This window comes from Ptychodera flava, chromosome 1 (genome assembly GCF_041260155.1).
Source record: "Ptychodera flava strain L36383 chromosome 1, AS_Pfla_20210202, whole genome shotgun sequence".
In the NCBI taxonomy this organism is placed as follows: domain Eukaryota; kingdom Metazoa; phylum Hemichordata; class Enteropneusta; family Ptychoderidae; genus Ptychodera; species Ptychodera flava.
In genome coordinates, this window is record NC_091928.1 from 59,334,932 (window position 1) to 59,479,110 (window position 144,179).

The 144,179-nt window shown below is 35.9% G+C and overlaps 2 protein-coding genes across 3 annotated transcripts in view; one reads left to right on the forward strand and one right to left on the reverse strand.

The window, feature by feature from the left end:
* Nucleotides 1-473: 473 nt before the first annotated feature.
* Nucleotides 474-82,815, reverse strand: LOC139142090 (serine/threonine-protein kinase BRSK2-like). Of its 2 annotated transcripts, XR_011554296.1 has the most exons (17): nt 82,604-82,815; nt 22,438-22,532; nt 21,288-21,373; nt 19,945-20,085; nt 14,709-14,859; nt 13,378-13,446; nt 12,595-12,741; nt 12,336-12,370; nt 11,962-12,013; nt 11,280-11,392; nt 10,718-10,818; nt 10,200-10,350; nt 9,471-9,731; nt 8,903-9,026; nt 7,437-7,611; nt 2,539-6,620; nt 474-2,502 (listed from the first exon to the last, which is right to left on the reverse strand). XR_011554296.1 is itself a non-coding variant. In XM_070711906.1 (16 exons), exons 1-16 carry the CDS (start codon nt 82,671-82,673, stop codon nt 6,346-6,348), a joined length of 2,046 nt encoding a protein of 681 aa, XP_070568007.1. In that variant the 5' UTR covers nt 82,674-82,815; the 3' UTR covers nt 474-6,345. The 2 variants fall into 2 exon arrangements, 1 of the variants encoding a protein (XP_070568007.1); XM_070711906.1 differs by having other exon boundaries at nt 474-6,620.
* Nucleotides 82,816-88,874: 6,059 nt separating this feature from the next.
* Nucleotides 88,875-144,179, forward strand: part of LOC139146176 (glutamate receptor ionotropic, NMDA 1-like) — a 56,726-nt gene continuing 1,421 nt past the window's right edge. The window contains exons 1-16 of the mRNA XM_070717589.1: nt 88,875-89,048; nt 113,032-114,050; nt 117,245-117,427; nt 121,240-121,349; nt 121,941-122,062; nt 122,341-122,521; nt 128,860-129,094; nt 129,457-129,568; nt 129,957-130,075; nt 133,426-133,590; nt 135,012-135,035; nt 139,759-139,993; nt 140,679-140,827; nt 141,808-141,965; nt 142,635-142,906; nt 143,749-143,894. Coding sequence (XP_070573690.1) covers nt 113,628-114,050; nt 117,245-117,427; nt 121,240-121,349; nt 121,941-122,062; nt 122,341-122,521; nt 128,860-129,094; nt 129,457-129,568; nt 129,957-130,075; nt 133,426-133,590; nt 135,012-135,035; nt 139,759-139,993; nt 140,679-140,827; nt 141,808-141,965; nt 142,635-142,906; nt 143,749-143,894 — 2,634 coding nt within the window. The 5' untranslated portion in view covers nt 88,875-89,048; nt 113,032-113,627. The remainder of the gene's footprint in view (nt 89,049-113,031; nt 114,051-117,244; nt 117,428-121,239; nt 121,350-121,940; nt 122,063-122,340; nt 122,522-128,859; nt 129,095-129,456; nt 129,569-129,956; nt 130,076-133,425; nt 133,591-135,011; nt 135,036-139,758; nt 139,994-140,678; nt 140,828-141,807; nt 141,966-142,634; nt 142,907-143,748; nt 143,895-144,179) is intronic.

Here is a 144,179-nt window from a genome sequence, read left to right on the forward strand (position 1 = left end):
CAGTGACATTGATGTTGGCAATGGTAGTGACAGTAACGGTGACATTGATTGTGGCAATGGTTGTGATAGTAACATTGACATTTTGATGACAGTGGTTGTGATAGTAACGGGGACATTGATGGTGGCATTGATGGTGGCAATGGTATCGACAGTAACAGTGACATTGGTGGTGGCAATGGTAGTGACAGTAACAGTGACATTGATGTTGGCAATGGTAGTGACAGTAATGGTGACATTGATGTTGGCAACACTAGTCATAGTAATGGTGACAATGGTAGTGACAGTGTTGGTGACAATAATGGTGGCGATGTAGTGACAGTAGCAGTGACATTGATTGTGGCTATTCTACCCTATTTTGGCCAAACTTGCTCAGATTTACAGACCACTGATATACAACATTTTCATCAATGATAGTAAACATGACACAGACTACCAGTGTAAAATGATAGAAAACATGACACAGACTACCAGTGTAAAATCTTGTTACTCCAATTTTTATTCAGATCAGTTCATCTCCATGACAACACTTCATCAGAAAGTGTCCGGGGCACACAAAAATAGTTCTCTGGTTTGAAGGATTGTGACACTGTTTTCACAGCAAAGTGATAGTTAAAGGTCTGCAGGGCAGTGTCAGCTCTCAGAAAAGTACAAAACTTTCAACAATTGATAAGAAAATAATAATAAATTAAGACAAGTTGAACAGAAATCATTGTCACTGACACAGAACACTGATGTGAAGACCTTGGAAATGACAAATTCATTAACTACCTTTCAATTACACTCTCTTAAAATAACTATGTTTTTGTATTTGCATGTGATATTTTTAAAATTTGTACATGAACAGTCTGAGCTTTGTTTTCACTAGTTGTCACGGGTACATTTCCAAGTAGCTGATACCAAAAGTTATACATTAGTAGAGGAATTGATTGTAGAATGACGTACATAGTTTTTGAAAAGTCTCTGAACAATCATGTGCCTCACAAAATACTTGGCAGCAATGCAGTGCCAACACTCCAACTGTTCACAAGTTTTTATGATTGGATAATTCACATTGTAATGGATTTGTACATCCATGAATGGAACACAAGAGATTATCAGCAGTCTTGATGACTTAAACTTGACATGAAGATGTGTCCTTGGATAAAAATGATATATTTCTCAAGGAAAAGGAAAGTGTTGACAGATGTTTTACTATTTTGGGATTAAAATGTAAAAGTTATGTTTTACTGGAGAACTTTTATACGATTTCTTTCATGGTTTCACTTATTGTGCTCCATCAGATGTTACACTTGTGCACCTCACAATAAGGGTCAAAGGTCAAATGATATGCTACCATAATAATACCTGATTGAATTCCAATCATGCACAACATGACAAAAAGGAAAGTTTAAATTACTGCGTCTGTTCCTCTGAAAGGATCAGTTTTGAGAACTGGTACAATAACTTCAACTAAACTGTGAATTCTATACTGGTACATATGGCACTTACCAAAATATGAGCAAAAAAAATATTGGAGACAAATTACAGAAAGATATGCAGAGCTTTAAAATGCAACTCGTGTTTGCAGCAAGCTTGTAGCAAGACCAGTAGCTGAATACTGTAACACTTTCTATGACATCTCAGAGACCAGTGATAGGAGGATTTTCATGATGCAAGATGCCAGGTACATGAATATTCAACATTGAGAACAAATCATTAGCATAAAATTTGAATACCAAAGTAATGGTAATTTATATAATTTGCATAAATGAATATTAATTCACCTTGCATCGTGCACCGAGGGGAATCTGACTGACTCTTTGCAGTGTGACAGGGAACATTACAAACTCAGCAGGATGTGAAATGTTGGAAGAATTCAATAATGATATGAAAATGAAACAGGGTCTGGGCTGATGTCCAACAATTGAGATTAAATAAAAGTTTAATATGGGCAGAAGTCTGAGAAAAAATGAGAGGGTACAACTCTTAAACCTGTTTTTAGACTTCAATCATGGAAGCTTATTTGCATATGAGTGATTCAAGGGTAGTAGAGTGCGTAGGATGGATGGTACTGATGTAACTTACAGTGAGTTACAGTGATAGTGTTGTTTATGAAGGGAATTGTATCAAAATAGTCAGTTAGTATTTAAGTAACATTTATAAAGTTCAATGAATTAACATAAATAAAATGGCCAGGGTGTCATTTTTGTAAGTACTGATATTAACTGTTTGTTGGCAACACTAATTCACATCCTAGTTAACTTTCCAACTTTCTGATCTGTTTGTCACCAAAGCCTCTTACAAGCCTACAAACAATACTCTGGAATATCTTAATGGGGTTGGGGGTAGTTATCTTCCATCATGTGACCTTTGAATTTAACTGTTAATCGCATTCATGGAGGGTTTTGAGTGTCATCCACAGCTTGATTATTCCTGACTCAATGTAGATACAACAGATACAACACCATTTTGTCAATAACACTAGGAAGACAAACTATCTGTATGAAACCTGTCAGTGTTAGACTGTCATCCCTGGATGCACATTGAAGCAGAAGATACTATTTGTTTTGTTTATGAAAATCACAGCTCTGATTACTGAACGTTTGTTGAATAACTTAATTATATCGACATGAAATTGGAAACAAATGTACATATACACTTGTCCCATTATCATTGTTTATTTGCTGTAACTTTCATGGTTGAAAGTCACTTCAAATGGAACAAATACAGAGAAATGCAGATATCTTCTATCAATCAATCAGACAAACTGATGTCTTCAGTTTGACCAATCAGAAATGCAGATGTCTTCAGTTCAATGAATCAGAAATTAAGATGTCTTACATTCAACCAATCAGAAATGTAGATATTAACAATTGCATCTATCAGCCATGCAGATGTTTACATTTCAACCAATCAGAAATGCAGATGCTTATGTTTCAGCCAATCAGAAATGCCAATAACTTCAATTCAACCAATCAGCAACAGTGGTCTGACTTCTGCTTAATACACAAATTTACCACCGAGGATAGTCAGCCAGTTAGAAAATTGTCACATTTCTGCAAAAATAATTGGTCGTCAGTGACAGAAATTTGGTATTGTCAATACATAAAGACATGAATTTGCATTAAGCTCTGGTGCCCTTTGATTGTCTTAACTTGATAGATAATTCTAGTCCACCTTGTTTTTCTCTAGGGTCTCCAAATTAATCAGAACAGATGCATCTGTAGAATAATATTGGCCTTGATTCACATTTGATGTAAAGTCATAATGGATACAGCTGATGCATACACTGGACCAGGTGTACAGTGTAAGATTGGTTGATGACCAGGTGTACAGCATATGATTGGTTGGATGACCAGGTGTACAGTGTATGATTGGTTGATATACTGTGGTCACAGCCAATCATCATTGACGTGGTCACTGCCACCCTACTGATGATTTTATCATTACATAAGAGACCATGGTTTTACTTCAAAGTGGACACATCACATGAGGGAAAATGGAAAACAAGTTGCCCTGACATGTAACAAATTGTGTCATATACCGTATCTTTGTGTGTACTTGATACTTGTTATCTGTTGATCTGCCAATACAGAGAGCTTGGTATCACAAACACATCTCTCAGCTCAGTTGTCAGTTGGAAATATGGGAACAATGTTTGCTAACAACGTTGGAGGAAATATATTAAGATCTGGAACTATGGATTTCACTGAAATTGCAGCCTTTTTAGTTCTGCTGATGTGCATCATCCTCAGAAGGTTGTATCTGATTGGTTGATTGTCACTATTCATGGTAACTTACGGAGTATATTTGTATTAATTAATTATAACGGTAAAATTCAGCCAACCAATTGGATAACAGCTTCCGAGACGCTGCACATCAGCCCTTTTAGTTTGAAAAACTGGCCTTGGTAATGATCACTGTATTGTGCTGTTTTTTACTTCAAGCAACACGGACGTACATTTTTAAACTTGTCAACTGTATCATCACTTAGCATAAGTGGAGATTAGTTAATTCAAGTTTCCCTACATGTGAAGACTGCAAACTAAACACTTTACTGGTATTCCTAGGTACGTATTCTAACCCTTATCTGAATGACCCCCTAAGTTACTAGTAATTTATACAAAACACAGCCTGGGCCTACCTAACTCACTCAGTCACTTCAAGTTCATTTATTTGGAATAAAATCATAGTTTTTGTGATTAATGCCAGCAAAAGTTCAAGTGTCCGTGACACTTAACAGGCCAACATTTCAAATTAAAACTTTCAGCGTTTTTTAGTCTATTGCACAAGATTTTGTGTTTGTTTACAAGTGAATTTAGAACTCACAACATAAAATAACTTATGGCAACTTTAACAAAATTAATACTATATGCAACTTTTTTGTGGATGCACGCAGGCTGACACTTGTTGTACTTCGTATATCTTTATTAACAATATTCTGAGAGATGTCATGATAAATGCTGGTATTGTCAACTCTTTGCTCTGATTGGGACCAGAATTATCAAAGTCACACAAATCTTTGCCTTACAATGCTTGTGGATTTCAGTGAATTGAACATATGAACATTGCAAGGATAGTGACAGGATAGTGATGGGGTCAGCTGGATTTTGAATGTCGCTGGCTTTACTCAATGTTGATGATGATACCTGATACGCATTGATTTTCTTGTATCACAATACTGAGTCCACTATCTTTAACTTCACTGGAAAACCACTACGTGGCTGATTCAAGTCAAAGAGTCGAGTATTTTAAGGAATGTTATATCTGCCTCAGAGGACAGAACAGAAAGTTTTGAACTTTTACTCAATTCTCAACAGGGAGAGTTTAAAGGATTCATCATCAAGAGTACAAATCACAGGTGACTTTGCAAAGTTTGGCATTAGGCAAACAATTCACTTGTCATGAGATTTACGGATACTTGAAATTCCAGTTGGCTGTTATAGCCAGTGTTAATATGATGGGTAAAAATTGGATTTCTGTTTTTGCACAAAAATAACACTGGAAAACTTCATCTACTCACCTAGCTTCAAAACAAGTGAATAAAAGCAGCAGATCATATAAATAATATTGTAATTTGAGATTGTGAAAGACCATCCTTAAGCTGCATTGTATCTCAACTGTTCTTAGATCCCATCTCCCAACTTTTTGACGATAAATAAAATATATTCTTAACTTAACAATGAACTACGGTGTATCATGGACCTGAAATGTTTTGATGAAGCAATATTGAACTGATGGCTATTCAACTAACAACTACCATCTAAATTTATTTGTTCCTGGTAAGACTTGGTTCTGATTCATGTGTAACTTCCTCAAAAAACTTACTTATATTTTATGAAATATGATGAATCTCAAACTTTCTATGCATGTTTTTAAAAACTATTACAACTTGCATATTTAGTGTCTGTCTGCACTTTTCCTTGAAATCATTGAATTGCTAGAAGCACGGATTATTTCATGAAGTTCAGTTGCAGCCAACATCAGGTAGACATCTCTAACCTATATCCCTGTCAAATTTACCTCATACAAAAATTTAACTGGTTAAAAAAAGATTTTTTGCTCCTATATACAATACTCCCCATGGTATGCATTGGCATGTTCTTGATTCTGTGTTGCCTTGCTGCATGCACAATGACCAATTGCCGGTTACATTCACTCAAAACCAGTTCGAACTGGTTTAAACCGGATCTCTGGACTTAAATTTGACGATTGTACTTCAACAAAAGAGTTTGTCAACTGATTTCTCTCTGAATATACAACTTTTCTCAATAAACTTCATAAATTATTCTGCTAAAACTTGACAAAATAAAGCACAATTTGGAAAAATACACTCTGATTGTAAATACACTATGCACAGGACTAAAAATGAAGTACTGGTTGCACAGTACAATATAAACACAGATCCAACATATACAGATACGCTGTAAAATAACAACTTATAAAGACATATCTCAACATAGTTGTAAAATGCTGACAACAATAAAATTAAATTCAAATTAGTAAAATTGAATAAGTTACATTTGATGTGATGTTGATGCCTACAACTTCATTTGGATTCATTTTTCATGTTGAAAACAATTCTCGCATATCTTACATTTCAAAGCCACCAACGGCTTGAACCACCTAGAGCTGATCTAAACCTGATAAAACCAGTTGAAACTGGTATTCTTATCGTGTCTACCATATTACTCTTTCATATGGGAATTTGAAATCACAAGAATTGTTGATAAAAAAACTGGCTGGTATGATTTTCAGTCTTAGCCACTCCCCTGCTTATTAAATTACTGGCAATCAATAGTTTGCTAAAATATGTAATTCTTTTATCTTGCTATTAAAGTGAACGTTTGAAGCTTGAAATTAACATCATAAATCTGTGCTGGTACCAACGTCTGTAGTCAGTTTATCAGCTTGATTGTCTAGCAAGCTTTGCTTTGGATTAATTTTACAATCCGTGAAGACATCATCGCCTTCACTGTTTGTTGATGGTATTGGTGGTGACACTCCACGCTCTGATCCTGCTGAACTAGTACTGTCGCTGAAACCATCGGTAGCGATACGCGGTGAGATCTCTGCTCCTCTAGCTGTGCTCATCTGTGACTGCAGCAACTCAATAACTCGCTTGAATCGTCTACCCTGACCTGTGAAACCAAGATCAACATTCAAATTAGAATTCAAAGTTAAATCTTAACAGCTTGGCACAGAATGGCAGATGCTATTAATATACACTCTATCATAGAAAGGCTGATCAATTCAATGCTTCAGATAAAAGATCAGATTGAAGACGACAGATCTAGCACACTTCATTACACATCACTTTCATGCTTTACTAAGGCAACATTTTTGTCATGGCTTGTTTTCTCAAACTTTCATCTGTATGTTCCTTCATCTAGATGTTGAATGAGTGTATGACCTAATGATATACACTGATCCTTGAATGTTGTCTCTACAGTCTAATAGTAACTACAGTTAGAACTGCTGTAAAGGAGAGTTTGTGTAGATTATGCAAATCTCAGCCCAGATGGAAGAAACCGACCATTGTGGAAATCTTAAAGTACACTTTCAGAAGTCCAAACATTGAAATGAAAAGCTGTCAGTGGTAATTTCTCTCGAACAATAGCTTCCATTTTTCACAAAACATTGTACATTCGAACCAAATTTTCAGTCAATTTTAAAAGGACATTTCACAGTGCGTGGTGTCTGTATTCTGAACTATGAATCCCTTTGCAACCAGACAGCCATGTTTTTTACCCTTTCACCACAATGGTTTGGTCCAAACCCATGATGAGAGTGGACCTGTTTATACAAGGAAGCAGGGGTGAACAGGTTACAATGGGTTGGTTGTACTTATTGCAAGAAATTAGGGGTGAGAGGATAAACATTTGACTATCAATGATACAAATACCTGCTATTCACTCACTACCAGTACATGGATACTTCTTTCGTTTTCAACTTACCTGATATGAGTAAGAAATTGACAATATGTGCAACATTGCCTTTGCTGGTTTCCCTTTCATGCGGTACAATTTCAATTTGAAATCGTATTGACTTTGTAAACATACTTCCACCAGGTCGTTTGTACTCGGCTTTGAATGCAGTTGGAGAATGCACACTGTGTGTCAAATCAGGTAACTGATAATAGAAAATACAATGGATACTGTGAGTTGTAAACCCTTCACAGGTAAAAACATTCAAATCAGCATCAAAATCAAGTCATTGTATACCCACAGCCAGATCAATTTAGGATTGTCATTTCGTTTTTGTACAGGGTCCAAAAAACTCACACAGAAAAAAAAAGAAAGTCACTTTACATTCAACACCTACTATTCAAGCATGTTAATACATGTATAGTGTCTATATGTTTAAAATATACTTTTATTGCTATCATTTGAATTCTAGCTTGACCAGAATTAACTTATCAACAATGCAATCTACACTTGTCCAGGCTGAGTTGATGTGACTGTGTATCTCAACATGCTTTGAGGAGTAGATCAAGAAATTAGAGTTGACATAATTAACAAAAATTGTGAAAAATTATCATCAAAAGTTATAACTAGTGGCCTTTTGATGTAACCACACGGATCATGCTGGATGACAACCACACGGATCATGCTGGATGACAACCACACGGATCATGCTGGATGACAACCACACGGATCATCAACCACACGGATCATGCTGGATGACAACCACACGGATCATGCTGGATGACAACCACACGGATGATGCTGGATGACAACCACACGGATGATGCTGGATGACAACCACACGGATGATGCTGGATGACAACCACACGGATCATGCTGGATGACAACCACATGGCTCATGCTGGATGACAACCACACGGATCATGCTGGATGACAACCACACGGATCATGCTGGATGACAACCACACGGATCATGCTGGATGACAACCACACGGATCATGCTGGATGACAACCACACGGATCATGCTGGATGACAACCACACGGATCATGCTGGATGACAACCACACGGATCATGCTGGATGACAACCACACGGATCATGCTGGATGACAACCACACGGATCATGCTGGATGACAACCACACGGATCATGCTGGATGACAACCACACGGATCATGCTGGATGACAACCACACGGATCATGCTGGATGACAACCACACGGATCATGCTGGATGACAACCACACGGATCATGCTGGATGACAACCACACGGATCATGCTGGATGACAACCACACGGATCATGCTGGATGACAACCACACGGATCATGCTGGATGACAACCACACGGATCATGCTGGATGACAACCACACGGATCATGCTGGATGACAACCACACGGATCATGTCATCCATGCTGGATGACAACCACACGGATCATGCTGGATGACAAATGTGAAAGTGTTGTTACGTTTTATTTCAAATAGATTTCATATTACTTACCGTTAAGAATGCATGTACTATATCTGCTTTGATAACATTTAATGATTTGTCACGTATTATCATACAGACGCTGTCTTCTCTGTCACCTCCTATAAGACTTCCAAACCAAGATTTCTTTGATAATCTGAAAATGAACACAAAAAGAAAATTGATAATACTATATAAACTTCTAAACACTAGGATTATTGCAAAAAGTGACACTGCTTTATTTAATAAAGTAAAACAAAATGACAACAACATTGAGGTTTAAGAAGACTACACAAACTCTGTGAAGTTTATATATTCAGACACCACTTAAGCGGCTTGCAAAGATTTCAATGAAACTGTGATCTTGCGCTGTTACGAATTTTACATACACTGTGAACAGTTCTTTTCTCATAAGATTTCTGAAAATATCACTGACAGAAAGTAATTTGAATAATGAAAAGGCCTCTTCCTGCAGTGCTACGGTTTTAATATTCTGACCAAGATAATTGTTTTCAGTTTGATCACTATGCTAAATCCCTGTAATAAAACATAATTTGAATAAAACATTTCACTGAAAGGATAAAATTCAAGAAGAACTAACTCAGGAGATGAATCTGGAGTAAGAGAGAGTTCCTCGGCCGGTGTCTGTAACTTCCTTCGATGAAATCTTGGTGATCCCAGAAATGAATTTTTGATTGTAGTGAGTCTAGTTTTCCACTGTGCTTGCTGTGGTCCTGGACTTCCTGGTGGAGTTGATACTGGACTTGAATTCCTGATAGCATGGCCAGCATCAATGGGTCTGGGTGAGTGCTTTGGACTACCAACAGGTGATGGTACTGGGCTATTGGTTAGACTTCGTGATCTGAAAATGAACCCAAACACAAACAAAATCACTTCTACTCTGATGGATGTAACATACCCGTATAAGCTACTTGATTCTAAAGATCTCAATAGATAAACAAGTATACTGGTACTGTGTTAAAGTATTTTTCAGCTTTGCTTTGTCTTCTATCTGGCAATAAACATGTACGATATGTGGCACTATACAAGAATAACACTGATATGAGAACTCACAAACAAATTACAACCTGGATTATTATTGCCATATAACCTCTATTCATGTTTGTTTGCAACATAGGTAACTGTCTCTGAAACCATTCTACCATTTGTCCCCCTCATATGACAGCATTACATGTCACCACATCTGCTCTATAGTGTGTCAGTATTTGGGACATAATATACAATATTTCTGTTAAGGTCTATGTCATGGGATCTGTCAGTGTACCTATCACCATGTCTGCTGTACCATGTATCACAGACACTTTCTTACCCTGATCGTCCCTGAGATATATCAATGGCTCTCCTTGCATGTACAGGTGATCCCTGTGCCGGCGTATAGCCTTGCATCACAGTGTCCAGTGATGACCTTGCTGGTCGTCTCTTGCCCTCAAATGAATCCACTCTCTTCCTTGGTGGGTCACCTACAAATAAAAATTCAGCTATTATTTTTGGTACGATTTTGGTACATAGATGAATTGTTTGGGAACCCTCTTATCATTTTTACTGTTTCCTAATAGGATTTCATAAGCATATCTCCGGGAACCAAAATCAACGATACTGGGAAACCCTGGTAAAATTTACCATGGGTACTGGCATTATCTGAAACACTGCAACAACACTCTCCTTGGAGTCATCAAATCATTTGCATGCTATGCCTCTACACACTTTGTGTTCAAATTCTTCAAATGTATGTGTTACACCCAAACACCTGATGATTTAGTTCTGGTTAGCAAAATTAATCCAATGAAAAAAGCACTGTTACATCAAAAGGAACACAAATAGATCTACCTGAATGACTTCTATGTCTAACTTCTATTTCATCTTCTTGGCTAGGTTTTCTGTGTTTTCGATCTAACAGCAGAAAGTAAACTACCTTTTCTGTGTTGTGTCTGTCAAGAGTAGAGATGTATAAAAATACCAGATGTCGAGGATTAAAATGGTTGTCATTGACATTACAGTATGTATCATCAATGAATTGCTTTATGAATCACCTTGGTTACTGTTTGATAGTGTGTCCTGTCATGAGAAGTATCATCAACTATTTCCACTTGAACATGTGATGTGAATCAGTGTCAGTTTTTCACAAAAGACATCAGAAACTAAAAGTTACAATGAACAACACCTAAATTAGGAACTAATGCTCTATTTATGATTCTGAAGGTAGACGCATTCTGTACACAGCTGCTGCTTTTTTATTAAAAAGGCTGCATACACATGAAAAAAAATGTGACTTTGTATCAAAGTTTGACAGGAAAATGGCAAATGACTAGAAAAACAAACGAATGCCAAGTTCAAAAATAATTATTCATGACAATGCACAACAACAACCGTGATGAAAAAGTGTACTTACTTTGGGTTAAGAAGCTCTGAAACCAATTTTTCTTTGTCTTTAAAACAACCTAGAGAGTTCATACTTGCAAGAACATCTCTGTCTAGCTCTGATTGAGTTGGAATTATATGTGTCTGTAAATTTACAAAATAATGGAGTATAAATTGATAGTGCTTATCTACTACTTGAAAGTATGTATCATCTGATACGTAAAAGAAGTTACAATGTCAGCTAGATGACATTTCGATGTTCTAGTAAAAACCATTGGACTTTTTGAAGAGCGCCCTCTTGCATATAATCTATACACTACTTTTGTTTTTCTATGATGACGAAGCTATCCACAATTAGTAGTTCAATTACATTTAGAGTTGGTGGTACTTTATGACACAGAAAGAGAAGGTAAAACTGCAACAACATTAAACCTACATGTATTGCTACATTGCAAAGGACATTTCCAGTGACTTCACTAAGGGCAAAGTGAATTCTTCTTGTCATACAGCTATTATTTGTAATATTATTAGCATATTACTCAAAAAATTGTTGTGTCAGTAAGGCTAGTAGTTTGCATTGGAACACTCTCTGAGAAGGAAAACAAGACAATGTATTTGTTTTATAGAACAAATAAAATTTTATACAAAGGAGCAGCCATTGTGTCTTTAAAATTGTCTCCCAATGAAAATTAGAAGCAGTGATGAAATCTTACCTGTACAACTTGTGTCATTGGTAACATCAACTCAATGTCACCCTTCACACCCCTACAATGACAATGAGATAAACCAACATGTCAGTGAAAACCTGTCTCTGACTTAAAAAACAGAGAACCACTCCCAGAATGCATAGGGTGGCCATCAATACACACCATACTTATGACACAAGATTGACAATGAAACAATGTACAAACAAAATGACTATTCCTTGACTTTGATATTCTCTCACTTATTTGCATTCCCACATATGGCAAATTCATGTTCTACAGATGATCTGCATTCCCACACATGGCAAATTCATGTTCTACAGATACTGATGTCCTTTTCAAGTTTCTACTTCATCACTATTAAGTCAATACTGAGTACTTACGCTACAAACCATGGATGCTTTGTAATTTGTTCAATCTGAAAAACACAAAGAAAAACAAAATCTTTTTAATGATTCAAATTAAACTACAATATTTCTTAGTTTCTGAACATACATAAAAGATACAGAATGAAATAAAAGTTTACATTCCAAAAGTTTTGATCAGATTCAAATGTCAAGTATATTCAGAAAACATAAATCAGCACAGATCTGTGTAATTCAATGTATCTTTAGACTCCACAATAAGAACTGATATACTCACTGTGAATCTCTTGCTTGGATTGATTTCAATCAAGCCTCGTAATAAATGCTGACACTCTGGTGGTACAAAATGAGGTATATGGAAAACTCCTCGCTTCACTTTCTCTAGTAAGTTACGTAAATTGTCATCGTCAAAAGGCAAGGCACCCTGGGAAATGAAATGAAATCAAAGTCATTTTTGTCAAATCTGACAACTTGGCATTATATATCTATGATGCTCCATCATCACCAATATATAGGTTTTGTTGTGGCTGCAAAATTATCTAAGATATAAGAAGACATAGCAAGTGAATACACAGACAAGTAACAGGGATTTCATCAAATATCATGGATAAAACTAATCACCCAAAATCCCCATCATTGATTCCTTATAATGATGTCATGCTTTGTATAGTATTTCTCTGGCATTGTTGATCATTTTTCACTATAGAATTATAACAACACTTTGATTTGCCTCTGATTTTCAATATACCGGTATTCCCAATACCTCAGTCTAAAACTGACCTTTTTCACAAAGTTCATTAAAACTGAACCAATCAGATAGTGCTACATTCATTCTCAGTTTGTTAAAATGCTGCAATTATTCCGAGTAAAAATCAAAGAATTATGGCACCTGATGGAATACAAGGGGAAAACTTTAACAAAAAAATGAAAGATGACAAGTATCTGACTGAAAACTGTCATCAAATTGGGAGAATAAAATCCAGTACTTATTTGCCTAACTGTTGGAACTGACCACAGCAGAAATGACCTTTGACCTCTTTCAAATACCAAGCACACTTACCACAAGTAATGCATATAAAATAACTCCTGATGACCAAATATCAGCTCTTCTTCCGTCGTACTTCTCACCCTGGAATGAAAAATGAAATCAATGAAAAAAAATGCAGAAAACTTGAATCAATATTGATATATTGTTGGAATATTGAACAGCCCAAAATCACTTGGCATAAGGTACTTGTACAAGATTGAGCTGACACTGAAATGTGACTACTTTGCTATTGTTTTGATCTCATGAAATATTTCAAATAATTATTTTTATCATGAAATTTAAAGCTTGAAGCAGTTACAGTACACAGTTTCCCTCTGTATATCATTCTTTGCTTGTTGTTGTTTCAGTGTTGGACCTATAGGTATACAGGAAAGTATAAAGTACCAGGGTTTAGATACACCAGTGGCTGCTGTGTTGGGCAGTGCAGTGTGGATGGTTCAGATTTATTTAACGGTACAGTAGTAGATTTGGAATGAATGAAAGCTTATGTTTAAAACAGTCTGATACTTGTTCACCATTTATCTGTATTCTAAATAGGAATTTCTTATTTGAAACAATTGTGAATATCTTGATTCCAAGGGTCATAGAATCCATTCCATACTTGATGAATCCCTGGTTCTGTATCAATGTAAATTTGTTAGAACTGTCTTCTATAGTTTAGTGTTCCTAAGGCCCATGGGATTAAGGTCTACTAAAGAGCTGTTTCCATCTCAAGACCCCTGGATACAGTACATTACCATATCATTAGAACACCAAACTACAGCAACGTTAGCAACCCTTAAATTCACTTGTTAGTACAGGAGTACCTCATTGAGACTGGGATTATGTACAGGACAATGAAACACTGTGTTACAGAATAGCTTGGTTACAATGCCCTGTGGCTATAGCAGTAATGAATGGAAAGTATTACAAAGATTATATGACATCTTGCCACTAGAGGGCCTGTGTTACACTGCATACATGTACCGGTATGGATACTGTGGCAAAAACTTTGTACTGTATCGTATTTTGGTAGAGTGGAAGAGTTTCAAAGAATAGTTTTTAGGGTACAGCAAGAAGATGGGTAGCTTTGGGACAGATTTCTTTGGGTTGTCCTCTGAAGAAATTCAACAGCAGGGCACGTGTACAGTTTGAAAAATAACCTCTTTTTAAACAAAAGTGTGTGTATACACTTCAACTCCACTATGATCAAATAAATCTGACCCTCACTATACTCTACTATGAAATACAAGTACATCACAAACATATTTTGATACAAATCCTGTGAAACGGAGAGCATATTACTACAGGGTAGTGAATATATGAAAAGTAAAAGTAGACTTTGATAGCAAAGTATGTCTTACCTTGATAACTTCAGGACATGCATAGTGGGGTGATCCACAGCTAGTTTCTAACATAGAGCCTTCCACTTGTAATGAAGCCATACCAAAGTCTGCTACTCGGATATTGTTCTTGTCATCTAGCAGTAAATTCTCAGGTTTTAAATCTCTGTGACTGTGTCGGGAAAAAATGTGACAATCCAGTGAAAAAATTATCAACATTTGCTTGCAAGAAAATATCGACGAAACACATTGTACACATACGCTGATACAAATAATGCTAGGATATTACATGTCTTTTCATAAAAGCAACTTTGGTTACCGTGTTTGGTACATATGATACCAGATATTTGAATACATTCCTAACAAAATACCTTTTTAAGCTTACATTACGTCTTCTTTGCAGTTTAAAAATGTCTTGGACTAACATATTTTACAACATTTTTACCACTCCCCATTCAGTGATTTAAGCATCACAATGTGTACATGTTAGCTATGGATTACTTTGATAATGAGAAGATTACGTCTAACAATTATAACATGAACGTGCACATTTTGTGTTTATCATTCCTTGTGAGAAATATTGTTGGAAACACATCCACAGTGAGTAAAATTATTGATATTTTGATCTGATGATTATCATGTCTCCAGATTATTTTCCTATACACGATTACCTTTCACTTTGGTCACACAGTACGGTTTTTCTCAGATTGTCATTTTTTTGAGGAAGAAGAATGAGTTTTGATGAACTATAAAAATTCTAAACACACATCACCAAATCACAAAGCACTGTAATCACTTTACACAATGGCAAAATGTGTTTTTGGGGCTTTCAGATCTATGGCATATCTGCTCTATGTAGTACTTGTATTCCCATAAAGGAAACATATCTGTGACACTGATTTATTTCCAAATGACAATCTGACCAAATTTTCACACTACTGGTGAACCTTAAAGACATTTCTGAAATCATGAATGGTTTCCAGGAAAAGACCCATTGCTGTAAGGCATGTATTCAATGACTTAATACATCACCATGAAATATAAGTACTAAATTACAAGTCATCCAAGCGCTGTGCTAGAATTCCAGCTTTCTGCAAACCAAACTGATGCTTGTCCTATTATGTTTCAACTGGTTTACCATTAAGGTTTAATCAGCAGTTTCCATGGTGATGCTCACATGGTAAGCGTGTACAAGGAATGGAAATACAGCTGCAGGTACCTAGAGGCTGTGATTAAAGCATTTTTGTGTCTGAGATATAGCTCCTTATTTTGTATGAAGACTTAAAAAGATAAACGTGGAATTCACAGAAACCTGTCTGTCACTGGATACGTTACACAACAACATTAATAAATGTATGAGTTGACTACTTTATGTCCAGTTTATAATCTGAAAATAACTGCATATTCCAGTATCTGCTGACATTTGTGTAGACAGCTGATACTGACAAAATGAAAGTAGGAATACACAGAGGTGTCTGTTATTAGATCGTTTCAACTCAAGTAATATGAAACACATCTCACAGCTTGTTATGCATCTTACACTTTCTCAGAAATGTTTTCCATATGGCTTCTCTGAAACAATCATGAATATTAAAACTCACTGTTTTCTCCAGATTTCCCTAACAAGGGGGTAATGTCCCCTTCTGCTTGAAAATTTTGGGGGGCTTTGCTTCTGATTGAAGGGGACTGTAATAAATTATGCAAATTTAAGTTATGCAAATGAGGTTTTTTGTGGTACTAGCAAATTAAGCTTTAAGCGTGAATCAAAAATTAGATTAAAAACAGTCTGTGAGGCTCCTATTTTTTGCTCTTATCCATGTGGCAAATGTTTAGTATATTAGAAGTTATATTCAAATCATTTGCACTTTATTCATGCGAGTTCAAAGAGTTTTGTAGTCTGGAGGTAAAGTTAAGATGATAGTTCTGCAGATTGTTTTTCAATTTTGTTACATTTCATAAATTATCTCGCCAGCAAATATAGAACAATAGAATTATCTGTTTCCTTTGAGAATACAAATGATTGGATGTATTTTCATCCACACATGTACGTATGAAATATGACACGTCTATATATTCCGAAGTACCGTATCACTTACGGAACACATTCTTTGGTAACCAATGGCAACAAAAGGAATCAAATGGTACTCCTGATTATCCCTTAGCAACAACAGCTAATACTTGCAAACTATTATTATACCATGGCAACGCTGATAAAATCCCTAGATGGGTGTGTTTGTTTGCCTAACAGTACACGATGAAGCCTTCACTTCCTGTCTTTACACACACAGATTACATGTACATGATAAGATAAGTATCCCCCTGGCTCTGGCAACCAATACCAATACTTATACTACCCATATACCAGTACGGTATATACCCAAAATGACCATAATTATTTTACAAAAAATTCCTAGTAATGTATTATATAATCGTTCTTGCAAGTGTGTATTTGGAATCTACAAACAACAATACCATTCCAATAAGAAATAACTTATCATCTCATAAGACAATAAATCTGATTGGATTTGGTGAATGTGCAACAAGAATCTGTGTCTATGCCTTCAAATGCACAGCATTTCTAAAATATTAATGTTGGTGATGTATCATGTTGTTATGCAATGTGACCGATTCATCGGACGATTGGTGTTACAAAACACACATTAACTGGCCATATGTTGGGTTACAGCATACATTGTTTTTCATCACGTTTGAGAGTTGCAAGAACACTGATTTGGGGAAACTCTAAGGCCTTCAAGCAACAAACGTACATTATTACCCTCATGGCCATATAACAGTTATACACAATACTGAATTGAACTTGAAAAGCAGGTACTTCTTAATCAGTGATGGGAGAAAGATATATTAGCATTTCATTTATGTAAAATTATTACAATAAGGACTATGGTTAAAATATGAAATTAGAGAGTATGACTCATTATAAATTTTGAATAATTCATAACCTTTTCATCAATATTCATAACCGTTGATCTTGCACTATATACACTATGATTTTTGAAGTAGAAAAATAAGATATATGTAACATACAAGAGAAAAATAATGGAAAATAAATCAACATACAGCGGACGGAGCTTTAAGAAGTAGACACCTCAAACTTGGGAGACAAATTTTTCTTCAAACTTTCCACGATGAAAATTTCAAACATTCTCATGTCAAAGCAAGAATAGGAATCAGGAGTTGGTCACTGAGCAAAATTTGGTACTTGAGACCGAACTAAACAAATATTTACTGATATTTGAAATACAAAGTGGTTGCTCTCTCTGTCCTAACTCAATTGAGAAAAAGTGATTATTTGATTTTCACAAAACTAAGATGGTGAAATCTTTCCTTTCTTCAAAAGTTTCTGGCAAAATGAGCCCCCACCCCCACCACCCCTGTAGACCAGAAAAAGAACATAAAAAATTGAGAGTCCGAATATCTACCCCCATGGTGCATTCTGCTTTAGTGTAATGTTTGAGATAGGGCAATTAATGCACTACTGTTTGAGATAGGGCAATTAATGCACTACTGTTTGAGATAGGGCAATTAATGCACTACTGTTTGAGATAGGGCAATTAATGCACTACTGTTTGAGATAGGGCAATTAATGCACTACTGTTTGAGATAGGGCAATTAATGCACTACTGTTTGAGATAGGGCAATTAATGCACTACTGTTTGAGATAGGGCAATTAATGCACTACTGTTTGAGATAGGGCAATTAATGCACTACTGTTTGAGATAGGGCAATTAATGCACTACTGTTTGAGATAGGGCAATTAATGCACTACTGTTTGAGATAGGGCAATTAATGCACTACTGTTTGAGATAGGGCAATTAATGCACTACTGTTTGAGATAGGGCAATTAATGCACTACTGTTTGAGATAGGGCAGTTGATGCACTACTGTTTGAGATAGGGCAATTAATGCACTACTGTTTGAGATAGGGCAATAATGCACTACTGTTTGAGATAGGGCAATTAATGCACTACTGTTTGAGATAGGGCAATTAATGCACTACTGTTTGAGATAGGGCAATTAATGCACTACTGTTTGAGATAGGGCAATTAATGCACTACTGTTTGAGATAGGGCAATTAATGCACTACTGTTTGGGATAGGGCAATTAATGCACTACTGTTTGAGATAGGCAATTAATGCACTACTGTTTGAGATAGGGCAATTAATGCACTACTGTTTGAGATAGGGCAATTGATGCACTATGTTTGAGATAGGGCAATTAATGCACTACTGTTTGAGATAGGGCAATTAATGCACTACTGTGACCATGTACAGATGAAAATCCTCATGTATTGGAGTCTCTAAAGCCGCCAGGCATTCTACAAGACACCAACGCAGTGAACTTTAACAAATCAATACTTGGTATTAAAAATTGAAAACATGCATTTTGTGAGAAATTTTCATCGTGACACCCCTAACTTCCAACTTATCAATAAGATTGTTTGTGTCTTTGACAAATATATCTCTCTGGTATTGACTGTAAAAGTGATCAATGAGGAAATGTGCTTCGTTTCCTGTACAAAATTTGATATCCGGTTGACTACTGAATATACCGGCAGAACTACTGTAACTCTTTGTATCATCATGTTGATGGTGTAATATGGTAGTTAGCAAACTTTCAGTGCTTCGTGTGTATGTTGAGGCTTAAAAAATGAATTTATTGTTGCACTATCAAACCATTCAGTTACTCTGCCAGCAGTTAGGTTTACAGTGTGGGATAGGGATAGATGTGGTGTTGGACAGATAGAAGGTTAGGGATAGATATACAGTGTGAGGTAGGGATAGGGTGTTGGATAGGGATACATGGTTTGGGACAGGGTCTGGGATAGGAATAGGGTATGGGATAGGGATAAGGAATAGGGTGTGGTGTGGGATAGAGATAGGGTGTAGGATAGAGAATGGGATAGGATAAGAATCTGATTGGTGAATGTCCACACTATATATCATCTACCGGTGTACCAGTACTGATGAAGACAAAGAGGAAAAATCAATGCCTAGATCAGAAAAGGTTGCAATGTATGTTTATCAGTGACTGAATAATAAATATTTACCAATGTCTGTCAGTGACTGTGCACACGTACCTTGACAGTCTGTTAATGATAGTCACCGTGTTCAATAAATGACAGTCTGTCATTGAGTGTGTACATGTACCATACATATATGACAGTCATTCAGAGACAGTGCACTTTCAAAGTACACATAGCATCCAATGTCAAAAAAGAGAGAATACAGCTACATACCATATAGAATGTTTGTGACAGAAGTCTATCGCTGATATGATCTGTCTGAAGAATTTTCTGGCTTCCTTTGGAGTGAGTCTACCTTTTTTCACTAAGTAATCAAAAAGTTCTCCTCCGGAGACGTGTTCTAATATAAGATATCTGAAAAGAAGTATGATTGTTACCATGGTAATGAAAATGCACTGCGAGCAGAAATTCTTAAGACTGTTGGAAAAATGATATTTTCTGAGAGCTGGTACAGGTGTACTTTCCTTCAGTGCGGAAAATCATTTGCAACTTCATGATTCAGTATGCAAATAATTATCCTAGCAAATTGAGGGTCAGTTGTCGTGCCCATCTGTCTCCTGCATACCAGTACACAATGTGATGCAGCTTTCTCGGGAAAGTGTCAATTATTTCACAAAAATCTAACAAAAATTTCATTTTCAGACAAATGTGAAAATTGCAGGGCTGAGTGCAAAATATGCTCATATATGGAAATTGACTCCGTCCACGGTGTATTGACTTGGCTATAATATGACATAACATGTCATGCATGACTGTATTTTGTGAATTACCAAATAATTGGCATTCCTTTGATAAAGCACGATAGTGCAAAACAAATTAATAGTGGTGAAAAAGTCGGTCAGTCATCATCTCAATTTGCAAAATACATCATTTCCAAGTGAAGCAGATTCACAAAGATTCATCCATGAAAAAGTTATTTTATCAACTGAAAGATATACTGGTACTGTATGCAACAACAGACAAATACTAAGATTAAACACTCAATAACTCTACTCTATTCCAAAATAAAATTGATGCAGGGTGTTCAACTGACTCAGTACGCTAAAGAGAATGCTAAACAAGGAATCTGAATGGACCACGGTACAAACCAACCCATGTGTGCCAACATGTAAAGGAAATACATTTATTTCTTGCTACATTTGCGCAATGTGGTTTTGTTGGTATCATAGTCTATTTGAATCCCAGGTTTAGTCCATTGAAGTGAATATGTGTAGAATAATGTATCATTATGTAAAAACCTGATGAAATTGGTGAAAACAAATAGACTCACAAATTTATTTTGTTTCATAAACATCATAATTGTATCAATATACACTATACAAGTGTGTACGTACAAAAACAACCTGTTATGAAAATATTATCATAAATGTTTTCTCTTTTTACACACCATATCAGTTTGTGTACATGCAAAAACAAACTATTGTTAAGAAAATATTATCACAAATATTTTCTCTTTTTATATAAACATAAACATCATAATATAATCAATATATATTTCAATATGTGTTGACATCAATAGTTGTATGTGTGATGAATTTTGTGAAAAATATACTCACAAATATTTTCTATTTTCATAAACATCATACAATCCTAGTACATGGGGATGTTCTATCAATTTCATAATGGCTATTTCCCTTTCAACCTGTCAGCAGCAAAGAAGAGTAAATCAGTATATTATTTGCTGGATAGACACACATGCCCTGGACACTGTCCTACAACCACAGAGGATAAGATGATGGCTTGTGGAGCTCTAGAAATCACTTTCTCATCACTGCAACATCATACAGTGTCTGCTTTGCAGCCCACACACTGTACGGTACTAAATAAAATATTAGTTACAGTACCGGTACATCAGCTGTAAACAATTGCAAGATGTCAGTCTCTCCCTTAATGATGAAATTCTCTTCCGTTAGAAAGGAAAATTTGAAAGGTAACATATTGGTACAACATAGTCGTGCTTAATATCAGATGTCCAAGCATAAAACTATATCTCTGTTTGTTTCTCCTGTGAAGACAGCTGTTCCATCTAAAGATGGTACCCCTCTGGGCATAAGGTACACAAATGGAAGCAGCATTACACCAGTGACTGATTAAGTTCTTTTCCATGAACTCAAGGTGCCAATGGTTTTCTACATTCCATGAAAATGTACCAAGATGTACCAGTATGCAACATCAGACATTTTTTATCTTAAGAGGCAGTGGATAATTAAAACGCTCACGTGAAACGCAACTTCCATATTTAGGGAAAGTTGGTTTGGCTGTATTTTGAATACCGTGTAAAAAATCACACTACAGTACACGTTTTTATGCACCGGTGCTACACCATTCTTTTGACATACATGTGGTTCAGTGCACGTGTAAAGTAATGTAACAGTCATTTTAGATTCACTGTTTCAATTCATTTCATTCTATTGGTTGCATCATTGTTGAGTTGGCGCTGGACAGAGATTGATTTTAGAGGAGGGTATGTTGGGGGTGGTGGGAGCAATGCAAGATCCATACTGTGTGACGCAATCTCTGATTGTACTGGTATGTACATGTACGCTGATACAGAAGAGGCTGGGTTGGATTTTCGTGCTTCCAAACTTTTGTTTAGGAAGGGAAGGGGGGGGGGAGGAGGGGGATTAAGACCAAATGCAATTAGTTGCATTTACAGTGGGCATGCTTTAATTATCCACTGCCGCTTTTCAGGTTGAAAACACTCACCTTCATTAAGACAGATTCACTAAGTTTATCCCTGTTCACAATTTTAATTGCAACTTTTCTACCAGTGACACAGTGTACACCAAGTTTGACCAGTCCTGTAAATTAAAATAAGACGATGCACCGGTATGTGATAAGTTTTAGCGTTAAAAAATTGGAAAAACCTTGTGGTAAAATGTGTCCTACAGATGTAACTAGACAAATCTTGCAAAGTGTTTGGCTGCTCATTACACTCAGAAATATGAAGCGGTGTGCAGTGAGTTCCATGGACTCGCTACACTCAAGAAATCAGATGAAGGCAGTACCAACAAAAACATGTCTATTATATGTATACTGGTATTTATAATGGATGTTTGTGCATGTGATTTTGTCCATTGAAAGTCTGGACTTCAACCAAGTTGGCAACCCTAGTGTACTATTTCTGTAGTCCCCCCAATACAAATGCACTGAAACACAATGGAGTCCAGGAAACATGATTGGGCAATCTGAGTAAACTTTACAGGGTACTGCCCTAGACAAATACAATACAATTATTGTGTGAAATAATTTTGAAACCTGTATTGAGTACCAGTACTTTTATGACTAGTTTTGTAAAAAATAGCGTCAATGACACTGTAGCTCCCATCCTGGACTATTTAGTGTTTGTTCTCTGGTCAGATATTTGAACATGTGTGAAAGGGATAAGTGCATGAAGTGAAAATACTTAAATGTAATGTACTGGAGACAGTGAAATATGTTTAATGTATTTATTCAGAATATAAAATGGAAAAAATACAGAATTAGATATATCGAATACTGTGATACAACCATTAACTCAACAAGTCATTTACAATGACATAGTCCCCACTTGTAATAGGAGTATTAGTCTTGATGGGGCAGGAAAATGTGGTCATTAAGATGTATCACTGGGGAGGAGTGTATATGTTGAGATCTATGGGCACATAGGTCTATGTCGTTGTTCCCAATTTGAAACACATGAGGCATGTCTAAGTTATGGTTCTAAATCGGGAAAAAGATCAGACCTCTAGCAGTATTGGCCAGCCAAGAAATACATATGCGCATTATAAATGAGGTACAAGATGTGACATCTTAAGGTCTAATATCCTATCAAAATTGGAGGGTATAGAACTTGTGGTTACTGAGATATGCATATATATGTATAATCAAAGATCAAAGGTCATCCGATTCACATGAAATTTTGAAAAAAAAAATTATATAGCTAATTATATGCCAAAAAATCAGATCTCTAGCTCTATTCGCTTGCCCAGAATTAGATGTGTACATAATTAATGAGGTAAAGCGTGTGTTGTCATAAGGTCTCCCATCCTACTAAATACAAAGGACATAGCACTTGTGGTTACTTATTTATTGACATAAACATATATTTTAGGTAAAAGGTCATCGAGGTCACATGACATTTGGTCAAAAAATTTCTATCCTATAGTTATCCATGTATACCAAAAATCAGACATCCAGCTCAATTGGCTTGCTCAGAATGAGATATGTGCTAAATTATTGAGGTACAGTATGTGGTGTCATAAGGTGTCCAATCATACCAAATATGAAGGGTGTAGCACTTGTATTTACTGAGTTATGGACAAATATGTATATTTGAGGTCAAAGGTCACCGAGGTCACGTGACATTTTGTCAAAAAAATTGTATTGCTAAGTTATCCCTATATACCAAAAATCAGACCTCCAGCTCTATTGGCTCGCTCAAAATTAGATATGCACATAATTAATGAGGTACAATATGTGGCGTCATAAGGTGTCCCATCATACCATACATGAAGGGTGAAGCACTTGTGGTTACTGAGTTATGGACAAATATGTATATTTGAGGTCAAAGGTCACCGAGGTCACGTGACATTTTGTCAAAAAAATTGTATTGCTAAGTTATCCCTATATACCGAAAATCAGACCTCTAGCTCTTTTGGCTCGCTCAAAATTAGATATGTGCATAATTAATGAGGTACAATATGTGGCGTCATGAGGTGTCCCATCATACCATACATGAAGGGTGTAGCACTTGTGGTTACTGAGTTACAGACAGATATGTATATTTGAGGTCAAAGGTCACCGAGGTCACATGACATTTTGTCAAAAAAATTGTACTGCTAAGTTATCCCTATATACCAAAATCAGACCTCTAGCTCTATTGGCTCGCTCAAAAATAGATATGTGCATAATAAATGAAGTACAATATGTGGCGTCATAAGGTGTCCCATCATACCATACATGAAGGGTGTAGCACTTGTGGTTACTGAGTTATGGACAAATATGTATATTTGAGGTCAAAGGTCACCGAGGTCACGTGACATTTTGTCAAAAAAATTGTATTGCTAAGTTATCCCTATATACCAAAAATCAGACCTCTAGCTCTATTGGCTCGCTCAAAATTAGATATGCACATAATAAATGAAGTACAATATGTGGCGTCATAAGGTGTCCCATCATACCATACATGAAGGCTGTAGCACTTGTGGTTACTGAGTTATGGACAAATATGTATATTTGAGGTCAAAGGTCACCGAGGTCACGTGACATTTTGTCAAAAAAATTGTTTTGCTAAGTTATCCCTATATACCAAAAATCAGACCTCTAGCTCTATTGGCTCGCTCAAATTAGATATGCGCATAATAAATGAAGTACAATATGTGGCGTCATAAGGTGTCCCATCATACCATACATGAAGGCTGTAGCATTTGTGGTTACTGAGTTATGGACAAATATGTATATTTGAGGTCAAAGGTCACCGAGGTCACGTGACATTTTGTCAAAAAAATGTTTTGCTAAGTTATCCCTATATACCAAAAATCAGACCTCTAGCTCTATTGGCTCGCTCAAAATTAGATATGTGCATAATAAATGAAGTATAATATGTGGCGTCATAAGGTGTCCCATCATACCATACATGAAGGGTGTAGCACTTGTGGTTACTGAGTTACAGACAGATATGTATATTTGAGGTCAAAGGTCACCGAGGTCACGTGACATTTTGTCAAAAAAATTGTTTTGCTAAGTTATCCCTATATACCAAAAATCAGACCTCTAGCTCTATTGGCTCGCTCAAAATTAGATATGCGCATAATAAATGAAGTACAATATGTGGCGTCATAAGGTGTCCCATCATACCATACATGAAGGCTGTAGCATTTGTGGTTACTGAGTTATGGACAAATATGTATATTTGAGGTCAAAGGTCACCGAGGTCACGTGACATTTTGTCAAAAAAATTGTATTGCTAAGTTATCCCTATATACCAAAAATCAGACCTCTAGCTCTATTGGCTCGCTCAAAATTAGATATGCACATAATTAATGAGGTACAATATGTGGCGTCATAAGGTGTCCCATCATACCATACATGAAGGCTGTAGCACTTGTGGTTACTGAGTTATGGACAAATATGTATTTTTGAGGTCAAAGGTCACCGAGGTCACGTGACATTTTGTCAAAAAAATTGTATTGCTAAGTTATCCCTATATACCAAAAATCAGACCTCTAGCTCTTTTGGCTCGCTCAAAATTAGATATGTGCATAATTAATGAGGTACAATATGTGGCGTCATGAGGTGTCCCATCATACCATACATGAAGGGTGTAGCACTTGTGGTTACTGAGTTACAGACAGATATGTATATTTGAGGTCAAAGGTCACCGAGGTCACATGACATTTTGTCAAAAAAATTGTATTGCTAAGTTATCCCTATATACCAAAAATCAGACCTCTAGCTCTATTGGCTCGCTCAAAATTAGATATGTGCATAATAAATGAAGTACAATATGTGGCGTCATAACGTGTCCCATCATACCATACATGAAGGGTGTAGCACTTGTGGTTACTGAGTTATGGACAAATATGTATATTTGAGGTCAAAGGTCACCGAGGTCACGTGACATTTTGTCAAAAAAATTGTTTTGCTAAGTTATCCCTATATACCAAAAATCAGACCTCTAGCTCTATTGGCTCGCTCAAAATTAGATATGTGCATAATTAATGAGGTACAATATGTGGCGTCATAGGGTGTCCCATTATACCATATATGAAGGGTGGTAGCACTTGTGGTTACTGAGTTATGGACAAATATGTATATTTGAGATCAAAGGTCATCAAGGTCACATGACATTTTGTCAAAATATCCGAGATATCTGCGTGAACGGATGGACTCACGGATGGACGAACAGACGGACATGACCAAATCTATAAGCCCACTGGACTTCATCCGTGGGGACTAAAAATTGTGTCACTGCATCCTTTTTGCAATATGAATACGATGAGAAACTAAATTTTTATTTTTTATGGCCTTATACATGGGAGTCTATGGAGATCTGCCTTATACATGGGAGTCTATGGACGTGTAAACTAAAAATATGCAAATTTCACCACGATTTGCCCAAATTTGGGAAAGGTCACTCCTATGCACTTCCATACCAAGTTTCAAATCAATCGGACTTGTGGTTTCAGAGACGAAGATTTTTTGACCAAAAATGGGAGAAAATTACAAAAAAATTCATGAAAAATAGCAAGTCCAAGATACTGACCCAAGATGTGCACAATCATTTCATGTCAGCCTAAAGTACTTACATGCTAATTTTTCATGTAATCTGCTCAGTGGTTATTGAGTTTTTTCAATTTTGACTGTTTTTACATTTTTTCACTTAATTTGCATATTTTTGGCAATGACAACTTCATTTGAACAAAATCTCATCTACAGCCCATCATCCATGTACACACCAAATATCAAGATGAAATGTACAGCGGTTTTGGAGTTTTTGATGTTGACGGACAGACATACAGACATACAGACATACAGACATACAGACATTTCCCTAGCCTATAAGAATAGCTTCCATTGCCATATATACATATGGCTATGGGAGCTAAAAACCCCAAAATTTGATTTTTGCTGTAGCAAATGGTTACCATAGCATTTTCAATTTCAATTCAAAGTATCGTTACATACCGGTAGATATTGAGATAAATACCGGTACATACATATTGGTACACATCCAAATAATCATCAACAGTAATGAAAAGCTATTCTTGTTTTGATGTTTAATGGTTCCACACACTGATCATTTCAAACAGTAATCTGCGTCATTATGGAGGGCCCCTTGCAAGTGATGGTTACTTTAAGGTCTCTTGCAAAGAAATGGAATACAAAACATCAAATCAATGAAGAAATAATGAGGATATTGAAAGGAAGAAATAAGTTAATGAGGACAGTGGGTCATTTTGTTGAAGATGATAACATCAGAAGGATGGCCTTATCTATACAACCTCTCAGGAGACATTGCACACTGAAATGAAAGACAACAAAGGATTGGTTTTAGTACACTCTACATTCACTTATCCCTAAATGGGAACGGTGTCCCTGGCTTGATTCCATCCCTAGTGACTACAAACAATGACAAATCTTTCCCTGGAAACCTTGACAAAATGATGGAAAAGCACAGAAGGACTAAACTGTCATCATGGATGGAAAGGGGAATTACGTTTATCAAAATTGAAAATCTCTATGACAACAATCGGTGCAACAGAAAAACAAAGTATTTTCTGTGAGAAAATTAATCGGTAAAATCTAAATTTTTCTTCATTAGTTTTTGCCTCTCATCATTGCTGCATCAGTTTTTGCCTCACATCACTGCTGCATCAGTTTTTGCCTCTCATCACTGCAGCATCAGTTTTTGTCTCTCATCACTGCTGCATCAGGTTTTGCCTAACATCACTGCAGCATCAGTTTTTCTCACATCTCATCACTGCAGCATCAGTTTTTGTCTCTCATCACTGCAGCATCAGTTTTTGCCTCTCATCATTGCTGCATCAGTTTTTGCCTCTCATCACTGCAGCATCAGTTTTTGCCTCTCATCACTGCAGCATCAGTTTTTGCCTCTCATCACTGCTGCATACGGTCTTGCCTCACATCACTGCAGCATCAGTTTTTGTCTCATCACTGCAGCATCACACTCACAGAAAAGCAAGTGGCATTACTTCATGACAGGATTGTTGACAACTCCTTGCACAGGCTTGACGTTTTGCTAAATTTGGAACCATTCATGGGCATAACTATTGACAGCAATTATCCATGGGAGAGCTCTACTGTAAAATACCGGTGAATGTGTCCATGGATTGACACATATCAATGATTTCAACAAGGCTTGTCCATAAAAACAACGCAGCTCATGAGAGACTGGTAATTTTACTAAAACATACACTGTGTACCAATTTAACAAAGAAATGGTGAATGAAAACTTGTCAATGTCCTCAAATTGACTGAAAGTAGATAATTATTGCTCCACTGTAGAATATGCAGCTACCAGGTACATCACCACATGTGGTAAATTTCTTTTTTTATGCCTGAAAGCAGATGTACCATCTCACAGTGTCTCCCAGATTGAATTGAACCACCTCACATGAGTAATTAGCAATTGGCCACCTTGTACATCCACGCAGATGAAAGCAAAAACATGTTTATGACCACATCAACAACATGATGTGCAACATATCACTTATCCTGTACAACTTAAAACCCTGATGTTGTTATCCATATAGTAAAGCACTGCTCTCAAGTACATATGATATGAACCTGTCCAAGTTTGTAGGTTGTATACAATGCATTTCTAATGCACCTTGGGGACAGATATGCAGACTCTCAAACTTTTACAATTCTTTTCTGATCTAGGACTTGTGTCGGGTTCATTTTTAGCTCACCCGTTCAAATATGTGAGCTAATGTCATACCGATGTCTGTCTGTCTGTCTGTCTGTTCAAGTCAGATTTGGTAGACAGGTACCATATGTTAATTGCAAGACCTGATTAGATTTTGGTTGGTGTGGCTTGCATATTAATGAGTTATGACATACCTTTTTTTCCATATAATGGTTTCCATGTGGAGACAGTAATGGCAGTGTCACCATATATCAAGAAATACTGCACAAAATTTCAGGAAATTTTACACAGATGACAATCTCAGAACATTATACTATAGGTGTCATGTCAATTATCTGCTCATTTGCATATTTAATGAACTAGTGACAAAACTGAAATTCCTGCACAAAATTTGATGATACATGAAACAAATATAGCTATCTAATATATCTACAGTAATTGTACTCAGAAGCATTGGGCAGTATAAGTTAACAAAATCATTTGCATATTTTATAAAGTTTTGTAATTCATCATATAACTCCAAAATAACTGCACCAAATTTGATGAAATCTGCTGCAGATACTGATCCGACAGATATCTAACTGTGGTGTAAAGCATTTAGTAGTGTCAATTTAATTAAGGGTTCATTTACATATTTAATGAACTTTGTAATTAGGTATATGACTCTAAAATTACAGCATCAAATTTGGTGAGACCTGCTACAGATATTGATCTGATAAATATCTAATTGTACTACGAAAAATTGAGCAGTGTCAAGTTAATTTAGGGTTCATTTGCATATTTAATGAACTTTGTCATTAGTGATATTACTCCAAAATTACAGCATGAATTAAATTTGATGAAACGTGCTACACATGTTAATCTATTAGATATATCTAATTGTCCTGTGAAGCATTGAGCAGAGTCAAGTTAATAAACAGATCATTTGCATATGAAATAAAGTTTTGTAATTAGTGATTTAACTCTGAGATTACTGTGGGAAAGTTGATGAAACCTGCTGCATATAATGATCTGACAGATATCTGATTCTTCTATGAAGCGTACTACTATTAATGAACCTGTTGTAAAACATGTGAGCACATTCAGTTCACATCTGGTTTTGTATTATTTCAGCTGTGGGGGAGTGTCTCACACTAGTATCTATGTTTCAGCTTACAATGTACATGGCAGTTTATGAGGTATTATTGATTCTTGGGAATGAAAACAGTAACTAGACAAGGATAAACACACAGGCTATTTGTGGCGCTAACGTTTAGCCAAAAAGAGACTATGGGGACTCCTATTACTTGCTGGTTTGCCTTGTGGCTAATTTTGGTTCAAAATTACAGGTTACCATGGTAGAACAAACTGTGATACGTAAATTTCAATTTGCATGTTGCCAAAATAAGCATCAAACACATCCTGTCACTAATAGGATCTCATCATTATCTTGACCTTGATGCTAACTCACCATGACAACACATGGTTCAACAAAAACAATAAAGAGACCCCGCGATGAAATTTCTTTCAATCTATATTTGTTGATAGTGACTACAGTTTAGTCCTTGGTACACACCTACAGGTACTGGTACACATGCAGTGGAAAGTGTAATATTCTGGAGACTGATTCAGAAAATAAAGTGAAGCAAATTGATGAGTGGATCAGCTTGTCTTTTTTTATTCAGGTAAAGCCATAGCAGCACCACTACCAGTATGGTTATCAGGTAAAGCCATAGCAGCACCACAACCATAGTATGGTTATCAGGTAAAGCCATAGCAGCACCACAACCAGTATGGCTATCAGGTAAAGCCATAGCAGCACCACTACCAGTTATCAGGTAAAGCCATAGCAGCACCACTACCAGTATGGTTATCAGGTAAAGCCATAGCAGCACCACAACAATATGGTTATCAGGTAAAGCCATAGCAGCACCACTACCAGTATGGTTATCAGGTAAAGCCATAGCAGCACCACAACCATAGTATGGTTATCAGGTAAAGCCATAGCAGCACCACTACCAGTATGGTTATCAGGTAAAGCCATAGCAGCACCACAACCAGTATGGTTATCAGGTAAAGCCATAGCAGCACCACTACCAGTATGGTTATCAGGTAAAGCATAGCAGCACCACAACCAGTATATGGTTATCAGGTAAAGCCATAGCAGCACCACTACCAGTATGGTTATCAGGTAAAGCCATAGCAGCACCACTTCAAGTATGGTTATCAGGTAAAGCCATAGCAGCACCACACCAGTATGGTTATCAGGTAAAGCCATAGCAGCACCACTACCAGTATGGTTATCAGGTAAAGCCATAGCAGCACCACAACCAGTATGGCTATCAGGTAAAGCCATAGCAGCACCACTACCAGTATATGGTTATCAGGTAAAGCCATAGCAGCACCACTACCAGTATGGTTATCAGGTAAAGCCATAGCAGCACCACAACCAGTATGGTTATCAGGTAAAGCCATAGCAGCACCACTACCAGTATGGTTATCAGGTAAAGCCATAGCAGCACCACAACCATAGTATGGTTATCAGGTAAAGCCATAGCAGCACCACAACCAGTATGGTTATCAGGTAAAGCCATAGCAGCACCACTACCAGTATGGTTATCAGGTAAAGCCATAGCAGCACCACTACCAGTATGGTTATCAGGTAAAGCCATAGCAGCACCACAACCAGTATGGTTATCAGGTAAAGCCATAGCAGCACCACTACCAGTATGGTTATCTTATTGGCACTCTGCACAGCTTGGTTCCAATGGTTGCCAAGCTTTACAAGATCCTGTATGGGATTCATCAGGAAGATTGGGGGGGAGGGGGAGAGGTAATTTCACTTGCTACAACTTTGAGACTTTGAGAATGCCTGAGCAAGCAAGCTAAGTTCTCAACCTTTCATCAAAATGGTTATCAATGGTGATATTGGAGCTATCTACAGGGAATTAGGGCTGGATTGAAAGGTGTTCATTCAGTTGTATCAATACCTGTACCAGTATGCTGGTATTAATGACAGATGAAATATCTGGAGATTGCTAACTTGACCTTCAGAGTGTATGTCAGACTGGGTACAGTGCTTAGTGGTCACACCGTAAAGGATTTCACGACATATCCTTAATCAAACGTATGGGCCAGGGGGTGTAACTCCTATCTATACCCCCAGCTGAGAACATTCTACGTCATCATGATCCTCTCCCCCAAATATCAATCCCAGAAGACTTCTAGTTTGTACGTCATCTGTTGGATACACAAAAGATCTGTAAGTTACAGCTGACAGGGAATCAATTAGCAAAATTCCTGGTTGTCAAGCTTCCGACATTACCAAGGGAATAGACATGACAATAGTGACCTCCCCTGTCTGAGCACACTGATGGTTTGGAAGTCATGGAAACGATATTTCTGCTAAAAATGTAAACTTGCACATGGTCTGTCTAGGGAGCCTGTCCCTCACAAATATTATTGATGTTTGAAATTGTTATTTTGATCACCATGGACACAACATTTTATTTTGACACAAACTTGGCTCCTGTATCTATTGTAATGTACGGTTTGTTACATCTACTCTGATAGCACGATAATTAGACTTAAAGATACCGGTACAAGTCTGATACTTTTAGAAAATAGTTGCTTAAATTCAGTCAGAAGTGAAAGTTAAGGCCTATACCTGTGCTTATCAAATGTGTTGGTTGTAGGGTACACAAAAACCAGTAGAGCTAAGTTATCTTGATAATCCCGTTAACTTCTGTAAAGTTCAGTAGAATTCCTACAGAAGTCTATAAAAATTTTATTGACTGTTTTCAGAAATTTTGATGCAATTTTTTAAAGATTTCAATAAACATTCTATGTGAGGGTTTTTTACTCTGCATAGTGCTATATTAGATGCTATGATTTTAAATCAAGGTACTACAACAGATTAAAGAGATTGATACCTTCCATTCAAAAGTCTGATTGTTTATTGTTCTGGCAAGGGAAACCAATAGAGATATTAAACTATGAGTGGCATACTATGACATTAATTTTCCCTGCGCAAAGTAACCAAGTACAACATAGGATTTTGGATTGAGGTTTGTATGCTAAATGTTACCAGAGTTCCTTGATCATTCTATTTAGACATCTACAGTAGTTACCAGATACCAGAAGTCATGCCATGGAACAACAGGAATGGTACCATTGCTTCTACAGTACAGCACCATTCCACAGATACATCATGTACGGTATGTTTCAATTGCTCAGCCAGGACATGGCTGTATCAAATGGTACCAGTTGTTGCAATGTATCATAATTGGAGGGACAGTACCATATCTTGGAGATGTTATATTATATATGGACAACAGATGCAACATTTTAGCTTCATGATGAAGAATGCATTTTATTGATAAGTTAGATTACAAAAAAGATTTATAGTGATCTAGTTTACAATAACTGTTATTCTGAAGCAGCAATCTAAATACCATATTTTGTTTTGACAAATAAGCAGTTCAGTGTATGCCACCACCAACTTAACCTTAATGGTAATAAGATGTGTTTTATAAGTAATTGGTGACTATTACTGATGCTAAATTTTCAGGACATATGTGACGGTACACTTCATCAAACTCTTCCAAAATTAATTACATCAGCATTTTTTGTTCAAGGCAGTATCACCTGTCAATTTTCTCTGAGTTATTCCTGTTATCAACATGACTTCTTACAGGCATACCAAATCAATCCCTACAACGTCAAAGAAGACATAATTTCTGTCTTACCAAAGCTATTGACCAGGACCTATGCTTTAAACCATGTGACCAAACTTTGATAAAGTCTGTAGAAATCCATCATATTGACAAATGTACTGAATAGAGTATTCACAATTCTCAAAACTCATCTCAGCATCTACTGTGACCTGTCACTACAACTCCATATTTCATCAGTGGACCAACTGAGAAGAATTCTCTGTGTGATTTATTATACACAATATGTCGCTGCATGTGCATACAATAGTGCAAAGTGTGCTTCATTTCAATGGTATGCTTCAGTAGAAAATACCATCCGTTCATCAATATGAAGTTTTTCAAACTGTTCAATGTCCCGTGCACGTCTGAGAGATGATGAGTAGAAAAAAAAGTTAAATTTCCTAGTGAATGCATGTTTGCCCTTTGAAAATTATGTATTAAACTATTAAAGACGTTTAGAAGACAAAATTGACCTATCCAAAGAGAAATGATAAAAATACTCGAACTCAGGAGTAATGTCCTTGTTTTGGAGTTGAAAGCATGAATTGTCAAATGATTAATGTTGATGATGAAAGTGATGCAATTGTGATGGTGATGATGTTATACCGGTATATATTATAGCCCAAACATGGGATTACCGGTATGTGCCCGAGGGTAGGTGACCATTTGCCCGACGTAAGGAGGCAAATGGTCTCCTGCCCCGAGGGTACATAGTCCCTTGTTTGGGCTATAATGTTTTTATTACATGCCTCTCTTACTCAGTTTGCACCAAAAATATTAACGTTTATGGCAAATTATAGTCAAATGCTTTATTTTCATTTTAGACAAGAAACAGTTAAAATAGAATGATTTTCATCATCAAATGGCGCATTGATATATTTAAACTACTGTTATGTGGTATATCAATATTTTTATGCGAAATTTTCCAAAAACCGGATTTTCTGTGCAAAACATGAAATTTCAAGACTTTTACATCGAAAAGTTTTCAAGTTGAAAATAGTTCCGGTTCACTTTCAGTCCAGTGATGACTATGCGGCCCGCGACATCATCGACGAGTTACCATTGAATCCCATGGAGCGTGCGACGTTCGATATACGAGGCATGTAATAAATGATAATAATGATCACTATGATGAAGATATTTGAATCTGTTAAAAAGTATCTTCCCTGGAGGGTTTCAATTCAAAATAAACCAGAATGACTTTGAAAGTATATGGTTTTGATGCGAATTTGCAAATCAAACTATTTTCCACAAGTTTTGATTGCATACATCATCTGTTCAATGCCAACAACAATCTGAGTATGAACATTCACGCCTCGAATATCCAAATTACTTTGTCATGTGTTTTGAGATGTCAGAGAGACAAATGAGACCATTTGGTAACAAAAGAACTGAACTCATTTGAAGGCAATCAGCACAACTTGATTCTAAGGAAACCCACGCCGTAGCAGTGTTTGTTGTGGCAATGCTATGATTAAGTACCTTCTTCCAAAGGGTAAAGATACACAGCAATTCCAATCATTGAAAGTGATGACATCAATGATATTTTAAGTACACTCAATTTGCAGATGGACAAGACTTGGCTGTGTTTATTCATGCTATAAATATATATGAGTGACGAAGGCAATCATTACATAAAGATTACTTACTCTAGTCTATTTTCCTATAAACTCACAATTCATAAATGTCAAACCATCAACAGCCAGTAAGAATATCTGGAGTGTGTGTGTATGTGTGTAATATCTCTATTTTACTGTAGTGTTGTGATAACATTGGCAGGACACTGTATTGCGTACTACGCATTGCAGGGTCAACGACCATTAAGGTACAGAATCTGTATGACCTATTATGTCCTCATAAACTAAGATTGGTTGTGAGGTAAACACCCTTAAACCATTCCTGTGTTTGCTCTACTGTACCGGTACTGCTATGAGGTCATAGGATAGGTGATTTTTTAACATCAACGCCAATTCAATGTAAAACAATTCAATGTTGATTGACTTACTTGACACATTGAAGTTTGCGTTGTGTAGCACTGGTACCTTTTGTGTATAATTGTTTCATTTTGTTTTTTTGTTTGTTTTTCAATTCTGGTTTTGTCCAAAATTAAAAGTCATGTCTGATAAAAGATTAGAGTTCCCTAGAGTTTTACCTCACCCTCAATGATTTCAATCTGCCCTGGAATGGTGAATTAAACATGTTGACAAATGGAATATCGTAATTTTCTCTTTAATAAACTCCCGACCCTAAACCATAAAACCTGTTACTTTTTCAAATTACAATCAATCTCATTATATCTTGGCAGACAACCATCATTTCAAATTTCAATATCTGTCTCGATAAGAAAAGGTTTTCATTTGTATCATTACACCAATAATTCACAATTTTCTTTGAATATGAACTTATTTCTTATTTCTCATTTATTTATTTACTAATTTATTAAGTTATTTATTTATTTATTTATGCAAACCATTTGACTTCACAAGTTTTTCTTAACACTTTGATGATTCTTTTTTCTCTCTACTTTTCATCTTTTCTTGGGACTTTATACCATGTTGATTTTAATGGTTCAGCAGATAAACAAGACAAAAGCAAACAAACAAACAATAAATAAGTAAATAAATAAATAAATAAATAAATATTTCTTAACATTTCAATTCAGTCTGCCCTCCAAACGCTGTCATTTGTTTGTATATTGTCTAAATATAATTCTGCCTACAAATTTCAAATGCAGACTATAAAGATATCAATTATACCATTTCAGCCTTGCAAATAAACCATTGCATTTTGAGTTGGGCTTGACATGTAAACATTACTCATAACAAGAACCAAATCTCATAGATAACTATTTGTCAACAAATGGAAAAACACTTTATCTTTTTCAACATTCAGATGAGTGACGTAATCGCTACTCTTATTAAATTAACAGTTTGTCATCATCCATTTGAATTTTCAATTCAATAATTCATATTGACAAGTTCAGACTCTGGGATTATGTTATTATATATCTACATTAATATTTAATCCACTAATCAGCCTCCAATCACTTCCCTGGAGACTCATTGAAATTCTCCAATTCATGACACTAAGTCACCATCTATTGGCACTGCTATAGTATTACTGAGCAGTGTTATCCTGTACTGAAAATATTATAATTATGATAATACTAGGTGGTGTTCCTTTGCACTATCAGTAGTAGCTTTGTGATCCAGTGTCTGTAGTTCCTTGAATTAGTGAGTAATGCATCGTTGTAGTGTCAGTCACATACAACTCTATAGCACAGTCCCAGCTAATATGAATATTCATAACTGTACAGTATAACCGTGAAATTGGGTTAAAATATCTGGATTACAACTCTAATCAAGACACTATCATCTTGAAACATTTGCAAAACTGACAAAACAGAGACTTTACCAGACTGACTGCAATTCACTCCAAAAATAATAGTTGTACTCATTATTTATGCACTGTGAAGAAAATTTGGCACAACTCTGTTTACTTTTGTATATTTATGACATAGCTGTAATGTCACGTATTATTAGCCTTAAGGTGTAAGTATTATTGTACTAAGACAGAAAGGAAATATTTGGGTATATAGTGCTAACAGATCTCCAAGAGGTGTGCCTTCTCAAAATGACATTGTCAAAATAAGGAAATGTCAGATTTTTTACAATATTTGTAGCAATTAGTACCCAGAGTAAACTTACATTTTATTTGAATTCATCCTTCTCTCAGTTTAAAGCTGATTATTATGTGTCATTAATTGTAAGTAAAAGCTGCAATGCAGTGAAAGTCTTTAACAATATCACTCTTCAGATATTTTTGTCAACTTTTGAGTTTCAACATTCCCTCCTGACATCAACTGTCCATCTATCTGCAGTACATTATCACCAGGTAATTTGGTTCAGCAGTAATGACCTGAAATCTATTCAACTGTGTCTGTGGAGGTTTGTTTTGCTGATAGAGCACACAGACTTGATACCCAATACAATTGTACTTTGAACTTCTAGGCACATCCGTTGTCATGACGTACATTCTGTTACTGATATGCTTGTACTAAATAAAAGATTGACCATTGATGTAAACTGAATGCGTACATAAACGTAATGGTTTATTTCCTGGGCTGGTACATTTCCATTTTTATACCGTATAATAGGCTTGGTGGATCTGTAGACTGAGGCAAGCAGTTCAAGGGTTAAGATAATGGAGGTCAAAGGTTATGATAATAGTTCATTATGAACTATTTAAAGTTAATATATGGAAATGTTTTATGTCGAGAATTTATGAATTACCTCATCTGGTGAGCTGTACATCATTTGTGATGATTTAGTCATTGGATAAGATTTATATTTACAAGATTTACAACACTATTAAATCCATGAGTTTGATATGCATATTGAAAATTTACTACTGTGTAGTGGCTCCATCACCATGAAAATTGAAATACCTTCTATCACATCGGTGTGCCATGGTAGCTTTTAAGTATTCTGAACTCTTTGAACCAATTTATGAATTTACTAATATCACCTTGAGTCAGTTCTACATCAGTGCTACTGGTCTGCAGGTACATCATGCACCAGGTTAATGGTAATATTGTACATAATTTTCTAAATTCAAAGAAAGGTCTCTCAAGTCATACAGGCGTAAAGCCTTGTATCATATTGCATTTTGCTTATCCCAAAAAATTCCATCCAATCATAGGAAAGATGTTTTTGACTCCTATCATTCAGCAATATTATTGTCTTTGAAAATGTCACTATTTTAATCCTTCAGGATGGACTCACTTGATTTTTCAAAGTAATTGCAGAAGCCATATATGATTTGCAATAGAATATTATCTACTTAATATTAAAATCTCAGTTATAAATCTTCATCACAAATGTTTCAGAAACATCAGGGGGTCATACTGTAATTCAGTTAGAATTTCTACATACGTTGCATTGGATTTCAAACCATCCTATGAAAATAAATGCATAAAAAATACAACTACTGGGGTTATAAATACACTGTCCCATCTTGCATTTTAGAAGTAACATTTCAGTACCAGTAGTTTTCTGTAGTATCATGACAACACAATACACCTGTACTATGCATTCATTCAGTCTACTAAACTAGTCAAGAGAAATTACTCATCTGATGGAAATTTAAACATGAATAACTTGGTTTCCTCAGCATTTATAAATTGCTTGAAGGCAAGACACAGAATTGATAGGTGGTTAGAAAAAGTATCACGTCTTAATATCCTTGGAGAGTACTCAGACACCTGATTAAAACACAGTCCAACAAATTGAGACATTCAGAAACAGACCATGAGTTACGTTTGGAAAATTCATAATTGTGAGATGACTGATGGAAATGAACATTTGTGATCTTGTCCTTGTATTGGTCATCCATGATAACAATATGTCCAAAAAGTTCATCTGTATACATTTGAAATATGTCGAAATATTCTAACAACTTTAAAATAAATATATGATAACAGTGAAATATGATTTGTAATGATGCCATCTGTACAACAGCAATAGAGTGACTCATCCATTTTGATATCAATTACATGTCGCAAGCTTTGACCCATAAAATATGGAAATCATCATGGACATTCACACGTCTTCCATTGTTTCATATCCAGGTCATTTCACACTTCCATATTGTCTGATCAATGGATTCCATCTATATTGAATCGTCAGTCAAGGCAGACATGATGTGGGAAGACACCTAGACAGCACTGGCATGCTTTCTGAATGTTAAATGTAACAATAGTCTCAAATGTACTCACATACTGTGTATGACTCATATTAACCCTTAGAGTGCCAGTCTCAATAAAATACATCCCAGTTATATTTTTTTTTAGATTTTTGCCAAAATTTTGATAAGAAGCTGTGGCCAACGAATGTGATATCCATTTGGTCTAAAGTTATCGAAAAAATTACAGAAAAATTCATGAAAAACAGTAAAATGTTGCACTAAAAGTTTGGTTGGAAAAATTGCAGCACTCAAAGGGTTAAACAGGAACCATCAATACAATACTATTTCAACATCAAGCCCTATGGACTACAGCATATGTATCCACATCTACGCAGTATACAATACCTGGTAGAATGTCTACTCTAATCTAGAACCTCTCCTTGGATTTGATGTACCGGTACTTGGTGCTGTACCGTTCATTGAAGCCAAGGAAAATTTCTAGACTACTTTATTTTGTCCTTTGGAGACATATCTTTAGAAATACAATTCTTATTTCACCACCTGATCCTATCAAATCATAATATGAATCAAATTATAAATGTTTGAATTCAAAATGACCAAGTGGGGCACATCTATCATGTGTAATGTTTCTTCTTTGTAATATTGGCTCTCAATCTGAATATTAATAGTTAATTAAATCAGGGCTGCCAACAGCATGGTCTGGTATACCATTACAATGAGGTTATGCTACATTTAAGCAGGCTTAACCATTTGAGTGCTAGTCAATTATATTTTAATTTTTGCCAACATTTTGATCAAAAAAATTAGCTAAATTATGAAAAAAACTTACAGAAAAGTTCATAAAAATTGGTAGAATATTGCACTAAAGTTTTGGTGAGAAAAATTACAGCAGTCAAAGGGTTCATACCTGTGCAATATAAGGTACAATGTGCTTCTACCAGTATATGATACAATTTATCAGGTTAAAGTGTTATGCAATTCATAAAATTTATGATTGATAAATTAGTTTTGGTATCAATGGATTACTGAGTAAATATTGATGGTTTATTCTTGAATCAATTGGTTCACATACTTCAATCATTCTAAATTTAGACTTTTGCCAGGCAAACAGCCAGCATTTGTAAGTGAAGTACCGTGGAATGTACAAACATTTGGATTTGTAGCTGACCAATCAGAGGATCCATTCCAATGAAGTGGTCTTTTAGTCAAGCTTTCATTGTTGTTACAATCACTTCACACCTTGCTCATAAGTATTTAGTTAATGAATTACTAAACACAAACAGACTGAGGTCAGTTGTAATCCTAACTGTCATTACAGCATTTACAATTACTAGACAGTCAACATAATTGACAAGTTGTCAATATCCAGCAAAGATATATTATCTGTGATTATAATTGAGATGAGCACTTATCAAAGAGTTGACCTGTCATAATATCAATGAGATTACATATTACTGTCATATGGCATCAGAACATTGCTTGTTTTACTATGGCATGTCAAGAGTCAGTGCTTTGAGTTTTTCTAAATAGACAGGTAACATTTTTCACGTATTGATCCAAGTAACCACACAGAAGATAATGCATGATTATTTTCATGGATCCTGTAAAATTGATCAGATTTGTTTCCTATTGAGAGATATTTTGACTACGGGAGTCCCTAATACAGGTGCCACTTTATCAACAGGATAGCAGAGAAATTCAAACCATGTGTCCCACAGAGTACAGGACTCAAAATAGAATTTTTGTTTTCAAAATAATCTTTTTAAAATGTTGACAGAATGAAACTGAATATTTGTGAAACCAATGTTATCACAGGGAAGCCATTACATGGCCTGTGTATTGTATGTCTGGGAGATACTGTGTGACTTTCACTGACAGCGCGTTGATTAAAGCTAATGAAATCTTATAAAGGTGTAACTTAGATGAAGTAGATGTGTGTCAACTCAATCTTCTTGTCTATCTATCAGAATAACAAAGCTGAAAGCAGATGTGCCACTGTGTCTAATATAACCCTAGCTGGCTCTGTAAATTACAAAACCGCTGACTGTAGAATGGAATATTTGACTAAAACCCAAGCAAATCTCTTTAAACTTTGATTTATGGTTTTTCAAAACAAACTATGTATAATGTTGTTGTGCTACATTACTGCTCTGCTGTTTATACTTTGGATATAAAAATTAAACAAAAAAGATGGAAAACTGAATTATTCAATATCTTCAGAGTCAGTCCACTGTTCATGAAATAAACCGGGAAATAGAAACTATTACACAACTTCAGGATGTAAATACATGTATCATGTAAGGGGCGACGTCAAAAGTTCAATGTAGGATAAAAACAATTCCCTTAGTTTCCCCCCAAACCCCCCAACCCCCCTAGAAACTTAATTGACTTATATTGAACCTGTTGCCAGGCTCTTTCTATGTAAAGCGAAGCTAAGGATCAGTCAATTTAGGGGTGAAATAAAGTAATGCATCGTTAAGGCCCCACTAGCTGTAACTCTTGAAATTTGTTGACCTCAAATTATCTACCTATTCTTTCCTCTCTGAAATCTACCCTCTGAAGAGATATGAGCTTTTACTGCATTAGGAAACCATTCCTTTCAGAAACATTTGACATGTAAATTAAAATTTTATTAACGGTCATTTTGATTTCCTGGCATTTTCAAAAATTGGTAATATTAAAAAGGAATCAGAACATACAATGTCATAGTTGAAAACATTCACCCCTATGCATTACATTGGACTACTCTGTGCAGTTTATATGAAGATTTAAATGCAGATATGCATAGTATCAAGGGTTTTAGCTTTTCTGCATGGGGCTGTGATTTAATGTTTGGGCGAACATTGAATCGCAGTGTAATCTTTATCTTGTTCAAAATTGCATAGCCTATAGCCCCAGCAGTGTGTACACAGACCTAAATGACTACATTGTCACAAACTTATTTTAGTTTGAAAGTAAAATCATAAAAATAATGCTAAAAGATATAGCTAGTGGGGCTTAAGATTGGGAACACACTTTGTGTTTCATCCAATGTAAATACAACATACTAACAACAAACTTGAAGTTTATCAATGAATGAACAAGAACAACAACAATAAAGTCCAGGTTTCTCCTTCCAGAGGCATAAAAACTATCTCATCTGTCCTGGTGGTTGTAACAACTCAGTTCACACTGCTCCATTCAGGCGGACTACACATGCACCAGAAATGTAGCAAGATATAATTAAAAATAAATTCCGAGTGCAACCAGAAACAGTAGAGAAACTACCGTCTATGGTGCAACAGAAGCCAACAGCCTGCATTGTTTACACTAACTAGGCCAGGTGCAGCTCTGCACTGTGTTAAAACAACTCCCTTCGCTGGATTCAACACGAAAGTGTGCATTTCTGCTCTATTTTTTCAAAATATTCATTCCCCTGAAATTTTTACCTTAAATCGATTTGTAGGATAGAAACTTTTTTAGGTCAAAACCCCCCCACCCCCAAACTAAAAGAATTAAGTTTTTTATCCTTCATTGAACTTTTGACGTTGCCCCTAATGGCATAAATAATTCAATACTTTCTATTTTATATCATTTCTATTTTGGGTAAAAGTACACTGAAAAATTCATGATTTTGATCAGGAGTACAGGATAGGATGCAAATTTCAATTGGAAGTACAATGACATTTTAATAGACATAGACATTAGATAATCATAAGTGTAGACAGAATGAAATGAAATGGCTTATAACCCTACACGATCTAGGAGTGAATGCCAGCCAATGAACAATCCAGTCATAGTGTTTGTGTTATGATGTCATTACCAAACATTTTTATATTTGGCAACCAATGAACAATATTGTGTTTTGAAGTCATTTCTACACATTTTTGAAATTTGGCAGGTGTGCCACATTAACTTAAATTTGTGAACATCCCTCAATGTATTAATTTTAATCCGTTACTGATATTGCAATAAATATTCCATGATGGACTCATAAGAGAAATTTTGACTTTGTTTGAATTTTATCCGGAATACCAAGTCAATCTAATACATTTTGAAAAGAAGAATAATTTCAACTGAAATGCTGGTGACATTTCAATTTTGTTTTCATTGATACCAAGAACTTAGAAGTGCAATGGCAATGCAATGAGAATGCAATAACAGATAGAATATTTGATGACGATTTACACACCATATTTCTCAATTGCAATAGCTGTACAAATGATCAGTGGTTTTGTTTGCATCGTAGAATACAAAAATTGCTTACATGTACAGTCTATCATTGATCACTTTTCCAGTTCTGAGAAATTTTCTAAATCTGCGCAGTAAAATAATTCAACCCCACTTACTATACATACCCTACTAATTGTACATGTATGTTAATCTCATTTTTGTATTTGTAAGTGTTTTTGAAAGGCCATTCTTATTTTGACATTAGAAATAACTGCAGGTTACAAAAATATTGAAGTATTCACATATTGGTCCATGTAATGTGCATCAATACAAAAAACACCAAATAATCTGGTGTCTTGTTATAGTTGAATATAAAATCTTTTGACCAAAAAATTACCAATAATATTATTATCTTATAGTTTTAGTGATGACAAGAAATTTATAGATGTAGAAAACATCTCAGGCCGCAATATTGGATGATGGGATACATTATCAGTAATAATCTGAGGGAATGACGTCACAAAATTCACTGGTATTGACAAAGCTATAATACAATAATGAATAATTAAATGCACAGCAATGTCTTGGATACGATGTATGTAGAATAATTGTGTCTTTTTGTAGAAGTCCATATCAATGAGGAAAATAATGCTATGCTAGCATATGGTAGAACATACTGTACATTGGGTCCATTAATTATTACAACACACATTATAAACAAAACTTACTGCCTTTGACGGCAGGGTGTTTTTATGAGTATTGTGTGTAAATTTGCACTGACTAAATACTATCATTATTCAGTGACTATGGTATCTGTGTACATAGGTGTCAATCAATCATGGATGTCAAACAAGTTGTAAGTTGGGCATGTTTAAGCCGCCTGGCCCACATCTCCTACCATAGTTTTCCTCGCAACTTTATCTTTCCCTTCCCATAGAAAATCATACAGCAATCTGTGAACGTCTTGAATGATGTTCTTAGGCATAGTTGCGTTATTGAGAAAGTAACAAAACTGTGAAATACCCAATGTTTTGATAATTTGAACCTTACCAATAAAGATAAATTCCTACTTTTCCAAAGGTTGAGCATTTTTTTCATATTTTCTACAGAGTTACTGAAGTTTCTTCTCTTGGCTTCTTCTTTATCGTAAGAAAGTGCATTCCTACGATTTTTATGGGAGATGTGGACCATTTTACCCGAACAGTTCATCTTTTCTGTCTTTCCACTTACCGAGCCATTTGGCTTCGGTTTTGTCAAAATAACTTTTAAACCTGAACAATTCTCAAAACTATTTAAAACAAGAAAAAGTTCGTCAGCAGACTTAGTATTTGAAAGAAAACACGTCATATCGTCTGCAAATGCAGACTCTTTTATCTCTATGTCCATTATGGAGATACCAGATATATTTGTATTTGACCTAATAGCTAGAATAAAGTTTCCAGCACCAGAATAAAAAGCATTGGTGACAATGGATCACCTTGATCAATCACGGACGTTAATCAATCACGGATGTCAATCAATCATGGATGTTAATCAATCACGGATGTTAATCAATCACGGATGTTAATCAATCAGGGATGTCAATCAATCACGGATGTCAATCAATCACGGATGTTAATCAATCATGGATGTCAATCAATCATGGATGTCAATCATCATCAATCACGGATGTTAATCAATCACGGATGTTAATCAATCAAGGATGTCAATCAATCACGGATGTCAATCAATCACGGATGTCAATCAATCATGGATGTCAATCAATCACGGATGTTAATCAATCACGGATGTCAATCAATCACGGATGTTAATCAATCACGGATGTTAATCAATCATGGATGTTAATCAATCATGGATGTCAATCAATCATGGATGTTAATCAATCATGGATGTTAATCAATCGTGGATGTCAATCAATCACGGATGTTAATACGTTAATCAATCACGGATGTCAATCAATCATGGATGTTAATCAATCACGGATGTCAATCAATCATGGATGTCAATCAATTATGGATGTCAATCAACCACGGATGTCAATCAATCACGGATGTTAATCAATCACAGATGTCAATCAATCATGGATGTCAATCAATCACGGATGTTAATCAATCACGGATGTCAATCAATCACGGATGTCAATCAATCATGGATGTTAATCAATCACGGATGTTAATCAATCACGGATGTTAATCAATCACGGATGTTAATCAATCACGGATGTCAATCAATCATGGATGTCAATCAATCATGGATGTTAATCAATCATGGATGTTAATCAATCATGGATGTCAATCAATCATGGATGTCAATCAATCATGGATGTCAATCAATCATGGATGTCAATCAATCATGGATGTTAATCAATCACTGCTCACATTTTATGTTGATGTTATTGTTCTTAAAAAACCTATCTACAGTTTTAACCCATACACTTCCTACAACGTACAATTTATCAAGTTTGAGGGAACTTCAAGTTCAATCATTATTCCATCAGGGGATTCTTGCACTTCAATATTTATGTTTTAAGGAGGGGTGGGGGGGGGGTATGTGGGGTATGTTTGCCATGTGCATATTTGAGTATCATTAGTATCTACAATGATAGAATTCAAAATATTGAAGTAAAGATACATTAGATATGATTTGATAAGATAAGCAGTATCTGATAGTAGAAGCAATGCATTTCAACATTAATCATTATTACATGCATAACTCTGTCTACCTATGCTGCAAAGAAATCTCCATTTCTGTATTATTTAAATCACATCTTTTAAAATCAGATATGTCTATTTTACAGTATTATCTACATTCTTAATGGAAATATCTTGTAAAATCACAGCACTGCTGCAATAAATATCATTTTAAACCTTGATAAAGAGCATTTCCACAGAGTAATATTACTGTGGGTCTATATTTGGAGATGTATCTGCTGCTGTAATGTACAAACAGATGGTTTTCTCATAGATTACTATAATAAAATATCTTTAATCTGATACTGAACAGCTGCAACCAAAATGATATCAAGCCCTCGACATCTACTACTACTACTAGTACCCTGTATTGAAATCCAACTGTAACAGAGTGAGTAAACAGTGAGGATAGACCAAAACAACAGTGATGACAGGGATAATTCAACTTATGTGGGCATTCATCAATGTATCAACTCTTCCACACCTAATTCCCAGTGTAACAGTCCAACAGCATCAATCAAAACAATTGGGCTATACTAAAACAGACGTGATGAAAGGGTGAAGCATCCATTCTATTCTATGCACAACATCAATGCAGACTCTCCCTTGAGGAATTTAATATGGTACATGTCATTTATTAAATGTGTCTAGTACACTTCACTGTCTCAATTTATTTACAAGACCTTTTGAAAGACACTGACAGCCTTCAAGCTAAAGACTTGGCTACCATAGCTGCCATACATAACACTCCCCAATGGACGGTGTAGACATGTATTTCTTGAAAGAATGCTAACTGTCTTCATGTGTCTAATCCTACACTTCAATGGACAATATACCATGTAGAGATCACACCGGACAAAACTATTGATTAGAGAAGAATTCACACAGGACAACAAAGACACCTCTTAGGGTAAACATGCATATGTATATTGTGATAGCAAAATTTGTAACGGATTGATAATAAGAGGATTAATTGATTCTTAAGTATAAACCTGTCTGAGGAGTTCACCTGATTGCACTGCCTCCACTTATGCCAAAGGGTTCAGGGAGATCTACTAAATCCACAGGTAAAATTACAATATGCAATGCAGATTCAAATTACACACTTTATAGAGAATGTGAGATATGGTATAACAAGGTAAAAAACTATAATACTACCACAGTACTGATAGGAATACTAATCTTGCAATGGCTTTGTAATAATTGTAACTGAGAGATACATGTACTGTTGACTGCAATCACACTGGGATGGTGTTTGTCATATCACAACTTGCACAGCCCCCTGAGTAAACATCTTTGATTGGCTGAGAGCATTTTCTGATATAAGTCTCTGATTGGTTAATATAGTTGTATGATCCTGGTCTCTGATTGGTTAAAATCGTTCAATCATACTGATCTCTGATTGGCTGAAATAGTCTTCCATTGAAGGTTTCTGATTGACTGAAGTAATCAGATAATTTTGGGAGGATAATGATGCAGCATTGATTCATGTCAATTTATTGTTCCATGGCCATTCAACAGATTATTACATATCCATAAGGTAACCTTTTGTGCTTCAGACTGCCTATAATATTTAAATTCATAACAATTGGCAAAGAGGATTTCTATAAATACTTCACGGTACATATAAAGTGTGCAGCAAATACAAGTTGAATCATTTCTGATTGACATTCAGTATTGAGTTGGTCAGCATGAATCAGGAACACACTGTGTCACATTACAGTGATACAAATGAACTCTGATATTATGTGTCACATCACAGTGATACAAATCAGCTCAGACGTTACACATTGTTTCATATCACAGTGATACAAATGAACTCAGATGTTACACATTGTGTCACATCACAGTGATACAAATGAACTCAGATGTTACACATTGTGTCACATCACAGTGATACAAATGAACTCAGATGTTACACATTGTGTCACATCACAGTGATACAAATGAACTCAGATGTTACACATTGTGTCACATCACAGTGATACAAATGAACTCAGATGTTACACATTGTGTCACATCACAGTGATACAAATGAACTCAGATGTTACACATTGTGTCACATCACAGTGATACAAATGAACTCAGATGTTACACATTGTGTCACATCACAGTGATACAAATAAACTCAGATATTACACATCATGTCACATCAGAGTGATACAAATGAACTCACATATTACACATTGTGTCACATCACAGTGATACAAATGAACTCAGATGTTACACATTGTGTCACATCACAGTGATACAAATAAACTCAGATATTACACATCATGTCACATCACAGTGATACAAATGAACTCACATATTACACATTGTGTCACATCAAAGTGATACAAATGTACTCACATATTACACATTGTGTCACATCACAGTGATACAAATGAACTCACATATTACACATTGTGTCACATCACAGTGATACAAATGAACTCAGATGTTACACATTGTGTCACATCACAGTGATACAAATGAACTCAGATGTTACACATTGTGTCACATCACAGTGATACAAATAAACTCAGATCTACCGATACTGTATTTGTATATATTCATATGATATAGAAAGCCAGAAATTGACATTACATGTATTATCATGAGAAAATTGGTCATGGCAGTCTGATATCTGTATCTTTTGTTGTGAAAGGTTGATGTAGCATGCTATTATGCCAATATTTCACACTTGTCAAATGGCAGCTTGATTAGAATTGTCTGACCCCCTGAGAATAATCCTTGCAGGACAAATAATGGAACCTAACATTGTGATCATGTTAATATTTTCTATCTCCAGCAACATCTACAGGCAGTGTTTCTCATGAATTAGCTTGAAGTGAAATCACTATCACTTTGTTTGCCTTTTGTTTCAACTGCCGTTCTAATCAACAAACAAGTCAAATAATTCACTAGTCATTTTGGAACTAGTAGAAGCACAGTCCCTCCATCATCTGCTAGAAGCAATGCAGCAACACAAAAATATCATTACAATAATAAACGCTGGCAGTGTCAATCTCCATTTTGAGTTACATGCATGTGACTGTATGTGGTATTTTGAATAACTGTTTACGGTTAACTATATAGTATGCACCTCAAACTTGACAGACTTAAGGTAGCAACTCAGGTTTATTGACTCGTATTTTTTTACCGCATTTTCACATCGAAGAAGAGGTCACACACCTGATATGTACAGTACTTTTTTTATCAGCTCAGTCACTAAAGAGTTCAGAAAACTTGTTAGTTTTTACAAACAGTGTGCATGCGGTTGTTTTACTCAAAAACACATGTTTTAAAGTTTTTTTCACTTAAAAAAGTGTAAGTAAAAATCTACTCAGACTCTCCCAAAAGATCAGAAACTTAAAACCATTCCCTTTCATTAACAAGAATAAAAATCAGGGATCACAAAGCAAAATTTGGCACTAGAGAAACAGCATCATTTATTTACATAAAAATGGCCATCATCCATGGGGTAACCAACTCTGCTGGGAAAAAAAAAGTTTTGCAGAAATATTTGCAAAAATAAACCAGCAAACACTTTGGTACACAAAAAAAGAGTTGCAAAAGTTTGAGAGTCTAATTACATGCATCTGTCATGGAGAAGTATTCCACCATGATATATGGTAATTTATAAAGATTGCCTTAAACAAAAATACATGTACATGTAGTTTGATGTTTTTACATTGGAAACAGCCAAACCATACAGATGAAGTGCAAAGGGTTTTGTTGCATCACACAATGGACAGTCCGAAGAAAAAACAAACAAAGCAGTGCAACATGCCAAGGGTGGGTGTTCTGTTTATTGACGAAGCCTATACCGTACATTGTACAATTACAATAGTGTCAATGACTTTGGTTTGGGTGTTATCAATACGTTGATGAAGTACATGAATAACGATGTACCATCATGCCCATCACTTGTCATGCAGATATCCATCCATATGAAAAGATTCCCTGAAAGCAATGAGGGCTTGAAGAGGCATTTTCGCAGCCCTTGGATTTTTCAGAACTATACACCTTTCGAGCTGGCAAAAATATTCAAGCAAATCTGCAGCAGGTAAGTATTCCAGACAGATCTAACAGATATACCGGTATTTAGTGCAATCCCGGCCAAGATTAGGATTGCAATAAATGGATCTCTCTGTGCACAATTACTGTAACACATCAAAGATTTTATTGACAGACGTGTAATGCAAAAGAAACACCAACATTTCTGCAGTGTGCAAAAGATTTGCTGTGTTGTGGTGGTTGTAAGGGTAGATAATGCAGGATAAAGGTCAGTTTGGGTCAGGTGTGTTAGTGTCAAAGGTCAGTTTGAGTCAGGTGGGACAGTGTCATTCAAGGGGTGTAGATGATGCAGGATAAAGGTCAGTTTTGTCCAAGTGTGTTAGTATCAAAGGACAGTTTGGGTCAGGTGTGAAAGTGTCAAAGGTCAGCATGAAGACAGTGTCATTCAAGGGGTGTAGATGATGCAGGATAAAGGTCAGTTTGGGTCAGGTGTGTTAGTGTCAAAGGTCAGTTTGAGTCAGGTGTGAAAGTGTCAAAGGTCATCATGGGGACAGTGTCATCCTGAAGGGTAGAGATTATCTAATTGATGATGTTTTGTGAGCAGTATAACCTTTCTAATTGTGGATTATCTCTACTGTACACAAACACACAGTGACAACAATCAGATACACAAGTTTGCTCAGTCTTATTGTATGCAACAGTCACCTGAAAACCCTCCACACAAACTCTGGCATTTCAATTGATGAATTACATGTACATGTACTGGGAGACTACAGGTACAGCTTACAAGTATCGGTAGTTTGTACCTCAAAAATGAAGACTTAAAAATTTCTGCTCAAACTTGCCTCAAGTAAACTTTTAACTATTCTCAACTGAAGATCATGTGAACTCTTTGAGATGATTTAGCAATGTGACAGGGAATTGATTTATGGCAGCCATACCTGTATACCATTGGCAGTAATGTAAATATCACAGGAATGTAGGATATTTTGGTTACAGGTGGCAAAAATAAAAGTACAAGTGGTTACAAGTAGTATATCGGTATGTGCACATAAAGTTTGTGAAAATGTCCTGATTTTTTACTAAAACCAAATTTTCACAGCCGACAATTTAGATGACAGCAGTTTGTTTTCTTCATCCCTGATATGTAATAGTGTCTTGCATCAAAACATGGTGGGGACACATCAGACTGACAGTCACATGGATTGGAGTCATCATCAGTTATGTAGAGAATTAAACTAGGAAATTCTCTGTAAGGTGGTGCATACATGTAGAAGGTATATGTAGGTACAAATAGTAGGTACACCTCATTGATGATTCAAGACATAAATCTTGTTGATTGCTGATTCATAAAATCCATGGTAACTCCATTATTCATTAGAGAGTAAACTGTTTTATGAGTAGTTGAGAATTCACAAACTGCATCCATCAGAGGTCAGGCAGTATGAAATGTTTTACTTTTTTCTGAAATATTACACCTGATCTGTTTTCTCTCATGGTGCTATATAGCCAAACATTCTTTTCACCAGATTTTTATGAACATCAACCAATCTGGTATATTTTCCACACAGCTAATGTAGAAAATGTGCCAAGAATGCTTCAGTAATGCTAATGATAAGCCTAGATGGTGAGAGGAGCATGACATTTTCTTCATCAAAGTATGAAAACAAGACATAAACTTTCATCTTCATTGAATTGAAAGGGTAGCACCATGCATTTACAATAACTTATAACATTTTGGAGGAAAATAGCACAAAAGACCAATACTATTTTTAGAGGTAAGTGACGTGGCAAAATTAAACAAAACCCATGAGTGGCTATTCATCATGTTACTAAGCACACATAATTAGATATGGCAAGCAGTGTGTGTCTAGCCTTCAATATTCATTATCTGATTCTAGAATCAAAAGGTTTACAGCTAAATAAGCTGAATTACGTAGCCTGGTTGTTCATGTTATGGCTGCCCTCTGACTCTGAATCAGATTCAAATCGTAGCCTGGTTGTTCATGTTATGGCTGCCCTCTGAATCTGAATCAGATTCAAATCAGATTATTCTGGAATTCATAGCTGGAACAGTTGACATGTATCAGGAAGTACGCTGTTGCTGAAGTAAAGTTCATATGAGTCTCAAAATTAATAGTTTCTAACATTCGCAATAAACACCAATATTGTGTTGGATATTTCAAATGCTTCCACTTCAATCACAATTAGGGTAACCAATAGATTACAATGTCTTTGGTACTATTTAGGCTGGTATTGAATTTGCAGCGCAAACCGGGGTACTTTGTTTATTTCTGCAAATACTATCAACAACAACAACAACAACAAATTTACTGAGACCAAATATATTTTTATTTTTCTTCATTTTTTAAATATTTAATCATCATCATCACCATCATCATTATCATCATCATCATCATCATCATCATCATCAGAGATTGAGGCCCCTATGGACTATCTACACCAATAGACAATGGGTTGAACCACAATTTAGCATTTAAAAGGGTAGCGCTGTGCATTTGGAGGGACAATTACAAACACATCATGTCCTGTACACTAAGACATTATCCTGCAATTCATTATGAGGAGTATCACTTGATGTACCGATACAGTAATTGATGACACTACACAATTCATTTCAAAGTGTATCACATGATACCGGTACTTACATACATACTTGAAATAGCTTTTAAAATTTATATGAAGAATGCCAAGAAATATGTAATTTGTAGAAGTTGAAGGTATGTATGCAACTTACATTTGTAAGGGCTTATCCGTGTTTTGATGTTCAGTATTACATGAAATACACAGATTTTACATGTTTTTACTTATTTTTATTTAATTACTTTATTCATTTACTATATTTATCCATTTACATATTACTGTACATGTTTTGGATATACCTATCTACATATTTGTTTGAATTTCCACTGTTATCTTTTGCTTTTCAATTGTTAAAACTGATGCCTCTTGTGACTAATGCATGATGGGAATGCACAGTGTCCATTACAGTGTTTGAATGTCACAAAGCAATTACACCACTAGATGGCTTCTCTACTAATTAGCTAATTAAGGACATTGTTCAAAATTCGCTCTCCCATGTCATGACGTGATAAAAATTTTGTATTCAAAGCAGTAATTATATCCACCAGTCATACACGATTAGACACTGCATTGAATGATAATGAAATATGGTAAATGAGTGTTGACAAAAATACAACTCCCATGATATCTTTACAAAAACAATTTTGACCAGGGAGAGTAATTTCATTACTTTTAATATTGAAAATAGACATATTGTTTCTATATTCTTCTCCCTATGTACTAGCTCTGTGAGCAGTAAAGCAATGTCTACAAAATAATGTTTTTGTTAACAATGAATTCTACCATAACTGGACTACAATTCTGATATCAACAATAACAACTATGGATCTACCGATACAAGCTGTGCTGACAAATTTTATTAACACACATTTTGATGTGATGTAGGAGTAGAGCATAGCAAGAAATTATTTTTCAGACATAATAGAAAATACATCAAAATTACAGCTGATATAACTTATAAAAAAAACATTTCAATTATTGTGATAAACTGCATGTCAGATGATACTCAAAGACAATTACTGTAAGTTGTCATTTTGTTTTGGTGTTGGCTGGGAAATAACAGTATACGTCTTTGACAAAACATAATCGACTACTTTCATCATTTCTGTGGAAAAATATCACATTTTATCTTAAAAAATGTTCGCTAATTCTTTTGTTGATAACCTTGACCCCTTTATGTTACCAGTGTTCTGTAATCACATTTCCCAGAATTCAATGGCTGATTAGGCTAGAATAATACTTGATATTTTTTCCAAATGTACAGAGGAATTCATATAAGGCCAAAAAAAAAAATAGTTTGTTTCTCATCCTAGGCATCTTGCAAAAATGATGCGGTGACGCGGTTTTTTTTTTTTTGCTGCTACTTTTTTTTTTATTCAACCATCAACAACAACGCGCTTACAACATGAGAACATAGGAATGCATGCAGAGATAAATGCACAGCAAATTTTTAGCATATCAACAGTGCTGCTTTTTGACTATTAGTGCAGAATGCAGTTTTGATAGCTTTCAATGACATAGTGTACAGTTCTGAATGGAATGTTACAGCACTGTGTGATGTTCAATGTTCTGTCTAGTTCAGTTTTGTATATCATAAATATTTGTGTTGCTTTGGTATGATCTGAACGGTTTAATTTGTTCTTTTAGTGAAAACTTCTTTTTCGTTTAAGATATCGTGGATTTTTTTCATTTTTTTTTCGTTCCCTCTTGAGATGCAAAAAAAAAGTTGACGCGGCGGGTCTACATTGACGCGCGCGGGGATGAGAAACAAACTAATTTTTTTTTTGGCCTAAGTATTTGGTCTAGAAATAATTCTGTGAATTTGATACGATATAAGGATTTATTTTAATCCTGGGTCAACGTTTATCAGACTTATCAAGATTAGAACTCTCTAGGCGTTGTCAAGATGTCAGTTCAGAGACTGTTCTGTAGATAAGTGCCTGGGAATAGCATCATCTGTGTATTGAAGACTTTGATAAATACAGTCTGCCTCTGAGGTGTATGCCACAAACATTCATGTGTTTGGACTGGTACACCACAAAGTGCACAATTATCACGTACCACTATGCATGCTTTCTATGCTGTTGCTACAAATTGCGTGATGGTAACTTTTCTTGTTATTGACAGAGGCTTGCCTCAGTTACAATAAATCTCTTTTATGGCAAAATTCACCCACACACAGCATTATCACAAATTTGACTGATTATAATGAAACTTTTGTTGAGGATTTTATTTAAACCGTATTTCATATACGGTATTTGTTGAGAATTTTCACATTTGGTCAATCTGGTATCTTGAGGCCCTGAGTACCTACCAGTACATGTCATGCTCTACCAGTATGCATGTTCAGTAAAAGTAGTTTGGCTATGCACTAAGCACACACTGTACCTGTACTACATTTGACATCACAGCCATTTTAATTAAACTATTAGCATATCTTTGTAAATTGAAAACCAAATACAATTCAAACTTTTCAATCACTGCAATAGATGTCATCTCTGGTTTATTGACATCGTTAATTTTATGTCAATAAATCAATGTATGATAACCATCATACTGATAACTGTACCAATCATTAGAATTCTCAAAAACAGTCAAAATTGGGAGTATTGGACAAATAATTTACAAGAGAATGGTTCCATGGTTTTATCATTACTACTGTAATACCTATGGTAGCTGCAATACATATCTTGATTTCCTAACACTGTATTCACATTGGCAGTTTGAAGATGTAATTCATGCAGAATGTGCCTAGAGGATAGATATTCAAACTCTCCAAATTTTACAGTACTTTTCTGATCTACTGCTTGTAGTGGTTCATTTTAAAGCTCTTTACTAGCTCACTTTTTTTGAAAATTGAAAATTTATTTTTCTCTGTAGAGTTAACACAGAGTTGCTGGCCATTTTGTTTTTCAAATAGTGGTAAAGTTTAGGTAATTTGTTTCTCTGGTACGAAACTCTAAGCAGTCAACCTTGGGTTTTATTCTCAACTTCATAAGAGTATGGCCTATGGTTGAAAGTTACACTGAGGAAAGTTTGAACAAAAGTGAAGTTTTTCACTTTTGAAGCACATACAACCTAAAAGAAATGCTGATCAGGCCACAACAATACCAGTAGGTCATTTTTCATCTATCAAATATAATATAATGGATAATAAAATGCTAATTTTTAAAATCTGCATTGAAATCACTGCCATTGAAGATTCTTTAATATTTTCAACAAAACCTTCAAAATTGCTTTTAAAGAAAGAATGATTCCAACCTACAATAATATTCTTCTACAAACTGAATTATTATTTTCCTGTCGCTGGTTTAACAACTGTATTACGCAAATTTAAATACAGTACTCTACCAACTATTATGATATTGTGTTCAAATTGTAGAGTCCAATTTGCATTTCCAAATCTATTTTTAACCACACTGTTTACCTGCCAACCACTCTGCCAACCACTCTGCCAACCACTCTGCCAACCACTCTGCCAACCACTCTGAGTACTTAAGTAGCACTGCAAACTGACCTTCATAATCATATCACTAGTGTCCTCTGAATGTTTTAAATCAATATTTATAGTTATTGGAGGCATTTTAATGCAATGGATCCATTTTTCAACCTTGAACTTCGTATGCCCTATTTCCAAATATTGATTTTTGTCAAGCCTGTAAATTAGGGTCAGTATTGCTTTTTTATAATATCCAAAGTAAAGTCCATGTCTGCACTGAGAAATCAAAATAATTACAATAAAATGTGCAGCTGTTTTATTCTTGGATATTTGAAATAATTTTTATTCTGATACAAGACCCTGACATCGTTGTTGTGTAGAAAATGAGAATAGCTGTACAAACATGAACATTTTCTTTATGAAGTCTTTTTATTTCACCATGGCCCCCTTCCTATTTTCAGCTTTCAGCTGACCTGCTAATTTAAAAACTGCTAAGCTGCTTTTGTACGTAAAACTATGGTTAAATGAATTCACAGCATGAAGTCAATTTTCATTTTGAATGTAAAATGACTCTTTGGACGACATACTTGTGAGGTACCGTCCATTGTTCAGTGTAAGACATGTGCAGTGGGGTATCAGACATTGGGGTAAGTACGTGTGTGGTATTGTAAATCTTGACTGGCAAACACTGATATCAAGCAATTGATGGTAAGACCGCTAGGACTTATCAAAATGTCTACAACCTACCACTTTGATAGTGAAGAAATTGGACAAAAAATTCCTCTGATAAGCAAGTTCATTATAATCTGAACAAACTGCATGAACCGATCCCAAAAAACCTTTTGAACTTGAAATTTCCAAGACTAGTATTAAAGACACACCTTTCCTCAGCAGAAGAAACTTCAGAACAGACTTGTTTGTTTCATAACTTCAGCTAATCAGAATGAAAAAATAACTCAAATGAAAGAAGGGAATTGCAAATATCATCATAATATGAATAAATCTAATTCTACCAAAGGTACCAACCAACTTGAAAGTATCACAGCAAATTTTACCTCATTTGCATACTTTACAGCTTTTGTATCTAGGGTATGCATTTCTGACACACAACCTTACAGCAATGTTAGAAATGCTACCAGTTCTTCCACACTCAATTCAGTACTCAATCATGATGGATACAGTCAATCTATCTACTAAAGTATCTTCAGATCTATAAGATTGTCAGAACTTTATCCTGTAGATTTGCATGCAATGCTGTACACTAGTGCTAGTACAGAAATTTGCGACAAATTTGCGAGAAATGGACACTTTCTCGCTTTTTGTGAGAAGTGTGTAAGCGAGAATACATACTTTCTCGCAATTACTTGGCAAGAATTTAATTTTCTCGCAATCAGCTGGCGAGAACTGTGTTTTCTCGCTCAGCATCTGCGAGAAACTGATGCATGTGAGAAAACAGTTCTCGCAGCTTGATTGCGAGAAATTATGTATTCTAGCTTACTTCTCGCAATACAGCAAGAAAGTGTCCATTTCTCACAAATTTCTCGCAAATTTCTGTAATAGTGATGTGGAGGTGTGTTTGCAGTCTGTGAATTCAGTGATCTTTGAAAGGGATATCAGCTGTAACTTGCTACAGCATGTGCAGAGAATGCTGTCAGAAAAAAATTGTAACAACAATTATTAAACTACTCTTTTTAAGGGATGGGGATTTAGCCATGCAGTTTTGACTGTAATGTCTTTGCTAGGTGACTGGGTGCTGCATGTTATGAGTTCAAATCCAATCGAGAAATTACTGCATATAACTTTTACTAGTAAATGAAGATAAGTCTACAAAGATGCCCTGTATAATGCACCAGTGTGTACACAAACTATGGGTGTACAGTTCGCCCACAAGTACACTATTAGGTAAAAAAAATTGTTTCTGTTCAGCATGCCCATTGTTACGTGCAGAGAAAACGAACAAAAGGGTGAACTCAGCAAATAACGTTTAAACAGAATTTATTACAAAAATAAAACTAATTGCTAAGTCAGGGATAGAGTACAAGCTTTAAAAGTGTACAGACTACTTATCTCAGCTGGGACGGCAAAGCTCCAGTCTCAGAGTTGTAACAGTCAGTCGGATGAATGAACAGTCCTTTGGCTTGCAGGCTTGAAACTGCACAAAGTCCACAGTATAAATCCAGCGTTGACAGTGAAGGTCTTGAAAAGTCTTGAGAATGACTACTGCTGGAGTTTAGTAACACACAAGAGACACGATCCCAAAAGTCTGACTGGAAGCTGAGCACGTCCCTTTTATAAGGCATATAAGAACAATCTAGAACTTTTATTGACATGCTAATTACTGTTCTAAAATTATCTCCTTACACACAACTAATCAACTTTCCAGAACATTCCAAACATGACTAATTGAATTCAAGGTTGTGAGGTCATTAAGGGCAGTGACCTTGAGAATGTTCTAGACTAATTGAACTCAGGTCATGATGAGTGTGGGGGAAATGACCTACATAACACACCCCCTCTTCAAAAAAAGAAAATTTTTCAAAGAAAAATCTTTCTTTTACAAATGTAATCTTGAAAAAATTTAAGTACTCAATTTTTTTTTTTTTTTTTTTTTTTACTCTAAAGTAAAACTTCTTGAAAGCGAACAACAATAAACTCTAAATACGAGAGAGACAGTCTGCAATTAAATTGTCTCTGCCTTGATATGTCTAATATCAAGATTAAACTCCTGTAACATTAAACTCCATCTTAGCAATCTCTGATTTTTGCCTTTAAATTTCTGCAGAAAAACAAGAGGGTTGTGATCAATATAAACCACTATTGGCTGATTTGAAGAAGTAACATAAACTTCAAAATGCTGTAAAGCTAATATCAAAGATAAACACTCTTTTTCAATTGTAGAGTAGTTTCTCTGGATTTGTTAAATTTGCGTGAAAAATAGCAAACAGGATGATCTACACCATGACTATCCTCTTGCAATAAAACAGCACCAGCAGCCGTATCACTAGCATCCACAGCTAATTTGAATGGCAAAGTGAAATCTGGTGCAGACAACACTGGAGCACTTTGCAGTATGGCTTTAAGTGTATCAAATGCCTGTTGGCATTGCTCTGACCAAACAAACTTTACTTTCTTTTTAAGTAAGTTAGTCAAAGGCTCAGTAATTGTGGAGAAATTTGGACAGAATTTTCTGTAGTAACCAGCCATACCGAGAAAGCGCATCAGTTGTCGTTTGCAGTTGGTATGGGAAAACTTGAAATGGCACTGATTTTGGCATCAACAGGTTTTACCTCACCCTGTCCTACAGTATGTCCGAGGTAAGTTACCCTAGCCCAACCAAACTCAGATTGGCAAGGTTGACAGTCAACATTGCTTTGCTCAGTCTCTCAAAGAACTTCCGCATGAGCTTGATGTGTTCCTCCCAGGTGTCACTATACAGGATGACGTCGTCAACGTAAGCTGCACACCCGTCTAGCCCGGATATGACGTCGTTGATCATCCGTTGGAACGTTGCCGGAGAGTTCTTCATTCCGAATGGCATCACCTTGTACTGGAACAATCCGTCTGGTGTAACAAAGGCGGATATTTCACGAGCACGATCCGTCAAGGGACTTGCCAAAATCCCTTCAGTAGGTCAAATTTTGTCACATACTTGGCTTTTCCCACTCGGTCGATGCAGTCATCAATCCTCGGGATTGGGAAAGTGTCTGTCTTTGTTAAAGTGTTGACCTTCCTAAAGTCCGTGCACATACGATAACTGTGATCTGATTTGGGAACAAGTATGCACGGCGAACTCCAGTTACTTTTACTGGGTTCAATAAAGTCATTGTCCAGCAGGTATTTGACTTCTTCCTGGAGATATTTCGCTTTTGTTGGATTCAGTCTGTATGGATGTTGTTTTACAGGCTTACTGTCCCCAACATCAACGTCGTGATAGATGACGTTTGTCCTCGTTGGAACATCTTGAAATAGGTGTTTATATTCGTGGAGCAGTTCTTTCACCTGTTGTTGTTGTTCTGGCTGGAGGTGTGCCAACTTTGTAGACTCCAGCTTCTCCAGGATTTCTGAGTTCTGAAGCTTGACCGAGCCCAGCTTTGAGTTTAGAGTATTTTCACTTAAGTCAGTTTCAGTATCACTATCTTCATAATGGTTTGAACTGACTGCACTGACAGGCTGAGTTATAGTAGGATTATCCCTATCCAAATATGGCTTAAGCATATTTATGTGACATAGCTGTTTTTGTTTTCGCCTGTCAGGTGTTATTATGATGTAATTTAAATCACTCAATTTCTTATCGATTAGGTATGGCCCAAAGTAACGAGCATGGAGTGGTTTGCCAGGAATTGGAAGTAGAACAAGAACTTTTTGACCTGGTTCAAACTTCCGTTTTGAGGGGTTTTTATCGTATTTGGTTTTCATTGACTGCTGAGATGACTCAAGATTTTCTCTGGCTATTCACATGCTTTAGAGAGTTTTGTACGAAAATCTGACACATATTGCAAAATATTCAGACAATCATCGTCGTCAGACAGGAATTTCTCTTAACGAGCTTAAGTGGGCCACGGACTGTATGTCCAAATACAAGCTCAAATGGGCTAAAACCAAGAGACTCTTGAATTGACTCTCTAACAGCAAAGAGCAGAAAATGAATTCCTTCATCCCACTGCTTCTCTGTGTCAAAACAGTAGGTCCTAATCATGTTTTTCAAAGTTTGATGAAATCGCTCAAGAGCACCCTGACTTTCTGGATGATAGGCGGATGACCTATACTGTTTAATGCCTAGCTGATCCATTACTTGTTGAAAAATTCCAGACATAAAGTTGGAGCCTTGATCGGACTGGACACATTTAGGGAGGCCAAATAAAGTGAAAAATTTGACTAAAGCTCTCACTATAGTCTTTGTCTTTATATTTCTCAGTGGTATGGCTTCTGGGAACCGAGTTGATGTACACATAATTGTCAACATGTACTCATTTCCTGATCTTGTTTTTGGTAGGGGCCCAACACAGTCTATTAGTATCCTACTAAATGGTTCTTGAAATGCAGGAATTGGCTGTAAAGGGCCTTTGGAATGGTCTGATTCGGCTTTCCTACCATTTGACATGTGTGACAAGTTTTACAGAAATGTGCTACATCCTGCCTGAGATTAGGCCAATAAAAGTGACTGAGAATTTTATGATAAGTTTTCCTGACTCCTAAGTGACCAGCCCAGGGCGTTTCATGGGCCAGGCGCAATATTTCAGCACGATAGGGCTTTGGAACCACAATTGATGTTTTATAGCCCAATCGTCATCAACCAAGACATCTGGAGGTCTCCATTTACGCATGAGAATACCAGATTTTGTATAATAGGAAACAGAGCTATCTGAAGTTTTACCTTCATCATCTACCCTGTCAAACAAAGACAAAATATCTGGGTCTTTGTGTTGTTCTGCAATGAGATTTGATCTAGAAAATGTCTGACTTTGGTCAGCAGAAGTTTTACTGGAAGTTTCAAATCCACGAGGGATAACGGAATGATCCGTGTCAAACACCTGACTGAGAAAGGTGTCATTTAAGTCAACATCTGTGACATTATTTTTGAGAGTATTTTGATTCTCGGAAGTTTTCTTTGACATGGCTCGAGTAATCACACATGAAGGGAAAAGGCCGGGAATTTCTTCCTCTATTGGCTCTGGATTCTGATCTAAACTAGGATTATCAGTCACAAGTGGATTAGTAATGACCTTGTCCCCAGCAAGGTCGTTTCCAAGAAGAAGGTGAATCCCTTCAAAAGGCAAAAAAGCCTAATACCTAAAGTCACAGGTCCAGAAACAAAGTCCGAAGACAAATAGACATTATGGAGAGGAACAGGAATGTAGTCATTACAATCTACCCCCTTAATAAGAACTTTAGAACCTGAAAATGACTTTTCAGAAAACGGCAGGATATCTGCCAACAAAAGAGACTGGGAAGCCCCGGTATCTCTTAAAATTTTGACAGGGGTAGCGGAAGAGAAATCACTAGAAAGTGATATAAAACCATCATGAATAAATGGTTCGAAAATACCCATAATGCTATCTTGAGAAGAATTGACCTTGACCTCATTAATTGGGGATAAGAGGGGTTTAACCTCAGAAAATGTGTTGCACACATTATTAGACTCTAATTGAGTTGATGAAGAAACAAAGCCGGTGGGCTTAGATCCACTTTGACCACTTTGACCTTCACGTTTTCTTTTCAATTTGAAACAATCTGACAATAATGGCCGTCTTTCTTACAATAATTACAAGAAAGTGTACCAAACTGTTTGTCAGAAGGAGATTGAGACTTGGGATCTGATGATGTGGGAGTGTTACTTGAACTCTGTGAACTGTTGTCATTTGATTTTCTACTCTCCTTTGAAAATTCTTGGATGAAAAGGACGACTTAAATTTACCTGCATTGTTTCTGTATGAAAAGGACTGGGATGGTTTGCTGAGAAATGAAGATTTGTGGGTCAATGAATAATCATCGGCCAAACGTGCAGCAACCTCTAATGTATCTGCCTTTGTTCATTGATAAACGTTTTGATGTCACTCCGGATGCACCTTTTGAATTCCTCAATCAAAACAAGTTGTCGTAATTTGTCATAATTCTGACTGACCTTTTCCGAAGAACACCAGCGATCAAACAGTTGTTCTTTTGTTCGAGCAAATTCAACATAAGTTTGATCTTTCGCCTTCTCACAATCCCTAAATTTCTGACGGTAAGCTTCAGGCACCAACTCATAGCCCTTGAGAATTAATTCCTTCACAGAATCATAATTTGAAGCCTGCTCTACTGACAACTGAATGTAAATTTCTCTGGCTTTACCACCAAAGCACTCTGTAAAAGCATAGACCAGGACTCCTTAGGCCAATTCAGACTCTGAGCAATTTTCTCAAAATGAAGGAAATATTTATCAACATCCTTTTCTTGGAAAGGGGGAACTAACCTGAAATGCTTAGTGATGTCAAACTTGTCTGAAGGGAAGAATTTTCCTGACTGTCCAAGCTCTAAACGTTTATTTCTACCTGCAATCGCTGTTCTTCTAATCGCAATTCTTTTTCTCTCTGTCTTTCTTCCATTTCTAATCTTTCCTGCCTTTCTTTTTCTTTCATTTGTAATTCCATTTTCTTAATTTCCAAATCTGCCTGTATTTCTAGTTTCTTAGTTCAAAAGTAGACTCGGGCTCATAATCTTTCAAGGTGGATTCCTCAAATTGGCCTAAATCAACTAAATGTTTTGCAATAATGTACTGTATTTCCCTCTTGCGCATGGATCTTTTGACTTCTACTTTAAGGAAATTGGCCAGTGCTATGAGGTCATCTTTTCTGAGGGAATCAAATGTGTCCTGATCAAGGTCATCCATTTCCTCTGGTTTAAATTCCGCCATGATTAAATTTCGCTGAGTTCACAGTATACAGTAGTTTTGAAAAGGCTGGCAAAATGTTGTCAAACGGCTCAAAATGTTCGTCTCCCGGACGAGCCCCCAATTTTGTTACGTGCAGAGAAAACGAACAAAAGGGTGAACTCAGCAAATAACGTTTAAACAGAATTTATTACAAAAATAAAACTAATTGCTAAGTCAGGGATAGAGTACAAGCTTTAAAAGTGTACAGACTACTTATCTCAGCTGGGACGGCAAAGCTCCAGTCTCAGAGTTGTAACAGTCATCGGATGAATGAACAGTCCTTTGGCTTGCAGACTTGAACTGCACAAAGTCCACAGTATAAATCCAGCGTTGACAGTGAAGGTCTTGAAAAGTCTTGAGAATGACTACTGCTGGAGTTTAGTAACACACAAGAGACACGATCCCAAAAGTCTGACTGGAAGCTGAGCACGTCCCTTTTATAAAGGCATATAAGAACAATCTAGAACTTTTATTGACATGCTAATTACTGTTCTAAAATTATCTCCCTTACACAACTAATCAACTTTCCAGAACATTCCAAACATGACTAATTGAATTCAAGGTTGTGAGGTCATTAAGGGCAGTGACCTTGAGAATGTTCTAGACTAATTGAACTCAGGTCATGATGAGTGTGGGGGAAATGACCTACATAACACCATCATTTCAGGAGCTGCCAATCATGTCTTTTTCCTGGTAAAAATTCTGGGTGAATCAGAATTTTGTGTGGTGGCTGGCCTCAATTCAAAGATTTTATGATGCATGTCCAAGATGCTAAGAAAACGGAAGTATTTTTCAGCCAGTGATAAAAAACAATAACTGTTGTATCAATAGTGCCAAACCAGCATTGTTAGGAATAAAAAAAAAGAAAAAAAGAAAAAAAGAAAAGAAAATTGCATCATCGCATCACTTTTGCTGAATGTCAAGTACCAGAAACAAATCTTCTTCTTTTTTGGCCTATACAGTGCTACAGCACAAACAATCTTGAAATAGTTTGAGAAGTGTGTATAGCATAAACTTGAATACCACCAACCCATGACCCCATGACTTTAGAAACTGATCAAAGACAAACAAAACATGTTCACTGATGCGGATGATAGTAACAACCACGACAACATGATTGATTGCACTGTTCACCTCATAAAATGCCAATCAAAGTTTAGTCAGCTGTGTCTTGTTCTATATTTGGCTCAACAACACCTTGCATGTCAATGTACCGTACTAGTATACACTTCTTACTTCCCTCTCTTGATCAATCTCCTGAACTCCCCCCCCTCCCCTTTGCCTTGCATCCTCTGTATTAAAACAGGATAAACTACAGTATTGGCACAGTACATGTACTGGTAGAGCTATATTGCCAGGCTACAAGTTCATTGGACAAAACAGTATGCCTTTGCATGACTCTACATGTATTTCTGATACATGTTTTCCAATGTTGGTATGTGATAGAATCTCTACATGGCATAATATCATTCACCGTTACTAGGCACCAGTACAGTGAAAATGTACTGTTGTAGTGATGCCAGCTGGCACAGTGTACAAAATCCAATAACTAAACATGATCAGCTTGTGCAGTATATATGCTCCAATAATTCCAATATCTTACCTACTCCACTCACAAAACACGTAAAAATTGTTTCACTGTATGATAGTATCACCACAGAATTTGATGAAGCTTGGTAATCTCTGCTCCTCAATGTCAGATGTGTGTTTCAATTCAATATCACACATATCACTACAATAACACATCATTTAGGCTGTCAAAATTATTTCAATAATATTTCCTTTTTAGTCAATCACCAAGGACAAAACATGTTGAGTATAAACTACTAAAACCAATCTGCTGGAAAAATAATATGATGCATACAGCTAACAAACTGAGCTGTGTTCTAGCCCTGGGCCACACATCATAACATGTCTGTATTACAGTACACATGAATGAACAATTTGACCACAAGCTTTATGCGGCATCCATTTACTCAATACAGATGCTCTATTTGGTCAATGACTGTAAATACATTTGAAAAACCAACAGTCACTTAGTGGTCCTGTGTCTGATAGAGTCTCATTTTTTAACTTCACTTTATCAAAGTAAACTCTTACCCTAACAGTCACCTCAGGGCAAAGTTGAAGTAGGGGGTTGATTGTGAGGGAAAAGTAAGCCATTACAGATAACGATGATGAGCTACAGCTTTCAAGTCTGTGCATACCGGTACAGTCACATCTTGATCGGAAATAGTGTACTTCTACAACATTTGCATGAAGGAGGACAAAACACAAGTATTTACAAAATTGGAACATTACAGTATAATGGTAAAACACAAAAAATAGACCCCTATGATCTGATCCATCCCAAATGTTATTTTTGTAGCAATTCTTGTCCTCAATGATCCTTCCATTAGCTTTCAGTAAAGTGAATGATTGTGCTCAGTGTAATATTCACGCTGTAACAGCTGTTCATTTGGCTCTAAATGTTCTATTAGGAAAACGTAGCACTTCATGAAATATAACAGCCCTCTCATAATGCCAACAGAACAAAAATTAATTCTCATTTTATGTATTTGGCAGACTTTGACGTAATAGCAAAGTGACAAAGTAGATATAATTTGATAAATGGAATTGTTAAGACAAATGGCTGCTACATATTTTTAATGTTGATTGTATCGTTAGTTTGTGGAAAGATATCGTTCTGTAAATACCACGGAATATTGGCATGTCTGAAACTATTGAACGGTGCAGCCATTTCCAGAATACCTAGATGATGAATGACACCAGCTGAGTGCTATAAATCAGAGTCACATCAGCTAACAGAATGGATAATTTCTATAATGACTCTCCAGTTATACTTTGTCATAGGATTGTTCATTTGAATTCAGCTGTTTAGATTGTGAATATATAGCGACACACACCACAGTACATGTACTGGTAGTGTGTGTACTTGGCTATCTGCATACATGTACATGCATGTACCTGTGGAATCATACAGTACCCCGGTACATGTGATTTCAGTAAGAAATGGTGCATGCTCTTCTTTGACCACAATTCAATTATTTAGCACAGATAAATGGGTCAAAACTGTGTCTTAATGCACACAATGGTTTCAGAAATGATAGAAATCCATACTAGTGAGTCATTTTTGTCATTCTATACATCAGTACCTGCACATCAGTACTGCCTGCATAAAGTACATTACTGTGTATTAGTGTTTGATTGTGTTGTCTGGTAGAACATGCCCTGCATGCCATAGACCCTTGTCTAGAATCTCAACCCTGTCTTTTGATCTTTTGGAGTATGGACATACGACAAATGACAGAGTCAAGATACCTTGACAACATAGACCCTAGCAATACGGTAGACAGTATACAATATGCTTGTGGTACAGACAGTGTACTAATGCCATTTATAAAAACCTCAGTGTTCACGTAACCTGACTAGAGTGACAGAAACCACAAGACATCCTGTGTTAGCCATGAATCATTACAAGCAGACTGTGAATGTGAATGACATGCTAAAGTAGTAGCCTATAACCACAGTGAATGCACTGTCTACAAAAGTCAATAGCACTGAGTAACAGCAATGGTATTTCACAAAACCACAATTCACTATCTGTCTTGCATATCAGTGTTTATCGCTTCATTCACACCCAGTAAAACAACACATACTGTCCAAAAGTACACGCTGAACTCCAGCCATCACTTCACACAGGTAGAGAAATACTCTCTGTAAATGCATGCAGCTCTACCAGTATATTGCAAAAAGATGTCTGCCTTACAAAATCACTGTGTAAAAAATTTGCATCTTAACTTTACCAGATACCTGTATGAATAAAATCAACAGAAAGTAGTACAACGAAACCATTATTTATGAATAACTTTATAATCTGGACACACATAATTGTGGATTTTCAAAGTCACAAGATGAATTAAGAATTCGACTTGTCTATTAAGGACATCTTTCTATTATGAACACACCTATGATTGCCATAGAAAGTCCTAATTACACAGGTTGCACTGTAAATTGGGGTAAGGCCACTGAAAGGAAATTCTTTGTCTGCCACTCTTGGATTTTTGAAAAACCTATCCGCCAGCCAGGGGGAAAAAACAAACACAGACATAAAACATAAATGTATTGACATAATATCAGTTTTAATTTGGTTTCTTTTAGAAAAATAATCTTATTTGCAATACTATGGTGTTAACATTGTATTTTTTTTCTTAATTTTCTCTAAAACCTACCAGCATGCGGACAGCAAACAAAGAATTTTATTTAACGTGCCTAAATTGAAAGAGTGAAAACATTGTATGGTCACTGATTTCATTCGCAGCATATTTAGTAATTTGTGAAAGTACACGGATGTCAAACAAACAAATGAACAAACAACCAAACAAAAAACATTGGCCACATCACAAAATCAAAATCTTCAAACCCTGCACACACTACTGCTACTTGCATTCTTGCAGACTTCCTAGCTTAATAAAGGTCACATAGACAGAAAATCTGATATCGCAGGGTTCTCAAAAACTTTTGAAGTAGGCGGAAAATTCAGAAAAGTAGGCGGTTAGCTTCTGTGTGCAACCAGGTTCCCTGGGCGGCGGGGGGGGGGGGGGGGGAGGAGGGGGGAGACAGTTCTGAGCAATTTCATGCATTCTTATACAGTGTATAAAAGGCTATTCCAACATACACACAGGAGGGAGGGTTTCAGGGAGGGGGTCCCCTCCCTGTGTTCAAGAAATTTTTAAAATTTGAAGACATTTTGGAGTAATTTCATGCATTATTGTATTGTATGAAAGACCATTTCAGCATGAGAGTGTTAAGGATTATATTTAAATTTGAAGACATTTCTGAGCAATTTCATGCATTCTTATACAGTGTATAAAAGGTTATTTCAACATACACAAAGGGGGAGAGTTTCAGGGAGGGGGTCCCCTCCCTGTGTGCAGGAAATTTTTAAAATTTGAAGACATTTTGGAGTAATTTCATGCATTATTGATTGTATGAAAGTACCATTTCAGCATTAGAGTGTTAAGGATTATATTTAAATTTGAAGACATTTCTGAGCAATTTCATGCATTCTTATACAGTGTATAAAAGGTTATTTCAACACACACAAAGGGGGAGGGTTTCAGGGACGGGGTAGGCAAGAACTTTTTAAATTTTGAAGACATTTTGGAGTAATTTTATGCATTCTTGTACAGTATTAAAGACCATTTCAGTATACAGAATAATCATTATCATTGCCAATTACAACATGTTTTCAAGGGATAAAGTTTAAAAGAAAAGTCAGAAAAATTAATTTGATATCACTCAGGCCTATCAACTGCATTCAGTTGACAAGGATAATAGCAAAATTTCACCAGACTGTTGTGTAGAATTATGTTTAGCTCATGACTTGAACAAACATTTTGAAATAAATCATAGAATGGGGCCTAGGGTTTTCACAATCCAGATAATGATCCGCTAGAATCCTGACCAGCCTGGCTGTACAAAGTGTTTTACTGATTTAAATAAACTTGATTGGCGATACAATAAAATCAAAGAGTTTATTCAATTCAATGAATTATAGGAACACAATTTTCAGTGAATTTAATTCACTGTACTAATTTCACAATAAAACGAATCCGCGAGCTGATTATTGATTTTTTGCTGATGTTGAATATAATTGAAAAAGAGAGCTAAATTTCAGTGTTCATGTTTGATAAAACCTCAAACTAACGACACTGAACGCCAGCCTGTACTACGCCGTGTGTACACACAAAGCGATATCGGTCGACCTGAAATTTGACACTGTGATCGACGTAGCGTTTCAATAGTACGAAAAGTGAGACCAAGTAATTTTTTGTTTGTTTAGATTTGATCTAAACCTCCCAAAACCAACAGACAAAGTCAGAAAATCAAAGTTTTCAAGCGTCGACTTTCTCTTCCGCGATGCACGCAACCACGGCCCCTCCACAAAACGCGATGTCGATCGACTGAGTTGAATATTGACATCGTGATCGACCATGGATAGATTGACGTGGCGTTTCGGAATTATGAAAACTGAGACTCAGTAACTTGTGGTCGCTTTAGATTTGATCAAAAACCTACCAAACCCATCAGACTAGGCCCTACTCTTACGCAGAAAACCAAAGCTCTCAAGCGTCGACTTTCTCTTCCGCGTTTGAGCGAAACAAAAGTCGGCTTCATTCGGAAATGGTCGGCTATTCGCGGGCATAACGTAATTGTATGTTAGTCCAATTTTCGGCTATACCCGATGTGAACGTCGGAATAATTCGGGCTGTGATCGGGCGAGCCAGGTTGAACTCGAGAGCGATTCCCAGTGTATACTATAGTACACCACGTTCGCTAATCGCGGTACTACAGTGATAGCAACATGTTCACCGCGTAAATTGCTAGACTACATATAGCCACATCGGCACTTCAGAAATATTATCTGCGGCTTGCAAGACCACCAAAAAAATCTAATTATTGTTATCAAAACCAGAATTTCCGGGCCAGAGAGCGAAACAGTGCTGAAAAGTAGCCGGCCCAAATACGAAAGTAGCCGGTCAATTTGGCCGGCATCCGGCTAAAAATGAACACGCTGTATCGGTGTATGAGATCAAATTAACAACAGATTATAACACCCAGTCTATCAGATCATATCAGCTTGGTTTTTCACATCAAAAGATACACAAACACAGCATTATAGTCAGTCAGTGCCTGTACATGCATCATTGCGTTAGACTATGCTTGCAGACTTTTGTACACCATCCACTACCAGTATATACATTTTAAATAAACTTTTTTCCTTAAAGACAACTGCTGAAGATGGAAGATAAGACAGTTTGAGCTATTGTTACTGTTTTTTCAGAGCTCGAAATTAGCGGTAGTCCCCACATCCACAGACTACCAACTTTTATCTGGGGCCGCCAAAATCCATGAAATGGTAGCCCACAGGGACTACCAAAGTCCAGGACATGAAATTTAGTCAGTACTTGGCGTACTATGTCCGGTGTGTCACTTTTGGATGAGCAGTCAAACCCAGCTGGACACAGAAGGGCCAGACTATGACTTTGTTATGCAAATTACAAAGATGACAGGCCATGTGATGGAACTTTGCAACAAAGTTTCAATATCTCAACTGTTGTACTTGAATGACAGGCACAGGAAGTGATGGCCAATGAAAATGCATTTTTATTACATTTTGATCATAATGTAACAGTCACAATTACACGGAAATTATGCCTCCTCCCTACAGAAAGCCCATGGTGTATTTGTCTCATGTATGTGCTGAGAAGGTCATGTTCATTGTCATGACAACTATCAAAATTTGCATACAACTCTGAGAATGAAATGAGTTGTCAATGGGTCACCAAACTTTTGAGTATCACTGTTGTCCGTTATACCGGTACCTGTTTCCTTTGGCTATTAGGTGTGAAAATATTCACATCAATTGCCAATTACTTGAAAATTCACTTCATGGGCAGAGTCTTGCAAAATAGCTTTTTCTTGTCTGGTTAGTGAAAAAAATATCCCTAAACTAAAATATGCATGAGCTACCAGCCATTGTCACTGGGCAACCTTCTTCAGAAAATGGTAGCCCAAGTGGACTTCATGTACCAGGGTAAAAAGTTAAACTTTGAGTCCTGTTATTCCACTGTTACATGTTACATGGTACATGTACTGTATGTTGATAGGAGCTACACACACAACTCACATTCAAGGTACCAGTGGTATACCATTACATGCTAAGGAACAACATCAGAATAAAAAGGTTTATAACACTTCACTGCAAGTGTACCGTATAATTGCTAGCCTTGATGGGAAGGACAAATTCTTTGAGTTCAAGTACAATAATCCTTGGTCTGTATTGTTTACAATATTGAGTCTCATGATTAAGTAACAATGTCAAATAAACTACATTATGGTGACAATGACATGCAGACTTTACTATTGTCAAAATTTGAAAACCCTTTCTTTGTGAGCTGGGCACTAACTTACCGGTACATTTGCAAGCCTTGTGATTTACCAATGTTCTAAAGAGACACTTGATTTTAAGTGAGACTGTTTTGTGATTCCAAGGATAGGATATTTTTTAAGCTGCAGCAAAAATATGCATCTCACAACAGATAATTGTCAACTTTTGCTCAAGTTTTCCCTAACTTCAAACCATTATCTTTCATAACCATGAAGAAAACTTAGGTCATCATGTTAAGTGTGGAATCATTAAAAAAAGATTGCTATAAAGGTTGCTATATATCCTTTGTAAAGTCTATGGAGAGAATAAGTTTTGATTTTCACAAACAAAAATATGTCAATGACAACATTGTTCACTTGATGGCTTCTGAGATGATTCAAGATAATCAGTAGAAAAGCATATTGTAAAACTTGGAGTGTCTGATTGATGAGTAGCTGTGTCTGAGGTAAATTCTACCCATAATTCATCTCACCAACATCTCTTCATACCGTCCCAGCAAAGCAGTATGTCTTTTCAGAAAATGATCACGTTGACATGACAACAAGACAATTCAAATTGTAGGAACACACAGTGATAAAGGACTGTAAACTGACAACTGGGACCAGCACGTGGGGTCTGTATTGAGAAATCCCACGGAATGAAAGGAACAGACACAGCCAGAATTTTTCTATGAATGACGTCAGTCAGCTACAAGCTAATTACCTGGTCAAACTCTTGAGATAATTGATTGACAGATGGAGTCCAAAGCCTGGACATCCTGACAGAGATGATAGAACAAAACAAAATCCTTGACAGTTTGTACCATTAGCCAAATCATGAACACACTGTCACTGTGACAAAAAAGCTTCACTTTAGGAGGCAAAGCTGGTTAACAAAGCTGTGGCAGTCCGTTGATGGAACTGAATGACGTCAGTAAACGGACAGAGTTCAGACTGTATCTGCAATGACATTGATTGATACGGATGGAGAATTCTCTGAATGGTAAGACTCAGACAACAATCAAGATATGCAATATGCTATATGCTACATCTGGGTATAGAGACACAATGTGTACAGCCCAGTTTGATACTGAGGGACTCTCAAGATACATTAAATCATTGTACAATACAGTAGTATACTGGTATATTGGTGATATATTAAAAAGATTTATAGCCATAATTTTGTTCAATATTTTCATGAATTTTTTTCAAAAAGACTAAATTAATATATATCTTTTTACTTTTCTTAACAGATACAAGTATATTGAAATGCAATGTGTGATCCATGCCAAGATGAAAGTGTAAAATATGCTGTGTTGGCAGTTTCTGTTTACATGGGATAAAGCAATTATAATAGTGATTTTTACATCATAAAATAATAAAAATCATGACTGAAGACGTTGGGTTGTAACACTAGCCTACCAGTGTACCGGTATATAGAGTACAATCTAAGGTACAGGACTATTTCTCATTAATATATTTTGTAAGAATGAATACGGATACCTCAAGTAGCACACAGGCACAGCAAATTTATTGACCTTAGCACAAACAAATTGACATTCATGGACTTTGTACTGTACTTCTGGACTCAATGTGGCTTGTTCTACGAGATACAGTCATCAGAAAAAATAAAGTCTTCAAAGTTTTATTTTTGTTTTATCATAAAAACATTTACTTGACACAGTCATTGGTATCTGTATATTTATTTGACAAACTAATAATATTATTAATGTTCTAGAAATCTGAGCATTTATAGCCTGCCTACATAGGAATATTGCATATTATTTTAGTGTTATCAATTGTTTTGAAATTAAATACATTGTTGTCCCCTACACTCAGAATAAAATTTAAAAAGTCTATGTTATCTAAATATTACAAATGCAAGAATGCAATTTGTATTTGATAAACTGCCTGCACAGGGAATTTAAGCCTGCTGAAATCGTCATTATATACGAGATAATTTCTTCTTTTCATAGAACTTTAATACGACGGGAGAGTTCAGGCATAACCAGGACACACTACAAAACCTTGAAATCTACTGAATAAAATGTAGTTCTGAAGCAATAGGTAAAATGAGAAGAACAAAATGCCTTGTGTGTATACACCGTAGAGTAGAATTATTGTGATACTATATACACCGTAGAGTAGAATTATTGTGTGTATACACCGTAGAGTAGAATTATTGTGTGTATACACCGTAGAGTAGAATTATTGTGTGTATACACCGTAGAGTAGAATTATTGTGTGTATACACTGTAGAGTAGAATTATTGTGTGTATACACCATAGAGTAGAATTATTGTGATACTATCAGCAAGTTCCATAATTCATTCCAACAAAATGGCAATTTTTACTATTTCATAGTTCATGTAACAATTCTATCTAACTGTATACAGTTCAAGAATTCACATTTCCGAAGGTCACAAGGGTCAACTAGGAAACTTTCACCCATGTAACTACAATAAATGTACTGGTACATGTATGTGTGAAGCCATTCTTCTTGTGTTTCCTCAAATTTGTTTATACATTGCAATGTTTATTTATTTATTTATTTATTTATTTATTTATTTATTTATTTATTATTTGCTATTTACTTGTTTGTAGACACACCTTTACACAACGCTTGATCTTTAGTGCACGTAGTACACTAGGATACCCATGCTAAACAGTGTTCTCCACACTGGGAACAACATAGGGATTGTTAATTTAAATGATTGAAAATTTGAATATTTTTTGGTCGTAAAATGTAATGTTTTGTGTAATTATTAACATTTGCATTGATCACTCCAAAAACAGAGCAGTGGCCCACCCTTCAAATCCACTCCCCCTCCCTGGTAGATAAAACCTGAACCTATCTATGGGTATGGGACCGGGATTGTGTGATGCTCAGGACAAAAAAATTTGTGCTGTTCCAAAAACATGGTTTTTTAAAAATTGGGTAGGTAGGTAGGTAGAATCTCTTTTACAAAATATTTTATTTTTAAATATGCATTTTTTCAGGTGTTCAAACCCTGCAGCTGTTAACAGTTCCATCATATTCCCCCTGATATTGTTTATAACGTATGTGCAGCGATGAATGACATCATAGGTTTCGTGTTAGTTCTTGTGTGAGTCTCTCTTTATTCCTCGCATGTATAATTTTAAAGTTCTTTCTTTCTTTTTTTTTCACTTCCATATTTACATAGCTCTAAAACAGTCTAGAGTCAGCGGGTAAAAAAAATAGGGTAGGTCGGGTTATTGGAACAGCAGTCTTTTTGGGGGCCTCATATGATATTATGACTATACATGTACTTGATGCTGGCTCATAAATCCAAAATGATGACTTGTGTATCTAGACCCAACATGTATATCACATTATGACTTCACCATGTAAACAAATCCAGGGCCAATATCATAGTATAGAACTTTACAATTTTATACCAAGTCATTGGTTTTTTAACCCTTTGGGAGCCAAAGTCAATTTTTGTTGCGTTAACAGACTATACCTCAGTCAAATTTTTTCAGATTTTTGCCAAAATTTTGACAAAGAACTGTAGCCAAGGAAATATGATTTCCATTCGATCAAAAATTATCAAAAAAATTACAGAAAAATTCGTAAAATTTGGTAAAATGTTGCACTAAAATTTTGATGGGAAAAATTGTAGTACTCAATGGGTTAACTCTTTTGGGGTGTCTGTGATGCATGACAGAGGTAGAAACAGTTTATGTTTGTGTTTACACACTACATTGAATAAATTATTCAGAAGATACGATAGTTTGAGTCAAACATAGCAACCTCAGCCCCTTCATCATTATGTATGTTATGATAATATAACAATTGTGATGCAAACAAAAATATACCAAAATGTCAAAAGACATCATCTTTCTGCTGAAAAGTTGTTGAACTGTGGTGATATATCAAAGACAGATTGCTTCAAAAAACTGAAAAAAGGTCTACATAGTAATATTAATGGTTGTGTATATCACACATACTGAGTTCTTTTGTATCAGATTCCAGAAAGCTAATATCAGATCATGTTTTATAGTAATATCATTTTATCATCAATGTTTATATGGAATTCCATCACGGCCATGCTTTCAGCACACTTTCAATGTATCTCAATAAATGTAGGTCATATCATGGTTTTTGCTAAAGCAAGGAAAAATGTCATCATGATTCAATACTGAAACACTAAATCAATGCTTAATCACAGTATAGTACATGTATGTGGAATTTCCCCATCTGATATCATCTGGTCTGGTGTCTTGATCTGTAAGTATTGCAGTTTTTTCTCATAATGATATGTAAAATATAGTATTCACTGAACTATTGCTAGATACCCTCAATGAGTAATGTATTGCCCTTGAAGTTTAGTTTACACTTTTACTGCCAATGACTACTTATATTATAAGTTGTCAATGCTGCTATATCCCACAGATCTGAAAAATCATAAATATGAATTTGTAAAGAGAGGCTTTCAGAAAACCATAAACACATCAACACTTTGACTGTAGGCAAAGTCTGGTATGATTTATCAGAGCTAAATACACTGTGTCACTGCCAACATCAATGCAGGCCAAGTGTTTGTCAACATGGCTGTATTGATATAGCGGTACTTGTATGGGATGAATATGATGGGGTGAGTTAGTTTAGCAAGGATAAAGCTATGACCAGGAATTTATAACGGCAGAAAAAAACTGTGACAATATTATTGAATCAAGATCCCTCACAATATCTGTCACTCAGTATCAATGGAGGCCTTCATGGATATGAAAAACTTTGAGCCCATAACAGCTATCATTGTGTAAACATCAAACCCACTGTCTAAATATCTAATAAATAGATAATGGCAGATGAATCAAATGTTTGGTGAAGAAATCAAACATTGCTATGTAGTTACAAGACATGGATTACCCACAATGCAAATGGTACCTCATCAAAATCAGAATAAAAACATCCCTGTACACAGTAATTGAATTTAAAATGCAGCACTGTGGTTTTTTTAATCCACTGACTACAAACTTCACTGTTCTCGCTGTAATAATCAGAGAGACAGGAACCTTCCTGTGTGAGAACTGGCGTAATTGGCAAACACATTTCAAGCCTGGAGCATTCATTAATAACGCATATTATGGTTTAATGAAGCCAAGGCTGTGCGTGAAGTAGTGCAGAAATACACCACTAAGAGTGGTTTGCTTTCTCAAAGCTGCTACTACGGCCAGCCTAGCTCTGAGTGGTTGCTGCTGCTAGTGCCAAACTCTCTGGGTGGTTGCTTTCCCCAAGCTGCTACTAGTGCCAACCTCTCTGAGTGGTTGCTTTCCCCAAAATTACCAGCAAATCTTATCGTGCAACCAAAGTACCCGTTTATGTGTGTTGAATGAAATCAATGGTAACACTATACAGATACAGTACAGAATACTTGCATGTACACACAGATAGCACAATTCTGGAGATACAGAAACTCACATAGTGTATGCCCATCATCATCCTGTATCTTGTATTCTGCTTTGTCAACAAGTAAGATTTTAGAGATGTGGTTTCAGAAAACAGTGTATGTGAGGGTATTTTCCTACCTGCACACACCCTTTTATTACCATGGTTTGACCCACATCCATTGTCATCAATTGTGATTGTGGATCTGTTTACAGGGAATGGGGGGTGTGAACAGGTTGTCCCTATCTGCTGCCTGGGATACAGCTCTATCAACCCTTACTGCAAATTGACAGTGCCCTGAACTCTGGCCGTAAAAAGGTTAATGAAATATCCTTCAACAGAAAACATCTCTTCAAGGAGTCAGTAGAAGGATAAACAGCCATTATTTGCAACGAGGAATCAGAGATTGATTGTGTAGTCCTATTTTGATTGTCATTGACAATTCTGTGTTGGTAATTACATCATTATGATTATCAAGGGCTTTTCTCCATTTGACCTTGTACCACAATTATTATCAAGAAAATTTGCACTCTTCAGGGTACAACTGTAGTTCAAAGTTATAACTTCTGGTCCAAACGTTTTAATTTGACAGACCATGTAATTCAACAAATTAAAAAATGAAGCGTCAATGACACTGTAGCTCCCATCCTGGACTATTTAGTGTTTGTTCTCTGGTCAGATATTTGAACATGTGTGAAAGGGATAAAGTGCATGAAGTGAAAATACTTAAATGAAATGTACTGGAGACAGTGAAATATGTTTAATGTAATTATTCAGAATATAAAATTAAAAAAATACAGAATTAGATATATCGAATACTGTGATACAACCATTAACTCAACAAGTCATTTACAATGACATAGTCCCCACTTGTAATAGGAGTATTAGTCTTGATGGGGCAGGAAAATGTGGTCATTAAGAAGTATCACTGGAGTGTATATGTTGAGATCTATGGGCACATAGGTCTATGTCGTTGTTCCCAATTTGAAACACATGAGGCATGTCTAAGTTATGGTTCTAAATCGGGAAAAAAGATCAGACTCTAGCAGTATTGGCCAGCCAAGAAATACATATGCGCATTATAAATGAGGTACAAGATGTGACATCTTAAGGTCTAATATCCTATCAAAATTGGAGGGTATAGAACTTGTGGTTACTGAAATATGCATATATATGTATAATCAAGGTCAAAGGTCATCGAGGTCACATGACATTTTGAAAAAAAAAATTATATTGCTAATTAATCCCTATATGCCAAAAAATCAGATCTCTAGCTCTATTCGCTTGCCCAGAATTAGATGTGTACATAATTAATGAGGTAAAGCGTGTGTTGTCATAAGGTCTCCCATCCTACTAAATACAAAGGACATAGCACTTGTGGTTACTTATTTATTGACATAAACATACATTTTAGGTAAAAGGTCATCGAGGTCACATGACATTTGGTCAAAAAATTTCTCTCCTATAGTTATCCCTATATACCAAAAATCAGACATCCAGCTCTATTGGCTCGCTCAGAATGAGATATGTGCATAATTATTGAGGTACAGTATGTGGCCTCATAAGCTGTCCCATCATACCATACATGAAGGCTGTAGCACTTGTGGTTACTGAGTTATGGACAAATATGTATATTTGAGGTCAAAGGTCACCGAGGTCACGTGACATTTTGTCAAAAAAAATTGTATTGCTAAGTTATCCCTATATACCAAAAATCAGACCTCTAGCTCTATTGGCTCGCTCAAAATTAGATATGCGCATAAGTAATGAAGTACAATATGTGGCGTCATAAGGTGTCCCATCATACCATACATGAAGGCTGTAGCACTTGTGGTTACTGAGTTATGGACAAATATGTATATTTGAGGTCAAAGGTCACCGAGGTCACGTGACATTTTGTCAAAAAAATTGTTTTGCTAAGTTATCCCTATATACCAAAAATCAGACCTCTAGCTCTATTGGCTCGCTCAAAATTAGATATGCGCATAATTAATGAGGTACAATATGTGGCGTCATAAGGTGTCCCATCATACCATACATGAAGGCTGTAGCACTTGTGGTTACTGAGTTATGGACAAATATGTATATTTGAGGTCAAAGGTCACCGAGGTCACGTGACATTTTGTCAAAAAAATTGTTTTGCTAAGTTATCCCTATATACCAAAAATCAGACCTCTAGCTCTATTGGCTCGCTCAAAATTAGATATGCGCATAATTAATGAGGTACAATATGTAGCGTCATAAGGTGTCCCATCATACCATACATGAAGGCTGTAGCACTTGTGGTTACTGAGTTATGGACAAATATGTATATTTGAGGTCAAAGGTCACCGAGGTCACGTGACATTTTGTCAAAAAAATTGTATTGCTAAGTTATCTCTATATACCAAAAATCAGACCTCTAGCTCTATTGGCTCGCTCAAAATTAGATATGTGCATAATTAATGAGGTACAATATGTGGCGTCATAAGGTGTCCCATCATAACCATATATGAAGGGTGGTAGCACTTGTGGTTACTGAGTCATGGACAAATATGTATATTTGAGATCAAAGGTCATCAAGGTCACATGACATTTTGTCAAAATATCCGAGATATCTGCGTGAACGGATGGACTCACGGATGGACGAACAGACGGACGTGACCCAATCTATAAGCTCACTGGACTTCATCCGTGGGGACTAAAAATTGTGTCACTGCATCCTTTTTGCAATATGAATACGATGAGAAACTAAATTTTTATTTTTTGTGGCCTTATACATGGGAGTCTATGGAGATCTGCCTTATACATGGGAGTCTATGGACGTGTAAACTAAAAATATGCAAATTTCACCACGATTTGCCCCAATTTGGGAAGGTCAATCCTATGCACTTCCATACCAAGTTTCAAATCAATCGGACTTGTGGTTTCAGAGCAGGAGATTTTTTGACCAAAAATGGGAGAAAATTACAAAAAAATTCATGAAAAATAGCAAGTCCAAGATACTGACCCAAGATGCGCACAATCATTTCATGTCAGCCCAAAGTACTTACATGCTAATTTTTCATGTAATCTGCTCAGTGGTTATTGAGTTTTTTCAATTTTGACTGTTTTTACATTTTTTCACTTAATTTGCATATTTTTGGCAATGACAACTTCATTTGAACAAAATCTCATCTACAGCCCATCATCCATGTACACACCAAATATCAAGATGAAATGTACAGCGGTTTTGGAGTTTTTGATGTTGACGGACAGACATACAGACATACAGACATACAGACATACAGACATACAGACATACATACATACAGACATTTCCCTAGCCTATAAGAATAGCTTCCATTGCCATATATACATATGGCTATGGGAGCTAAAAATGAAGATTCATTATCGACATTATTGTAGTTCAGAAAACTTGACATACATTAATAGCCTTGAAAAGTCATTGATGTCCAATACTACAGTTTTATTATTCTCATCGGCTATTCCAGTGTGACCTTTGTAACCAGTGTTACCTGAGCTAAAATTGACCAACCACTGTCCAGTTTGACCATTGAATCCAGTGTATAGTACCCTCACAGCTAAAACTGACCTACCACCATCTAAACAAAGTTCCTTTTTACACAATAAATTTTGCATATTACATGTACTGGTACAACTTTAATGATGAAAGAAAGAAATTTCTAGAAATAATTGCCTAAGTGATGCAAAAATCTCACAAACATGGAAGACCAGAGTGTGCATTGATTATTTCAGCTACCATTGTTTCCTTGGCAACCTTAACCTAAAAAATCTATCTAACATGTTTCAGGGTCAAAGGTCAAACTAAGGTTATAATTTTACCTCTCAAACCCACTCATTTTCCAGGACAACTGTAGGCAGCATAAAATTTTCGTAAAATTTAATATATGATTCTAGCATTCAACTCAGAAATATCACTATCAGGACCAAGTGTATGCTATATGAATATATAACATCACACTTACTCCTGAGTCCAAGCTGAGATGATATTGTTGATACAAAATAATTGTCAGAATATCCTCGCTGTAGTAATGATATCAAAAACTAAAGTCTGAATGGCTCCATTCTGGTTACTATGGAAACAAGGTCATGAAATATTCCTCAGTGGAGAACGTGGTCAATACTACGGAAATGCCCATTTAATAATCACCCATATTTATCATGCCATTTGGAAGTGATTGAGTCTGGATAATGAATGTGCTGAAAAAATCAATGAAAAAATGAGACGAAATGAGTCTCCCAGGCAGTAAGGCCATAATGTGAGGATGGATTTGAAGACAAATTTCTCAGTTTGACATCTATTTAATGCGAATTTCAGGAAATAAATGTCAGCTATGGTTTGTGAGTTGAAACATCAACCATAGTGAGTCATCCTACATTACAAAGGCAACTGTAGTAATGTAATTGTGTGTTTCATTGACATTAACACTGCTAGATCCGACTAAACTGCCACAAAATGGGGGAATCGTGAAGGTCCTAGATTTCTACAACCAAATTTATTCAGGCTTTATACAATCTAAACAGCCCCTTCATATCCTTTTTGTTGAAATTCTATCGTAGGGAAGTAATCTTTCTATTACTGAATACGGTCAGATTTACTTATATTATTTAATGGAAATATATGCAAATTATAAATAAAATTGCGTTATGTCCAGTTTGGGCCCTCACAGTCACTGACAGACGACATCGAAAGCGAGCGTTACGTATTCCAAGAAGGAAACTGTGCTATCCCAACATGGCCCCATCTCACAAATTTACTGCAATATCACAACCACTGAATTTCGGTGTGAGTCCACGTGGACACAAAAAATTGACAGAAACCTCCAATATTTCTTTAAAAATATAAAACCTAAAAGATGGAGCATTGAAAATTGCACACAAGAAGCCCTACAATCTCAGAAAGCACGTAGGTGAGGGGCCCCCATCTTCCGTCATGTCACATTCGCTGTGTCTCACTCAATTTGACGAGTTACGGCAAGTGCCGTAATTTACATCGGCTGAGCTGTGAGAATTATTGGATTTTGTCAAAAATGGACAAGCGCCCATCAGAAGCATGTTTTGCTCTGTACGTTGGTAACGCTTAAAACACAATAGAAAGGAAAACAGCCTTTTCTTTCATTCCCGCGTTTGAATGTGTGAAGGCAGAATGAATGAATGAACGGACTGCAAGATCTGTACGTTGTGTACAGCACTGGGCATTCTGTGAATACAAACGCTGGGAACTTGTCAACGCGTCTGTCGAAATGTTTGCCGTGTATTGTTATGTTAATCGCATGTTTACCGTGACAAACATATTTACACCGCCGTCAGGTCATCACCATGATGCCATGTGTACTGTACATGTTCGTATTCGTCTCAAAGTACGTGTTTTATCAGCGCCACAACCGTTCCCACCCCTGAACTGTACACAGATCACGCAGTGCACGGTCAATGGAGAGCAAACGATAGACCTACCTGTTTGGCCCTTCCCGAGTGTTTTCTCCAATTTGTAAGGGCCAACATACTGTGCCTCGATGTTGGACATTTCTCATGGATCCGAATTTTCGTTATCCTTGAAAGAAAATAAAATAGGTCGCCTAATATATTCGCTGTGCAGGGAGATTGTGTGACTCTCACCGGAGAATGAATTTCAGTTCAGCCGCCATTACATCTAAATACAACATCCGGGCACATTGAGGAAACACCTATTGGATTATTCATGAGGGCATGACAAGATAAAGTTCCTGTTACCTGATTTACGGAAATTGTTTATCAAGATCCTGGTCTGTTCAACGAAATGCGATAATAAAATCGCAAAATTAGTCACTATTTGCACGTCAATCAATATTTCCATATCATCAGATGCAAGAGAAGCTACGCCTTTTCATTGTGTAAATGACGCAGGTAGGTATAGTAGAAAAAAAATATTATGGCCGTCCAACACAGAATAAAATTTTGTGTGCCATTAGTCATCACTTGGATGTGCCCTCGTACACCAACTTTGAATGATACTTTATGGTGTTGTGATGATTTCCCCCCGTGCTCGTTGTCCTCCCGCATCGATTGCCTACGGCAATGACGTAAACAAAGGATAAAGCGCAGGTCACGCCTTCACCGTACATAATTGTCTTTAATATATCGATGGCATTGCCCCCACAGCAAATAAAGACATTTGGAGTGGGTTTCTCCCGCCTTTGATATTCATGTGTTAGGCCTACAATGTATAAGTTTATGACCAACGATGAAGGTTATCCGACAGACAGCTACCATCGTGTATTTTTGTCTTGAAGGTGTCGGACATTGAACTTTTAAGGGTCAATTTTCTTTATTGATCGAGCGATCATGAATAAAGGCCTACTATTGTTCGTTTTTGGTCTTGACCACCTTTCATTGAATGATGTTCGTATGTTTGTCTCGTGTTGAAATCAGTGACCAAGGACACTGAGAACGACGCCAGTACAACAAGCCATGAGCATTTTGATCGGTATAAAGGAATAATTACACAAACGATGATGACATAAGTAGCCAAAAATAACTCTTTTGATGTCATCCTAAATTAGGGTTTGTTGTCATTTCGTATCCCTCACGTGTCCTCTTGTAACCTCCTGGTGACCTCGCCTTTATCTTATCGCTACAATTGGCGTACGGACTTACGCACATATGTCTATAGATTACGATTGAACTTTCAATGCCGTTGAAATACTAATATCTGCCACCTGTTCTGACAGATGAGACTAGCGTCCTGCTACTCAGATATCCTTTGATCACCTTTACAAAAAGTCGTAAAAAAGTCGTCATACATAGGCCTAATAACTTTGTCAACGCACCAAATCTTCCCAAAATTGTCTCCATTGTAAACCATATAGGCCTAGGCCTAGGGGAAGCAATAAATAGTATGTTTTGACGATGTAGAAAAACTTTGGATTGTTATGTTGTGCATACGATCCGTGTCATAGATCACATCTTACATCATCCCTGTGAGATGGTTTCTCAGTTGACATTCCTGTCAGTTTCTTTATATACTGAGTTATATTAAACCCCGGCGGTGGCAGTCCCCGGGTTGGTGGGTACCCATGCTTGTTACCCAAGTTTGAAAAGTACCCCCTTTCCTAGAATATTTCTGAGAAAAAACACCCCCTATTTGTGGCAAATCTGAGAGAAATTAGCTGTAAAAAACATACCTTTATTTTCGAAATCTAGGAGGTTAGTATGTTGACTTCCAGGGTTGACCCTGGAGGTTGACTTTGTATACATGTACATACATCACAAATGTTTGTCCTCACCTGATTTTAGTCACATTCATACACAGTCATCTTCCTTATCCGTTTTGATCTGGAGTTCTCTGCTGGACTACCCCTAATCTCGGAGGTTACTCTGAAAAAGTACCCCTTTTTCTCGATTTCACGGACCTAGAATCTCCGAGATGACTGAAGAAAGACACCCCCTTTTCCGTGAATTTGGTAACGCGCATGGGTACCCACCAACCCGGGGACTGCCACCACCGGGTATTAAACGAGTTGAAGCTTTCACTTTGTCGGCACATTGCGTAGGCCTACATTCATCATGGGACAAACGTTCATATACTTATTTAAAAACGGTGAAAAATCTTCCTCCATCTTCGATTGGAATAAAAGTTACCAATTAAAGAGGAAACGCCATAGAAACTAGCAAAAACAGAATCAATTTTGTTGAGATTGGTAACGGCACCGAAACAATAACAAACGCGTAAATTATTGACCTAGAATCGCAATAACATCCTGCACTGCTAGACGGACACTCGCACTGTTGGCACACGTTCACAGGGTTTCATACGAGAGATGACGTCATCAGTGACTATTTGTCATTAACAAACCGGAAAACAGATAACATATGTCATTAAATTGGTTACACTCCAATGAAATTCGTGGTATCATTGGTTCTACAACACAGAATGCGGGAAAGACATTCCTATACTGAAGTTCAATAACTGATAAGCGTTGGTGACATGACACTCCATGAGGTACTAACTTCACGATCAGCTGAACGGGGAATCTGACGTCATCGAGCATTTTTAACAGTATAAACCAACTAATGTAAAATGTATTAGAAGTAAAAACTGGAACTAATTAGGTGACCAGCTGAAAACAGTCTTACACGTGCACTCTTTCTACCAGCGTATGTTTGATAAACAGTACACAATTAGATAGAGGAGATGTGATTCGACGCCATAGACGACGATGGCGACGACGATGACGCATGGCGACGATGACGACGACGACGACGACGATGATGACGACTGTAATCATTGTTATCAATGTTACACATGTTATCGCTGATTACACGTCTTTCCGGATGTCGTAAATTTAACTTTGAGACATCATCAAAACGAAAAACGTTCAAGCAAAGGAAACAGGAACCAGCAAGAGTGAAAGTTAACCTGATAAACTAAGTTCACTTTCGACGTTGTAAAACATTTCTTTATGAACTCTCTTCATTAAAATTTACCCTACTTTTATCAGTTTCTTTATAAAAAAATATTGGCGTTCATATAGCTGTGTTTCGTACACCAATGCAAAAGTCAGGCGAAAATTAATGTTGGACAGGTATAGTTGTAAGCATATTTGTATCATATCTTGTCATTCCGGAGTAACCGTACTTTAAAGAATTTCCACACTAGCTGAAACGATTTGGGGTGATAGAGGGAGATTATCTAACTGTTCATTGAACTACTCAACGAATATTATTGATGCACGCTCCACATTGGGGAGGGACCCTGGATGATGCTCAAGTCAATCACACTATATTTAACTTCGCGTCGGATTTGTTCTCTTGAAGAGTCTATAAGAGACTTTTGCAGCAGTTGTTATTTACAGCCCATTTTAGGGCTTTTTACTGATCAATTGTTCATCCAACTCCATCACCAACTAGTAAAAGATACATATATTCATGCATTTTCAGTGACACAGTGTAAGGAAACTACTAAACAATTTTGGTTTTTCATGCGAAAATAAAGTGCGTCTTCTATGTCGACGAATGCGTATTTTTAAAAAAGCGAACATATTCAAACTCTGTTAACTGCGTTATTTAGAAAATAGTCAATTTTCTGTAAAGTGTAACAACTCGAAACATATCCGGCAAATTCTCAAGCGTTCAAGCAAATCAAACGGCGCAAGATGGCGCTATGTACAAGCTTATACACTGTACATATACCGGCGTACATTCGATAAATACACGTACACAAGTACACACGGAAAAAAGTTATGTACAGGTACATACAAACACCGTCAGGGAACATTGACCAAGTATGTCCTCGGGGACGGGGCATCTTACTCTCGATCAGCTCAGGTTTTCTTGCTGCTATTGTTTTTTTTTCTGTAATTTTAATGATTTTGAACGCGACATTTCAAATGAAGATTCACACTACATTCTTGTGTGTCTTGGTGTACTGGTTTGCTAAGATTTCTTCTATTTCTATCTCCTTTATTGTTTTATTTATTTTTCCAGTGATAATTGTAAGCTAAGTTTTACCACGCACTATGCCGCTTCTATTGCTTAATGTCGGTACGACAGGGTGACTAATCTGGGACGCTGTTCCCCAAAGGGGGTGGGGAGGTACTCCCAGGGGTGAACGGGTATATATGTGTCACCCGGATGGGCCACTGCTTTTACACGAAAAAAATCCATAAACATGGGTCGATAACAAAGCATATGTCCCATGCTTGAGGAAAACCTTCGCATGCCACAGAATAAAGGTGAAAATTCCCCTAATTTGTCAAGAAAATCCCTAACAATGGGTCATGTTTTTGGAATATACACGAATCGGATAGATATTTTCAACTTGGGCGACATAACCCGGTATGAAAATATCAGGAGTACCCCTACCCTGGGACGCTGTCACCAGATGGGATTAACTTTGATAACAACGAAAGCACCAGTGTATAACTGAAAGTTTTCGCAAGATTATGAACATTTTCCCTTAAAGAAGCTGGTCATTTATTAACTTTATCCAAAAGTAAATTGGCCAATTAACATGATGAAAATTTCAAAGGATAACAGAGGGCAATAACACCATGTAAATACTCAATGTCAACAACAAATATTGCGAGACCAAAGGATTGAGAACTGCTCCTTTCACGCTCGGTATACTGCCATCACGTGACCTTGTGATAATTCTCATTTCGAAACACTGAGACGAGACGACATTATTGTCTTTCTTGAGGTTTTTAAGCAGAAGTGTTTGAGATCTGGATTGGAATTACAACTCGCGAATGACTTGGGTGAGACTACGTCTGACTGTAGTATAGCAAAATATTGCGAGACTGGTGCGAGAAGGTGATGCTAATTCTCTCAATTGGTGAGAATCTCTTGTTATTCTCACCGCTATCATTGAGGATTTTTTTCTCACTAGTGAGCAGTGACAAAAACACTCCTTGGTGAGAATCAAGTATGATAACAGATTCTCACTGAGCATAGTGAGAATTGTAATTTTCTCAGTGTCATGAGAATGTATCATTACTAGGTTGTTAGAAAATGAGCTTGTTCGTCTTTTGTTTTCTTCAAGAGAACAAGGTGGATAGTGTTACCGTTGTACTTTTTAAAGCAAAAGTTTCATAAGTATATGCATAATTCTGTTAATTTTATCGAACATTCAACCAAGCGTGTAGGGTGCAAAAAGTTGTCGTCGGTTATAAGGTGAAGAGTTCTTTCTTTAATTAACTCATCAAGTATCATTACCAGTGTATTAATTAGAGTACAATGCAGTTACCGACTGTTCGATTAAAAAAGAATGCAGTATAACCAACAATTCTACTTTTAATTAGATGCGAATAAAGGGTGTTTCCTGACATTGACAAATATGCCGGTACTCGCCATTGTCATTTCATTAAAACAATATAGAATTTTATAGGGATACAGTTACGTCAATTCAGCCGCTGCTTGATTAACCTTGGAATAAAGCAATTGCTTATACAATCGACTTCTGACTCCATAAATCTTGACAGTGTGACTTTCGTGATTATCGTCTAAAACGTCTGCATTTTCATCACAAGGATATTATAAAAACTACTAGTGTAAGCGTGGGTTGATATCCCTAATAATCGTGTAAATATTTACGACTTCCTTCCAGTCGATCTTCGAGTATTTTGAATTTCAATTTTACCGTAATGTAGTTTATTTTACTTTTTAGCCAGTGTACAATTACAGCCTAATATAAGCATGTTAAATGTTCAGATACGCCTTTGAAAAGGACGCGCGACCGTATAATGTCAAGATTTGGAATGTTATTGTTAGAAGAGCAGACTTTTCGTAGGTCAGATTCAACGACGTTTCAGTCCATTTCAACGTTACGACGTCTCTGCATAGTGGTATTGGTACCTGTCGTCGTGCTAATTCCCTGAGTTAAGTTGTCAACAGAACAGAAACACTGCCAACAATATCTTTCGATAATATTCTCGTCACTTTAGTTCGGGGAAACAGGCTCTCCTACTTTTCCCGAAATGTTTTGAAATTAGTCTGGAAAACACGCTATGTTAATGATACGCTTCTTCTATAATGTTCCAACGACGTTTAAAGGCAGCCACTTATAGAAGAGCACATTATGAAAATCTGACATTTAGAAAAAAGATAAGGAATAAAGTATATATTCCCCACCCCACCCCATCAAATCGACCACTGCAGTTCTCACAGGCTACGGCAGCGTGTCGCCCTCTCGCTCAGTCGATCGAACGCCATCAATTAGTGACGTCACTTGACATTTTATATTCCTGGTACAAGATGGCGCTGTGCGACGAAATCGACTCTGTCTCGGTTCTTCAATTATTTTCAATTGCTCCATCACTTGCACACTGACAACGACGTCGTTCATTCGTTCGTGACTGGCTGTGAGGCCTTAGGTCATTTCTCCTAAATTTGCTGCTACCATTTTGTGTTTATCGAGTTCAAGGTATGTATCAAATATGAGGTTTCATCATGTTCGTCAGTTGATGATGATGATCCCCGTGTGATGATCCAGGTATATCTGAATGGCCCTGTGTACAGTGTAAAGTCATCCGTTCGGATTCGGCAGCTGATCAGTACGAAGGGAAACGACTTGTATTTAATTCCCAGGACATCGTTTTATCGGACATATTTTTCTACATATGTGTCGCCTACAAGTAGGTGATGTATGTGATATTCTATTTTGAAATTGAAAATTGCGACAATATGCGATGATCAGCGAAGTTTAATCACAAATATGTTTGCTTTGGTTGGCGAATATATTACCCATTGACAGATGTAACCGAACGCCCGGCAGTCAGATATGCGACAGGACGATAACACTGGGTGATTACAGTGAGGCCCGTTTGGCGTTTTCTTGACTGATGCATGGTGTAAATATGCATCCACAGTTGACTTTATATTGTTATCTCTCCTACTGTTGGCTACAGATATATTTTGTGACAAATACAACCGCGGCAAAGCAAGTGCATAGATAACTGATTGTAATACAAACAGAAACTACAATAGCAACAAGTACTGGAAAACCTTAAAGTATAGAAGCGGCATCTTTATTTTACTGATAAAGAGCTAATAAACCACGGGGTGCTTGGTTTAGATATGAGAAGTCTCCTTGCCATTAACGTAAATATAAGAAATCAACTTGGCATGGACTTCCTGAAGACAGTACCATTTAACGCCACCCTGCTGAGATTTCTTACTGACAGCGACAAAGTATAGATAAACTAGGCGAAGTTAGACTACATATTAATTACTACTAGTGTTTGTATTACAATCAGTTACCTATGCACTTGCTTTGCCGCGGTTGTAACTAAAATGTCAGCTTTATTTTTACTTCGAGCTAGATCCATAGTTGACTTTGCTCTCCTTCGGCAAAACTCTCAATACATAACAATTAACAATACATTTCGCCGGCCTCGAGTGGAAACGTGCCGTGAGGTATCGGATAACATACATACATTCTTTTACGGCTTCCGTAACCTGTTACAAATTTATTTATTTGTTCATAACAAATTTTACGACGCAGCGAGAGAGTTGTGATCGAATAATAACAAGCGAAAGCGAACGACACGAATGATGCCCATATGTTTCCAGTCTCGCAAACGTAATCGTAACACTACAGGCCGGCTGAGTTCACGTTGATCGGAGACACGAGCTGGTGCATGTCCTATGAATGAAATCATATGCGAAATTCAAGTACGAAATTTAATAATTTAATAATAATTTTAATAATAATAATAATAATAATTTTATTCATTTCACCAGAAATTATAATACAAATGCGAATGTAATAAACAAATAAAAAAAACTTACAATAAGTAAAAAATCAGGAGATTGATAAAAAAACACCAAAAAAATGGTTTTATTTTTATGGAAAAAAGTCACACACACAAGATCTGGTGAGGACCAAGGAAGTAGTTCTTCAAGAACTAATCTAGTCCTTGGCCCAGTCATCAAAGTTCAATCACAATAGACTAAAACAGCAAAAAAACACACGAAAGGTGAATAGGTGAACAAATTTAAAATATAATATAAGAAATGATAATTTGATGCAAATAATTTTAAATATAAAGGTAATAAAAGTACAGTCGCTCAGTAAAAAAGAGTTTAGACTCTACCGAGAAGGAAGGCTTTCAGGGCCCGCTTGAAAGAATTTCTTGACCTGCTTAACTTTATGGAGACCGGGATATCATTCCAACACTTTGCAATCGAATACGTAATGTTATGTTTTGTTCTGTGTAAATTTACCTTTGGATACAAAAAATTTTCATTATTCACAGACCTAGTGAAATATGAGTGAGAAGCACATGAAGCGTACCGATCGATTGAATGTGCATATTGGTCATCATATAAGTCATAAATGAATGTACATATCTGATATTTGAATAATTTATGAATATCCAGAATACCTAGTTTTTAAATAAAGGTTCACTAGTTCACAGAACTTTGAAAATGTTAGTAAGCGCACAATCTTCTTTTGAAGTTTTAGAAGTGGGTCAATGAAAGATTTGAAGGCATTACCCCAGATTTCGATACAATAGCTCATATGAGGTAATATTAAAGAATTGTACAACAAAAGCATTACAGATTTCGGTAAAAAATATCTTAAGTATGAAAATATACCAACTTTTGGGCTAATTTTGTTGACAATCTTATTTATATGGTATTTCCATGAGAGGGAAGGATCCAGTGAAACACCAAGATACACAGCATGAGGAACATGTTCAATTTGTACATTACTAATAGACAAATCACCTTCAACGGAAATATGTTTATATGGTGATTTGAAAACCAAATAATTAGTTTTGTCTATATTTATCGTAAGTTTATTGGCTTTACACCAATCAGAAACTTTATTAATTTCGCTGGTTAAAGAATTTAAGTTGAGACGTGAAGAATTAAGTGAATGAAATAAACTTGTGTCATCAGCAAATAATCTAAATTGGAACATAGAAGAAGATTTGTGGATGTCATTAATGTAGATTAGAAAAAGAAGTGGCCCGAGTATTGAGCCTTGAGGAACTCCACATGAAATATGTCGGCTATCTGAGGAGCAACCATTCATATGTACAAACTGACGCCTGTTATGCAAATAGGATTTAAACCAGTCATGCGCAGGTCCACGAATCCCATAATGATGTAATTTGGATAATAAGATCTCATGGTTTATTGTATCAAAGGCCTTTTTCAGATCAATGAATATTCCAAGTGTAATACAGCCATGGTCGATCTGTTGTGCAATCTCATTTGTAAGGTCAGCTAAGGCAAGTTTTGTACTATGTCGTTTTCGAAAACCATACTGACTGTCTACTAGAATATTGTACTTATCCAGAAAGGCACATAATTGTTTATTTACTACACTTTCATATATTTTGCTAATAATAGATAAAAGAGAAATAGGTCTATAATTACAAACTTCATGAGCTGACCCTTTCTTAAAGACAGGAATAACCTTTGCAACTTTTAATTTATCGGGAAAACTACCATTAGAAAGAGAACGATTTATCAAATAGGCGAGTGGCTTTGATATATAATCAACAGCATCTTTTACAAGTTTTGGGTGAATTTCATCATGGCCATACGCTTTTTGAGTATCTAGTTTGAGAATTATTTCCCTGACATCTTGTTCGCTGATAGGACAGAAAAAGAAAGAGTTCGATAGACTATGTTAACGCAAAGGAATGACACGGAGACAAGTGTTTGGCCGAAATCCGGGGTTATGCATGCACTGCCATGGCAGGGGCGACGAGGCGTCATAGCGGCCTGAATGGCGGTACCGGGCTCTGGCTACCGTGCATCGGGCAACGTGTTACCGGCCGCCCGCAGCAGACCCATGACAGTACCCCCCTGGAACTTTATTGTATAAAGTAAGCAGTATAAAGACGTACAATATCTTTTATTGTGAGCTGCTAGCCTGCAGCGAGGCTTTATTTATTTATTTATTTATTTTTTCTTTTGCGGAGGGTGGGCGGGGATTTTGTGGTGTGAACTTGAGCGTGGCAGAAGTTGAAATGGACGAGCTATAGCTTTGCTCACACTGATATGCGCATGGATAGTGACGTGGAGAGGGTGACGCAAATTGTTTAGATAACGGTGAAGGGGGCAGTTGGTAGATAGGTTACGTCATAAGTGCATCCAGATAGTGGTAGTAGGTGGCGCATGGTGACCCACATATGTCAAGGTCTAAACCCTTCTCTCCGTGTCCTCCCAGACGTTAACAATGATTATAGCAAAGCCATAATCACCCATTAACGCAAAGGAATGACACGGAGACAAGTGTTTGGCCGAAATCCGGGGTTATGCATGCACTGCCATGGCAGGGGCGACGAGGCGTCATAGCGGCCTGAATGGCGGTACCGGGCTCTGGCTACCGTGCATCGGGCAACGTGTTACCGGCCGCCCGCAGCAGACCCATGACAGTACCCCCCAAATTGTGGCCGAACCGCGGGCATGTATGACTGCGGTGCGGCAGTACACAGCCCCCCCCCCCCGCCCCCCCTCCCCCTGGTGACCATGCGCCACTGGGAATTGTCTCATAGTATATGTTCATTGTTCTTAGTGTTTCATGTCTCTATAGTTCGTGTAGGGCCATTCCATCGTTGGAATTGTCCAGCGAGAACAGAGTCCTGTGTCAAATGTTAGCCAGCCACGAGTACCTTAGTACGAGTGTTACGTAGAGGGTCTCCCGTGGTGTCTTGATGTAGATTTTGTGGTGTGAACTTGAGCGTGGCAGAAGTTGAAATGGACGAGCTATAGCTTTGCTCACACTGATATGCGCATGGATAGTGACGTGGAGAGGGTGACGCAAATTGTTTAGATAACGGTGAAGGGGGCAGTTGGTAGATAGGTTACGTCATAAGTGCATCCAGCTAGTGGTAGTAGGTGGCGCATGGTGACCCACATATGTCAAGGTCTAAACCCTTCTCTCCGTGTCCTCCCAGACGTTAACAATGATTATAGCAAAGCCATAATCACCCATTCGAGGAAATCATAGAAACTGACATTACAGGTTATTTGTGATGACAACTTATTACCGATATCAGCAAAGTAGTTATTGAACGTGTTGGTTATATCCTTACTATGTGTGAGATATTTGTTAGGATCATGGTCTGACTTAATTTTATTTAATAAATAACAAATCGTGTGACTGTTGGAGTTTGAACATTCAAGATGTACTAGATACCCTGGACTGGAAACTGTTTCAAAGTGTCTATTTTCCCATTTGTCTTATCAAGAGTTGTTATAATTGTATACCATTGGCATATCAGTATCATTTCTAGTTCCTGTAGCTGTGAGCTACAGCATATTAAGGATATTCTGGAACACAAAAGGACTGTTATGATTTCAAGATCGATCATACACTTGAAACAACACAAAATATATTAATGTATTTTAAATTAACAATATATATTTGTATTACATGTACTGGTAAAACTCTAAAGTATTTATAATACATGTATTCTCGACCACGGGTCATCCGGGTACTTGTGGGTTCTTACGTCATTTTTGTGTCACAGCGCCGTGGGAAGTTCAGATTTTTCAATCATGTACCAATATTCAAAGTTTCAATATACATAAATGACATAACTTTTAGTTCTGCTTTTTTCCACACAATTTCTTGACATTCGCTCTTCTGAATTGTCGGATCTCTCATTCTCCTCGCTTGTATGCGTTTCACCTACTGACGCGCCCCGCGGTCGAGAATTGAACGACATTACTGAAGTTTGGGTACATATGATGACTGCTCTGTGTTGCTATGGAAATGATCTTCTGAACACCTATGCTTGAACTTTGACATCTTCATGCAAAGTATATTATAATGAGTATTGTTTCAGTCCGCAGAATTGATAATTATGCAGATTGTGGTCAGGAGAGTCATAACCTTTTTTCAGTTCTTATTCGCTCCACTGTGGGGCAAATATCCTTGGCCTTGGCTCCACTGTGGGGCAAATATCCTTGGCCTTGTCTCCACTCTGGGGCAAATATCCTTGGCCTTGTCTCCACTCTGGGGCAAATATCCTTGGCCTGGGGCAAATATCCTTGGCCATCACTCCACTGTTGGGCAAATATCCTTGGCCTTCTCTCCAGTGTGGAGCAAATATCCTTGGCCTTCAGGGCAAATATCCTTGGCCTTCTCTCCACTGCGGGGGCAAATATCCTTGGCCTTATATTGTAATTTGAAAGTAGCTTCACATTTGATACTATTCAACATCTCATAAACCACTTTTTCTAAAATGAACACTCGAACTGTTTGCCATTTACAATGCAAACTATAATAATTGAATGAAAGAAAAGTTTTTGTGTTTAGAACTCAATTAGACGAATGTTTTTAAGATTTATTGCCGTTTGCTCAATTTTACTTGTTTATGTTAAGACATGCAATCAATCATTGATTGAAACATAAGTAGAAATACTAGAAAATGCTACTAAGATGTGTGACAGTAGACCAATTGATGAAGTAAGCTGTGGGTCCATAGCTGTGGTGTTTTTAGACTGGATTCCTGCCTTTTACGGGCTGGTTTTGACTTGTTTTGGAGGCGGGTTAAATCGTAAAAGTCAAAACCAGCCTGTAAAAGGCAGGAACCCCGTCTGAAAACACCACAGCTATGGACCCACAGCTATTGATGAAGTTAACTTTACGTGATAATTTTAATTTATTTATTTAATTAATGATTATAATAAATAATCAATAACAATTTATTTTTATTTATGCAGAAGATTTGTCTTGCTAAAAGATGTTTAATTTATGTAAAACATGTTTGTAGGTAATAGATGTAACGGTAGAGTTTTTTACGTTTATGATAAAAGATGTATGAGGAAAATTTAATGTATTCTTCTGAATATAGTTGTGTGTTAACTTCTGTGTATTTCAAATTTGTGAGAGATTTGACTGTGAATATACTTGGCCTCCACTTGGTGAAACGGTCAATATGGAAAGTTATCAGGTAAAGGCTTGCTTTTGATGACATGACTAGCAGTGAGCTCATTATACCATCTGTATGAGTGAGACACCACCTGAGGGCAATGTGTGGAAGAATTGAATTGAATCAAGTTTTGTAATTGAAAATATGATATTATCACTTTCTGAGGGACATTTGACGTGATAGAATGGATTGGAGGTGTGTCAATCAATCATCAATTGATACAAGATGTGGACCTTCAGTGTGTATATATATATATATATATATATATATATATATATATATATATATATATATATATATATATATATATATATATATATATATATATATATATTTATATATATAATACACACATATACTGTGCATGTTAGTATATTGTGTGTACACATACTGATGTCTGTTTACTTAGAAAAACTGCCCAGACAACTACTTATAAGTTTGTGTGACCATGCATTATGTATTGTGGTTAAATTTAACACATTGCCCCCCCCTTAATATCTTACTGTACAAGTTAAGTAAAATGTTGCTTTGACAATTTTGAAGTTACATTTCTGAAAAACATTTGCATGATATATAAATGTCTCCTTATGCATTTTCTTCATAAATCTTCAAATATCTCTTTCTCCACACACATTGTTCACTAACCTTGAAATCAGAATAACTTCCTCCAAAATTTTAAAATTCAAGATGTTGATAAAGTTTGCATAATTTGGACATATTTTGGACCCATTTTGACTGTCATGTAGAGTTCCAAAGTATGACATCATGTTTTTATTACATTTATCTCCCAATACGTCAAAATTACAGCATTTATGTTACACTGTTAGTGTATTGCAATTCTATGTAGTAAATGATACAAATTTCATGTGAAGCTAAAAGTAGAATTTGTTATGCAAATTTTTGATTACTTCATCAAAGATATTTCATCCCAGTAGGATTTTATTTTCAGGGGCTTTTGGAGGACACAGTGCTGTGCATATGAAATACCAGTAGTCATATGTTGGGCTGTATCAGTTGCATTAATAAACTCAATTTCAGATTCACATTTGAACTGCCACTGAAATTTCATGAACACTAAGGCAAAAAAAATAATAAATTGTGCTGTTGCAATGATATGGTTCTCAAAAATAGGGTAGGTAGGTCAGCAGGAATTTTTTTTTGTCCAAAATATTTTTATTTTTAAATATGCATTTTTCAGGGGTTCAAGGCGGTCAAACACTGGCCACAACATTTTCAGAAAAATTGATCATACATATAAAAAACATTGAAGACATCCTCATTCAAGCAAAAATCAAATGCCAAGTAATGAACTCATGGGTTTTTTCTTTCTTTTTTACTTCCATGTTTACATAGCTCTAAAAAGGTTATGGTCGCAGGTTAAAAATAGGGTAGGACGGGTTATTGGAACACCGCAATTTTTTTGTTTCACCTAATTTATCTCCCAAAATCAATGAGGGACTCTGAGTCACTGACTAGTTTTAAGAAATCTTGTAACAACTTTTTGTATAATACTTACTTGTCTGATGCCTTTTCGTAGTTTTTTTTTTATATATTTGTTTCTGTGTTCTTTGTGTTTTCATGTTTGTGCTGTAAAGTGTTTTATGACTTTCTTTTGTCTATTCGACCTCCACTAAAAGAGGTGTTTCACCTATGGAGTTATCGAGTTTAATTAAAGATTAATAATAATAATAATAATAATAATAATAATAATAAATAATAGTAATGTATACATACAGGTATTTTAGTTGACAAAAACATTGACCCAGATCATTTTGAAATCTCAAAGTAAAAATGGTTTATGCTTCCATTAGCTTGTCACATCAGGGAACCAACTCATCAACAATTGAATCATGGGTATTGAAGAATGGAATTTACTCTCAATCATGTAACACTCTGTAACACAAGTAGACAATAAATTTTCATAAAATCCAGGCAACTGAAACCAACAATAGGGCATACAAGCTTGAGCTAAAACATCTCGCAGCAAGATTTTGATAACTCTTATTTTTATAGAATGCAATTTTCCCTTTAATTAATTTAATGTCTGAACCACAATAATCTCAGCTTTATTAATTAGATATGATCTTCTTTATTGGAAATATTGGAAATATGTTGACAGTCAGATTCAGACTTTGATTACCTCAGCAGTAAGGTTGAGTTCATGATGATTTGAATTCATATTAACACTTCAGCTTGGCAGTATATCAGTTTAATTGTCACTGATATCTGCAATGAAGAGCATATGTCATGACAGATGGTTGCTTTAAAAACTCTCAAATGGAAGTTTTGTTTTTACCAACATGTCTGTGTTTTCTGGCAATAAATGAAGAATACAGGATTTACAAGCATTATACACATCACTGTTCATATGCTGCAGGTTACAGGTAATAAATGCCATTCTGCCATAAAAAGTACAAATCACAAAAAATATATCATTTTGATTTTATGAGCAGTTTTATAGTTTCTATGCAGTGTACATTTAATCCATCAATACTTCATCTGCTATGGCCACTGAGTCCCTGGTGTCTACCAAACAAAGGTGATAGAAATTAATTTACATCCTGCCTCTATTACCTGCATTGGAATAATTCCTGTCGGTGACCCTGAAAAAGATAAATCGATAAATATTAATGAATAAATCCAATACAGGATGTCATACCGTCTGATATTTAATAATTTGCAATCATCAACATTTTGCCTCGGATTGAAAACATTGGTTCTGCAATTATTAATTTTATTGAATTGAATGTTTAAAATGCATTCAAAGAAGCAATTAAAGCGTATTGATGTACATGTAGATTGCTGAGAAATGTACATCTATATATATCATATCTCTTGCTAGGTAAATGAGATGGTAGTTAATGAATGAATTAAATACCAGCAGATGAACAGTTACACCATGTAGATGACAGTAGAATGCTGGGCCACCTGTGTTGTATCTATGATTTAATTATTTTTTCCTTTTATAGTATGTTAAATAGTTGGTATAGCTCCTGGGTATAGCTATTTTTGTAATGGTTGCAAAAAATTGATTGGAAAGAAATAAACCTTTAAGGGCATCTTTGAATTGTGCATATGATGAAAAGAAATATTGTTACCATAGAGACTGGCTTTAAATTTAAAAATTCATTCAACTGTTTGACAAAGCTGGTCATGTTTCTGAAAATAGTACAACAGAGTGAGATACTTTAAATGGAAGGTAATTTTATTTTTATCTTTGATCTGCCAAAAACAATTTCATCCTGCTACATCTATACAACGTTTTGTGTACATAGTAATACTGTGATCCAATGTGTTGTCTTTAATGGTGAATTTGAACCTGTTTATATGCATTTTAGGGTTCAAGGGTGTAAGGTCACAGCTATTACAAATACACCGGTCATAACATTTCCCTAAAAAAGCAATGGATCATTAATCTCATTGATATTCCATGGTTATTTTGGACACTGCTTTGCACAGCTGGAAGTTGAATACCAGCTCATGAAACATTATCCAGTAATAGCTAGTAACTCTACATACTATGGTTTTGCTGTGTTTTATTATCAGGGGAAACAATTTTAAAACGTTGATATTTAGGATCAAGCTATCGTGATCACAAGCTGTACTAGATATCAACTGTTTTAAACAATTGTTGAGAATGTATATTGTTGTAATGTACTCCTCAATATTAACATAAAAAAGATACCATTTATTTTAAAAACTATGTCAAATTTTAACCTAAATGAGTGGATCATTTCAGGAAGTAAAACAAAATCATCTCACTGATGAAAGTACAGTATTGTAATAACTAATGCTAGCCAATTTAACTAAATCTGGATGGAACTTAAAGTTTTGATAATTATGGTTCTAGTCCTCCATCAAGGTCATCCATAAAACTATTTTTTATACTTTGTCACAATTATTACAATGATCATTTTGTTGTTTTTGAATTTTTTCAAATGTATCACACTAACATTGAATTTAATGTAAAGGAGAAACGCAATTTGAATGTGAATGAAATATCTTTTTTTTACTGTGGCAATTATATTTGAATAGCAACAAATAGTCTTTTCTTGTTTGAAAGTATCATTTGAACAGCAACAAGGTCTGTCTAAAATGTCAATAAATCAATAATTTATGTAGATCATATGAATATATCATTAAAAGTTGAAATTTATATATTAACAAAATATCAAATAAATTTGTAGCACTATCAGATACAGGTGACATTTCACGTTAAAAAATGCCACAAAAACTTCTCTAGGGAAATATTGGAATTCATATCAATAAATGGGAAGAGGTGCCCTGTGTTGTATTTTATCAGAAAACAAGACAAATGATTTATGATCAATATTGCTTTCATGAAAGCATTAAATAGGATGTAGTGGCAACAGTGCGGTCTTGTCGGTAATTACATGTAATTAATCAAATTGACTGTCGCTTTAAGCTGTGACATGGCTGTCTGTGTGTGGGGCATCATTTTACATTGTTATCTCATACACAGATTTTCTAGTGATTGTCTCTTAACCCAGCAACATAACACAAATTCCTTTTCAGTGTAAATGTAACCGTCGGTTAATGAGTAATTTCTTCATCACAATCGTGTTCTGGTTATAATTTCCTGAAATAAAAATGCATAAATTAGCCAATATTTGCATCCCATGTACAAAATTTATTCTGATCAAAGTTTTACATCCCTGTGTGTGCTGCATGGCCCTGTTAGTAGAAAGTTGAATTGGAGGCTGGCATGGATCAAAAATAACAGAACTGATGGCACAGCTACATTAGACAGATATCGCATTGAATCAGTCAAAATACTTGTTATAACAAATAATTTTTTATTAAAGGCAGTTGTTTCTTGGATAAAAAGACCAAGGAAAATTTAGAATTTATTTCTTCTAATCTTTCTAATTCAAAGGATAATAGAACAGTAGACAGTGTTGATAATGTTATGGTGTCAGCAACACTGCCGGGCAGAGGTGTCTGTATGAATGGTACATGTGTTCATAGAAATTAAAATGGTGCATTGACTATCTTTGTTTGTGCGCTGTTATCTTTTTAATTTTTAACGAAAAGGAGGAAAGCTTGTCGGAATTATGAAAAATGGAGTTGGTATAATGTTTTTGACACTGTGTGTGTGTGTGTGAGTGTGTGGAATGTAATAATTCCTCTAATCTAGGAATGTCGCATTCCTACCATTGTACACAGTAATTCTTAAATGCATGAATTTCCGTAAACTTGAGTAATATAAAATTGAATAAATTATGCAAATTTCATGCATTTGAGTGAATTTCAGACTTTATCATGTAGTATTTAATGATCTTAATTATTTTTATGAGAAAAATAACTGTGAAATTTATGGTGATATTATCAATGTATACAACAATCCAAGCTAACTTAAATGCAGTCTGCATTTTGTAATAATATGTTTTGAACTCTGAATCAACTTGGGATTTTTTCTGATTCAGAATTTCTGTAAGACAACATGAAATTTATACATTGTTTGTGAAACTTTAGTCATGTAGAAAACTGTATAAGAGAGCAATTTGTAAGTCTGTGGTGTCACTGAGACTTAAGAAGGCTGATAGAAGCCATTGCATTCTTATCAGTGCTTGTGATACAGATTAAAAGACTAAAGCACAAATTCCAAGCATGCCATGTTGTGATGATAGTATTTCATCTTTAATACAACGTCATCATTCTGCCATGCATGATCCATGTGTGTGTACTATCAAAGTATGGCTATAATTTCCCCTGTTACCATGGTAACTGTAACCATAGTACCATGTTATAACTGGTAAAGAATTTAATAATTACATGCTCAAAGCTTCTGTGTATGAAGACTGATAATTCTACATGTATCTCTATTGTATAACAGTAGATCACGACATTTGCACACTGAATTGAGTCTACTTCAGTGTGCATCCTCTAAATGTTGCCATGACTGGGGACTTAAAGTCTCAATTTCAAGGGCATTCAGCCAATAGGTTACACCATGTTCGTGTGTCAGCTCATGCAGTTTTGGTGTTTAATTCCATCATATTATTTTCTGTCTGTGAAATGCTGATACAGCTTTTTGTTCTACTCCCAAAAATAAATGTTTTAAAGGGCTGACTGTATACGCTGACCCTGTCTGCCATCATCTTGAGGGCCCCACAACATGTAACTCAACAATTCTATTAACCCTTTGAGTGCCAAAGTCAATTTTTGTCAGATTTTTGCCAAAATTTTTGATAAAAAACTGAGGCCAATGAAATGTTGTGTTCATTTGGTCCAAAATTATCAGAAAAATTATAGAAAAGTTCATAAAAATTGTTAAATGTTGCACTGAAATTTTGGTGGGAAAAATACAGCACTCAACAGACTGTTATCTTGAAAACATGAGATGTATGCTGCAATTTTTAATTCAGAAATGAAGTGAAAAAGAAATAATCAGAAACATGATATAACGTTTACCTGCTCGTTTGACCAGTCTATTACAAATTTAGTTCTCACATTTCACTGTTTTAACATTGTGTACTGGAACAAAATTATATCGAACTGTTCTATTGTAATATAAGTTGAGTATTTACCTGCCAAGGTGTGTACCGAAGTAAAAAAGTGAGTTCCAGTCTTTAATGATGTATTCAGAAAGTGTCATAGGCAAAACCCTACGACAGCTCTAAACACCTTGAATGATTTTCATATTACATGAAATAATATCTGTTGTTCAGAGATAAATGATATGCAAAACTCATTTCAGTTCGCATTCCGTGATACTGGCATCATGTACTACATGTGTACTGTATAGCGCAGTTGATGATCTGCTGCTTCAAATTATTTGAATTGAAAATGAATTCAAGGTCACTTTTGAAAAAAAGAGCGTCACTGAGTTTATCAGAGATCTGTGTTATGTCTTTTATAACATGCAGCATTGTAACACATCAAGGACATAGTGATTATCATTAATGAGATGAATTGGTAAAAAAACACCAAAGGACCTGTACAAATTATCATATTCATATTCATAAATCTGCAGGCAATAAATATTAATCGAACGCTTTTAATTGCGCTATTGTGACCTAGAAAATAACCCAATTTTCTGCAAAATGCAGTGTTAAATATAATGAAATTCAATTCTAAATTCAGCCAGACACATTATTATTATCATGATGATTAATCCAATTGTTTGTTAATCACTAAGTTGAAAAGAAGAATAATTTATTTTACTGGTATCTAATTTTATTTTTTTACTTTGAAGTCACACATTTACAAAGCAGATAATAGGAATTTTATCTGTGCTGTATCAAAATTATTAGATTTGGTATTTTGAACTGTCTGCAGTATCATACTTCAAGGCACGGCAGATCAGCACGTACATTAATACATGCAGTCTGTGATCCTATCACTGACGTCTGCAGATATATTCTGCTGGTTTCAAAGAGTTTTTAAAAAGGAAATTACATTTACTATGAAGCAAATGAATCAAAAAACACTGATATGTTCATCTCTGTGGTTCCCCGATGCATCATAATCTGTCAAGTTAGATCCTCCATGGTTTTTGAGTTTTGGCTAAGGTAACGCTCGTCTGTCATACACTTCACTGCAGGTATCTTTGCGTAAAAGTGTGATAGTTTGTAAACACGTACCGTTTACTGGTATTAGTGATGCATTCTGTACTGTTTCACTTTGAAATCAAATGATGCAATTTATTTTATGATATTTTACAAAATATATTTAGCAATTCAAATGTACAGTACTATGGTTACTGCGTTGAGTTACAACTGTGATCATACACAAGATTGAACACAACATATGGTACTGCAGCGGTACTTAGTATGGCTGTATTATGCTGTTTTATTCTTTCAGTTAATGTTTTGTGGCCCTAGCTGTAATATAGAATGCTTACTTTGAATTCCTTTCCACATCAGGATTTGTTTTTCAAATGCGACACCTGGAAAAAAAACTACGAAAGTACTGACTTCAAATATGTTTAACATGATGTACTATTATGTTGATAGCTGAAGAGGATGGCCTAGCTTGATGATGTAAACATTAATCAATTCACAGATTCAGAGACAGTAGAAATTTTCAATAATTGAAGATTTAATTGACAGAAGTCACCCAGGGAACAACCATGTTGATTGATTAGTGTATAAATCTGTCCTGATCTGCAGTTTGTGTGGATATAATGTGAAGCAAGTAGAGAAAATTGTGTTTTCACAGCCTTTGTAGAATATTAAAATATGCCATATTTCTCAGGTAGTTTGCACAAACAATTGTAGTGTGTACTTTGAATTTTGAAGATTCCTTGAAACGGTCTTTCCATCTATTTTTGCTGTATCATGTATGCACTGGAATAACTTTGTAGAATGTTTAAATTCCAATAGGCATTTAATATTGATAAAAAATTCTGTGCTGCTGACAAAATCCATGATTTATGGATTGAACATGAGATGAGAATGCTTTTCATGACCAGGTCTGGTACTATAGGTGCAGCCTGGCACTAGGTGAGGGACGCCAAGCCTGTCACGTAAGGTGCAGCCTTGCACAGGTTAGGGAGGCCAGGCCTAACACTAGGTGCAGCCTTGCACAGGTTAGGGAGGCCAGGCCTAACACTAGGTGCAGCCTTGCACAGGTTAGGGAGGCCAGGCCTAACACTAGGTGCAGCCTTGCACAGATTAGGGAGGCCAAGCCTAGCACTAGGTGCAGCCTTGCACAGATTAGGGAGGCCAAGCCTAGCACTAGGCGCAGCCTTGCACAGGTTAGGGAGGCCAAGCCTAGCACTAGGTGCAGCCTTGCACAGATTAGGGAGGCCAAGCCTAACACTAGGTGCAGCCTTGCACAGATTAGGGAGGCCAAGCCTAACACTAGGTGCAGCCTTGCACAGGTTAGGGAGGCCAAGCCTAGCACTAGGTGCAGCCTTGCACAGATTAGGGAGGCCAAGCCTAGCACTAGGTGCAGCCTTGCACAGATTAGGGAGGCCAAGCCTAGCACTAGGCGCAGCCTTGCACAGGTTAGGGAGGCCAGGCCTAACACTAGGTGCAGCCTTGCACAGGTTAGGGAGGCCAGGCCTAACACTAGGTGCAGCCTTGCACAGGTTAGGGAGGCCAGGCCTAGCATCTGGTATTAGACACAGCTGGCAGTACTGGATGCATGAAGTATTCCTTTTTGTATTGAAAGTATAACAACAGGGGACCAGAAACAAAACTGAAATCGTTCTCCTTAAAAATACATGTAAGCTAAGGATGTTACACAAATGAAGATCCTGTCTCAGCTAGGAGATGGGTGAAATACTTTGTTTATTTATGCACTTAAAGATCAGGCAATCTCCAAAAAGCAAACAAAAAATTGACTGGTCAAACTCTTAGAGCCTATCCAGTGTCATACTTTCATTCATCAATTATCCTGCAAATGTGCACAGTAAATGACTGCAGAAATGAAAATATCACATCCGGGGTGACAATAGTGAATCCTTATACAATCATTTCATTGGTCCTTTAAATATTGGTAAAGTTTGGTTATTGGCTGTTCAAAATTGTCTGCATGGTGACCCCTGATATTATCTTATTTTTGATTGTGAAATACCGGTATAATGTTCAGTGATGACTTGTGTATTCTAGCTGAGGTGAATACATTCATCTTTCATCAGTATGATAACTGTGACCTTTACTGGTATTTTGAATTCAAATGTCATCCGTGTTTAATATGAAATCCAATGTACTCCACTCATTTGTAATATTTTATCTCTTGTACCGCAAGAGAATATATTTACCAAACATGATGCATACCGGTAGAATATATTTACCAAACATGATGCATAGAATATATTTACCAAACATGATACATAGAATATATTTACCAAACATGATACATAGAATATATTTACCAAACATGATACATAATATTAAAGAGAAGAGAAAGCTACATCAAAAATGTAATTCTAATTTTTTAGCTCCCATAGCCATATGTATATATGGCAATGGAAGCTATTCTTATAGGCTAGGAAAATGTCTGTATGTCTGTCCGTCAACATCAAAAACTCCAAAACCGCTGTACATTTCATCTTGATATTTGGTGTGTACATGGATGATGGGCTGTAGATGAGATTTTGTTCAAATGAAGTTGTCATTGCCAAAAATATGCAAATTAAGTGAAAAAATGTAAAAACAGTCAAAATTGAAAAAACTCAATAACCACTGAGCAGATTACATGAAAAAATAGCATGTAAGTACTTTGGGATGACATGAAATGATTGTGCACATCTTGGGTCAGTATCTTGGACTTGCTATTTTTCATGAATTTTTTTGTAATTTTCTCCCATTTTTGGTCAAAAATCTTCTTCTCTGAAACCACAAGTCCGATTGATTTGAAACTTGGTATGGAAGTGCATAGGAGTGACCTTTCCCAAATTTGGGCAAATCGTGGTGAAATTTGCATATTTTTAGTTTACACGTCCATAGACTCCCATGTATAAGGCAGATCTCCATAGACTCCCATGTATAAGGCCACGAAAAAAAAATTTAGTTTCTCATCGTATTCATATTGCAAAAAGGATGCAGTGACACAATTTTTAGTCCCCACGGATGAAGTCCAGTGGGCTTATAGATTGGGTCATGTCCGTCTGTTCGTCTATCCGTGAGTCCATCCGTTCACGCAGATATCTCGGATATTTTGACAAAATGTCATGTGACCTCAAATATACATATTTGTCCATAACTCAGTAACCATAAGTGCTACAGCCTTCATGTATGGTATGATGGGACACCTTATGACGCCACATATTGTACCTCATTATTTATGCACATATCTAATTTTGAGCAAGCCAATAGAGCTAGAGGTCTGATTTTTGGTATATAGGGATAACTTAGCAATACAATTTTTTTGACAAAATGTCACGTGACCTCGGTGACCTTTGACCTCAAATATACATATTTGTCCATAACTCAGTAACCACAAGTGCTACAGCCTTCATGTATGGTATGATGGGACACCTTATGACGCCACATATTGTACTTCATTTATTATGCGCATATCTAATTTTGAGCGAGCCAATAGAGCTAGAGGTCTGATTTTTGGTATATAGGGATAACTTAGCAATACAATTTTTTTGACAAAATGTCACGTGACCTTGGTGACCTTTGACCTCAAATATACATATTTGTCTATAACTCAGTAACCACAAGTGCTACAGCCTTCATGTATGGTATGATGGGACACCTTATGACGCCACATATTGTACCTCATTAATTATGCACATATCTAATTTTGAGCGAGCCAATAGAGCTAGAGGTCTGATTTTTGGTATATAGGGATAACTTAGCAATACAATTTTTTTGACAAAATGTCACGTGACCTCGGTGACCTTTGACCTCAAATATACATATTTTTCCATAACTCAGTAACCACAAGTGCTACACCCTTCATATTTGGTATGATTGGACACCTTATGACACCACATACTGTACCTCAATAATTATGCACATATCTCATTCTGAGCAAGCCAATAGAGCTGGATGTCTGATTTTTGGTATATAGGGATAACTATAGGAGAGAAATTTTTTGACCAAATGTCATGTGACCTCGATGACCTTTTACCTAAAATATATGTTTATGTCAATAAATAAGTAACCACAAGTGCTATGTCCTTTGTATTTAGTAGGATGGGAGACCTTATGACAGCACACGCTTTACCTCATTAATTATGTACACATGTAATTCTGGGCAAGCGAATAGAGCTAGAGATCTGATTTTTGGCATATAGGGATTATTAGCAATATAAATTTTTTTTTTCAAAATGTCATGTGACCTCGATGACCTTTGACCTTGATTATACATATATATGCATATCTCAGTAACCACAAGTTCTATACCCTCCAATTTTGACTAGGATATTAGACCTTAAGATGTCACATCTTGTACCTTATTTATAATGCACATATGTATTTCTTGGCTGGCCAATACTGCTAGAGGTCTGATCTTTTTCCCCGATTTAGAACCATAACTTAGACATGCCTCATGTGTTTCAAATTGGGAACAACGACATAGACCTATGTGCCCATAGATCTCAACGTATACACTCCAGTGATACTTCTTAATGACCACATTTTCCTGCCCATCAAGACTAATACGCCTTTTACAAGTGGGGACTATGTCATTGTAAATGACTTGTTGAATTAATGGTTGTATCACAGTATTCGATATATCTAATTCTGTATTTTTTCCATTTTATATTCTGAATAAATACATTAAACATATTTCACTGTCTCCAGTACATTACATTTAAGTATTTTCACTTCATGCACTTTATCCCTTTCACACATGTTCAAATATCTGACCAGAGAACAAACACTAAATAGTCCAGGATGGGAGCTACAGTGTCATTGACGCTATTTTTTTAATAGATTCGTGATATATATTAGAGTGGAAGACAATTACAATTTTGTGAAATTAATATCTGTATCAATCGTGTACAGGGATCTGAAAATGTGATCACACTATTTGACAAAATCTAGCAGACGGTAAGCGAGTAATAAGAGATATGGTTTAATCCATATGAAGAAGAGATATGAGAATCCTGAGACAGATTGACAGAGCTTGTCATATTCACAAATATTTCATTTTTGATCCACGACCAATGTGTGATCCCCGCAGACATGATTTAATTATTATATCAACAGATCATGATTACTGAAATACCATGTGATTATTGCTGTCAATCATGTGAGACTGACCCAAACTCTACTGACCTGGTTTCTCAGACAAGATTCCTGAACATATAACTCTCTTTTCAACACTGATCAATTGTGTCTACAGTGTATTTCATCAATTTATCATTTAAGTTTCCTTGCAGCCATTACAATGCTTCCTGTGTCAGAGGGACTTTCCAACTCTGCACATTCAAATAAAATAAAATTCTCAGTCACAGAATTCATCTTCAATCCTCCTGGAAAAAATTTACCAATGTCATGAAATTTTGAAATTTGCTCAGAAATGTAATATACTCTGATGGTTATAAAAACTGATATTTTGTGCACTGGTACTCTGTCAAAACAAAACTTTACATTTTTATCCTTGAATATAAATTGTGTCTTTGTGTCAGTGAAATTAACCTTTATGCTCAATTTTTATTTCCTAAAGTCAGAAATGTGTTGGTAATTCAAAATTTACAGTTTAAACATTTTTTTTTATTTTAAAGTGAATAATTTCTTTGAACCAAAGATTAGTACTCATGTAAATTACATATTTCCACAACAGATTCTGTCGAAATATTGTCTAACATTTTGTCACTCTTTTTGAAGTACCTATCAAGTACAGTGTCAAGATATGTCTCTAAAGTGGAAAACTTAAAATAATTAAAAATTTCATCCACCATTGGAAAATATTAAAGTTGGATTTTCAGAAAACTAAGACAGTAAATATTTTTCTTTTTCTGAGCGCTTTAAAATGAACCCCCCACAAGAGGTAGATTAGAAAAGAATCTTAGAAATTTGATAGTCGGAATATCTGTCTGGAGACGTGGTCTTTAAGTCTTAAGTGAAAATCATTATCACTATTCACATGTTCTTGAAACATTATCCAAGGGCCTTATTTGTCTCATGCCAATGTTGCATTTCTGAAGGCAAACATACATATCTGTCTCTGTAACTCTGATTAACCTCACACTGAAGTGCCTCTTTGATATTGAATGGTCATTGGAATTGCGTGTGGAAAATAACATGATGTGTCGGAGGTACTACAGAAATGCTTAAAAGCTGACTATCAATATTTTGGTTAAGTGTACTGTATTAGATTGAACTTACAACTCACACGATGAACTCATGCTCTCTCCCTTGATTGGCATCAGCTGTCGCTGTAAATTCTTGTGAGATCTACTTGACATTCTGTTCAACTGTAGGCAGATTTTACCATTTCTGTGTTGTCAATGTTAATTCATGTATACATTATTGATGTGTGTCCGCATTGAGAGGATGTAATATTTCACCAATTTGTTGATTCAGATCAATTTGTAATATTTTGTGATCAAATCAAGTATGGTAGACTGACAGGGGTCATCAGTTTTCACCATTATAATTTTCTGTCATAATTTTTTGTACATTTTTCAAAGCTATTTCTGGAATGAACAGTGTTTGATTTACAGATATTTTGTCTTAAAATTTTATAGAACATTCTGAAATATGGTCTTCAGCCTTGCAGTTTAAGATTAAGTATAGGTTCATTTCTAGGTTAATTGAGAGAATATACATCCATGCCTGAATTTAAGGACATGCTACATATTATAATTTCTGTTTTTCTAATTCTCCTTTATTTATGTTTAGCTCCGCTGTCAGCGACGCGGAGCTTATCAAATAGGTTGATTTTCCGTCGTCGTCCGTCGTCGTCGTCGTCCGTCGTCGTCCGTCAACAATTGCCTTCTCCTCTGAAACCGCAAGTCCAATTGCTTTGAAATTTTATGTGCAGCTTACTTGGGGTGACCTCACTTAAGTTTGTTCAAATCGTGGTGAAATTTGCATATTTGTATTTTTGGGGCATTTTTTGGTGTTTTTGGTAAAAAAATCTTCTTCTCTGAAACCGCTTGTCTGATTGCTTTGAAATTTGATATACAGTTTACTTAGGGTGACTTCAGACAGATTTGTTCAAATTGTGGTGAAATTTGCATATTTGTATTTTTAAGGCAATTTTTGTCATTTTTGGTAAAAAAATCTTTAAAAATCTTCTTCTTCAAAACTACCTGTCAGATAGCTTTGATATTTGGTACATATGTCCCTAGGGATGATCTATTTCAGATTTGTTCAAATTGTGCAGAAATATGCAAATTTGCATTTTTGAGGCAATTTTTGCGATTTTTGGTCAAAAAATGTATTTCTCAAAAAGTACTGGTCTGATAGTTGTGAAATTTGGTATACAGGTTTCTATAGATGAACTAAGTAATATATATTGAATTTCTGATGAAATCTGTAATTTTGTATTTTTGGGGCAATTTTTGCCATTTTTTGGTCAAAAAACGTGTATTTCCAAAACTACTCATCTGATAGCTTTGCAATTTGGTATACAGGTTTCTACAGATGAGCTAAGTAATATATATTGAATTTCTGATGAAATCTGTAATTTTGTAGTTTTGGGGCAATTTTTGCCATTTTTGGTCAAAAAATGTGTATTTCCAAAACTACTCATCTGATAGCTTTGAAATTTGGTATAGAGGTTTCTATAGATGAACTAAATCATATTTATTGAAATTATGATGAAATCTGCAATTTTGAATTTTTGGGTCAATTTTTTCCATTTTTGGTTAAAAAATGTGTTTCTCAAAAAGTACTGTTCAACAGCTTTGAAATTTGGTATACAGGTTTCTATAGACGAAATAAATTTGATCTTTTGAAATTATGATGAAATCTGCAAATTTTATTTTTTGGGGCAATTGTTGCCATTTTTGGTCAGAAATTTTATTCTCCAAAAAACTACTCATCAGATAGCTTTGATTGACATGTTCTTAGGGATGATCTGATGTGATATATTCAAAGTACAATGAAATCTTCTATTGTGTATTTTTGCAGCTATTTTAGCCACTTTTTTCTGGCCACTGCATTGAGCTATCAAAGATTTCCACCTTCTTCATCAACATGTGTCAAAAATAGTTATTCTCTACATAAACACAGCGGAGCTATATCGGCCGCTAGGTCGCTTGTTTTATTGGTATGATTGTTTGTTTTTTTAAGTCAGTGGAGAAACAAAAATGAAACGCACAAATCATAGTCACAACACAATTATCAATAATACACCATACAAAAATTTGAAGTTTAGCCAGGAAAATTTACTGTTTAATAATGTTGACAAGGTTGGTTGTGCTGACATGACTTATGTATGTGTCAATTAATGACAATGGTTGGACAGTAAAACATGAACAGGGTTGGACTTAAAATGGACTAAAATGACTAAATGTTCTTAGCTTTAACTATTAAGGTGGACATTTCAGGCAGTGAAATACAATACATCCTCTAATTAGTTATTCTACATTGGTAATGCAATTCACTTGACAATTCTAACTGAAGATAAGAACAATATAATGCCATAGAATGTAACTTGTGCACGAAATATTTACTTAGTAGAAATTATCAATAATTATAAAAATATCTAATTTTCATGTATGCCTTTAAAACAAACTGTCTGACTTCATGGCTTATCATAAAATTATTCAAGCCAAGGCTAAGAAATATCATTTTGAAAAAAAAATTAATGCTGAAAATGTTTGATGCTGTCATTCTTGTTTATTTATTATTCTTCTTGACAAGCCTAGAAAACTACTTATGGATAACTCATCAGGGAAATACTGGAAAACTAATTGGCATACTTCTGTGGAATGGAGAAAGATTGCAATATTCAGCTCTGTAATTTGCTGCTGATGTCAAAATGTGTAGAGAATACCAATGTGTTGTACACACACTGTAGCAATCATGGTTGATGTCTGGAATGAGAATATTTCCAGATACAGTACAGTACACAGCCTGGTGTTACTGTCTATTATCATATAGCTATGGTGAAGCCATACACTGCTGGATTTCCTATATCTTTCAAACTTTTTCTTTGTGTAGATCAAAATATCTTGATTAAATGGCTAGTAATGCTATCTTTTGATGACATTTTCACTATTTTTGGTTTTAATGTCAACCATAATTTCTTGTTCTCCCCAAAGCATGTTGCCACAGCATTCAGCAGTGTACATGTGTGAACTGCATTGCACGGACAAGTGAAGTCTGTTCCAGATTATGATTCAAATGTAAACAAAATTAATGTATTTTACAGAATGATAATTATAGATGCTATGGAGACAGTACCAGTAGAGTGGGTGTTTTAGGAGTAGATTAACTTTCAATCAACATACAAAACAAAATAATGAAAATAATCATCAAAGTTAACATGACTGGTACTATCTCATTGATTAGACTATATCCTGCACAATAGGAAGTGAAATTCAGCATTGCCCCAGAAATCTATTTCGTTTCCACGCATTTTCTTTGAAATATTTTTCCACTGTTTTTTGGTACTGTTTATTAATTGTGTAGCTTTTATTTAATTTTTTTTTGTTTACATTTTAAGTCATGGTAATTTGAAAAGTTTCATTTTTCTACCTCGTTTCCTTAGAATCTCTCCCTCCCCTCCCATATTCTAAATGTTCGTACAAGTACAGCGTGTAGAGTCTCTTGTTACATGCAGTCATTGGTTGATAGTGAGTGATTCACTGTACCAGTATGTTTTCAAAGTTGATTATATTTACATTGACCGAAAATCTCATAAAAGTGGGCAGATCTCACAATTTCCAAAGGTGTACATGGTATGTTTCAAATGAATGCTGTGTATAATTATGCAGCTAAAATATATCGTTGAGTACTGTGTTGTTTTCATTGTTTCATCAACGCCATCAAGTATTGAAGATGCACACCGTATGTTGTATTATTCTGGGGCACAAATACTTTTCGACATTGGCAACATGTTTGAAAATATTTTACACTTTCATAAATAATGTTTTCTTTCTGTCTTGTTTATCAACAGGATCAGTGGAAAGACAGGTCACACCCTGACTGTGAGTGCAAAACCTTGACAGAGGATTGGAACAATTTTTGCATAGTATAAATTTACATTTTCTGTTTCAACCCATACTGAAACCAAGGACATCAAGACAAACACCACATGTTGTACTCACTGCAAGCAATATGTCGTTGAAACCGATGTGGCAGTGAATTGTAGCTAGATCTGGACTGCTGTGGTTATTCCATATTTAATCAACCAATCCTCTCCTCTAATACATCACAGTTCACTCTGAATATCAAAACTACACAATTTCCCAAGAGCCATGCTACTTTATTAACGCAGAGTAACATCACATTCCGGCAGTCAATCTTCTTGCTCGGAATAGAGAACAGTCTTCTGGGAATACTTGGCAATCTACCTGTATGTCGTGTTTGAAATGAGACAGGGAGTTTAAAAGAGACTTTGAGCAATCAGTATTCAAGTCAAGCACATCGTGTTCGCTGTCGGCAGTTCAGGACAAGACATTTGATATGGTACTTTGAGGACAACACATTGGTGTTCAATATTGTGGTTTTAGGACAGGCTTTTCACTATGTGGCTTAAAATACTCATCTACAATGGCAGCTGCGGTGAAGATTGTACCACACAGGTTCCGACTGCTGATGTCGTTTTGGACTCTCCTAGCTGCATTTTTCCAGACATACGGCACGGCTCATGGAAGGGAAAAGGAAATCATTAATATTGGAGCAATGCTGAGCTCAGAGGATTTGGAAGGTGCTTTCTACGATGCCATTGAGGAACAAAACGAGGTTATGCCAAAAATGCGACAACTTAACGGAACATTTCTGGTCATGGATGCTAACCCAATACAATTAGCGTTATCCGTCTGTCAAAAATTAGTCTCTCAGCAAGTGTATGCTGTAATTGCAAGCCATCCACCCAGTTCAGATTTATCCCCAGTTTCCATATCCTACACATGTGGATTTTACAGAATTCCTGTCATCGGAATCAGTTGCAGGGAGTCAATATTCTCTGACAAGGTAATGTAGAGAGAGTCTTTCAAGTCTATTTCAAAGAGTAGATAGAGTCTTAATTAAATCTATTATCATAGAAGAAAGTCTTTCAATTCTATTTCAAAGAAGTATACAGTGTTTTGCTTTGAAAATTTGAACATGTACTGGTATAATACTCAAAAAAAATTCAGAACATTGTCGACCAAATTGAAACTCACAATGTATGGCACCCAGTCACCTAGCAATGATGTCACAGTCAAAACCGCTTGGCTAAATCAATCCCCACCCTCATAAAGAGTTCTGGTTCAATAACCAAACAAAGTGAACCCCCAAAAAAGGTATTATTTTCATAGCGTTAAATTCACGCCATCGCCAGTCTGTTCTGCATTAGTGTTATGATATGTCCAATGAACTACATTTTACACAGCTGACCACTGACAATATCAAATGTCTCAAATTACGTTTCAATATTAATGCATACTTTACATTTGAAGGTAGTGTGTTTAGTGATAACAGTGCATTGATACAGCTTACTTAGAGTCATTTAGAGTCCATCAGTCTTATTACATCATTGGAAATCTGGTAATATGAAATTTCACAGGTGATCTAGAAAAACGTAAAAATTTTTATCAGTAATTATCATGTGAACATGTAATTTTTTTATAACATGGCATTAAATGTTCAATTATGGTCTTGCCCAAATGGAAACTATTTATTCCTTAGATTTTCCTTCATTACATTATCCAATAATCATTAAATTGTGCTTTCATCATTGGGAGTCATTTTCTTATAAACATTGATTTCATCAAATATGTCAGTTATTACCATATGCAGTAATGTGATGACATAATTTGTCTTAATTATTTTGAAATTGAGCGCCTTTTGTAAGTACCGTATACCAGAGGCTGCACAGTGTGATACAGGCAGTTTTTTTAACCAGTTTTATAAGGAACAAATAAATGAACTGAACCTAACTGTCATAGGAGACAAGAGGATTAAAATTACACAAACAATTTGAATATGCTCCCTGCAGCAAGATCTGTGCCGTGAATTTTGGTGGACAAGACCATGACCTTTCTGCATTCACATTTTCATCGCTGCCTACCAGCAAGTGTGCCAATATTTGCAACAAGTGTGCCAATATTTGCCGTAAAGCTTAGAAAGAACAAATCTGTTTGATAGGGCTCTTCACTAGTGATAATGGTGGCTAATTGATTAGATTTGAATCAGTGACACTCCATGTATGTCCACACTCTAGATAATTCCTACAACAACATCATCAGTTATGAAAACAAACAGTGTAAACCAGAGTTTGTTCTGTTTCAGAGATTGCATAATATAGTCGGTAACAGATGGCACAGATTTGTCAGTGTCCGCCTGATTTGTGTAGCTTTGTGAACATATCACTCAGCTTGTTTTGTATGACAAATGTTGATTCTGTAAATGGAACAGACACAACTGTGTTCATGATAGTGTGAGTCATAAAAAATAAAGGGTGTCCGTAGTAATAATGCTAATGGTAGCAGGTATAGACACCACAGTCCCTGATTTGATATGCAGCTTCTGATTCTTTTGTCTGATGTGCCCTAAATGATGTGTGGATTAAAGCAAGCAATGTGTCCAGCTGTTATGAATTGTTAGCTCTCTGAGCTGAGTTACTCTAGGCTTTACCTTTAGCACTCATATAGTTGAGGCAAAAGGCCTTAGGGGCAAACCATTTGATTTCAGAGGGGGAGGTAATGGGTATGCCAGCAAATTTTTTTCCCACCACTGTGGCAGAAAATGTTTTTAGCTATTTTCTCTCATTACTGGACATAAAGACATTACTGGATCAGTTTTTTCTTTTCCTTCATCGCCTGCCTATAATTTTTTCCATAAATCCTCCAGCCCCTTCCCCAGAAGTCAAATGGTTCTCCCCATACTGTGAATAAGGCAGCCATGAGAGAGAGGATACAGCAGATAAAAAGTTTTAAGAATTGCTGACGGATTAGGCCAAGTATATCTCTCCCTATGGTTGTTACAAAAATTCCTAGGTCAAATCACACTGGTCAGCTAGATGAAATTTTTTGATCAATAATGTGAAATTGTGCAGGAAAAACAAATCAATAGACTTGAATTTTATTTTGAAATAGGAGAGATATGTTATAGAAATCACAAAAAATTCAAACTAGACGAGTGGCTAACTCACCTATTTTTCACACCTAGTGTACCCACCTCATATACTGCTACAACATACATCATCTGAAAGCTTATTATCTCTACTTCAAGAAAAATGACGATGTTGAGCTGCCAAGTAGGACCATAATCTCCTAATTTGCATAATTCACATGGGTACCCAATGTGTGTAAATCTGATACAGAAAATTTATTGTTAACTACTCTAACATCTTTAAACTATCAAGTGATGTTTCAAATGAATGGTAGCTGCATGTAAAACACAAATTGATATCAAAGAGATATTAAAAGCCATTTTACTGAAATATTTTTATATTTATATGGAAAAAAAATATTTTCCCCTTCCGAATAAAAGTGTTTTGAAAATTTGACGAAGAGATAATAAGCTTCCAAATGACGTATGATGTGGCTGTATATGGTGGGTACATTAAACTCCTAAAATAAGGCCTTTTTTTGTTGATTTGCAACTCACCTACTAGTTCTCAGAGATTTATCGTCAGGCAGCCTGATGTTTTCACATTCATGTATGGCAGATATCAGTTCTCCATATGGTGAACATCACATGATTTGGTGAGATGTATTTTGGAGAATGTCAAATCCTGTTTTTCAACGTAGTAGTTATTCCACTGTGAAAGAGATTTGGTGGATTTTTATGAATTTTATGTTAAATGATAGCTTAGTCTTAGCAGTGTAATTTTCATTTTTGCTAATTTTACAATTTTAATAGTGGTAAGTATGAAAGAAGACTGTATGTTATTGTAATTGAGTTAAAATAGAATTCTTTGATTGTTGATAATCTAAATCTAGCTAAGAGCTAATGGATCAAAAAAGGTGATTCCAAAGAAAACCCATCATTCCAAGGTCACATAAGGTTGCTATATATGATAATGGGATGTTTGGAACAAAAATACTTATAAAAAGCCATTTGTCCTTGTACATATTGTATTCATCCATCTAGCTCGTATTTTACTTTCCACATGGGAATATACAGCTGTCTCAAAACTCAATTCTCGCTTCAAAAATGTTCTTTTTATTTTTACATTCCAGAACATCCACATGTCTTTCCTTCGTACTGTGCCGCCATATTCTCACCAAGCTCACGTCTGGGCTGATATTTTAAGATTCTATGAATGGGAGAGAGTTGTGACAATAACAAGCAGTGATCAAGATGGCAGGGCGGTACTTAGTGCATTCAAACAACAAGAAGAGGACAGTGATGGTGAAATCAAGGTGAATACACAATTTATTGATGTATGGTTTGGAGAAAATGTTCATATGTGAAAGTTGACTGTACATATTAAGTTTCAGTTAAGGTAGTTTATACCTTAAAATTGAGTTTCCTCCAGAAAAATCTGGACCATATTCTCTTTTAGTATCAAGAATACTCAGGGGTTACCGTACAAATTATGGTACTAGGGATACAAAGTACCGTAAATTTACAGATATGTCAGGTATTTCAAGGTATCAAAAACAGAGGAGTGAGGGACAAAGTGCGGGGCACGCAAACTGTAATTTATGGCACTCTGAGGGACGTCCCGCACTGTGTAAAATATGGGACTCTGAGGGAACGTCCCGCAGAGAGTTAAAAACTGGACTCTGAGGGACGGGGCGCCCCCAACGATGTGCATTGGTATAGCACAAAATCACGATCAGGCCCATGGAGATAGGGCTTACTAAACATTGCGCTGCACGTCGCTGAAAGTGAAACTGCATGAAGTACGTGAAAATTTATCGAAAGGCGTGTAGGTGAAGAGAGTCGCGTGTTCCCCGTGTTGGGGCTGTATGCTATGGGCATGCAGTCTTGAATAATTGGAACGACGAGGATGAAATTTACGCGAGACATGACATGTTTGCCATGTTGAGACTACTTCAAAGCATGGACTGTGAAATTTTGTGAGGTCGACAAATTAGGTAACAAAAAATCCTTAAACGCACGTGGGTGTCACATCAAAAGTGGCCGCGATTACAGACGGAGCGATCTGTGACACTGCACCGGCCGCTCGACGGACGACGCGTAAGTTGACATCGCGTGCCAGCCCTTGAAACATATTGTAACTCCCTGACAGGCATATGTGATAGTCTAATGGCGTTTGATGCATTGAAAGTTTGTAAAAATAATAAAAAATGACATCACCGATCATAAGAAACGTGGTGTTGAAGAAAATAGTTTTTAAGAGAAGACTATGACGACCATATTTCTGTAAGTATTGTCTAACTTTGGAAACCAACATCTGAAGATTTACTTCTACCAACACTTTTGGATATGTCCTACTCTTATTATAAGATTTGTCGAATTTCTGGAAAGTAGGTGTACATTTTCGATGTCCGTGTATCGTCTATACCGAAGTCATATCCGAAAGAGTATAATCAGTTCGCGACAGCGTAAACCCCCCCCCCTCTCTCTCTCTCTCTCTCTCTCTCTCTCTCTCTCTCCTCTCTCTCTCTCTCTCTCTCTCTCTGGCATTTTTCAATGTTTTATATTTGTCCGAAGTCACTGCTCAATGCAAAAGTTGATGTCAATTTCCCGTATCGGGCATGGTCTCTGTCGTTACTCTTATCGTTAGTTTTTTCCTGTTATATTCGATATCAGACTCAAAACACAATGTGAACAACGCTGATAATATATTGCATCTTTCGTATCGAAAACCGGTAAAGTTCGTAACTGGTGACATGTCACGGCCTGGAGAGAGTTCATCACCATCGATCGAATGTCCGTGACGCTTTTGCTTCCAAATAGACATATTGAAATGCACAGGGAACTTCGCGGTATGGTAATTATATGAATTTTATCGTGAATTTTATTTATTTTTTTATTTATTTATTTAGCACAAATAACCAAATTAATAAGAAAAAAGTACAGAATGTAACAATTTACAACACCAAAGGAGACAACGGAGTTATTTGTGCATGGATAGCACAGAAAAGTCCGAAGACTTATTTCCACTGTGGTCCATGAAAAGAAGACTACACAATAAATATAAATATAAAGATGACAAAGAATTCAAAATTCAGTGAAAAGACAAAATGCGGAAAACAGTCGAATAAAAAGACAATCCTGCTGCCGGTTTAAGACACACAAACAACAACGACAAAAGATCGGTAATAACAAACATCCAATTGTAAACATACAAGGTAAAAATGGATATACAAAATCAATCTAAAGGTCAAGTACGCTATAAAAATTTCTCTTCAACAAGCGTTTAAAAACATTGTTTGATGAAGTCAGCCGTATATTACATGGTAATTGATTCCATAAATTCGAGGCAGAATAGTGAAAACCAGTTTGAGCGAATTTTCGCACCGAATGGAATATAAATAGAGAGGTCACCATGGCGAATGTTATAATTGTGAACGTTGCTTTTCATCACCACAATAGAATGAGAGATAAGTCCGACATTGACAAAATTGACATAAAATATGTCCGAAAAGTTATGTTTTATTAAACTGACTGATTCATCTGCTTTGATATCCCTAAGCTATATGTAAACAGTCCGGAAAGACTGACATCGATGTGTCCCGGGCCCCCATGCATACAGTATGGTCGTACGTGTTCAAATATTTCTTCACAGTTTTGCAAAATATCTCGTCAACCGGGCGCATGGGCAACGTCTTTGTACGTTGGTCAAAACTAATGACACTATAGGTCAGGATATAACATCGGTCAAAGTAAGATTGAAATATGGAAGACGAAAATGCTTTCATCGATTGACCAAAATGAGAAGGAACGAGTCAGTAAATATCAAACCATAAAGGGGAGATCTAGACTGCCCTCTCCCATGATTAATCAACTGGGAACAAAATATATATTTCGATCGACAGACTTACACAACCAGAAACAGCATTTTATTCAGATTTAAAATAAGTCACTGCCTTTCCTATAATAACACCCCGTTTGCGTTTCGATCTACTCTACTCTGTTCCCGGCGTTATACGGCCTACTACATGTGAGAGGCCGTATAACGCCGGGAACACACAGACCTGTACGCAAGGCTAGGACTGTGGTTGCTATGTCATAATCTGTTCACACGAGAAATTACGTCTCCATACAGATTTTACGTAAAAGCATTTCGATAAACTTCGAGGCACGATCTGCTTGTGATATTATACCATTTCTCGCCATGACAGTGGTGGCAATCCAAGCGCCACATCAGACAGGGCATAATGATGAATGGGCTACATAGAAAGTTATATTTTCTTCTAATGATTTTGCTAAAAACGAAATAAACGTTGGAAGCAATTTCCTGGCGTAGCTTCATCTTTCTTTTCACGTTCTGTTGGCGGGATTCAAATTTCGACGACGCTGTTGGCGATCCATTGCAAACGAGAAAGCAAACTGAAAAGTAACGCGTCAGCGCGTACCGGACCAATGCACATCGTTACGTGAGTGGGCGCCCCGTCCCTCAGAGTCCAGTTTTTAACTCTCTGCGGGACGTTCCCTCAGAGTCCCATATTTTACACAGTGCGGGACGTCCCTCAGAGTGCCATAAATTACAGTTTGCGTGTCCCGCACTTTGTCCTCACTCCTCTGTTTTTGATACCTCGAAATACCTCGATATGTGAAATGTAAAATGGCCGCCATCCCAGTATTTAACCTCAACAGGGAAAACTTGAATTTTCAACTTTCATTAAAGTTAGATGGTAAAAAGTGTATTTACCCCAAGACTTAAAAATGAGCCAACAGAAGCAGTTGGAAAGTATTATGAATGTTTTGGAGTGCATATATCTGTCCCCAAGGCACATTCTAGCTACATTAAAGCAATGGCCAGACTGAAGTATATCATGACTTTCCTATGTCAGTGGAATAATAATGTGGGTGAAAATGATGTTGCAAGAAAGTAATGTGAGTCTGCTGATAGTGTACTGGTATGTTCATATATTTTCAAGATTACCATCATTTAGTTTACTACATGTGTTCCATTTCTGTGCAATATTATTTCTCCTTGTACGGTTTTAATGTCAAGATACATTTATTTGTCATAAAAGTAAGTATAAATGTTCTTGATAATGATGGATTTCTTCTCCGTCGCTTATTCTGCCAACAGATTGAAGAATCTCTGGTCTATAAACCTGGCGGCGGTGATAAAAACAACATGACAGAACTCTTGCTGAAAACCAATGAAGTACATTCCAGAGTCTTTCTACTGTATGCAAAGTAAGTGTGAATAACTATGTTACCATGGTGACTGTCTGTGTGTCCATGAGCAAAGGCTAGTAATGATTGGTCTGTTTCTTAGTTTGCTGACAAATTCTTTTCGTTAAAATTGATGAAAATGTCTTAATAATATTATATGTGCCACGAAAGTGAAAGACTTAAATTGTTGCCCAAACTTTTCTCAATAACATTTCAACCTTTCTAATTCAAAATTAGGGTCACCATGCAAAATTGGGTACTAGAGAGACAAATTACCTAAAATTTAATGATATTTGAAATTCAAAATGGCCACCATCCGTGTGGTAACTCTACGAGGAAAATTAAATTAAAAATTTTGTTTCGAAAAACTAAGATGGTGAAAACTTTTTACATAGCAAGAGCTTAAAAATGAGCCCCCTCCCCCCCCCCCCCCACAAGTGGTAGATCAGAGTAGCATTGATAAAATTTGAGAGCCTGATAACCTGTCCCTGAGGCGCATTCTACCTTAAATTGCAATTATCATTGAAAAATACCTATTCCTTGATCGTACAGAAAGAGAAATACAAATATATGGTGATTGGAAAATGATTGTTTTCTCTAATTTCTGTACAGTGAGGAAGATGCAATAGAAGTTTACCGCGCAGCCAAGAAGCTAAACATGACGGACAGTGGTAATGTATGGTTAGTTACAGAACAGGCAATTACTGGAAGAGCTTTGCAAGAAGCACCAACAGGTTAGTGAAATGTGAAAATGGCATTAAATCCACTTCAGGAAAAATGTTCTGTAGGCTTCTATAGAATTGTATGGAATCTTGTTGTTCTAAAGAATAAAAAATGGTTCCAATGTCTACAGCCTCTACTGATTGGGATGATAAATCTGAATGGGGTTATTGGTAAATCTGTGGGAGGTAGGGGGGTATCTTAAGGAGGTTACTGTTGTAAAACTGTAAAGCTAACAAAGATAAACTTCAAACATTTGATGTGCAATGAGACTGTTGGTTTGTATTTGCAGGTATTGTTGGGTTACGTCTTGCTAATGGAACAAATGAACTGGCTCACATCCAGGATTCGATTCAGATCATCTCTAAAGCCCTGACTGAATTGTATGCCAGTACAAAACAAAACATCTCTAAACCACCAAGTAACTGCAGAGGAACTGAGAAGTTTTGGAAAAGTGGACCTCAATTTTATAAGTATGTAATATTTCATTGACACAGTAGACAAAATGTAGAACAGTATGGTTTAAATCAGTATGGTATACATGTATTTCGTAATTTAAACAACTTGATTTTGGAGTAAATTAGTTGATTAGTGTACTAACCCTGTGTAACATTGATCAAGTTGAACAAGACAGTCTTTATATACTTTATACATATAGAGGGCAGGGGACCTGGCTGAAATCACTGTACACCGACACCCATGTACTAATAGGAGTTGTTTGTCTCTAAGCAATGGCTTCATATGATCAGCTATTCTATGTGGATGAAGAGTTTTTATTGCTGGTTGCACTGATGTAAAATGGTGATAATATAAAAGAACATATTATCAAAGCATGGCTGAAGTAAATTCAACATGTCAAGTAATTTGAGCATTTGTACCGAAAGTCTAGTGAAATCCTAGGTTTAACTTAAATTTGTAACAGTAGTGGGCGATTTCTAGAACTTATGAAAACAAAAAATAATAAACAAAAAATAATAGTACATGAGTAACCTTCTATTGACATTGGTTTTGAACCCCCATGGCAGTTACTTTCCGCTAAGTTCATCAGTTTCACTCTGGGTGGCAAAATAAAAAAAAACAAAAAAAACAATGGCATACAATATGATGCTATTTGTAATGAAAAGTCACAATTAAGATTTTAGTCCTGTAAAATCTGCTCAGAGATGTTGACCTCCCATTTGCCATACATATATGGCAACTAGAAGGTTATTGCCTGAACCTTGAGTTGTCTGTCAGCGTAGCGGAAGATACAGGTTTAGAAACACTTTTTTATTTCTGGTGGTAAACTTTTACCACCAGAAATAAAATTACGCGGCAATTCTAAAACTGGTTAACATGCAAAGTGCAGTTCTCAAACGTGATGATTTGAAAATGGATATACTTACTGCAATTAGTGTGGACAATTTCCCTTTACCATGACTCGATAAAATGTAATTTAAAACTGACAGTCAAGCTTAATGCCATTTAAAATGGAAGGCACCAGATATTACCTGTTGCCATAAGGTTGTACCTATTGGACTACCCTAGGTGGGTTTTAGAACCATAATTGTGTACTAAAGGGGTCTTCATGCATTACATCACATGATGAGATGACCTAGATTTGACCTTTCAGAAAAGCTCAGTTTCTCTCCTTTTCCCTTGTATTATGACTGTGTGAAGGTCTCCTTTGAAATCACTGTCAAACTGGGTAGTTGCAGGCCAAAGTTTTATTCTAGTAAAGTAGGTAAAACTTTTGACAGACTCAAAGACGAACTGAACTCACAGAGGCAAAGCAAAGCATCAGTGTATTGTAGTAATAGAATAGCAACAGTGTTTGTTTTACATACCGGGGAATTCATAACTTTTAACTTTGTAGAAAGGAGAGTAAACTGTGTCAATACATTGCAACTTTTTAGGAAGAAGAGTAGACTGTTTCCAATCATACAACTTTTATTGTTAGTTTGCAATATATACTATCTAATGTGTGGTGGTTTGTTTTGAATTAATTTGTAGCAAAATATTACCACCAGCTTGTGTGTGTAGTGTGTGTGATAACACAGGGACGAACGCCTGTGACATATAGTGGTGCGGCATGGCAAACCCATTGTGCATTTTGTGATAAAAGCACCAAACTTGGCTCAGATGTGTCTTAATATGTGCTGAACAAATTCAGATACCGAGCCACTGAAAATCTACCAAAGCGTTGCCATGGCAACCATTTTTTCAAAATGGCTGCCAGACAGGTATTTTTCACATAGTAAATGTCAACTACATAAGTCGTTGGGTAACTTTAGGTTGAATAATTTCAATAAGAAACTGTGAAAAGAGTTATTTGAAAATTCTTTTAAATTTTCTTCACCACCTGACTTGTTGAAGGGTAAATACAGGCAAAAAACACAATTCTTATGCATAAAATGCACGGTATTTGATCCTATAAAAGGATGACGCTATGTAAGCAGTCAAGATATGTTAGGCCGTGGGCCAGAGGGGTCTACTTGCACCCCAAAGATAACAACCTATCTTTTTAGAAGCCTTGGGATCCCTAGAATACGAAATAGAATTTTGACAGAAAAAATATAGGGATGCAATAACTGTTATGGTCGACTTTTGAACGGTACCGCAAAATAACCATTTTGCTATCCATGTGCTTTTTTCTTGTAGCACTTGTAAGTCATCTGCTAAGTTTTTTTAACGTTATCTGACTTGTCGGATATCATTAGAATGTAAATTTATTCCTCTTTAAAATGGCATATGTAATATGCAATATCTTCGATAGGTTTTTTTATGAAATGGGACCAAAACTTACCCAATACCCCAAAAATCTGAAATTCTACCAATTTTTTACCTTGGCATAACACAAAAGGCAATGCTTTGTATGCCATCTGTTTATTTGCTTGAAGGACATGTCAAAATGTGAAATAAACTTTTGATAGGAAAAATATTGGGATGCTATAGGTCTACCGGTCATACTTTGAAGGGTACCGCAAAATTAGAGTATTGCCAACTCGCATGCCTTTCCGTTTAACCTGTCTCCTTGTATGTCGTCTGCTGAGCTTACTTTTTTACGTAACCTAGCTTGTGGGCTAACATTGGTAAGGGATTTTATTCTTCTTTTAGACGACATATTTTAATATGCAATATCTTCCATAGCTTTTATAAAATATGACCAAAACTTACCCTATACCCCAAACTTTATATTGCAAATTACTGTCAACAGTCACTGCTTATCTCAAATTCTACCAATTTTTACCTAAACATATTAAAAAGGGCAATTCTCTATATGCAATCTGTTTTTTTGCTTCGGAGACATATCAAAATATGAAAGAGACTTTTAACAGAAAAAGCATTGGAAAAGGGAACTGTAAAGTTAAAGTGTTGTGAATCGCATCTTTTTTGTTAAACGTCAAATTCTACCATTTTTAACCTAGACATATAATAAAGGGTAATGCCTTGTATGAAATCTGTTTTATTTGCTATAAGGACCTGTCACAAGTACGAAATAGACTTTTTGGCAATGCCTTGTGTGAAATCTGTTTTATTTGCTACAAGGCCATGTCACAAATATGAAATAGACTTTTAACAAAAATATTGGGACGCAATAACTGTCACAGTCATGTGTTGAAGGGTACCGCAGAATCACGATTTCGAGACCCACGAACATGTCTTTGTTGTAAGTCATATGCCGAGCTTAACTTATGCATAACCTGTTGTGGGGTATCATTAGTAAAGCGATTTAGTTTTCTTTAAGGTGACCTTTGTAATATACAAATATCCGTTACAGTTTTCATGAAATAGGACCAAGACTTACCTAATACCCCAACAGATTACATTTCAATTTACGGTTTATCTTACGTTCTACCATTTGTTTTTGCTCCACAATACAGAAGGCACTATAATGCTTGTATGAAATCCGTTTTGTTTGTATCAGATGTATTTCAAAATATGAAGCGAACTTAATATGATTTAGTCGCAAGTGGATCATATTTCTAGGGGCACACAGATACGGCAAATTTCCTGAAACATATAATTTTTATCAAACACGTCTTTATGACAGAAGTCAGCCAAAATCATAGTCACGGATGATCTCAAAATATTATCAGCATCGCATATTAATTTTTTGATTCAAGTTTGTTTTGTAAGATTTGGTCTGAAAAGTTCTTTTGTGGAACTCTAATTAAATATTTTTGACAGAACAATTTTTGAAAACTAATTATGGTATGCGTTCTACTCGCTGTAATGGAGATGAAAAAAGAAAGGCATTATACTGAATTATACAACCAACTGAATGACAAGCAAGGTGCAATCTCCAATATTGAATCGATCTAATTATCGTTTCTAATCTTTACGAATTAAATCAAAGGATGTTCTATTGTTTAAAAGCATGTATCTGATACTTGATCGCTACACTCAGTATACTTTATAAAGTAGTTCAGATTTAGCTGGGCTGACATGTTCAAAACGTTCAAAATTTGGTAATAGCTTTTCTGTAATTGTGTGTTACTGAATGTGCAAATGATTTATTGTGAATACTGAACTGCGTAAAATCTCTAAGGTTTATGTTTCAATCTTGACTGGAGTGTCACTGTTTGTATAGGAAGGTTCCCATTTGATCAGATAATTGGCCAGCCAACACTACCTTGCTTAGGTCTTGGGTGTATGTGTCAAGTGGATAAAAAGAAAATGATTGGCAAATATTTAGGATTGCCGTTTAAACTTGTTGTCTTAGCGTATGTAAACACCATGGAAAGGAATAAAATACTCGCCAGCTGACTGGCCATGTAAAAGCAAGCAGAGATCCGGGAGTGCCAAGCACGGACATGACGGACAAAAGTGCAGCATTGTGGTTTAGCTTTGCTTTCCCTACCTTTCATGTTTGTTAAAACAAAAGAAAGTGGAGTAATACAATTTAATTTATGGTGCCACGTTTTTGCATTTCAACAACAAATTATGTACGACCAAGAAATTAGTACCAAAATATAGACATGAATCCATATATATATATTTATGCAATATACCATTGACATTGAAATAACTCTAAAACCAATATCTAAATTATGAAATAGATATCAAATTACACAAGATTAGTTTCATGTGAAATGAATTATGAAAAGTAATGTTAAAATATAGTACATATAGCCGAAAAATAATATAAAAATATGATCGTGTTCTCAACGTTGTCAAAATTTACACGGCTACACTTATGTACTAATACATGATAAATCTCTAACATTGACAATTATCAGGATATATAAGAGATTTCCGCCCAAAATGTTTTTGTTTTTAAAGTTAAAACTAGAAGGTTTGTTATACAGTAAATATCATTGTGCTTTTTGGTATGTAGGCCTACGTGTGAATGTAAATGAACAAGAGTGAGAGATTGGGTTAAATTCCCCCACAATATTCCATGTCAGGCCTTGTGATTTAACACCCCTGCAGAACTTGTCAATGGCTAACTTATAAAAATTAGAAAAAATAATTTATCAATGTCAAATATGCAATATTTCTAATCAAGAACACTCCATCCATTGGAAGAACAAGGAACAGGCTGTTTTTACACTCGGACGCATCATACTCTCCCCACCACAGCCATGGGCCGATCTAGGCCTATTTGCAAAACCTGGTGAGTGTCGCACGTACCAGCTACAACTCTAAAAATGCTTAAAACTGGTGCATCAACGATTGCAAAAAAGAATAAATAAAAAAAACTCTGAATAGTACCTTCTGATAGTCTAACTACACAGAACAGCTGACAGCTGATCATCGTATAAAACATTCAATTTGACAATTTTGAATCTTCCACTTTTGCCTTGTTGCAAACATATTGTCGATAACTTTATTAAGAGAACCCGTTTTTCTGGTAGAATGAAATTATAAACCAATAAAAATGCAAATAGTCATCTTAATATGCATTTATGATGGTAATACATCCACTATTCACTGCAGAATCATCCGTAAGAGCAGCAACTACGGGATTTTACAGTAATTGATGGTCGTCATATTTAAAAATGGCCGCCACACCAGAACGAGGCTCTACCTGTGAGGGATCGGTATCAAAATTGATTTTAAAACAAAAAAATATGCAAATGGTAATCTTAAAGGCATTTATGATGGAAAAACGTCCTTTATTCGCAACAGAATCATCTGTAGAGCAGCAACTATGGGATTTTATAGTGACTGATGGTCGCCATATTTAAAAATGGCCGCCACACCAGAACGAGGCTCAACCGTGGTGGCTCGGTATCCAAATTGATTTATATCATGATAATCTACATTCGTACCAAATTTCATGCTTTTATCACAAAATGCACAATTGTTATGAAAATTTTGGTTATGCCGCACCACTAATATCACATCATAGATACTATAATCTCTGGAATGTGATTGTAAAAGTCTTAATATTGACTCAAGGATGTTTACTTGATGGAAGTGAGCAGATTTTTCGGCAATTGCAGCCATTGCCACCGATTATTTCAAACACTGAGATACCTGTGGATTGATCTTGCTTATTGCTTCATAAGCTTTATAACTGTATGTTTCTTTCCCAAGTGCACAAATTGGTGAAATGAAACAATATGTAGAACAATTAATTAACCAATCACAGCCAACCTTACAAGACTACTGCTTGCAAAACAGCCAATCACAGACAATCTTACAGGACTGCTGCAGGCAAGATACAGTAACCCCTAGAGCAGTGTAGACAGCTGATAAAACTTTCAACCAATCACAGACAAGCAACCAGCAAATCCTCTGTCAATGAAATTCATAGCTGTAGTGAGACAAGTAGACTAGGTGAGAAAACCTGTGATGATTTGATTCTGTTTATTGTTACCAGGTATCTTCTGAATGCATCACTTCAGAACGGAGCAACTGGAAGAGTAGAATTTGACCAGAATGGTGACAGGATATCCTCACAGTATGAAATAGTAAACATCATTGATAAAGAAGACATAGTGGTTGGTACTTGGCCGGGACCAAAGGACAGACCATTGAGGCTGGAACGTCCTATTGTATGGCCAGGGGGAGATGAGGCTATTCCAGAGGGGTATCAAATTGCTAAAAGACTTGAGGTTAGAAATTTCATTTTTGTTAACTTCTGTACTATTGGTGTTGATGGAAAGACGTTTCATGTGCACACAATTTTGGCGTAGCGATTGGTGTTCTTGTAAGTTCTAAAGAGATCTTTAAGTTACTGCAAAAAAGTTCAATCGCAAGAAACATATTGCGGAAAACAGAACAATTTTAAATTTTTTATCTGAAAGACATGGTTAATTTATGTGGTATATGATAAACAATATTTTTTATTAAAACAAATGCAATAAAAATGTAATTCAAGAAAAAAATGAAAATATAAAGATATTTACAACTTTGTTTGATATTGACTAAAAGTAATCTGTTATACATGTTTGTGTCATGTTTTTTTCTTATCCAGGTGGTCACCATTCGAAGTCATCCATTTGTATTTACTGATAAGGTTGATCCTGATGGCGAATGTCCAGAAGTTTTTCAGGTCAAATGTCAGGGGTCAAATAAAACTGATTCAGGTCAGTAATGGTCTTTTGTCATTCTAAGTTAGTTGAAGAAATTTTACTCATATTATTCAGGGTGTCTTTTTATATCTATTGTGCAGATGAGAGAGAGTGGTTGAAAGAAGAGCATGAATACGGCATAGTAGACATAAATTAGTGTGTCAGCAAGCACAATGGTAAACTGTGTAAGTGAATATATTAAAAAGAAAAAGGTTTATAAACAGAATGAACAGTCCTTGTCAAAGGTTACATTGGTTTAGTTATGTTAAGTCCTGTCAATAATTAGTGTGAGTTACTCTGTAGAACTACCGTCCATGCAAAACTTATTTTAGATCTTTTAATATTGTCTTCATCATACTGTTTGATATACTGATTGCCATCTCCTCTCCTAATTCCCTGACAGAACCGATGTATTGCTGTAGTGGATTTTGCATTGATTTGCTGAATAAATTAGCTGAAAAGTTGAATTTTACTTATCATGTTCATCTGGTTGCTGATGGACATTATGGAGCCCAGGATACTGTGAGTAAAACTTTGTCCTTTTTCAGTAAATAAAATTTTCTCACCGTCTTATTTTATGAAAACTTATTTTACTTTTCTTCATAGAGTTAAGACGCATGTGACTATTTTGTCCACCAAAGAACGTCCCCGGATCATATGTCCCGGGGACATTCACAAGATTTCGCGAGAACTGCATTCGGCGCATGCGGACATTTAGGACAACAAATGATCCAGGGACATTTGCCACTACAAATGATCCAGGGATATTTACCACTACAAATGATCCAGGGACATTTACCAATAAAAATGACCCAGGATCATTTAGAACATCAAATGATCCAGGGACATTTACCACTACAAATGATCTTGGGACATTTACCAATACAAATGATCCAGGGACATTTACCACTACAAATGATCCAGGGACATTTACCACTACAAATGATCCAGGGACATTTAGCACTACAAATGATCCAGGGACATTTAGCACTACAAATGATCAAGGGACATTTACCACTACAAATGATCCAGGGACATTTACCACTACAAATGATCCAGGGACATTTACCAATACAAATGATCCAGGGACATTTAGCACAACAAATGATCCAGGGACATTTACCAATACAAATGATCCAGGGACATTTAGCACAACAAATGATCCAGGGACATTTACCACTACAAATGATCTAGGGACATTTACCACTACAAATGATCCAGGGACATTTAGCACTACAAATGATCCAGGGACATTTACCACTACAAATGATCCAGGGACATTTACCACTACAAATGATCCAGGGACATTTAGCACTACAAATGATCCAGGGACATTTAGCACAACAAATGATCCAGGGACATTTACCAATACAAATGATCCAGAGACATTTAGCACAACAAATGATCCAGGGACATTTACCACTACCAATGATCCAGGGACATTTACCAATACAAATGATCCAGGGAATTTAGCACAACAAATGATCCAGGGATATTTACCACTACAAATGATCTTGGGACATTTACCACTACAAATGATCCAGGGACATTTAGGACAACAAATGATCAGGGACATTTAGCTCATTTACATGTACCAATACAAATGATCCTAGGACATTTACCACTTAAAATGATCCAGGGACATTCTTCTGTGAATGATCCAGGGACATTTACCAATACAAATGACCCAGGATCATTTAGAACATCAAATGATCCAGGGACATTTACCACTACAAATGATCCAGGGACATTTACCACTACCAATGATCCAGGGGACATTTACCAATACAAATGATCCAGGGAAATTTAGCACAACAAATGATCCAGGGACATTTACCAATACAAATGATCCAGAGACATTTAGCACAACAAATGATCCAGGGACATTTACCACTACAAATGATCAAGGGACATTACCACTACAAATGATCCAGGGACATTTAGCACTACAAATGATCCAGGGATATTTACCACTACAAATGATCCAGGGACATTTACCACTACCAATGATCCAGGGACATTTACCAATACAAATGATCCAGGGAAATTTAGCACAACAAATGATCCAGGGACATTTACCAATACAAATGATCCAGAGACATTTAGCACAACAAATGATCCAGGGACATTTACCACTACCAATGATCCAGGGACATTTACCAATACAAATGATCCAGGGAAATTTAGCACAACAAATGATCCAGGGATATTTACCACTACAAATGATCTTGGGACATTTACCACTACAAATGATCCAGGGACATTTAGGACAACAAATGATCCAGGGACATTTAGCTCATTTACATGTACCAATACAAATGATCCTAGGACATTTACCACTTAAAATGATCCAGGGACATTCTTCTGTGAATGATCCAGGGACATTTACCAATACAAATGACCCAGGATCATTTAGAACATCAAATGATCCAGGGACATTTACCACTACAAATGATCCAGGGACATTTACCACTACCAATGATCCAGGGACATTTACCAATACAAATGATCCAGGGAAATTTAGCACAACAAATGATCCAGGGACATTTACCACTACAAATGATCCAGGGACATTTAGGACAACAAATGATCCAGGGACATTTAGCTCATTTACATGTACCAATACAAATGATCCTAGGACATTTACCACTTAAAATGATCCAGGGACATTCTTCTGTGCAATGATCCAGGGACATTTACCAATACAAATGACCAGGACATTTAGAACACAAATGATCCAGGGACATTTACCACTACAAATGATCCAGGGACATTTAGCACTACAAATGATCCAGGGACATTTACCACTACAAATGATCCAGGGACATTTACCAATACAAATGATCCAGGGACATTTAGCACAACAAATGATCCAGGGACATTTACCAATACAAATGATCCAGGGACATTTAGCACAACAAATGATCCAGGGACATTTACCACTACAAATGATCAAGGGACATTTACCACTACAAATGATCCAGGGACATTTACCACTACAAATGATCCAGGGACATTTACCACCACAAATGATCCAGGGACATTTACCACTACCAATGATCCAGGGACATTTACCAATACAAATGATCCAGGGAAAATTTAGCACAACACAATGATCCAGGGACATTTACCAATACAAATGATCCAGAGACATTTAGCACAACAAATGATCCAGGGACATTTACCACTACCAATGATCCAGGGACATTTACCAATACAAATGATCCAGGGAAATTTAGCACAACAAATGATCCAGGGATATTTACCACTACAAATGATCTTGGGACATTTACCACTACAAATGATCCAGGGACATTTAGGACAACAAATGATCCAGGGACATTTAGCTCATTTACATGTACCAATACAAATGATCCTAGGACATTTACCACTTAAAATGATCCAGGGACATTCTTCTGTGAATGATCCAGGGACATTTACAATACAAATGATCCTAGGACATTTACCACTTAAAATGATCCAGGGACATTCTTCTTACAACTAGACTGCACAACTTCTTCGCACAGCACACCTACCGCATGCCGTAAATCAAACATGGCTGTACGCATGGGCCGAATACAGTTCTCGCGAAATCTCGTGAATACCCCGGGACATATGATCCGGGGACGTTCTTCGATGGACAAGATAGTTATATGCAACACCGGAATGGCAGCCATTTTGAATTTCCAGTATCAGCAAATGTTGGGTAATTTGTTTTCCAAACTTAGCACAGCAAATCCTGATATTTATTCTTAGTTTCTATAGAGGGATGGTTTAAAGTTACGCTACAGAAAGTTTGAGCCAAAGTTTAAGTCTTACAATTTCAAGACACATACTATCTCAAAGCATTAATCATTATCCATTTTTTCCAGGTAAATGGTACAAATGAAAAGAAATGGAATGGCATGGTGGGAGAATTGTTAGAAGGAAAAGCTGATCTCATTGTGGCGCCACTCACTATTAACAATGAGAGAGCTCAATATATAGACTTCTCCAAGCCTTTCAAATACCAAGGATTGACAATCCTAGTCAGAAAGGTAAGCATTCTCTCCTTGAATTGTGAATGTCAAGCTAAAGTCATTTGCATGACCTTTGACCCTGTAGTGTGTGACACTCAGAGACGATCCAACTCTTGTTAATGTCTAGTTCTGAATTTCTTTGCATCTCAGTAGAAACTACGAGATGTTTGTTAAGATTAACAATACAATATAAATTTAAGCTACCAGTACTTCTCAAAGCTTTACTGCTCAGCTATGTAATTTATAATGTGATGCGGCAACACGAAAATGAAAAAATCTTAGATCATGCAAATGCCTTTAACAATTAGATTATGTATTATATTATGCAAATTGAAACCCTTATGTATTGCATTGTAACACGTGATATCTTCAGACTAACAATCCAATTCAGATTACATTGTTTTTTGTCCTCAACCCTTTTTGAAGCATTTTAAAACTTCCCCTCGCTTCAAGTTATAAAAGTGCCTGTGAAACCAGCTGCTGTTATCCAGTCTAACAAGGACATGATAATTTGGATCATTTGCATATCAGTGAAATTTGTTTCGTTCGTAAAACAGTCAATCAATGGTGTTTATGTAATAAGTAACCAATCACAGACAAGCTCGAACATAGTGTTAAAACAAATACACAATGCTGTACAATGTGAACTCTAATACGTCTTCTGCATTTGCTGATAAATATGCAAATTATTGTTATTTTTAATGGACTTGTTAGGCCAGATCTTGATGTGAAAAAAGACATACGATTATTTGCTCTCTCTCCCATCGCAGTGCACCTTGTCAACCTGTAATTTAATACCTATGATATCCTGTCAAGTTGTTGTTTCAAGAGAGTAATTACTTGACTTATTGTCACCAAAATCCTTAGAACGTTATCAAATTTGGAAAATTAAATGTATTAGTTGCCCTAGAGTGATAAAGCTTGCTGGTATGGTAACTGGTAGATCAGATATTGAGAGAGACTACTGTCAAATACTGTCAATGTTGCGTGTTTCGATATCTTGTGTAGAGTGCAATGTTACTATTGTTCTGTGCAGTTCATTACAAAAGGATTTTTTGTGGATGATATTTCTACTAAGATTACACATACCATTAGGACAGAGTAAAGTAGAGGAATCAAAATTTAAACTTTTGAAGTTTCGAGATGAATTTTTTGCTGGATATTTTGTACCATTTAGGAAGACACCATGATGTGAATGTTACAAATTTCTTGCATGACTATTCTATTTTGTTCCGCCATTCATCCCAAATTATTATTTCGTTATCATCATCCTCATATACATATCATATCCTTCCCTTACTTTGCAAATTTTTTCATCTATTTATCTCTTGGCCTCGTTCATGTCTTCAAACATTGAAAGTCTTGCTGTATAAAAATGAATGAACAACCTTTTTTGGAGTTGCTATTGAACTGAAATATGATAACACTTTAAATTTCAGGGCTTAACTTTCCGTACTAAAGAGGTGAGTTCTGTCTAGATATGGCATGTCACAATACCTTGTCAATAATATTTTGTCAATATATATATCAATGTATCTTTTTTACATAAAGTTAGCACAGACGTCAACCTGGCTTTAACACGACTTTACTAAAGTTTACCAGAAGAACCCTTTTTTGGAACTTTTTTGAAATTTTTTTATTTTTAGCAGCAAGACAACTACTTTTCCCAGGCTAAGTGCATCCGGAATATGGAATTGTGATTTGGGTAGCTGAACCCAGTACGTAAAGGAAAATAAAACAATCAAATAAAGGTGATAGGAACTACAACAGCATACAATTATATCAGAGATGAATTTTTCAAGAAGATGTGGTGGAAATGCCTAAACTGCAAGCTAAGAATAGCTTGTTTTTAAGTGTCAGAATTATACCATTAATGTATAGAACTAACAAGTTGTGTGGATTTCTTTTCTAAACACATTCATAAAATGGGATCATAAGATTGACAAAGATTGCAGATTAGTTGTTTTCACCAATGTCAAGAAGAAAACTTAAAAAAAGTGAATCAAATATGTCATTGAATCCTTCTAAAGTGAAGCAGTTAATAAAGGCAAAGGAAAACAAATATTGCTTGAACTTCATCAAGTTGATTGTACATAGCAAATACCACAACTTGATAGGATATTTACCAACAAACCACAAACACAATAACACCATACAGATTTTGATCTGTAGGTTTAGAAACCTGTAGGTATGTGAGGTGTAACAACCCAGGTGTTCCTTTACTCTGTTTCCCTAATGTGGCTGTTGCATATACCGGTACATGCACCATGGAGACCCATTGGACATGAATATTGACATCGGTGCCACCATTTACAAAAACACTGCTAAAGACACGCCATACTGATATATATCACCAATATCATTATTGCTTCAAATCTAGCGTTGTTAATTTGATCTTGAAAAATATTGATCAGATGATTCCAAGCATATCACATGATTGTTAAAAATGTGTTTGCAGTTGTTACAAACTTGACAAAGAAGAAAAATATGAAAGTTTGTCACTGATAATGATATTATAATCAGTTTGTATGTCTATGAATAGTGTACACATAAGCTGTCTGAATTATGAAAAGAATGGGCCTCGAAAAGTGAAAGTCTTGAACTTTGGTCAATTCCTCAAGGAATCTTTCAAGTATCCTCTTTCAAAATCACCAATAAAAAATTGGTTACATTGTGCAGATTTTTATACTTACAGATATCTGAAATTCACAATGGTTGCCGTTAACTCTATCAAGACTAAAAGTTTTGATTGTCAAAAAACTAATAAGCTAAAGAGTTTTCTTACACCAAGAGCTTTAAAATGAACCCCCACAAGTGGTATGTCAGAAAAGAATTGTAAAAGTTTGAGAGTCCAAATGTCTGTCAGTGAGGCGCATATACTACCTTAAGTGTCACTTTATTTATGAAGTTAGTTTGCTTAGCATCCTGGATGAAAAAAATTATTTTAAGAAAAGTTGTTCAGATGATGTAGAAATGATAATGCTGTTAATCTTTTAGGTGTGGTACTACTCAAGCCAAATCACAATTCCATTTTCTTTCATTATTTTTTGCATTTTCCATTACCTCATCCATACCATCACCCTTCCTTTGCGGAATAAATTCCCATTTCCTTTCCTTCTGTTTTCTCTTATATCTTTGTCAATTTTATGTTTAACTTGTAACCATGGTATCTCTTCTCTCTCATGTTGTTGTTGACTTGGCAACGGTAGCATAGGAATTTCCCATAATGCATTGTCTTTGTGGTGTTTTCCTTTTAGTTCACAATGGATGTGAATTATGCATCCAGTCGATGAATTTTCAAAATTATGTCACATATTTATGAGTGATTTCCTTAGCATTACAACTTTTGGTACATTTTTTACAGAATTCATCATAATTACCACATTTTGATAGCCTGCAATTGCATATTGCGTGCATTTCTTGTTACAGAAAAATGCTTTTCACAATGTTGAGATTATGTTATATTTGAATGGATAGTCTTCAAGTCAAAAGAATTGATGTCAAATCAGAGTCCATTCACTCTTTTCATCTTTTTTGAATTTCTGACTGATAAGGGTGTGAACGAGCGACTTAGCGGCAGATACAGCTCTGCTGTGTTATGTACAGAATAACTATTTGTGACACATGTGTTGATGAAGAAGGTGGAAATCTTTGATAGCTCATTTCAGTGGTCTGACAAAAAATGGCAAAAGTACACAATTGAAGATTTCATCATAATTTGAACATATCACATGAAGATCATCCTCAAGAATATGTCCACCAAAGCTATCAGATGGTAGTATTTTGAGAAAAAAAATTTGACCAAAAATGGCAAAAACTGTCAAAATATTCAAAATTGCAGATTTCATCATAATTTCAATATATCATATTATATAAATAACCCCTTGAAATCTGTATACCAAATATCAAAGCTATCAGATGAGCAGCCTTTGAGAAACACATTTTTTGACCAAAAATGGCAAAAATTACCAAAAATACATAATTGTAGATATCATCATTATTTCAATAATCATAAATAAGATAACCCCTAGGAACCTGTATACCAAATATCAAGCTATCAGACAAACATTTTTGAGAAACAAATTTTTTGACCAAAAATGGCAAAAAATTGCCCTAAAATGAAATATAGATTTCATCATTATTTCAAAAAATTTAATTCATCTGTAGGAACCAATATAACTAACTATCAATGCTATCAGATGAGTAATTTTAAGAAACAAACCTTTTGACCAAAAATTGCAAAAATTGCCAAAAAAATACAAAAATATAGATTTCATCATAATTTGAATATATAACATTTTGATCATCCCTATGAACCTATTTACCAAATATCAAAGCTGTCAGATGAATGGTTATGGTGAAATAAATTTTTGACAAAAAATGACAAAAATTGCCTGAAAAATAACAAAATAGCATATTTCTGCACAGTTTGAACAAATATGAAATAATAAACTCTAGGAACCTATATCATAAATATCCTAGCTGTCTGACCTGCAGTTTTGAAGGAGATGATTTTTAAAGATATCTTGATCAAAATGACCAAATTCACCACTATTAAAACACATTTACTTGAGGTCACCTTAAGTAAACTGCATATCAAATTTCAAAGCAATTGGACATGCAGTTTCAGACGACAAATATTTTTTGACCAAAAAAAGTAAAAAGTACAGATGTGCAAATTTTACCACAATTCTAACAAACCTAACTGAGGTCACCCTAATTTTGTGAACTTCATATCAAATTTCAAAGCAATCAGACTTGTAGTTTTACAGAAGAACTTTGGCAATTGTTAACGGACGACAGACAGATAACAACAACAAATCAGCCTATTTGATAAGCTACGCATCGCTGACAGTTTTTGTAACAGGTACATGTACATTCATTTTCAGAATAATGGTATTAATAATTCATGATAATCACAAGGTTTAAATCTGAAATATTTAATCTGGAATAATTATGGATATTTGTGTAACAAATACATACAAAGGGATGGATAATAATTACATGTATGGATATTTGTGTAAAAAATACAACTCCGAGTCACAGGGACTTGGAGTTCACTTAAGAATCTATCCTTGCCTTAACATTTTCACATTCAGTTTCAAGGTTGCTTATCAATGGCAATACAAAATTCCAGTAAACAGTGCTTCCAATGTATCACGGTTAACCATGAAGAAATGGTTTGAGATGTAGCTGTTACATTCAATATTTTATTGTTTTAAATCAGATTTGACACAATTTTATCAATGTAGGAATAATAAGTGCATCATGAGTGTATTTAGTCATACAGTTTGGTTATGGTGTGACCTGCCTTCATTAAATAGTTCATCCAGCATTACCTACAGGTTGCTAATTTCAGCCATTTTGACCCAGTTTTCTGTCAAAGTATAAAAATAATTCTCCCTGAATCGTATATACCGGTAGATATGTGAGGCCTTTTATCCACCATGTCATTCAATTCTGTATTCTTGCATGCAAATTTGAGACCATATTCTAGCATTTGACCCAGTTTTTGTGATATTTTAAGTATTTATGTTTATTCGTAATTTGTCATCAAAATTCAAATAAATTCTATACATTTTGTAGATCTCTTAATTTATTTTATGGAAATGCAATTTATCAACAAAAGTCTGAAATGTGCCTATTAAAGATCTAAAATTGTATGAATTTTAGAAATTTTATTTTTTTGGTATTTCATAATTTTACAACTCTACAAGTACACTTTATGAGGTCACACGTACCTTTATGGCCATCTATCTGAATTGTAACTCTGAATCTGACCCAAGGATTCCTAGCTATACATCGGTTGATAATTATAGGTAACAAATGAGAGCTCTGTGCTTCATTTAAAATCACAGTTGCAGACAACGAGCTGTTTTCAAGTTTAGAGATTGTGTTGAAAGTGATCATCAGTTGACTTTGTGGATGAGTGATGATATTCACCATTAAATTCTGGATATAGAAATAATATAGTGTGGAGTGTCTGCTTACAGGTGTCAGTACATGATGCAGCTTGCAAATATAAAATAGACAATAATGAAAAGAATAACAAGAAATACGAGAAAGTAAAAACATACTAGCTTAATAAAATGTAACTGTACATACGTACATGTACTGACTGCACCAGTAAATTTACGGTTACGTTTTTTTAAAAAGATGGACAATTTTCACTTTTGTCTCTGACAGGAGGATTCTGGGAGCAGCTTAACTTCCTTCCTACAGCCGTTTGAAATTGCATTATGGCTTCTAGTTGGTCTGTCAGTCCATGTAGTGGCCTTGATCCTCTATCTGCTGGATAGATTCAGTCCATTTGGACGATTTAAACTAGCCAATGAGAGTGGAGAAGAAGAAGATGCGCTTAATTTGTCAAGTGCGATGTGGTTTTCATGGGGTGTTCTCTTTAACAGTGGTATTGGAGAAGGTAAGTTTGGATGTGAGAAGACATATGTGAATGTGTCGACATTGATGTAATTATACATCTATCAAGTGACTTCAAATTTTTCTAGACTGTTGTTAAAGTGCAAGAAAAATATGTATTGTTACTTGAGACAAAAATAATCAGGTATAAAAGTTACCTGTATATGAGCTTTATAAAGATACCAAAATTTCTTCATTTGCCACCAAAATTGTGCTGCTGTCCTTGTAAAATCTTCCATGTTTGTGTAATGTTGTAGCAATATGTAATGCCATAGCAACACAACTGTATTACTTGTTTGTTAAATAAAGTTACATGTACCGGTAAGTTTTTATTGAAACTCAACAAGCTTGCAAATACTGCAGAGTGTCAGAGTGTCATTAAATCCACCAGCAATGTACAGTATGCAAATTCTGCTTGTTTTAATAATGAGTATGTACCGGTATTCATATACAGTAATTCATTCCTATATCAGTATCGTTGCATGCCTACAAAATGCGATTGGTGCAAAAACAACTTTATCAATATATCCTGAAGGTTTCACGGTTTTTCACAGATTTTAGGTGTTTTTAAAACATTTTACACCACTGCTGTAAACAATCTCTCAGTACCAGTACCTCAACAGTATTCATAATCTGTAGCATACTTGATGTCTCTTTTCCAATGAAATCTGACTTTCATTTTCCATCAGGAACGCCAAGAAGTTTCAGTGCCCGTGTACTTGGAATGGTGTGGGCAGGGTTTGCTATGATCATGGTGGCATCCTATACAGCTAACCTAGCTGCATTCTTGGTGTTAGACAGACCTGAAGCCAGTATCACTGGCATCAATGACCCTAGAGTAAGTATCTGAATGGTGAAGATTTCTTGATTCAACAATGCATTGCCTGCAGAATGGAATATTATCTGTATCAGACAGTATCATGCACTGCTACAAGTGATTGAGTATGTGAAATCACATTCCAGTGTGTGTGTGTGTGTGTGTGTGGATAAAGACTTTGAATTTAGTGTGTGGGTTTTGACTATTCCTTGTTTTTTCACAGTCTCTCATCATACAAAACTAGTAACAAAAAAATCTGTAAGCTGAGGTAAATTGTAGGTGTCCTGTCCAATATTTCTCAGAAATTTATTTTAGTACAGAAGAGTTCAGTTAGTTATTTATTCATAAAGTAAAAATCTTGATAGTTGAAATATATCAAGCATGTCTACAAAACTACGGTATATAAACAAATCAAATGACAAATAAACTGTAAAATTAGACTAGTAAAAGTTATGAAAATGATTTGGAATAAAATCTCTTTGGATAAAGAAGGAGTAAGAAAACTTACCATAACTTTATGACTATCAGCTCAGAACTCAGTATCAATATATGCAAATAGTTTAAACCAATGCTACGTACAAGTGCGCCCTCTATAGCTGAATGTTGCAGTACTGATGTCAGTTCAATCATACCCTCTCTCAACTTTATTTTGAATGTGTGATAGAAAACAGAATATGAATTTTTCAGTTTGAGTCAAAGTGAAAAACATTTTGTCTGATAATGGGCTTATTGATGTAACAGTGACTGGATGGCTTTCATTAAATTCAGCAGAAAATGTTGTATCATACAAGTGAAATAAATTGTAATTACACAGTATGTGTAGTGTTAGTCTCCTTACCATTATATATGCTGGTAGACTTCTCTGCTGCAGTTACTTTGCACAGTTGACAACATTAATTTATTATAGACTGACAAAAGTTTACCTTTTATCATATTTTCATGCATTTAGACAAATAACGGACTCCATTTTCTATTTCTGGTTTACTTTTCTTTGTTTTCAGTTGAGGAATCCATCAGATGATTTCATGTATGCTACAGTGAAAGGCAGTTCAGTGGAACAGTATTTCCGTCGTCAAGTGGAATTGTCTTCCATGTACATGTTTATGCAGTCCAAAAATTACGACAATGCTAGTGCAGCCATCACTGCTCTCAGGAATGGGTTAGTATGTTTAAAATATGATAGATTAAACTTTGTGTTATCTGGGGTTAATATTAGTCATATCTACATTTCATTTTGATACAAACATTTGGAATTCAACTTTGAATTTTAAGGCAAATTTAGTAAAGTTGATGAAATGGTTGTTTTCTGGATGCAAACCCTAGTATCTGACAACTCCTCATGATATTTGATTTCTGGTATACAGGCTCTGCAGTCGCGTTATTTCTCTGATTTGTATTTTTGTGGGAGTCCAAATGAACCAAAGTACATGCCCACTATCCAAGAATGGTTGTGATAAGTGTTTTATCATCTTAACAAAAAATCCAAGGCCGTCAAAATGCAAACTTCCCTAAAAAAAACCTGTCCAACAAGTTTTATCTCAAGTTGCTCTAAAAATGTTTTCAGATTAAGACACATGCAAAAAGACATTTGGATATATTCATTTTTTTGTCACCATGTCCCATTTTGAATAAAAAATAATCCTGTTGATGATTACGCTAAATCTTAACGTACAACTTGTAACTAATATAGTCTGTTTTGTCCAACCAGCAAACTTGTGAAACACTGACATGACAATGACAAAACATTGATTAGAAAATAAAAATACAGTTTCAAATTTTTATCAATATTTGTTAAATATCAGATGGTTTTCGTGTCTTTTCTCTTCAGACAATTAGATGCATTCATCTGGGATTCAGCAGTACTGGACTATGAAGCAGCCAGAGATTGTAATCTGGTTACTGTCGGAGAGTTGTTCAGCCGATCTGGATTTGGTATCGGAGCAAAGAAAGGTAGTCCACTTGCCCAGAAGATATCCCTCAATATTCTTCATTTCCATGAGAGTGGAATCATGGAGAGGCTGGATTCCGAGTGGATTACATTCCAACACTGTGATGTCAAGGATAATCAGCCGGCAACACTGGGATTGAAAAACATGGCAGGTAAGACAGTTAGTTGTGTTGCTGTGTGAGATTAAAGCTGTACACATTTAAACACACTAATGTGAAATGAAAAGTATACAAAAAAGTCCTACCAAATGAAATGACAACAGTTACTCTGCATTACCTGGAAAAGATGACAATAAATGTGAAAATAATAAGTTAATCTGATTTTTAAAATATTTCAAAAACTGCTGAATTTTAAATATGCATTTTTAAATGCCACACAATCTACCATCAACTTTTAAATGTGGTCCAATTCCCAAGAATATTAAGAAAATGCAAAAACGAAGGATGCTATTGTACCTGCCATAGAGGGCGTGGTGTATATAGTTCAACTTTTATTAGTTCTAGTCTAAAACTGAGGATTTTATCACAAAGTTTTCAAGCCTTGTAAGACCTGAAGGAGAAGAATGCGTCCTGAATGCATTCATATGATGATCTTTGTAATTAAACAGCTAATTATTTGGGTTGTTTTTTTTCAGACAACACACATTGTAATTTTGATGCATTCACAGTTTGTAGATTTGTTTTATTTGTGACAATGTTGAAATAATCTTTTTCAAAAAAAAATTAGTTCTAGTCTACCACGGTCCCTCCACAAAACCACGGTCCCATTTGTGGAGGGACCGTGGTTTTGCGGAGGGACCGTGGTTCAACTGATTATTCTGCCTTATATGAAGTGCTCAGATTATTGAAGTACTTAATATGAAAGTCATTTCCACTGAAGCAATTGTCTTTGATCCTTGGCAATATTTTACTGCACATCATTTCTCTGATGGTGAAAAAGAGTGTGTATAAGCACTACAAATCAACCTGTCAAATTTTCACTTGTCTTCCATCAGGTGTATTTATCCTTGTTGCTGGTGGAATCTTTGCCGGAGTCTTCCTAGTGTACATTGAAGTTTTCTACAAAAGACATCAAGATATGAAAGAGAAGCAGATTAAGTTAGCTAAGGCTGCTGCTGAAAAATGGAGAGGAAATGTGGAGGTTAGTGTTATGATGAAAAGACCATTGTGAAAGAGCATCGTGTGTATGATGGTGTTTTGGATTTTTTCATGTTGTATTTCCCATTTGTTGCATTCTCTCGAAACCACTGATGGCAGTCATAGAAAATGAAAAAAATATTGAATTGATAAACTTGTTATCATATACATACATCAGTGATTTCCCTTTTGTTTAATAAATTGATGCATGAGATCATAAAAAAACTTTTCTCTTTTTTCTCTCTCTTGTTTTTGCTGATAAATTCACATATCATAATCACATTTCATA

Bases quoted from the DNA above. Each gene is read 5' to 3' on its own strand.
- LOC139142090 (XM_070711906.1), bottom strand. From the start codon at position 82,673: ATGTCCAACATCGAGGCACAGTATGTTGGCCCTTACAAATTGGAGAAA. The intron at 20,086-21,287 runs GTGAGTATATTT...ACTTCTTTTCAG, and splicing joins TATGAAAATAGAAAATATTT to ATATCTTATATTAGAACACG. The intron at 10,351-10,717 runs GTAGATCTATTT...TTTTATTTGTAG, and splicing joins TAGACATAGAAGTCATTCAG to GTGACCCACCAAGGAAGAGA.